The 126902-nt window shown below is 40.2% G+C and overlaps 5 protein-coding genes across 8 annotated transcripts in view; 1 reads left to right on the top strand and 4 right to left on the bottom strand.

Annotated features, from left to right (window-relative positions):
- Positions 1-13028: 13028 nt before the first annotated feature.
- si:ch211-63b16.4 (kinesin heavy chain) lies at positions 13029-45803 on the bottom strand. Its single transcript, XM_036593696.1, has 19 exons — positions 45739-45803; positions 44302-44468; positions 43256-43317; positions 42494-42577; positions 41574-41718; positions 39657-39730; positions 36679-36817; positions 33632-33712; positions 29669-29700; positions 29510-29533; positions 28135-28245; positions 26249-26328; positions 25115-25271; positions 23740-23823; positions 21632-21830; positions 20314-20616; positions 16423-16608; positions 14862-15000; positions 13029-13161 (listed from the first exon to the last, which is right to left on the bottom strand). Exons 2-19 carry the CDS (start codon positions 44372-44374, stop codon positions 13029-13031), a joined length of 2106 nt encoding a protein of 701 aa, XP_036449589.1. The 5' UTR covers positions 44375-44468; positions 45739-45803.
- Positions 45804-58160: 12357 nt separating this feature from the next.
- xpo1b (exportin 1 (CRM1 homolog, yeast) b) lies at positions 58161-78279 on the bottom strand. Of its 4 annotated transcripts, none has more exons than XM_036592989.1 (25): positions 75071-75187; positions 74529-74630; positions 73131-73198; positions 71569-71641; positions 69675-69736; positions 69547-69591; positions 69208-69389; positions 69032-69080; positions 68741-68860; positions 68392-68520; positions 68089-68247; positions 67275-67472; positions 66982-67120; positions 65809-65990; positions 65545-65701; positions 64858-65021; positions 63878-64012; positions 63199-63382; positions 62666-62772; positions 61502-61696; positions 61067-61235; positions 60664-60798; positions 59931-60090; positions 59452-59548; positions 58694-58866 (listed from the first exon to the last, which is right to left on the bottom strand). In XM_036592989.1, the coding sequence occupies exons 2-25, from the start codon at positions 74578-74580 to the stop codon at positions 58720-58722; spliced, it is 3108 nt and encodes a 1035-aa protein (XP_036448882.1). In that variant the 5' UTR covers positions 74581-74630; positions 75071-75187; the 3' UTR covers positions 58694-58719. The 4 variants fall into 4 exon arrangements, with proteins under 4 accessions (XP_036448879.1, XP_036448882.1, XP_036448881.1 ...); XM_036592988.1 differs by lacking the exon at positions 73131-73198 and adding an exon at positions 77823-78279 and having other exon boundaries at positions 58720-58866; positions 75071-75230; XM_036592987.1 differs by lacking the exon at positions 73131-73198 and adding an exon at positions 77823-78279 and having other exon boundaries at positions 58720-58866; positions 75071-75202.
- A 14425-nt stretch (positions 78280-92704) lies between these two features.
- On the bottom strand, positions 92705-113309 carry kiaa1841 (KIAA1841 ortholog). The gene is made up of 21 exons (XM_036593358.1): positions 113059-113309; positions 111201-111353; positions 110294-110483; positions 109721-109814; positions 108121-108368; positions 107197-107255; positions 105822-105982; positions 104448-104534; positions 103920-104030; positions 103387-103510; positions 103149-103301; positions 101752-101897; positions 101459-101552; positions 99250-99282; positions 97178-97277; positions 95992-96080; positions 95880-95908; positions 95084-95157; positions 94715-94803; positions 93630-93721; positions 92705-93206 (listed from the first exon to the last, which is right to left on the bottom strand). Exons 2-21 carry the CDS (start codon positions 111348-111350, stop codon positions 93170-93172), a joined length of 2160 nt encoding a protein of 719 aa, XP_036449251.1. The 5' UTR covers positions 111351-111353; positions 113059-113309; the 3' UTR covers positions 92705-93169.
- A 1221-nt stretch (positions 113310-114530) lies between these two features.
- Positions 114531-120988, bottom strand: pex13 (peroxisomal biogenesis factor 13). Its single transcript, XM_036593525.1, is given in 5 exon segments — positions 114531-116285; positions 116288-116571; positions 117383-117505; positions 117746-118446; positions 120853-120988. Coding segments are annotated over 5 exon segments (1248 nt in total). The 5' UTR covers positions 120924-120988; the 3' UTR covers positions 114531-116216.
- Positions 120989-124015: 3027 nt separating this feature from the next.
- Positions 124016-126902, top strand: part of pdzd8 (PDZ domain containing 8) — a 69735-nt gene continuing 66848 nt past the window's right edge. Inside the window, exon 1 of the mRNA XM_036593174.1 lies at positions 124016-125019. Within this exon, the coding sequence (XP_036449067.1) occupies positions 124118-125019 (902 nt within the window). The 5' untranslated portion in view covers positions 124016-124117. The remainder of the gene's footprint in view (positions 125020-126902) is intronic.

The following is a 126902-nucleotide window of genomic DNA, read 5'->3' as shown; positions in this document are numbered from 1 at the left end:
CTTTAACACCTGATTTTACTCATGAAGGGTTTAATAATGAACTGAGTCAGAGCAGAAACACTAAACTGTGCAGAATCACAGCTTCTCCCCAACTGGAGCTGGAAACAGCTGAGATTTACCACTTTCTCAGACAAAAATCGCACAAATGCAGTATGCATGCAGTGTATGCAGTAGTTTGAACACCCTGGTCAAATTATTTGTTTTGTTGATTTGTGAAAAAACGTTAACACATCATTTACAGAGAACACATAATATGCATGCACACAATAGCATGCAATTTTCTGTGTGTTTGATGATTTTGGAAGAAAAATGAAACATAAAATATAAAATGTGCCAAACCACAATTTATGTATTAAATTCAGCAAATAAATTTTACCTACAAAATGAACAATAACATGGAATTTGACCAGGATGCCCAAACTTTTGCATAGTACTTGAAAATCATGGCTGACCCCTCACATAACCACTATATATATATATATATATATATATATATATATATAACCTCTGGATGTATATATAACCTCTATAATTCCTCTGAATAGTTAGAGGTAAAAGTTCTCTGCAGGTACATTTTTCATTCATAAGAGCACAAACAGTGTAAATGTTCCCTTAAAGGTACAACAGTGGTTTTAAGGTCCAGTTGTGAACCTTAAATAAGTTTTTCCAGGTGAAAAGTACAGATTTGTATCTTTTCATAACCAAATGTTTTAAAACAGAACAATAAAATAAAAGCCTGGAGACGAGACGGGGTGTGTGGAGTCAACACAACTTAGAAAATATAATTTCAGTGGATTATGGTACAATTATGTTCCCTGACTAAAGGTACTGAGATGTACCCTTGAGGGTCCCACCCCAGTGACAGTTTACTACGTTTTGTTCTGAGTTTGAAGTCAGTGCACAAATGTACTTTAACTTGTTGCGATATACATATTTTATTAATATGTTTACATTTACATTTATATATATATATATTACCTTCTCAATTCCCTCAGCTGTACAGACTGTATATATGTACCTCAGTACTCCAGTGCTTGATTTACCTGGACTATCTAATATTGCACATCATTTTACTACATTTATTTTATTGGACTTAATTTTGCACCAAGAGAAACTCCTTTGTACACCTGGTACTTGGCAATTAAAGATTCTAAGTCTGACTCTGATAGGCCCTTTTCACATTTCCGCTTTGTTCTACTGGACACAGTCATTGCAGGCTAACGCTGCTTCCACTAAAGCAACAGCTATGACAAGTAGAACGTGTACAGCTTACTCAAGTATTCAAGTCTGAAGCAAAAACAACCTTTTCTCAATTTCATTGGTTTGTCAGCTGACGATGAGCAGAGGAAAAATAAGTTTGTGCGACTATCAAAGGAATAAACTTTGTCTTACAGAGCAGAAGAACCCGTGCGTCTGCATTTCAGCGCTGCTGACTAACGTTAACATGCAGTTCGTGCTTTAAAGTTGCTGCTACAGCCGCTTTCAGAGAAACAGTTTTCATTTTCTCCCTCGAAAGCTGTCAGTATCTGAGAGAGCAAGTGCTCAGAGGGTAGATGTACAGACCCTGATGACCCGGCGCACCCCCTGCTTGAATGTGTGCGTCTTTTTACCAACTAGTTTATTTATCTATAGACGTTAGCTGATGGTACTGTACTCTCACAGCTGTGAAGGAATTTCTCCATGGAGAATTTATTTAAGGTCCTTTTTATTAGTTTGGACACCCACATTGTTGTGCGTTTGGTTCTCCAACAGTTCTGGACACAACCTTGAATTTCAGTCTTGGCAGCTATGACAAAGATAAAGTGAGACACCTTTCTGTGGTGAGCTGGGGTGATACAAATGCCTGTATTTCTGAGGTTAGTAACTGACTGTAAAGCAATAGCAGAACTTTTACCCAGCATTTACGCACTTCTGTTTCCTGTGAAAAGGGCCTATTCTGATTTGGATGACTGTATGACAGGTTGTGCTTTGCAGTTAATTTTTGACATTTTTAAAAGCAGCAAAAACTTTAGTGAATAGCAATATATCGCTGTTGTTGGAAGAAAACATTGTATCTCCATTTTTGACGCTTTTCAGTTTCTGACATAATTTGAAGACATCTGATACCCTTTACATTATGTATAAATTTCATGATGAATTGACTAAAGGAAATGGCCAAAAATGACTTGGAAAAAATTCTGGTTCAATTGACTTACATTAAAAGTAAAGAAGGTTTTTTCCTTCTCCTGTAAAGTTATCACTTTGGAGATACAAGGTTTTCTTCTGACAACAGCGATATGATTATAATACAGTTCAGTGCACACATGCATATATTGCACATCGCAGTTATGAATGCATATGTGTTCACATCTTAAAGTCAACATAGAATAACATCAAAAGTGTACAAAACTCTTGCTGTAAACATTTTAGGTTATTTGCACAATGACAGTGTACTGTGTATTTTATGTATTTTTATCTCACTGAAATGTATGTTAACATAAATCTTGTACTTATTAAAGGATCATGATTAGATGTGGATGCTGCTTTCTCAATTCTTCAAAGCAGGCAAATTATGCAGTTACTTCACTTCCTCTTCCACATGAGTCACAATTATTCTCAATTCTATCAATAAAATGCATTCATTTGCTAAAACCAAAGAACATGTAAAGCAGTATTGTGTATAACACAATATATAACCAGCGATGATCATTGACAGAGACCTCCAAACACCTGGAAGGGTCCAGGGTAATAGACGTTGCTCAGCAAGTTCTCCAAGTCCTGCACGTTTTGATTTGGGTTCAGCAGCATGTCACCATGCTGATCCATGAGAAACGCTTCATGTCCTACCACATTCACGGTGTTGTCCAGGCAGCAGTATGCAGTCCAGAAGTGACTGGCCACTCTAACTGTAATTACACAGAAATGTACATTTGTTGTTTGACATCCGCAGGAAAAAGTTTCAGGTAATTTAAGTAGAATGAAACATCAAGTCCATTATGATATGGACCACTTTACTGCACTCAAATTAGTTCAAACTGACCCGCAGCAAAAAACAATTTAAAATAAACAGTTACAGTCAAAGGAAAGTATATGTCTTGTTTGTGGGTGAAAATGAATGGACCTAAATAGGGTCCACAGAGGAAACGACATAGAGGTGTGTGGGTCAGTATGGCTGTGGATTAGAGCTTGGGGAGTGAGGACAAGCAGTTTGGGGGCTGTCATTTAAAGGAAATAATAGAGCTGGGGTTTGGGCCAAAATGAATGGAACTCTATGGGACGAACGAGAGATGAAAAAACAACACATAGAGGAGTGCAGGTCAGTATGGCTGGGCAGTAGAGTTTGAGGTCCCACCCTTAATGAGTACATGTGGTTTGGTGACTGTAGGGCAACGAAGTAATACAGTTTGTGCGGTGGCAAAAATGAATGGGACCCTATGGAAGAAATGAGGGATGAGAAAACAAAATGACAAACGATGAAAGAGGGCCAGTACAACATTGAGGTAGTGCCCTGAGGTAGTATGTGTGAAACGGTGTCTCTTGGTCAAGCAAAAATACTGTACATGGACGTGCAATTTTTTACCCCATTCATTCCTATATGAAAAAATTAATAAATTAAAGAAGATTATCCGAAAACCGTACATCGGTTTAAAAAGATGTAGTCAAGCAGACCATTTCCATTTAGACCAAACATCCAGATGTTGCAGTAGTCATTGTTTTGAGGAGCATTTAACATTTTTGTGGCTCTTTGTAGTCTCCACCTTGTTGAAAACCATATTTGAACTCCTCCTTTTTGCATTTTGTTGCCAGTTAATGTAGTTTCAACTAAAGTACTATTAACTTTTGGGAGGTTATTTTTTGTCTATATCTCTTAATTTATGAATAAATTCAGTGAAGTTTTTAAACATTCAAAAAGCCAGATTTTGTTCCTGTCACACCTCTTGCTATCAATGTAATCTATTGATGTAAGGTATATTTCAGTGTAAAAATGCACCAGAAACAGGCATTCAGGAGGTGTTTTTCAAAAAAAAAAAACAACAACTATGGTTCCCCTTGTAAAACCTAGCCGTGTCCACCCCTGTCTATAATGTTCTCTCATAGTGTGTGTGTTATCTGTATATGTTACCTCTGTTGTTGCTGATGAGGATCCGATCCGGCACCACTCCTGTTACAACATTAGCCCGGTTGCTTCCACAGTTGATCTGAATGAGCTCATTTGCTGGACTCTCAACCTGGCCGAACTATTGAGTTCTGAAAGATCTAGCTTGTGGTGCTGCGTTGGTCAGGGAGAAGGTGGCGTCCACTCCTTCAACATCATTGTTGTGGTAGGAAGGATATAAATGACCCTTATCCATCCCACTATTTAAATAATCTCTGTTGAGAGCCTGCTGGTTCATCGTGAGCTGTGAATTTCAGGCAAAACAGGTATTCCATTAATATCCAAATAGTACAAATTTTAATAAAAAATCAGTATCATGTGACATTTTCCTGATATAAAAATGAGTCTAATATAACATTAAACATTGATATCGCATCTACTCACACCCGGTTCTGTCCACCACTCATCAACTGTATCGATTTGTGTGTGAGGAACATGCAGGTAGGCCGAGTACACAGGGATCCTATTCTGAGTATCATAAAGAGTGGCAAATCTATCAACACCCAGATATTCCTGACAGATCTGCCGATAACGCTGAGCGGGCTGCAGAATGGTGGGTGTAACATGACCATTAGAAGTGTTCAGGAAGAACTGAGGACAGCCATTTGGTGGACTAGCCAAAAAATCATCTACCAGCCTGCAGGAGGCCAGTGAGCTAATGACCAGTAGAAGAATCAGTGGACGTTGGAGAGACTTCATCATCAGTAGAAGCTCTAAAACACAGAACAGATGGCTCTTAGAAAGCACACTGTCTTGTTTGTCCAAAAGGTAGAACATTAGATTTGGATACTCAGAACATTTTTGGGACTCCAGTGGTTTAGCCATGTCTTCTAAAACAAGCTGAAGGTAAAAACAATCTACAACAGACGCAATTCACTGTCACATAATATTGTCTGATAACAACCCAATATGAGTTCCAAACTGAACAAAGCTTAAGCAGGCTTTCTGAATAGAATAGGTAAACTAGTGCAACAGTTGAAATGTGGGTCTAGAGCGAACTTTGATGTGTATAAAGCATTTGGAGACAATGGCGTTTTAGGGCCACTGTTAAAAAAATAGACTTCGAGAATAAAGTCGGAATATTTTGAGAATAAAATAGCATTTTTAGAATAAAATTGGAATATTTTGAGAAAAAGTCATAATATCTCGAGAATAAAGTTGTATTCTTAGAATAAAATCGGAATATTTCAGGAAAAAAGATCATAATGTTTCAAGAATAAAGTCGCAATATGGAATAAAATCAGAATATTTTCAAGAAAAAACTTGTAATATTTTGAGAATAAAGTATTGTTAGAATAAAATCAGAATATTTGAGTCATAATTTTAGAATAAAATTGGAATACTTCAAGAATAAAGTTAGATTTTAAATAAAATCATTATATTTAAAGAAAAAAATTATATATTTTGAGAATAAAGTTGTAATATTTCAATAATAAAGTCCTAAAGTTACAAGAATAAACTCTCGCAATATTTCCTGGATAAAGTGGGGGCTGCAACAACGCCAGTACAGCAACGGGCCTCGGTTGCTGTACTGGCGACAACTAAGACGCCGAGTGTGCCGGAGTTCCGCTATTTCAGGATCGTCTAGACCACTTTCTTCATCTTCAAGATGATGTATGTTCATATTTTCAGGTAAAGTGGCTCGACGTTTAAAAAAAGCCGTGTCATGAAGTTCGAGTTTTACGCTACGTCTTCTTCTGCGAGTTTATTGGCTGGTTGTAAAGCAGAAATCTGATTACTGTCTGACTCATGTAGACCAGAAGTTTCCCCATTATCTGATTACCCAAGAGCATGTAAATGCATTGATCAGTTTACGGACAAACTCTGATTTTCTTTAGTTATCGGATTATTAACTACATATAAATACATTCAGTGTAACTTGAATGTTCTACAGTTTTTTCCGGGTTTTTTTTTGAGTGTGTTGAAGACATCAAAGTCAAAGTTTGTTTATATTTACAAAATACAATCAAGCTGGTCAGCCGAAACATAAAAATCATTTCTTTGTACTTTACATTTAAAATTTTTGTACTTTAAAAACTGTAAAATGCATTTTTTTTAAATGCATTAAATAAAGTTTCAAAAGAAAGAACAAATCACATTCATGTTTTTATTGCATTTTACAGAATGTCCCAACTTTTTCAGAAATGGGGTTTGTAATTAAGGAAGGAAGAATAATAAAAAAAACTAGTATATTAAAAATACTGAATTAAATTTTTTAGGTTCGATGTGAAGATAGCCCTACCTGCACTGCTCGCTGTGTGGTAGATTCAGAGAATGCCCTTCAGTGACAGAGCACAGAGGAAAGGCATAACATGGTAATTAATGAAATGTGAAACAGACCACACCCCTTTGAGATTTCTCAGAAGCCTCTCTGCTGGTCTCACCTAGCGTAATAGTAAGAACATTTAAAGCTATTAAATGACCAGTTCAATGAAAAATCAAATGTACACATTTAATTACTCCTTACCACAAACATAGTCCACTGGAAAAAAATGTTTGGAGTTTGAAGTTTGTTGCTTTATTTGATTTGCAGCAAAGTAACCTGTAAGAGTTTAAGAACATTTGCCCTCTGAATGCCCAAGTAGAGACACTTACACTGATCAGGCATGACATTATTTTTAGTTTTTAAACACTGTGTCCACTCACTGTCCACTCTACTAGACACACCTGCATTGTTGGTCCACCCTGTAGATGTAAAGCCAGAGAGGATAGCTCATCTCTTGCTGTACAGTATGTGCTAATCATCCTCTAGTCCTTCATCAGTGGTCACAGGACGCTCCCCACAGGACGCTGTTGACTGGATATTTTGGTTAATGGACTATTCTCAGTCCAGCAGTGACACTGAGGTGTTTAAAAACTCCAGCAGCACTGCTGTGGCTGATCCACTTGTACCAGCACAACACACAACACCACCACGTCAGTGTTACTGCAGTGCTGAGAATGATCCACCACCCAAATAGTATCTGCTCTGTGAGGGTCCATGGGCGTCCTGACCACTGAAGAACAGGGTAAAAGGGGGCTAACAAAGTATGCAGAGAAACATATGGACTACAGTCTGTAACTGTAGAACTACAAAGTGCACCTATAGAGTAAGTGGAGCTGATAAAATGGACAATGAGCGTAGAAACAAGGAGGCAGTCATAATGTCATGCCTGATTGGTGTATGTCATAACTAAAGTGGTGTATATGTTATAGGGTGTTGCACTGGGTCCAGCATCTTTTCTGTGTGGACTTTGGATGTTCTCCCCGTGTCTGTGTGGGTTTCCTCCCACGGTCCAAAGACATGCAGTCAGGCAAAGTGGAAGTATTAAATTGCCCCTAAGTGTGTTTGTGAGTTTGTGTGTGCGAATGTATACGTCTGCCCTGTGATGGACTGGTGGCCTGTTCAGGGTGTTTCCTGCCTTCTGCCCAGTGACCGCTGGGATGGGCTTCAGCGCCCACTGTGACCCAGAAGGATAAGCGGCTTAGACATTTAATAAACAGAAACCTTAAAAGGGAGCTATGTAACATCCCGCTACTGGCTCGCACGGCCATGGAGGCGTTTGGGAAGTGCTGTGGTTGACTAACACACACGAGTGGCTTCAAAGTGGTTTAGCAGGTCCAGAGAGCAGGATCTTAATCTGCCAGCATATCAGGATCTCGCTCCGGCTTCATATCAGATAGAAGAAGAGCGAAAAGACTCAGTGGCTCCTTTTCTAATTATCACTTTCTCATTGAGGACTGTGTAAACTGTTACACATGCCATTTGCACCCAAAGGTGTCTGTTCCTGTTTTTATAAACGTATTTGTGGTTCATACCTTGACAAATAACACTAAAGTGGCAATTTGACAATATATTAGGTTTACAGCATTTCTTAATGCTTAACTTCTTCAGTTTCATTCCAAACTTCAATTTAATCCATGCAACCGAGTAAAATTACAAGACTGCAACCAGTTTTTTAGTTACTAATTCTTGAATTTTGCTGAATCATCATTCTATATGGCTTCTTAAGTATTGTCACTAAATACTAACACCTGACCAGACTGCTGAATATTAACTGGGTATTATAGATGTTTTATGACTGTCACACTCACGGGAGGCAAGATTATAGATAGATAGTTAGATAGATAGATAGATAGATAGATAGATAGATAGATAGATAAAATACAGACAGACAGACAGATAGATAGATAGAAATACAGACAGACAGACAGACAGACAGACAGACAGATAGATAGATAGATAGATAGATAGATAGATAGATAGATAGATAGATAGAAATACAGACAGATAGATAGATAGAAATACAGACAGACAGACAGACAGATAGATAGATAGATAGATAGATAGATAGATAGATAGATAGATAGATAGATAGATAAAATACAGACAGACAGACAGATAGATAGATAGAAATACAGACAGACAGACAGACAGACAGATAGATAGATAGATAGATAGATAGATAGATAGAAATACAGACAGACAGACAGACAGATAGATAGATAGATAGATAGATAGATAGATAGATAGAAATACAGACAGACAGATAGATAGATAGATAGATAGATAGATAGATAGATAGATAGAAATACAGACAGACAGACAGATAGACAGACAGATAGATAGATAGATAGATAGATAGAAATACAGACAGACAGATAGATAGATAGATAGATAGATAGATAGATAGATAGATAGAAATACAGACAGACAGACAGACAGACAGACAGATAGATAGATAGAAATACAGACAGACAGATAGATAGATAGATAGATAGATAGATAGATAGATAGATAGATAGATAGATAGATAGAAAGAAATACAGACAGACAGTTTACAGATATATTACACTTTAAAAAACATGTTAGGGTTACAATTTATTTATATTTTAAAATAAAGCAGTAAGTTAGTTTAACATTTACACCTTTTTGAGCATCGATTTAGCAATGTTGTTTTTAAGTAAATTATCTAGAATTCCAAGCACCACAGAAATGCTTGTCCCCACAGTCAAGTGTATATATATATACATATATGGTGGATTATGTGCAATCAAAACAAATTGGCCCTGTTCATGTCAGTTATGTGAGCAGATAAGTTTCAACCACACTTCAGGGATTTATTATGCTTCTGTCTTCTACTTCACTGAGTAATGTCAAGGAAGAACACGCCGACAAATGGCTCTGTACTTTTGAAAATGAGCTCCTAGCAGGCGTGTTCACCCAGCACTGCAGCAGCTCATAACAGGCACAAAGAAAACTCACCTCTTCGAGTGCACAGCTATGGGAGGCTTGTATTGTCATCCGAGAACAAAAAACTTAATACAGTATTGCAATAATAAACATATTAATATCTTTAATTACATGATAATAGGGCGTTATAAGTTATACAAATATGAGCTATTAAAATGTTTTCATTAATTACACAGAAAGCCAGAGGTAAGTGCTGTTCTCCCTTAATTACTTTGTGAATCCAGAGAAACACCAGAGAGTGAGCTGGATAATGAAGTTTCTGTTGTTCTCCTGTTCTTTCTCCAGAAACACACAGAGCAAACAAGGTATTTGCTGTTCTCCCGTTCTTACTGTATAATTACCCAGTAAAAACAAATGATTACAGTAAACATAGTCGAACATTACTGGACTGCTGCCCATCTGATGTTACAATATGGGACCCAAGACTAGCTGTTTGGTTCCATTAGCTTTCATGTAGAACAACAGAGCGGAACTCTGTTTTGAACAGACTATGAGAAAACTTGACTGAACATGATTTAATAGAATATGTACGTACTGAGTAAGAATGGCAGAACAGTGGGAACTTCATAATCCAGCCCGCTCCCTGTTGTTTCTCTGTATTTACACAGCAAGTACTCCGTAGTTATGTGATAAGGAAGGGGAAGGTGGGGGCAGTTCACAAGGGCTGGTACTACGTTTTCTCTGAAATTCTACAGAAGAATGAGTGCTAATAATATAAAATACAGAAATAGAATAGAAATAAAATATCTTAAATTTACTCATTATACCCAAACTCCCCGCCTCCAACCACCACCAACATTGCTGGGTTACACCTGAAAAGGGAACCCAGAATGCACAATGGAACAGTGCCAATCAATTGGGTTTCTTCATTGAACTCCTTAACACAAGTCTCTTATTGTCCTTTTTATGTTATTAAAGAAAGGCCATAAGTTATACACTCGTCAGTTCGGAAGAACTTATACATACATCAGCAGCCGGACCTTGTTATACCCTATAATCACACTTTTTCTACGCAAAAGATTCTGCGTTGACTATGCAAGAGTTAAAATGTGGCTTACACAATGACAGCTATAAAAATAACTATACAGACTAAAGAAATGGAAAATGCAAAACATTTCTGGACAATGTTTGAGCATGAAGTATATAACGTGTGTGACTGACTGTTCTGTCTGGCTACAAACTTGGTGTTTCTGGTCAATTAATTATTAACACCTTCATGAGTCAAATCAGGTGTTAAAGCAGGAAAATAACAGGCCTATGATCTATTTTCTCCAGATCTCTTGCTGCAGCTGCCTCAACGGGTGCAGGAGCAATGCGATTAAATCACATCATCACATCATCTACAACTTCTTTATTACTCTAATGCCCATGTGTCAAACACAAGGCCCGTGGGCCAAGTCAGGCCCGTGGCACAATCCTATTCGGCCCGCAAAGTTATTTAAATTTTCTGTTGATATTAGCCGATTTCACTATGAACTGCACTACAGTTCCCAGCATGCACTGCAACATAATCCGTGAAAAAAAAAAAAAAGATGGCAGGTGTCTAGTTCAAGTGAATGGGCGTTTTTAAAAACCTACTGTACATTAGGAGGTTTAACAGATCTGTAGTCTTATATTAAATACTGTTTTTAATTAAAATTATTTTTGAATCATTCAAGTAATCACTGCCTGTTTTTTGCCGTTGTGGCCCACAGATTTGTTGAGATTTTTAATATGGCCTTTTTTAGTTGTTGAGTTTGACACCCTTGCTCTAATGCCTCTCTGTTCTCTTACATAAATTACTGTTGCCCTCTGGTGGACAGTGTGATGTACTTTCACACACAAAGAACTGACACAGTAGAGATGTTTGGTTCATTTTGTGGCACAGTGTGCACATTTTGATAAATCATAAGAGATGATTTCAAATAATTGATCATTTTCTTTGAAATTTTTTAATCATTTTTGTAATATGTGCTGTTTGCAGTGCACTCAGTCTAAACTCATTCAGCAGAGTGTGATTATACTATTCAATATTCTATTCAAATTTTAAATTCTGTTCCTCTGAAGGAATCTTAGAGCATCACTTTAGTAGAAAAGATCCACTTTTAAATGCAGTAAAAGCTTTATTGATTATCAACACATGACAGAATGCAGTTGAGATAATGTGCAACACAGCTACTGCTGACACTTACACTGACCAGCCACGTAATAAAGTCCATCTCCTTGTTTCTACACTTACTGTCTGTTTTATGAGCTTCACTGACCATAAAGGAGCACTTTGTAGTTACAGTCTGTAGTCCATCTGTTTCTCTGCATACTTTGTTACCCTGTTCTTCAGTGGTCAGGACGCCCATGGACCCTCACAGCACAGGTACTATATGGTGGTGGATCATTCTCAGCACTGCAGTGACACTAACATGGTGGTGGTCTGTTAGTGTGTGTTGCGCTGGTGTGAGTAGATCAGAGAACAGTGATCCAGGTGCGCTTAGAAGATGTAGGATGTGTAAAAGTTCGATGATAGAGTATGTTGTTCTCTACCATCCAAAGCCAAACACAAACTGCCATAATGTCATTGTCATCAGTGGTCTGCACATTAGGAACATTGCTCTTTAACTAGCTACAAAAGCTAAACTGCACCATCAAAATACCAAAGCAATGTCTAGTTAAATGCATCGAGTCTTCAAAGGTAAAACATACATATTTTTTGATGCCCGCTCTGGCAGTATGCCTTAACCAAAGATGGCTGTGTTTAGGTGTTTAAGTTCATTGTTATTCCTCATCTTTGTACATCTCAGATGTCTGATTTTAACGCAATTATGTCATCTTCATTGGGCCTGCAGTAATCAGACACATGCTTTTCAGTAAAGGGTGGTGTTGGTTAGTGAAGTGTTGGCTGTGTGTGTGTATGTGTGAGCCCACCATTCAGTTTCGTTGCTACTGTTTTGTATCACTATAGGGTGAAAGTATTGAAATTGGTAGGGTGATGACTGCACTGCTGTTAGCATTAAGCTGTAGCCTGATGTAATGAAACTGCAGAACGTAGCACATTTGCATATTGCATCTACCAAGTTGGCCCACCCGCTTTTTCACAGGCCTACCCAAAAATTTATTTCTGCCTGCGCCACTTGTGTGACGGCTTTGCACGTCATTAAAGTACATTTAGTTGTGAAGAGCAAAGGTAGAGCTCGGTATGTGTAACCGATAATATATTTTTTTTTACAATTTTTACAGTACTTTTTTAATTTTACTTGAGAACACAAAACATGTAGAGTTCTGATAATGTTATACATTTACACAACACATTTATCCTTACAAATGTACATATTTCCACTGCTCACATCTTAAACTGGACTTCTCGTATAACTTTAAACCTGCATGTAACACCCACAGATTTCCTTTTAAGGTTATTTTCTCTGGATGAGTTTATTAATAGAGCGTATTGGTTGATAAAGCAAGGCCACAGATTCTCAACAATTAGCTTTATCGCTTATCATGTTTATGACTATGATTTGGCATATAAAATCTTTACACGCTGATTTGACAATAAAAATGCAGTTTTTGCTGACAAATTAAATATCAAATATAGTAAATGTGTGATTTAGGCTCATTTTTTTTAAGCTCTCTCTGTCTACAGTCTTAAATGGTCACACACAAAAACACACTAAAAGAAACACTGTTGGTTTAATCTGTGTGTTCGAGTGAGAGGCCACACTTCCTGAGCGTGCGGCGGACGTAGGGCATGGCATCCTGCAGGAACCACTCCCTCTTATACAGCACCAGCATCACGTCCAGCAGCAGGCTGTGCTCCCTCCGCCTGCACACACAAACACACGCACACTTAAAACCATTTAACATCTTCTGTAGACAAGCTAGTCAAGCTTTAAGACACTTTCACAGAACCAGGAATCTGTATGGAGACTATTCCATTTGGTCCAGGTCATTTTGATAGACCAATCAAACTGATGCACAAGCTAACCTTAAAGTCATAACACACAGTAAAACACCACAGTAAGATGTAAAAAAACTGAATTTTTGGTAACACTTTTCTGCAGAGCAGTGTTCATAAGGCTCCATGCAGAGGTGGGTAGAGTAGCCCAAATCCATACTCAAGTAAAAGTACTGATACTTGGGTAAAATAATGAATCAAGTAAAAATAAAAGTACTTTCAAAAAACAATTTGGGTAGAATAACAAAAGTACTGGTCAAAAAAACAACTTCAGTACTGAGTAACTCATAGAGCTGCAGTGAAACCTCTTAGTACATCTATTATCTATCAGCACAGAAGTTTGTTATACTATATTCTTCACTTTTTGTATCATTTTGGTCTAAAATACGATGCTAAAGCTCCAGTGGCCAATCCCAAAGCAGCACAGATGTTGTCACCAACAAAAACAATGACATTACACACAAAAAAGGAATTAGGAGCTAAATATAAATGGCTAAAGTGTAACTGAGTAAAAAGTAGACTACTTTTCTTACTAATATATTTGAGTAGAAGTAAAAGTACTATGGATTGAAAATATTCTGGAGAGAACAAATCCATCAATTTAAGTTTTACATAAACTCTGATCACATGACATAAACCCTTCATAATTAACTTAAACTTACATAAACATTTATTAACACTTAGTCCAACAGGCACCATTTAAAATAGACATTGCGTGACAAACTCTGAAAACAGAACCCTGTGTCAGAAAAATACATTTGTTATATATATTTATTATATTATATCACCTTGACATCAAGCAGCCTTTTACGAAAGATGAGCCCTATTAGAATAAGCCTTTTTTATGTAGGTTTATATATAATGTATATCACTGCTCTCGGAAGGAAACCTTGTATCTCCATTTTTGTGGTTTTTTTAGTTTTTGGCATTGTTTAAAAATGCCTGTTGCTCTTTATATTGTGTGTAAATTTCATGATTAATGGACCAAAAGAAATGACCCAAAATGACTTGAAAAAAAGTCTGGTTCCATTGAGTTACATTAAAAGTAAAGTAGGTTTTTTCCTTCTCCTGTAAACTTACCATTTTGGAGATACAAGGTTTTCTTCCGACAACAGCGATATATATATATATATATCAACGTTAGATTTTTACAAGGCTGAAGTTGCTTCTCATTCTTCTTGTTCAAATGTTCCCCGTCCCACCTTAAATGGTGCCAGAAACTGACTTCAGCCTCATGACTTTTTAGTGTTTGACAGTTTCTCGTTGCAGTTCAAACGTATCAGGAAACCAGCTGGAGTGCTTATAAACGCAAACAATTCCATTCGTCTAAAAACGATCAGTGTTCGTCTCAAATATTTCTCTTTGCCTTTTCATTAGCTATGGTGACCAGCAGTCTGTCTCCTGTTAATATCAGATTCAGAGCGTTTTATGTATTTTTTCTTAAAGCTGGTGACCAAGAACAACCTTTTACTTTAGCCTAAGCCAAAAGGTTGGGAACTTCTAGAGAAACGATAAAACAGTACATTTCCTTTACTGTATGAGTGATTTCCTCGTGTGTCATCACTCACAGCTGTTTGTAGAGGCTGGGTTTGTGCTGTGCTGGGTCACAGTGGCAGGAGTGTGAGGTTGGCTCAGATGATCTCTCCGTAAATCCACACTCTGACGATTCAGGGAAGCTTGAACACAAACTAAAGCAGCACTTACTTCCTGCTTCATCAAAGAGAGAGAAAAAGAGGCATTTTGAAAATGACATTATTAAGCATAATATTTATAAGCTGAATATGAGTCAAAAATATTCAAAAAACAAAACACAATCTTTAAGAAGGGTTCAAAGTGATTACTAAAAAATCACATTTCCTTTTTACTTTAAAATACATGACTGATTGCTCACCTATAAAAATGGACAAAAGTCTGGACAAAAATTTCGGCCTTAAGTTGATGCTGCTTCTGTTTTCAGCCATGTGACTTACTTTTGTCCATGTTTATAGATAACAGTATGTCACTTAGTGTCAGAACCCACATAAGTGTCTCGCCTCCTCCAGTAACACCTATCAAATTATAATACTCAACACTAAGGACGTCGGAATACTTTTACAGTATTTTTATAATGGTCAGGCTTTGTGCCATTCAAATTTGCAGCCTTCAAATGATATATGAAGCACCAAAGTCACATGGCACTCATTTTGGAGGAGTAAAACAATGAATGCAATCAACTACAGATTGCAATGCATGGCCACAACTTGCTAAGGCGTGGGAACAGATCCTAATGCGTGACCACAACTTGGTAAGACATGTGAACGAGACAGTTAAATTGTGGTTATGTCTTAGTAATGCATGAGAATGAGATAGTAAATTTGTGGCTATAACTTAGTAAGGCATGAGAATGAGATAGTAAAGTTGTGGCTCTGACTTAGTAAGGCATGAGAATGAGATAGTAAAGTTGTGGTCATGATTTAGTAAGGCATGAGAATGAGATAGTAAAGTTGTGGCTCTGATTTAGTAAGGCATTAGAATGAGATAGTTAAGTTGTGTGTGACTTAATAAGGCATGAGAAATGAGATCCCTAAATTGTTATAGTCATGCCAACTGGGTAAAGAGTGGGAATTAGATATGTGGTAGCCGCAACTTAACTATCTTGCGCCCATGCCTTACTAAGTCATGGCCGCAAATTGACTATCAGAACTTAATTATCTCATTTCCTCACTTTACAAGTCATGGCCATGACATAACTGTCTTGTTCCCACACCTTAGTAAGTCATGGCCACAACTTATTTATCTTGTTTCCCCACCTTAGTAAGTCATGGCCACAACTTATCTGTCTCGTTTCCCCACCTTAGTAAGTTATGGCCACAACTTCTCTATCTTGTTTCCCCACTTTAGTAAGTCACGGCCACAACTTAACTATTACAACTTAACTATCTCTTCTCTCACCTTGCCATGTTGTTTGTTTCCACGCCTTAGTAAGTTTTTATTAAGTGTTTTTATAGAGAAGTGATGTCAGCAGTGGGGCTCTGTAGCCTGCGGCTGACTGACGACAGTGGTGGTAAAGAGGAGATTTATTTAAATTTGATTCTTGGCAGAAACATCACTTTAATTAACACCATTAAATTAATATAGTGTGTCTCTCACCGTGGGGAAGGTCAGTCGTGCACTGTTGAGAAACACAGTGTGACATGAGAAGCATCTCTGTGTTCGTGGTGACTGTGTGTGTGTGTGAGGAGTGTCTCTCCATGTGTGTGTGTGAGGTGTGTGAGTCCATGTTGTCGTGGCACCCAGAGCACGGCCTAGAGCTGTTTTTCAGAAAGGGCTTCCAGTCTGGCCTTCAACTCAGCGTTCTCCAAACACACCTGCAGGGGGCAGCATACACACACACACATATATGAATATATATATATAAAATGGAGGGTTTCAAACACTTAACTTAAATAATTCTTATTTTAAAAGAATGTGATGTGAATTTCTGTATCTGCATAAATCTATTAATATTTGTTTCATTTCTTTTATATAAATAAATTCATTTTTAAACAGCATTATTCATTTCACCAGTCAGAAAATGTCAAGTGGTGCAACCACACGCTAATATCAAATGTTAATGGGAAAATGTAACTAGCCTTTGTACTTGCACCATGAGGGTCACTCAGGGTCTTCATCATGATGCAATACCCTGCTCACTCTTTCTTAAAAGCATGTCAGAATTAAAGTCTTTATTGTAGGTTGCGCCGCATGACAATTGAGAAATCTGAATTTACGGACAAAGGTTTTGCAATTAGTTACGAACCTTTTAAGTTTTTTTTGCTTAGTTTTTTTTACTATTTTACTTAGAATTGAAATAAAAACAAATTACTCTTTTTATACTTTACTTAATCTTATATGTCTGGACGGTCGCACCAGCTGACGTCAATAAATTTGGGTGTATCTGTATTGATTAACAATGTGTGTATGAACTTGCTTACTTTCTCATAGCAGCTTTTGGAGTTGTCTATGTGAGACATCAGCTCAACCTGCAACAACAGAACCGCAGTAACAGATCATTCTGAATGAAACATAAAAGACTGTGTTTGCCTAAGGGGAGAAATTAGAATAAATTAAAGGTGAAACCTTTTCTTTCTGCAGCTGAGTGATGGACAGAGACGTTCGCTCCCTCAGTCCCTCGCACTCTTCTCTCATTCTGTTCAGCTCCGACAGCAGGCGCTCCTGAAGCACCCAATACAGCATTACTGTCTTTCATTAAATATCATTAGTCACGTACTGTTAGGGTTCACAGTACAGCTTTAATTTGGTCTGATATTTTGGTCCAAACAAGAAATTTTTGTTCTAGCCGACTTGACCCATAGCAAGGAATTTTGAGTCTGAACCCAAAAGGAGTCCAACAACATTTTCTCTGAATCTGACCCAAACAGTTGCACACTGCCAAGTTTTGAGTCCAAAACTGGCCTGAGTGACTGACTGGGCCATCACCAAAATGCCATATAAGATCTAATAATATAATCTGCAGCAATAAAAGAAGTCATTTAGTGATGAATAAATACAATAAATAAAACATCTTTAAAACATCTTTCATATTCTTATATACTTTGAAAATACCATCTGCTGTTTACACTGCATCAAAGTTTCACAATAAACAGAAAAATAGAAATGGTAAAAAATTATTTTGAATAAAATCTTGCTACATTAACTTAATTTGAAAGTTAAAATGATTTTTTCCTTCTCTTTTAAAGTTGCTTTGTTGGAGATTAGAGATTTTGTGTCGACAGCATTAATATAATATGTAAATGTTTAAAAATATTTGGCTTCATAATTAAAGCTGCATTGTGTACGGTTGGGGATTTGGAGACCTCTCTGGTGGAAATGTGCAATTGCACACAATGTGTGGAAGAACATTTTTTAGTGTGGGTTGTGCTTTGCCCCCCTTTCCCTGAGTGGATGAATCTGATGATTGAAAGAGAATCAAAGAGAACTCGGTCTAAACTTGGTGAAGGACGCGTCTTCTGGGGATGTAAGGTAAAAGCTGTCAAAAGAGTAAACTATGGGAGAAGGGCTTCAAGTGTAGTTAGCAGTGGGTGGTGTGCTGTAAGTTTGAAGGTTAAAGCAACACTATGTAAGATTTGGGGATTTGGAAACCTCTCTGGTGGAAATATGTAAAAGGTGCAGAAGATCATTTTGTAATGTGGGTTGTACTTCAGACCCCCACAAGTGGATGAATCTGACTTTTGCAAGTGTGTTGAAAGAGAATTCAAGGGGAACTCAGTTCTCTGGGGATTCTGGGAACTCTGTTCTGAGTGAAGCTGTCTCTCACACACTGCTGTGTGTGTGCAAACGCCTGCTCATGTTGAACACACACACTCGGCAAGACCCTCAGAGAAACCACCTCCTCCTTCACACACACACACACACACACACACACACAATCACACACACACAAACACACACACAGCCTCACACTGTGTCATGACTGAGTTCATACAGTCATACGTAAAGGTTTGGGCACCCCAAATTGCATGTATTTGTTGATTTTCTACACGAAAAAAATGGAACATATCCTCTACAGAGAACACACATCTGCACATTTTAATACAGAATTACTGTTAATTTAACACAACGGAAAAAAATAAAATGTAAAAATGTGGCTTGAGCAAAAGTTCTGACACATTTAATATTTTACATTTTATTTTTTCCAATATGTTAATTAATAGAACAAGTGTTCTCTTTCAGACAAACGCCTTCAAACGTTTTCACTTGTCATCAGCCCATTATAAACTCTTTGATGCAGACTGAAAAAAATATGATTCATTTAATTTACTGATTTTAAAAAACACAATCTCTAAATGCAGTTATTGTGGCTATTTCAAAATGAAAAGAAAATAATCTAACAACCATTTAGACAAGTAAATACATGCTAAGGAATACTTACAGTGTCAGTTGCCTCTTATTCTTACTGACCGAACATCTAAAATACACTGTGAAGAGGGATTCTGCCAATTTTTTGAAAATTCTGCATAGTTCAGTGGTTGAGATGTAAACAAAGTCATTCAGAGTGGTTTGGTGTGAAATGGTTGATTGTAGATAAACTTACAGACTCAGATCTCAGACCTACCTTCTGTGTTATATGTGGAATGTTGACGATGGTAAAATAGTGATGAATCTGAAATAATAACTTTTCTTTGGGGACTATTTTGCCTCACAACACCCTGTTTGTATCCCTCCACCATGAATGGATTTTATGGCCAATATCTTCTCAGAACTATCATAAAACAGTGTCTCAGACATTAGTGAATTCATAACCATTTCATGTAATAACTTTCTGTGAGGGGACTTTTAAAGGTGGACATCTGGTTCCTATCACCACCACTGTGAACTATTCTGACTTGGTAAGTTTCTCTGTAGACTTCCCTGTCTACACCACTAGGTGGCCAACATAAGGACACTAATATTTCTCATTTCAGGGGCAAAGAAAGGTTTAACAATAAGATACTGTATGTGGTTCCAGTTCTTTGGCTCGTTTGGTGGTCAGTTGTTGAACGTAATGAATCTCAGTGTAAGAGTGCTGCTCCAGGATCAGTTTCTGTCTCTTATCTCTTTTTAAATAGGACAGATTGGTCAGAGAGAACTGACCTGAGATCAGCACTCACTCTCTGAGCACACCAAGGTTTTTTCGGATGTTTTTCCTGCAGGATGAACTCTTTACCTCTGCGCTCTTCTCTCCATGTGAGGTGGAAGATTCCTTTCTCACTGAGTCATTCTCTCTCGCTCGCTCTCCTCCGTTCCATTCTGCTTTTTCTTCTTCTCCACTCTCTCTCTCCTTTCCTCCGCTCTCTCTCTCCTCTCTTCGCATTTGTCTCTTCGCTCTTTTGTCACCGTTCATCTCTTTTTCAGTCTCTCCTTTTCCACTTGCTCTCTCTTCTCTGTCTGACTTTTTTTTCTCTGTTTTGATCTGTCCCATCTCTTTTTGACTCTCTTCCTCTTTTTCAGTCTTTCTCCCTTCTCTTCTGCTCTCTCTCCCCGCTCTATCATTCTCTCTACCTTCTTCTCTGCTCTCTGTCCCTTCTCTAATGCTCTCTCTCCCCTCTCTTCTGCTCTCTCTCTCCTCTCCTCCTCTCTTCCTCAGCTCCTTCTCTAGCTCAGTCACCCTCTGGCTCAGGCTGTCTCTGTCCCTCTTCACCTGAATGATGAATTTGTCGTATTCCTCCCTGATCTTTCGCTCCTGTTTGCAGTTGGAGCACTCTGTGACAGCGCCTAAAGCGAGTGAGGAGGCAAGTGAGGAAGAGGATGAAGACAGAACAATGCCAGAGTGGGACAGCGGGACGGCACCTTTCAAAACACAAACTGCAACAGACAGCCAGTGTTAACATCCAAAACTCTGAAGTATTGTGATATAAACTGAGTCTGTTCTACAGTTTCTCATTAGGTTGAATGAATAACTGACTCTAAATGTAGGTATTGTGATATAAACTGAGTCTGTTCTACAGTTTCTCATTAGGTTGAATGAATAACTGACTCTAAATGTAGTCATTGTGATATAAACTGAGTCTGTTCTACAGTTTCTCATTAGGCTGAATGAATAACTGACTCTAAATGTAGTCATTGTGATATAAACTGAGTCTGTTCTACAGTTTCTCATTAGTTTAAATGAATAACTCGCTCTAAATGTAGTCATTGTGATATAAACTGAGTCTGTTCTACAGTTTCTCATTAGGCTGAATGAATAACTGACTCTAAATGTAGTCATTGTGATATAAACTGAGTCTGTTCTACAGTTTCTCATTAGTTTAAATGAATAACTCGCTCTAAATGTAGTCATTGTGATATAAACTGAGTCTGTTCTACAGTTTCTCATTAGGTTGAATGAATAACTGACTCTAAATGTAGTCATTGTGATATAAACTGAGTCTGTTCTACAGTTTCTCATTAGGCTGAATGAATAACTGACTCTAAATGTAGTCATTGTGATATAAACTGAGTCTGTTCTACAGTTTCTCATTAGGCTGAATGAATAACTGACTCTAAATGTAGTCATTGTGATATAAACTGAGTCTGTTCCACAGTTTCTCATTAGGTTGAATGAATAACTGACTCTAAATGTAGGTATTGTGATATAAACTGAGTCTGTTCCACAGTTTCTCATTAGGTTGAATGAATAACTGACTCTAAATGTAGTCATTGTGATATAAACTGAGTCTATTCTACAGTTTCTCATTAGGTTGAATGAATAACTGGCTCTAAATGTAGGTATTGAAGGCCAGGGCCTGCCGGCAGGCCCAAAGTTGCTTAATAATAAGCCTTAGTATGTAATAAGCCTGGGATTTTAAGGGGTTAACCAAGTTTATGCACTGATCAGTACCTCTATTGCTGTCCACAGCTCTGCTCTTCTCCCCCATACTCTGAGATCCGCGGCTGTAGCGTCCATTCGGCTCCATCGGTGATGGTTTCTCCAACTGAGGGAGGAAAGAGTGGCTCTCTGAGCTGTCCAAGCTGCTCCTGGGTTTGGGTTTGGCCAAAGGCCCTGAGGTGGCCAGGATAGGGGGCAGAGAGGCCTGAGACTGGACAGAGCACAACACATCAACCAGACAAGCCATATTAGTGAAATTATCCTAATCAAAGAAGTGTTGCATTGTTTGTCTAAGACTGATAGCTCTGCTGTGCTAGTGTACAGTTAGAGACTGTAGCTCATCTGCTGATGTACAGTTTGTGTAAGCCACAACACCCTTCACCAGTGGTCAGTTTCTGCTTTTGGATGGGCTACAGCCTGTAATTGTACACCAATATAGTGGAGCTCATAAAGTGGCCAATGAGTGGAAATGCAAGGTAGGAGAGGAGCATAAGGAGTGTAGCTTCTGCTAAACAAGCTAGCTAACATTTCCACTTGATTGATAAAGCTCTTATTTTCTGGTTTTGAGTCACTATCTCATCTGTCCCCTGGCTTGGCAAAAGCTTGATTTACTACGAGATGACCGCTGGAGTCCATACACACAAACCTTCACCTCCTTCTCCACACATTTCATGCTTAGACCCAGATTATATAATGGAGTGTTGCTTTGGGAACTGACCACTTGAGACAAAAACAATGCAAATGAAGCAGACCACGGCAGCAAAAAATGACCCCTGTAAACTTTTACAAGTTTTTCCCCAAGGTCACTCAGCACAGTTACGGTCAAAGACATGAGTAATAAAGGTTTTCATACAATAGGTTTACTGAGGCCTGTTCTGAGCAGGAAGAGTGCTAACTCAGGGCTCCTCCACTGCCTCAATTACTGCATTTAGTAGGACTTTAGGGGATTATATTGTGAAGGCTAAGAAAGCTGAGGTGGACTGTGTTTCTCCCTGTTGTAAAGTGACCAGATTTCTGATTTCAGATTTCAGTTCAGCAGTCAATATATCATTTAAATATCCAATGTTATTATCTATGAAGTAAAAAAGGGGGACAGTTCCAGTTTCAAGTATTTTGACCATGGTAACTGCTGTACTGTAATAAAGTATGGTGAAGCCCAGCTGCTAAAATTAAGTACTAACTTTGTAAACCATGTCAGAAAAGCATACAGTAGTGGTGAGTGAAGCTATGATAAGTTATGGAAAACCCAATAAAGAAAACAGTCAAACTACAATGGTTCAACAAATTTCAGCAGCGCCCCACACATAATCATCAGCAGCATCAGCTCAGACAATTAGCTCTGTTTTTAGCATCTAGGAAGTTCTAGCTAGCAAGCTATCACTTCAATTCAGACTAGATGCTAAAACCAGTATGTGTTTTTAGCATTTGGAAACAGTTGGCTTGTGTTAACTAGCACAGCTAGCTATCCTTTCAACTGGAAGAAAGCTCTGCCACTTTTCTGTTACTGACTAGCAGATGTGCTACTGTTATTAAACCCAGCAAATGACTTGTGTTAGTAGTAGACAGGAAGCTAGCAGGCTAATTATTCTAATATAGCTAGCTAGTTATCATGTCGATAAAGGCAGAAAGCTCTGACCTTCCTCAAAGAAATCCCTAATAGACCAACATGGCTAGTCACCTGCAAAACCAGTACATATTGTGTGTTAGATGCTGGTATGCTGGTCAGCAGCAATGGAAGTTAATATGCTGGTCACCAGCAAAACCAGTATGTACTGTTGATGTATGTTTTGGTTGCTGTTATGCTGGTCAACCAGCACTAGACCAACAATATACAAGTATAAACCAGTATAAACCAGCTTAGACCAGCATGGAATTCACGCTGGTCTGTGCTGCTGTTTGAGCAGGGATACCATGACCATGTAGGCTACACGGCCATTTTCAGTTTACCTCTTTCTGTTCTGAGTATCTGTAGCTTTCTGCACAAAAAGCCACCCAAAGCACATAAGTGTACAAAATATTCCTCTGTTGAAAACATTTCTTAAAATGTACCTCATACAAAGAGATAAACTAGTTCTAAACCAGCACTCCCACTCTGAGAATTTGGTCTTTTTGAGACTCACTCTTCTGTCCGCACTGACAGGTGGAAGCATCTGTGCTCTGGTCAGCAGATGGGCACTCTTTTCCGTCGCCCACACGTTTTGCACCTGCCAGGGCAGAGATAGCTGAGCATTTCAATTTCTGATCTTTAATTCATTTTAACAGTGAGTACTGTACTGTGATGATGTAATAAATGCTAGCATTATTCTAATCAGACCTGATCTAAATAGCCTAACCATAATAATAATATTGTGTATATTTGCCTGTGCAGGTGTGTAGTATAACTGTGCAGGTGTATGTGGTCATCTGTGCAAGTGTGTAGTAGAGCTGTGAGGTGAGTGTTGGCCAAGAACATACAGGTATGTTTAGCTGTGCAGGTGTGTAGGAGATCTGTGAGTAATGGCCATGAATAAACAGGTGTATACACCGATCAGGCATAACATTATGACCTCTTGTTTCTATGCTCATTGTCCATTTTATCAGCTCCACTTACTATATAGGTGCACTTTGTAGTTCTACAATTACAGACTGTAGTCCATCTGTTTCTCTGCATACTTTGTTAGCCCTCTTTTACCCTGTTCTTCAGTGGTCAGGACCCCCATGGACCCTCACAGAGCAGGTACTATTTGAGTGGTGGATCATTCTCAGCACTGCAGTAACACTGACGTTGTGTTGGTGTGTTAGTGTGTGTCGTGCTGGTATGAGAGGATCAGACACAGCAGTGCTGCTGGAGTTTTTAAACACTGTGTCCACTCACTGTCCACTCTGTTAGACACTCCTACCTTGTCAGTCCACCTTGTAGATGTAAAGTCAGAGACAGCAGCTCATGTGTGTCAGCATAGTTTGTGTTGGTCATCCTCTAGTCTTTCATCAGTGGTCACAGGACGCTGCCCACAGGACGCCGTTGGCTGGATATTTCTGGTTGGTGGACTATTCTCAGTCCAGCAGTGACACTGAGGTAACACTTTAAAAACTCCAGCAGCACTGCTGTGTCTGATCAACTCAGACCAGCGCAACACACACTAACACACCACCACCACGTCAGTGTTACTGCAGTGCTGAGAATGATCCACCACCCAAATAGTACCTGCTCTGAGGGTCCATGGGGGTCCTGGCCACTGAAGAACAGGGTAAAAGGGGGCTAACAAAGTATACAGAGAAATAGATGGACTACAGTCTGAAATTGTAGAACTACAAAGTGCACCTATATAGTAAGTGGAGCTGATAAAATGGACAATGAGCGTAGAAACAAGGAAGTGGTCATAATGTTATGCCTGATCGGTGTATGTTTACCTGTGCAGGTGTGTAGGAGATCTGTGAGTAATGGCCATGAACATACAGGTGTATATGTTTACCTGTGCAGGTGTGTAGTATACGTGTGCAGGTATATATGGTTACCTGTGCAGTTGTATAGCACATCTGTGAGGAGTGTATTGACCGTGAAGGTACACTCATGGCTCGGGCAGCAAACTGCAAGCAGCTCATAGTCTCAGTGACTGAGGATGACAGGGTCGCCACAGATACCAGCAGGCATGTCCGACAGTTTCCTCCAAGACTGAACCAAACACATAATAATTAACACGCAGCTTCATGCAACAGCTGCACAGTAGGAAAAATGCATGACGAGTAGATGAGCTTTGAGAAGCTGAATAAAACACGGCACAATCACCAGTGATAAACTGTGTCCAGTGCAATGGATTTATTAGTTTTTTTAAGGGGGGGGGCATTGAAATTATAATTTCAGAACAAGATTAGGTGTCATCTTCATACAGTGTCCTGTATTGTATTTGTCATGTGTGTTTATGAACAAAATCAGCTGTAATTAATTTTTAGCTGACAACTTACCAACTTCTCTTTATCACTTAGAAATAAACAGTCTGTTTTTGTTACTGTGCCTTTAAGAGGGATGTATGTACATGACTCTGTTCTGATTGGTTGCCCTATAGTCCAGGACTGAAATGTGGAACAAACTAACTTAAACCTAAGTTAGGACTGAAAGCTGCAGGGCCAGGCTAAAAAATAAGCTTCAACCATTTCCTTTCAGATGTATGGATCCTTTGGAAGCCTGTAATGATCCATTTGCTTCCTGACAGCCAGGAACAGCATAACATTTGATCATTTTCCCACAACTTCCACTTCAATAACTCTCCTACAGACTATCTGCAAGAATAACACTCCACAATGGGAACCTAAACTGCTTCAGACTGAAAGGGTGGTCATACGTAAATGTATTAATGGTTGTCCGATTACAAACATAAACTCAGTGATGAGTTCAACTTAGCTTCCATATATGATCTGTATGAAATGGCAAGCACATTTTGAAACTTTAACAATGTTGATAAACTAAATCAAATTCTCTTATATTAAAAAGTAAGAGAAATTTGGTTTATTATGAATGTGCCCTTTAACTCAAACCTGACGATTTACTCCACATTACCACATGCAAAACTATAAAACAAAGGCTTTGACCCAGAACTGATGCTATGAAGCTTTACGATGATGATGATGATGATGGTGATGAATGATGCTCACCAGTCTCTCAGAGCACGAGTGAGTTTGGACTCTCTGTATGGAACATGCTGGCAGCCTGCAGCACTCAGAGAAAATATCACCTGAAATGACAGAAAACTGCATTACCCACAATACCCCATTACATAGTAATAATAATTACACTTTGACTTTAAAACAAATCACAAAGCACACTTTGAGGAAAACCCAGTATCCGTAGTGTTTACCAGCATGCATGGTTTTAAAGGGGTGGCCGAGTTGGCTATTTCATTCCCTGAAATCTGATTGGCCACTCCAGATGCCACCCCAAAAATTTCCGCCACGTCATTGGCTTCCACCTCGCTGTGGGGTGGGTGTTTGCACTTTTAAGAGGAGAGTTGTTTTGCTATCAGTGTGACAACTCTCCAATGCTCCCCCCCAGTTTGTGTTAGCCATCCTCTGGCCACAGAGCTCCTGTCTGGAGATTTTTGGATGGCGGTCCCCTCTCAACCTAGCAGTGACACGGACAAGCTGATCAGGACTTTTGGCTGGATTGGCAAGACGTGATTCACTTCATTCTCTCCAGCTCATTATCATGGAGTTGTTGTTTTTCAGAAACAGTCCAAATCTCTGCTGCAAGGGAGGGAAAAGAGCCACGCTTATCTTGCAGTAACCACGGTAACGTGGCCCCTTTCAATGTCTTCTTGAACTAGTGCTCATATTTGCAGCAGTTACATTCTGGCGCCTCAATTTTCCCATTCCACCTTAAATGATGCAGAAGTGCAGAAGGCACCATTTAAGGTGGAACGGGCAAATTTGAACAAAAAGCTGGCGAATAAGAAAAAGGAAAAAGAACTTCAAGTTCTTGTAAGCACCTCTTACAAAGCAGCACATTTTCTGTCTTGTTGGGCATTTGGTAAGTTGAATAAATCCACTTTACTAGCCTAATGCTAGCCAATATATCATTTAGCCGAACAACACGTTGTCTCTATTCGGAAGTGTGGTGCCTGTTGCATAATGCAGATGTAAACATCTGCGTGATGATGCTTCAATCCGGGCTATTTTGGGCAATCTGGGGAACTGACAGAGATCCTTAAATCAGCCAGTCAAATCACACACAGTTTACATTGCCAGAACTCCTCCGGTAAAACCAATCCAGCTTGAATAGGGCTTTAGTCTACTAGTCATTCTAAAAAGTAGCTGACTAGTCGACTAGTCATCATGACCACATTATAAAAAGGATTTGGGGCTGCAGATGCTGCTGTTTGAGCTGAGATTTTGTTGTATTTCAGTAAGTTTGTCTGATGTAAACTGTATGTTAAAATCATCCTGCTCTCAGATTCTGACCTCTCACTGAGGATTTAAACTGACTCTGGCTATCTGTGCTTTGGTTTTATCAGTCCAACGGAAAACAAACATTGTTGATGAAGATAAATGCTAGTAGCAAGCAGTTTCATCTCTACTTACCAATCAGCCTTGCAGAGCGAGATATAGTCCTCAATACTAAACTAGAAACACTATCCTGATTTAAGAAGTTGTTCCTGAATTTTGTTTAATGTTGTAAGTAGCTAGACGCGTTTACTGACTGGTACTCTGCCTCATGTAATGTGAGTTTGTTTTCCTTGCACACTAAATGTTCTGTGATTGGTTGTTTTGCATGTCAAATTTCCCCTTTCCTGTCCGAGACGGTTGTTTTCTAAACCTTCCCAGTCTGGTTTAGCCTGTATTTCAGTTCAGTTTTACACAGCTTGCAATGGAATTGGTCATCTTGTGTAGCATTTCCACACAATTGAAGTACCTTGTTCTTTGTGTTTAATAGAAAAATGTATTTCTGTTCTTTATCTTGTATTTACAGGATGTTTGCGTGCATCTTTTAAGCTGGGAACTCGTATTTATCATAATCCTGACAGCAGAATAAGAGTGATACTCACGTTTCTGAAGATGGTGAGGGAGCGTTTGAGAGTTTTGGCCTCCTGCAGGTTTTCTGGAGCTACATGGAAACTCCTCCTCACATCCTGAACCGCAGAATTGCGGAACACAGCCTTCCACAACACACACAGAAACAGAAAATTAAACACTACAGAGACATCGAGACAGAAAACCAACGACAGGCACAATTTAACCCCTTAAACTAGAAGCTTATAATTCAGTTATTAAGGACTCTTCTATTAAAAAATCACTATTAGTGATTCAGTATCAACTTCAAATTATTCAGTATCTACTATGAATTATTCAGCATCTGCTATGCATTATTCAGTATCTTCTATGAATTAATCAGTAACAACCATTAGTCATTCAGTATCTACTATAAATTATTCAGTAACAACCACTTACTATTCAGTATCAACCACTTACTAATCAGTATCTTCTATGAATTACTCAGTAACAACCATTAGTCATTCAGTATCTACTATAAATTATTCAGTAACAACCATTCACTATTCAGTATCTACTATGAATTATTCAGTATCTACTATGAATTATTCAGTATTTACTATGTATTATTCAGTATCCACTATCTATTAGTCAGTATCTACTATGAATTATTCAGTAACTGCTATGAATTATTCAGTATCTATGATGAATTTTTCAGTAACTACTATGAATTATTGAGTAATTACTATGAATTATTCAGTATCTACTATAAATTATTCAGTAACAAGCATTTACTATTCAGTATCTACTATTAATTATTCAGTATCTACTACAAATTATTCAGTATCTCCTATGTATTATTCAGTAACTACTATGAATTATTCAGTATCTACTATAAATTATTCAGTAATTACCATTTGCTATTTAGTATCTACTATGTATTAGTCAGGATCTACTATAAACTAGTCAGTATCTACTATGTATTATTCAGTAACTACTATGAATTATTCAGTATCTACTATAAATTATTCAGTATCTACTATGAATTATTCAGTATCTACTATGAATTATTCAGTAACTACTCTGAATTATTCAGTAACTATTACAAATTATTCAGTAACTACTATGACTTATTCAGTATCTAATATGTAGTATTCAGTATCAACTATGAATTATTCAGTATCTACTACAAATTATTTAGCATCTACTATGTATTATTCATTAACTACTGTGAATTATTCAGTATCTACCACAAATTATTCAGTAACTACTATGAAACCAAATACAAACATGCAGGCATATAAACAGAAAGAAAAGTAGCTTCTAAAAAACATTCTGGAGTAACAAGTGAGTGCTCGTGTATGTGTGTGTGTGTGTATGTGTGTGTGTGTGTGTGTGTGTGTGTGTGTGTGTGTGTGTAATCAATCTTACTTTTCCTGAACTCGCAAGATCCACCTAAGAAAGCAAAGAGAACACAGTCACTTTTCCTGATAAGAAACTCACTCACACACTGTAGTTACTACCACATACTAAAACACACTCTGCAGTGTATATAATCAAACTGTTGGAGTGAGAATTATATAAACTTACCAGAGTGAGCTTGCTGGCTGTTAAAAGTCCCTCTAGAACATTCAAACACACACACTTACAATACATTCCATATGTTCTAAATATGTATGTATCTATAGGCAATAATAATACATGCCATATGTATTATACAGTGGCCAACCATGACTATAAGAGCAAAGCCTTCAGTTTGGGCTGTAAATGACAAAATGCGGTCAAAAACACCTCTATGATAATGCTAAGTTCTGCTAGCACCCCTAAATCTAGTAATGGTCCTGGGTCCTGGCATAGAGCTGCCGCTGCTGTTTTCCATTCCTAACAACTAACCGGGACCTGCTTTGACTACAGCTTATATTTACAGTGACTGACATATCTAGAACTTCCAGAAGGACCCGAATGACATTTTTCTCATGAAACTGGACCCATTGTAAATCAAAGTGTGATTGGTTCCTCTGTCACTTCCAATTATGTTGGTAATTAATCTAACGTGTAAGGCCTTCAGTTCAGCTCCTGAAGTCCTAACCAATGGGAGAGCTCGCTTTGCTGTATCTACCTAGATACCTCAGAGGAAACAGTCTTGGTTGGATAACTTTCTGTTAGGTGTTTTAAGATTTTAAACCACAACTGAAAAAGTAAATAAGAGTATTACTACAATACTCATAGAGTTTAAATACAAGCATGATGTTTATATGAAATATTTTTGAAAATGATACATGAAAAAATACTTTATAAGTCAGTTTTTGTGTTGGTTAGTTCTGTTTTTCTCTGGTTTTACTACAAAGTCAGGACATTACTGTCCTGGAAATGTACAAAAACCAACACCCCCACACACATTAGCGTAGATAATCTTATTAAAACAAGAATCCGGGCAGGCTGTGTAACAGTGAGCTCTGGAATGCCCTTATCTCTCTACAATAACACACGCTCACTCTCGTGGGGGCCGGCACTCTGCTGGCTTACTGACCCACCAGGGGAGGCTCAGCTTGTGTAATTGTTTGATGGATGTGATGAGGCTGCTTTCACAAAAGTAAAGAATGTAATAATTGGTGTGTTTGGTGTGCAGTTTCAGTGAGTCTAAGAATAGAGAGTGCTGGATTCTTCTCTGCTTACATCAACCTGTATACCACAGAGATGGATAACCAATGAAAGGCACAATTTAACCCCTGAAACTAGAAGCTTATAATTCATTTATTGAGGACTCTTCTATTAAGTAATCACTATTAGTAATTCAGTATCTACTTTAAATTATTCAGTATCTCCTGTGAATTATTCAGCATGTGCTATGCATTATTCAGTATCTTCTACGAATTATCGAGTGTCTACTATGAATTATTCAGTAACAACCATTAATTATTCAGTATCTATTATGAATTATTCAGTAACAATGATTAATAATTCAGCATCTGCTAGGAATTATTCAGTATCTACAATGAATTATTCAGTAGCTACTATAAATTATTCAGTATCTACTATGTAGAACTCACACTGTGAGTTATGCACACTAAGGCCCAATCTCATTTCACCCCTCACCCCTACCACTTAGGCCCCATGTGTCAAACACAGTCCTATCCGGCCGGCAAAAGTATTTTAATTTTCTATTATTATTATTAGCCCTTTTCACAGTGTGCTGCACTACAGTCCCCAGCATGCACTGCAACGTAATGTGCTCAGACTCTCCTACCCCAACAACAATCTATGGGACAGTGATTACACCTCAATTGTACACAATTCTTTACACCAGTCATATCACCATATCAGTCATTTCAGCTTCAGTTCAACCAACATAAACACTTAACATTAGCTCAGTAACTCGGGAATTGAGCCCAGGTCTCAATGAACTTGCAGCAAAGAAAGGATGCCAGGTGTCTACTTAAAGAAAATAGGTAGGTTTAAGACCAGCACCTGGGGACATTTACATTTTGAATATTTCAAGTGTCCATGTAAAATTTCAACGTCTACTACAAGTGTCTGTATTTTACTGTTGATGTTTTTGCCAACAACGGCCAGTTTGGGTTATAGAACGACATTAATTAAAAATGAAATAAAAACATTTTTTTCTGGCCCACAGATTTGAGGAATTTTTTCAATGTGGCCCTTTTACTGGTTGAGTTTGACACCCCTGACTTAGCCCTTAGCCCTCCATTTTGCAGGTTCACGTCTAGGGGTAGGGTGTCCCAATTCTTGTTGAGATAGAGGGGTAGGGCGAAGTGTTAGGGCTACATGGACCTCCAAACGGAGGTGTTTCAGAGACACAGTCCAAACAGAGTGTTATAGGAAAAAAGAAAAACCAGCAAGATGGCTGCACAAGAGCCCGAAGAAACCCACAAATGTGAGAATCTTCTGTGTTAAAAAACTATGATAACCATTATATTAACTTAGTTTAATGCCATTTCAATGTATTATGGTCCTTTTCCTCAGAACAAGCATAAAAAACCACTAGTAGTATGGCAATGTCTTGGTAGCTAGCTAGCTAAATGTCCCGTTCCACCTTAAATGGTGCTGCATTTAAGGTGGAACGGGAAATTTTGAACAAGAAGCTGGTGAACATCAGACTTCAGCTTCATATCACTGAAGAATTAGGGGTGGGCGATAATATATAATTGAACCTCTTTGAAGGCATATGATGCCCTAAATGTAACTAAAGCCCAGCAGTGAGGTTGACTGGCAGGGTCGCCTACAGAGCAGCGCTAGTAGCCTGTTAATGAAGTAATGTTCTTTTTTATCTGAGGGTCCCATTTCATTGAGGAAGATTTCAATCACTACCCCTCGTAACTCACTTCGAAGAAGCAAGGTGACACTCAAAAACAAGGGGTAGGGGTAAAAATAAGAAATGGGATTGGACCTTGGAGTACATACACACTGCTGTTTATCACATTACAGTACTGTGTAAAAGTTATTCGTTTTTGGGATATTTTTCAGAAGAGATTAGACACAAGATATAAGATAATACTTGCATATGGAAGAAGAAAGTCAAAGAAAAATAAATTAATTTTTCAAAACTGGAGTTCAAAAACTGATTAACTCTCTGGGGTCCACAAACTTGCATCAAAAGGACTGATCCATCACGCCAGAATGGTGAGCAGAGAGTTTACAGTGGTTTTGGAAAGTAGTGATGAAGATAACGGAGCATTGTGATATGAAACATACGAGTATCATGTTATATGAAGAGCCTTTAAAGGAGAATTTAAAATGGAAGACCTGGTAGACCACCAAAACTGTCCCCATCTGGACTGACCTCCCCAGAGTCCAGACCTCAACATCACTGAATGTGTTTGACTACTTCAGAAAATGATCAACCAACTTCTAAGACTGAACTTTGGAGGCGTGTCTGCAGATTTCTTTGAGAAACTGAAAGTGAGTCTCCTGAAAAGAATGGAAGCTGGAATAAAGGTAAAGAGGGACAAACTGAATGTTTTACACTTTAGATTCTTCAAAGTAGCCACCTTTTGTTTTAATGACAGCTTTGCACGCTCTTGGTATTCTCTCAATCAGCTTCATGAAGTCGTCACCTGGAATGGTTTTCATTAACAGGTGTTAATTGAACAGATGTGCCTTGTCAAGAGTTAATTTGTGGAATTGCTTGTCTTCTTAAAGTGTTTGAGACCATCAGTTGTGTTATGCGGAGGTAAGGTTGGTACACAGTTCTATAGTTCTGTACAGAACTGTGTTCCTTCATAGTTTTGATGTCTTCAACATTCATCTACAATCTACAAAAAATAATAAAAATAAAGAAAAGCTATTGAATGAGAAGTTGTTTTGACTGGTACTGTAAATCTAACAAGTTTGGAATGGCAACAAAGGTTATCTGCACTGCGGTGGTCTAGATAAACATATGTTTATATATGGTGAAAAACAAGTTACAAATGTGTTATAAATAGCTTATGAAGACGTTCTATAGAGACCATACACTAATCATATGTTACTATATATCTATGCATTTGCTCTCTTACAACATCAGTACCTATTAAATCAGTCTGTTATGCTTACCTTTAAACTGGCCTCTCATATTTATGACTATAATGTTGAACACCATGTGAGACTTGCTGGCAAAATCTCCCTTAGAGACCCCTGCACAAAACACAAAGGGGTCTTTTCAAAGCAGATTCAGGATGAGTTTGATTTATAAACCAAGACGGAACAGCTAAGAAAGCACAATGTCCAAAAGTTTGTAGATAGCAGCGTTTTGTCTGAAATGAATGATATTAATAGTTAGTCTGTCCTCTTTGCTGTAATTACAGCCTCTACTTATCTGTGAAGGATAAGTGCTGTGAGGATTTGATTGAGCGTTAGTGAGGTCATGTACTGATGTTGCTGGATCCCTCGAACTCATCACTCCAGAGAACGTAGTTCTACTGCACCACAGCCCAGTGCTGGGATGCTTTATACCCCTCTAGCCCACACTTGGCATTGGGCATGGTGGCCTTAGGCTGTGTGGCTGCTTCAGAGCATCCTGTTCTGTTGGTCAGTGCTTTTCTATGAGGACTGTACAAGCTGTGTTAGCAATGGGTGACCTTAAAGCAGCTGAACTCACTCATTAGAACGGCTGTCTGGATTCTTTTGGACAGTTAGTGTATATACATAATTTAATATCACATTAAACGAAACATGCCTGAATGACATAAAGTTAGAATCTAGAGTTATGTCTTTCTACATCTGTTGACGCGCAGTTTGTGTCACTGTCCTCCACCCTATTCACCAAAGAAGCGCTGATGTCCAAATATTATTTGGGTGGTGGTCCATTCTCAGCACAGCACTGACACTGACATGGTAGTGTGTGCGGTACTGGTATGAGTGTATCAGACACAGCGGTGTCACTGCTAAGTTGAGAGTGGACCGCCACCAAAATATCTAGTGCAGAGCACCTCTGTGGTCAGAAACTGACCACTGAAGAAGGCTCTGGTTTTGAGTTGACAGACAACACAAAACAACACAACTCCAAAGTTAGAATCATGAAAGTTAAAGTTAGGCATTTAGAGCGCCTGTATAAAAAAACTGGTCTTTCAGTTCATTTCACACTTTTTTACTGAGCAGGTTTCCATATATAAAGCTGCATTAAACACTGCCCACTCCTCTTTCTATTCTGATCCTATGAACTCTGGCAGTCTGAGGCCTAAAACTCTCTTTCATACTATAAACAAACTTCTTCAACCTCCTTCACCACCCACCTTGAACTCCTCTGCCCAGTGTCAATTTTTTTGGATTATTTTCTGGATGAAATTAATAAGATCTCTCTGCATTTCCCTGTAGCAACCGGCACTTCTCTTTCTCAGGCCTCTGTTTCACTCTCACCTGATAATTGTCTCTCTGTTTTCTCCCCTATGAACTCTTCCACCGTGTCTGAGATTATTTCCAAATCCTCTACTTGTACATCTCAACTAGATCCTGCTCCTACGGCTACTCTTAAGTCCGCTTCCTCTGTTATTGCACCTCTTATAGCTGATATGATTAATCTATGCTTTTCATTAGGCACTGTTCCTCCATCTCTCAAAATAGCTGCTGTCACTCCTATCCTAAAGAAACCTGGGTTGGACTCATCCTCACTGACCAGCTACAGACCAACCTCCAATCTCCCTTTCTTAGCTAAAGTCATGGAAAGAGTTGTAGCCTCTCAGCTGCATGACTTTCTAACCGCCAATAACCTATATGAGCCTTTTCAGTCTGGTTTCCGCACCCCACACAGTTCTGAGTCTGCCCTTGTAAAAGTTGTAAATGACTTGCTGCTGGATTTCTTAACATCCTGATTCTTTTAGATTTAACAGCAGCTTTGAGACAGATAACCATAATCTTCTTATATCTAGACTGTCATCTGTTGACATTACTGGCCTTGCCCTTCAATGGTTGCAGTCATACCTTGCTGATAGGCATCAATACATTTCTGGGCTCCCAAAAAATCTGGTATTGCTCCTGTAGATCGAGGTGTACCCCAAGGATCTGTCCTTGGGCCTCTCCTCTTTATCATTTACATCTCCCCACTCGGTCAGATCATCCACAACCATGGTTTAACTTTCACTGCTATGCTGATGACATTCAAATTTATGTCAACACTACTTCCCTCTCTGCCTCCGCCCAGGTTTTCAGTTCTTGTGTCAGAGATGTAAAACTCTGGTTGCAAAACAATACAAATAACTGATAAAACCGAGGTTCTGTTAGTTGGAGCTAAAACCTCACTTTCCCAGGTACTGAACTTTTCAGCCAACATTGATGGTGTCGATATTAAGCCAGCCCAATTTGTTAAGAACCTTGGCTGTCTTCTTGATTCATCTCTCACTTTTGAGTCTCACATTAAGCTGGTCACCAAAACTGCATTTTATCATCTGCGTAACATTGCACTCTTACGCCCTATGCTGAGCGACACTGACGCTAAAATGTTGATCAATGCCTTCATCTCCTCTCGCATCGATTACTGTAACTCACTTTTCTATGGCCTTCCAGTTAAACTAATAAATCATCTTCAGTACATCCAAAACTCAGCAGCCAGGGTTCTTACCTCCACCAAGCGCACAGCTCATATCACTCCTATTCTTCGACAGTTGCATTGGCTTCCTATTAGTTCTAGGATTAAGTACAAAATCCTTCTTCTCACCTTCAAGGCTTTACATGGTCTGGCTCTGACATACCTTTCTGATCTCATTTCAGTATACTGTCCCTCTCGTGCTCTCCGATCTTCTAATTCTGGACTCATCACAGTTCCCTTAACTAGACTTTCTACTATGGGTGGCAGATCTTTCAGTGCTGCTGCCCCCAAACTCTGGAATTCTCCACCTTCCACTCTTCGTAATTGCTCTTCTTTGTCTTCCTTCAAATCTCTGCTAAAAACCTTCCTTTTTTCTTCTCTGTAGTCTTTAGGTTTTACTTTTGTTTTGATTCTATGTAAAGCGTCCTTGGGTTTGTGGAAGGCGCTATATAAATTGAACTTATTATTATTATTATAAATTATCAAACTGTGCATCAACAGATGAACCGTACACCAGCAAGGTGGAACTACAAGAGCAGGGTCTCTAATAAAGTGGCCAGGAGGTCGATAATTCTGTCACCTGCATTCCTGTGGGCGGTCCCACGGCGGAACACCTGCAGCAGTTCCTCGGCGGAGCTTACCTCCACCTCTCTCAGGCCTTCCAGAAGCACCGCCTCCTCTGTGTCATGGATACGGCACACCTCACTCACATGAGGCTCCTGAATAGGTAGAGGACAGGTAGAAGAAGACGTCCCCACACTTCAACTGGATGTGATTATACAGTTGAAGGAATATTCCAGACTTTTCCAATTTCACAGACAGTCATTTCAATATCCTTCTCTCATCTTAGAAAAGAACAGAAAACACTGACTTGAAAATCACTTATAATAGAAGCCAGCGGGCATGTACAGTTTGAAAGTTGACTATATAACATATTCGCTGTTTTATTCCACTTTCAAACACGGAGGAACACAGTATAAAAGAAGTTTCAGTTACTTTGACTTTCTCAAAGGTTTCCTGTATCCATGGCGATCAGGTAGAGCCTGTGAAAACTCCGCCCACTAAGCAAGTGCAAACCCCATTTCCAAAAACGTTGGGATGCTGTGCAAAATGTAAATAAAAACAAAATGCACTGATGTGCAAATCATTTAAACTCTATATTGCATTGTAAATACTACAAAGACAACATATTAAATGTTGAAACTGAGAAATTTTATTGTTTTTTGAAAAATAAATGCCCATTTTGACTTAATGCCAACAACACATCCAAATAAAGTTGGGACAGGGGCCTGTTTACCACTGTGTTTCATCACCTCTTCTTTTAACAACACTCTGTAAGTGTTTTGGGACTGAGGAGACACTGCTGTAGTTTTGAAAGCGAAATGTTTTCCTATTCTTGCTTGATACAGGATTTCAGCTGCTCAACAGTTCAGAGTCTCCTTTGTCGTATTTTTCATTTCATAATGCGACAAATCTTTTCAGTGGTGAAAGGTCTGGACTGCAGGCAGGCCAGTTTAGCGCCTGGACTCTTTTAATACGGAGCAAAGCTGTTGTAATACATGCAGAATGTGGTTTGACATTGTCTTGCTGAAATAATCAAGGCCTTCCCTGAAAAAGACGTCGTCTGGATGGCAGCATATGTTGCCTTCATTGATGTGCATGTCACCCATACCATGTCCACTAATGCACCCCTATACCATCATGAATACTGGCTTTTGAACTGTGTGCTGAGTAATAAGCTGAGTGGTCTTTAGCCCAGAGGACACAGTGTCCATGATTTCCAGAAAGTATTTCAAATGGTGATTTGTCATTTTTCCACTTCCCCTCAGTCCAATTTAAGAGAAGGTTGCAGCGTTTCTGGATCCTGTTTATGTTTGGTTTCTTCTTTGCATTTTAGAGTTTTAACTTGCGTTTGTGGATGCAGTGACTAACTGTTTTCATAGATAGTTGATTTCTGAAGTGTTTCTGAGCCCATGCAGTGATTTCCACTACAGAGTGCCCAAAGATCACGTCCAGCAAATACTGGTTTTTGGCCTTGTCCCTTGCATACAGAGATTTCTCCAGATTCTCTGAATCTTTTAATGTTACTTTGCACTGTAGATGATGAAAAGCAAAAGTTTTTTGCTATTTTATGTTGAGAAACTTTATTTTTGAATTGTTGCACTACTTGATTGTGCAGTCTTTCACAGAGTGGTGAACCCCTCCTCATCTTTACCTCTCTGGGATGCTTTTTTTATATCCAATCATGTTACTGACCGGTTGCCAATCAACCACCAAGGGTTTTTCTGCATTACACAACTTTACCAGCCTTTTGTTGCCCCTGTCCCAACTTGTTTAGAACGTGTTGTTGGCATCAAATTCAAAATGGGCAAATATTTTTCAAAAAACAACAAAATTTCTCAGCTTCAACATTTGACTTGTTGTCTTTGTACTATTTTCAGTGAAATATATGGTTTAAATGATTTGCACGTAATCGTATTTTGTTTTTATTTACATTTTACACAGCATCCCAACTTTTTTGGAAATGGGGGTGTAATTAATTACCACAAATTCCCCCCCTGAAAACTAATCCCACCTCTAAAAGAATTAATTATTCACTGTAAAAAATTAAAACTTAAAGGTTGATCACTGGGCTTAAATTCTGAGTTATATGAACTTCAAATAAAAGTTGACACAGACTTCTGATCTGATAACTAACCATTCAAAGCTCACATTACTCAAATTTTTAAGGCAGCTTGTTAACAAAACTTTGAGTTTTGAGAAAAACCCCTTAGTTGGCAGTATATATATCGCTTCTGTCAGAACAAAACCTCAGATCTCCTAAATGGTAACTTTACAGGAGAAGGAAAAACATACTTTACTTTTAATGTAAGCCAATGGAACCAGACGTTCGTCCAAGTCATTTTGGGACCCTTCTTTTGGTTCATTTATCATGAAATTTACACACAATGCGAAGGGCAGCAGGCATCTTCAAATTATGTCAAAAACTGAAAAATGGAGATATGAGGTTTTGTTCTGACAGCAGCAATAAGTTAATTTGTTACAACCAAACTGATCATAAAATCCAAAAAAGTGCATCAAACTTATATTTAACATACAATGTAAAAACTGGCTCATCAGTTCAACCTAAAAAAACTACTAAATTACAACCTAAATTACTTTGTATAGTAACAAATAATTGAACTAGTTTAATTCAACTCAAAACAGACTTTGATTGAAAGAATAGTTCAAACTGTTTATTTACATTGAATTAAACCAGTTTACTTGTTGATTCATAAGTCATTTTTTTAGGTTGATCTGAGATCTGATGAGCCGTTTTTTTACAGTGTATATAAAATATATGAAAGGAACAATAAGATCTGAAGGAAAAATAAGATCTAATAAACAGAAATCAACAACCTCACTGGGAATTCTGGGTGTTTTTGAGTATGTTGTAGACACTAAAATGTGTACACTTGAATTATCAACCAGACCTTACAAACAGCTTGCTATATATATAAAGTACTGCTGCTTGGATTATTCCATAAAAAGCTTATGCAGTGTGAAGAATCCACTCACCAGCAGGTCGTAGATCTTCTCGTTGGAGATGTGGTAAAAGGAAACTCTGACTCTACAGAGAGAGCACTCTGGAGCTGAGGCGGGTCAGATCAAGGATGAATTTCTGAACATACTGTGCACATACATTTAGTTATCTGGAGTCCCTACCAACCCACAAACTGTGAAATAAGACAACATCGTTCAGAGGGCTGCCTAGTTCAGGAAACATGGCATTCAACAAGCTGTTCAGATTTGGCTCCGCTTCTTATGTCACATACAGGCTCATTAGAATAATACTGCCCCCATCAGAGTAACTCCACCCACGGCTTGAGAACTACCATTGAGAAAGAATGCGCCGTTTTTTTTCACAAGCTGACATTCAGTGTGTCCCAATTCAGGGGCTGCGTCATTCGGAGGCTGCATTTAAAGGCTGACTGCGTCACAGCGGCGCGATTAGGCTGTCCGATTTTGAAGGCTCCTTCACATGCGGCCGAGAAATGTGTTCTTCTTTTCCATGGCAATGAAGGATCCAACAGGTGCATCTTTCTCCAGCCAACAAGTCAGTAGTCGGTGGTGAAGCATCTTCAGCTCTAATAAATGAAAAAATAAACAACTAAAATCAAAGTTTACGGCTCTGTCTTTAAAGAACTCTAAAAGAACTTAACAGGAGCGGCATTTCGTGATGCAGCGGTAAAGGTGGGAACAGCGGTGCTGTGACGCAAACAGAAAATCCGCCGTAGCACAGACCGTCTCATTTCAGTTCGGCCTTCGCGGGTCTAAGCAGCCCTCGAAGGACTCGCCTTCGTAGACTGCATCCTTCAAAGGATCCAGCCCCTGAATTGGGACACACTAATTGTGTTGAATCTAGGAGATAAGCACAGGAACTGCTCTGTTTTCGGCTGCACCGCGTGGATAAAGTTTCTTTTTGATGGCAATGTTTCGGCTACAGTCAGCAAAACCTGTACTGACACAAGGCTGAAGTCAGCTTCTTATTTACCTGCTTCTTGTTCGAATTTTCCCATTCCACCTTAAATGGTGCAGCAGCTACATCAGGTGTGTCAAATTGGGGACCTTCTGGGACCAAAGTGCTGTGGAGATCAGCATTTACCCTCATCTAACACTCTGAATTCAGTTCATGAAAGCCTTGCTAATTAGCTGATGAGCTGAATCAGGTGTGTTTAATGAGGCAGTGAGCTGAAGTCTGCAGTGATTTGTCCTGCAAGGACTGGAGCCTGACACATGTGAGATACATGCTGGCGCCTCAGACATTATAATAATAACTGCGGCACCATTTAAGTTGGAACGGAAAAATTCAAACAAGTAGCAAGTGAATAGGAAGCTGATTTTAGCCTTGTCTGACTGGGTCCACCCTGGGTCAGTACAACGCAGAACTGGCAACGAAACTGAAAATCATTAAGACCCCAGAAAATCGGGAAAACGTGGAAAAATCACCTTTAAATATCTGCATTCACTACAATCAAGCACTGCTAAAGGAATAGCTCAGCCAAACATATGCTAACATGGCTAACAATAAATGGGAGATATTGAAATCATTTTCATAATGCTAATCAGTGACTGTTTGCTCTTATGGTTAGCAACATTAGCACTGACTGGACAACTCCTTCTATTTATTTCAATAAACAATTCAATTTTGTTAAGTAATGTCTTGTGTGGAACAGTTTATGGAGGCCAAAATCTCAGTAAAATCATCTTATATATTATAGTGAATGTATCGAAGCTTCTCATTTTGAGATTGTTGTAAGCTGAGTATGAGATGAACGTATTTGTAGACACTTGTCAGCACCACTGTTATGGGTTATTATTGGCTTTTGTAGTGTAGAGACTCCCGCCTGCAGAAGTACAATTAAAGATTCGGCCCGTGTGAAACTGCTGTCCTGCTGCCACTACTGATGTAGCTGCTGTTCCTCCTGTGGATACAGCTGAATATCTGGTCAGCAGCCCGACTGATGATGCCCCTCAGTCTGCAGCTGCTGGACTGAACTGAATGGGGGTCCACGCTGCTGGAGGGACCGTACAATATCAGAGACCCGTTATACCCCCTTATCACCCATTCCACCAGGGGCTACAGGAGAGAGAGAGAGAGAGAGAGAGAGAGAGAGAGAGAGAGAGAGAGAGAGGGAGACAGAGGGAGACAGAGAGAGAGAGTAAAATGGGACGAAAGAGAAAGAAATAGTGAGGGAGAGAGAAATAAAGAGAGAGTAAGACAGAGGGTGCAGAGAGAGAGTGAAAAAGAAAAAAGAGAGATAGGGAATGATGTAGAGGGGGAAAGAGAGAGAGAATTGCAGAGACAAATAGAAAAGAGAGAGAGAAACACAGAAAGAGATAGAGAAATACAGAAAAACAGATATAGAGGCAGAAAGACAGAGAAAAAAAAGAGAAAGAGAAAAAGTGTGAGAGAGAGAGAGAGAATGACAAAAGAGAGGGGAAGAGAAAGGTAAGGAGAGAGAAATAGAGAGAAAAAGTGAAAGAGAGAGAGAACAAAAGAGCAAAGAACAAACAGAGAGCAAGAGAGACAAAGAGTGATAGCAGAGAATGAGAAAGAGACCGAAAGAGGAAGAGAGAGCAAGAGGAGAGAGTGGAGAAGGAGAGAGAGAAAGATAGAGAAACATACAGAAAGAGAGAGCAGGAGAGTTGGCAAGAAAGTTTAAAAAAGAAGAGAAAGTGGGAAAAAAGAATGAATGAGTAAGGGGAAGGAAAGAAAGAGAGAAAGAAAGAGAGAGGGAGAGAGAGAGAGAGAGAGAGAAAGAGAGATGAGAGTATAATCATGATCACAGTGTAGCGTAGTAGTCGTCTCTGTGTAATATTGTGTGTATGTGAATCAGCGGTGAGTTAAATGCCTTGGCTGTTGACTCATAGACGTCTCTGAGAGAAGCTCCTTCACTCCAAACAGCGTCAAAGTCCAGAACATGAGCACGATGACCCTACACACACACACACACACACACACCAAACACAGCTGTTACGCACACACAGAACAGTGCTACTGCACACTTTCCAACGTTTCCAGTACACATCTGAAAAACGGCCAAAAGTATCCAGACAGTCTTCTGATCAGTGAAATCAGCTGCTTTAAGACTTTAAGGTCACTTAATGCTGACACAGACTTTCACTTCCACACAGACAGCTTGTATAATGCCAAGCGTGGGCTAGAGGGGTATAAAGACCCCCAGCATTGGGCTGTGGAGCACTGGAACTGTGTTATCTGGAGTGATGGAGCTCCATCCAGTATCTCTGGGATGAGCTGGAGGGATTCAGAACTGTCCATCCAACATCAGTACCTGACCTCACTAATACTCTGATCTAGTGTAAAGCCTTCCCAGAAGAGTAGAAGCTGTTATTGCAGCACAAACTCACTATTCCCACCCTTCATTTCAGAAGAAAAACTGTCTACAAACTTTTGGACAGACAGAGAACCGTTTGAGTGGGAGGTGTGGATCTCTGTGTGAATGCATGAGTGTGTACTGTCTACTGTCAGCTACTGTACTGTATGTAAATCTGCTCTGCCAGATGTTTCTGATGTGTGTATGAGAGAGACAGCAGTGTGAGATAGTTCAGCGTGTGTATGTAAATGAAGCAGCTCTTCTCTGCTGTGCACTCACCCTGCCGGTTTCAGCAGTGACCGAGTTCAGCCCTGAAACTCTGACAGACACTTGCGGCTCAGCTGTGAACAAACACAACAACACTGATACAGAGTCAACCACAAAACAGCCATACATACAAATGATAACAGCTGTAAGAATCAGTCTGTGGATTACATTGGGCTCATAGTAGAAAGGGATGAACGATGAGTGAGTGAATGAATGCAGAGGTATGTGTATGAATAAATAAAATACATGCTGAGTGAATGAAGGAACAGAGTGAATGAATGAATGAATGAATAAATAAGTGCATTTGTGAATGAATTAATGAATTAATGAATAAATGGATGAATGAATGAATGAGTGAATGAATGAATGAATGAGTAGGTGTGCAAAATGAATGTGAGAAGAGTTGAAAATGTAAGTGAATGAATAAGCAAATGGCTGAATGAGCAGATGGATGTAAAGAGAGCTGAAAGAAGAGTGATTGAGTGAGTGAGAGTGAGTGAGTGAGTGAGTGAGTGAGTGAGTGAGTGAGTGAGTGCACGAATGGGCGAATGGCTGAGTGAGTGAATAAATAAATTAATGACTATTCAAATGAATGAATGAGACAGTGAATGAAAGTGTGTTAGTGAATGAATGAATGAATGAATGAATGAGTGAGTGAGTGAGTGAGTGAGTGAGTGAGTGAGTGAATGAAAGTGAGTTAGTGAATGAAGGAAAGAATGAATGGGTGCATGAACACATTAATGTGAGTGAATGAATGAGCAAATGACTGGGTGAATAAATAAATAAATAAATCATTACCCAAATGAAAGAATGAGTGAGTGAGTGAGTGAGTGAGTGAGTGAGTGAGTGAGTGGGTGGGTGAGATATTGAGTGACTTAAAGAACTAGTTAATGAATGTTGAAGTTAGTAAGTGAGTGAGTGAATTATGAGTGAATAAATAAATGAACAACTACCCAAACAGAAGAATGAGTGACTGAATAAATGAATTCATAAATAACTAAATGAGTGAATGAAGAACTCAGTGAATGAAGTAATGAATGAACTGGTGTAAAACTAACCTGATTCCGTGTGCTCTGGTGGGCAGAGGCAGAGGACCACCCTGAAGCTTTTGGAATTCAGGTCAGTCTCCATCTGAAGGTCGTCCTCTGTGGCTATAAACCTCCTCTCAGCTTCTGCCCAGCAGTGCAGTCAGACGGTCAGCACTGACCAGCTTCAGAAAGATATTCTGTTCTTACAGAGGGGAAGACAGAAGTCACATGAGCCTTGATGACACTAAATGTTGAACATAGCTGTGAGGATTTGATTGAGCATTAGTGAGGTCAGGTACTAATGTTGGATGGTCAGTTCTGGATCACTACAACTCATCCCAAAGGTATTGGATGGAGCTTCATCACTCCAGAGAATGCAGTTCCGCTGCTCCACAGCCCACCTGGGGGCTTTATACCCCTCTAGCCCATGCTTGGCATTGGGCATGGTGACCTTAGGCTCATGCGGCTGCTCCAGAGTAACCCATTCTATCGGTCAGTGCTTTTCTCTTCAACATCTCGGTCAATGGGTGCACCTTAAAGGGCTGTCTAGACACTTTTGGACATATACTCAGATTTATTGCAATTTCTTTGGGTTGAGTTTTATCCTGCTGTGCTGGTTCAGCTCCTGTTCTGTGTCACTGTTGATCACTCGGCTCACTTTGGAGCAGAAGAATCCAGAAAAAGAAGAACAGAGTCTAACAAACTTCAGCTCCTCTGCTGACAGATGAGAAGAAGATGATAGAAGTTCTACTGCAGTTCTAAGTCACAGAGTACTGAAGTAGTTTTTGGAGCTCTACTTAAGTCGTTTACTGCTCATCTGCTTTAACTTTGGTCATTATTTCACTTAAGTATCAACACTTAAAGGGGAACTTCACCCATTTTTCAGAAATTCTACAAAGTTAAGTGGTTAAGATGTAAACCGAGTCATTCAGAGAGTGGTTTGGTGTGAAATGCTCCATTCTAGATAAACTTACAGAGTCAGAATTGTTCACAGTGTTGGTGACAGGAACCAGACGTCCACCTCTAAAAGCTCCCTCACAGAAAGTTATTACATGAAATGGTTATGAATTCATTACCTGATACCTGAGACATTGATTTACAGAAGTTTTGAGGAGATTTTGGCTTTAAAATCCATTCATGGTGGAGGGATACATGCAGGGTGTTGAGGCAAAATAGTCCCCTAAGAAAACTTGTTTTTTCAGATTTTCCACTATTTGTCCATCATCAAAATTACATATAAAACTCAGAAGACAGTGTAGGTTCACTGGTGGTTTTGTATAGTGAATAAAATGTCTATATTTGTGTTGTAGTCATGGCGACCCCTGGTTCCTATCACCACCACTGTAAAGACATCTGCACCATTTCACACCAAACCACTCTGAATCACTCTGCTTACATCTCAAACACTGAATTATGGAGAAATTTTAAAAGACTGGTGGAATTCCCCTTTAAGTCGCCCGTACTCACCTCTGTCGCTGCTTCTCCTTCAGTCGTTCATCTCTGAAAGTCCCGTTTGGTTTCTGAAGCTCCGGAGTTCCGCGCGCGTAAAAGCGCAAACGGCACTGAGAGCTCGAGCTCACTCGCTCACTCACTGACTGACGCGCGCTCCGCTCTCTGTGCGCGCGCACACGCACGCGGACGCGCGCACACAGGCTCCACTGCAGCGCCTGAATATCATCGCTGTTCAAAAAACAAATGTATCTTCATTTTTGTTTATTTTATTTATTTACTTACTTATTTTTATTTGAACATGGCAACCGTCCTTTACACACTTCAACATGATGGTTCTTCAAGGGTTAAAGTAAAGACAATGGTTCTATGTAGAACCATGAACACTCAAAGAACCGTTTGCATGATTAAATGGTTCTTTGCATCGCGAAAGAGTTCTTTAGATTGATGGAGAATGTGCTGTAGATGGTTCTATATAGAACCCTTTTGAAAAGGGTTCTGCTATTGTCACAATGTCAAGCTTGAAAAGCTACAATACCCTTTTCAAAAAGGTTCCATATAGAAATGTCTACAGTGCATTCTCCATCAATCTGAAGAACCATTTCACCATGCAAAGAACCCTTTAATCATGCAAAGGGTTCTTTGAGTGTTCATGGTTCTATATCAAATCATTTTCTTTACTAAAGAACCTCTCTTGTTTTCCTTCGGACAGTGACGATGTGTGTATACATAGCTTGTGTTCTTAAATTAACACTACATTGCGTACGTTTTGGGGATTTGGAGGCCTCTCTGGTGGAAATGTGTAACTGCACCCAACATTCATCTTGTAGCACGGCTTGTGCTTTGGCCCCCTTCCCCGAGTGGATGAATCTGATGATTGAAAGAGAATCAAAGAGAACTCAGTCAAAACTTGGTGAAGGACAAGTCTCTGAGGTTGTGTGTGAATTATATACTATTGCCATCATATCTTCATCAGCATAATGTTGATTTTCAGATCATTTGAGACCTAAACATCGAGTTGGGCCTTCTTTTTGAGCCTGTGTGTGAGACGTTAATACATAAAGACGTGCGACATGGTGTGAAAAACTCCTGACCTGACATCTCCGACTTATAAATGGTAATTTCAGGCTTTAGAGGGCGACTCGCAGCAGAGCATACTCACCATATTATAGCCTGTTTTTATTCTCGACTCAGTAATAACACATTTTTCGGTTTTATCAAAGAAATACATAGTGCAGCTTTTAATATTTTAATGTTTGCACCATGCGGACAGCTTTTACATATGTTTACATGCACACACATGCTATTTCTAATTCTATGGTCAAGATTATTATTTTTTTTTTTTTGTTATGCATGACAGACACCCCTCCCCCTTACCTGCACACTTTACTCTGATGGGATGCACCCAGATGCCTTATTGACAGTGCTGTCCATGAAAGATAAGACCAGTGGGCATATTGGTGATACAGGTTTAAATTTTGATACACTGTTTGAAATTTAATGAATTTATTTTTATTACTGTTTTGAAATCGTTACACACGCTTAACACCTTCGTGCTCTGGTCTTCATCTCCGTCCTGTCTCGCTGTGTTCTGCACAGTGCTGTAGGTGTAAAGGCACTGCTCATCTATACGCTACAAACAGGCAGGAGTTTCCTGAGCAGCAGGCCGGAATGTCTCTGATAAGTTTCCCCCCCTTTTACCCCCTACACCCCCCTTACCCCTCCCAGCATCTCTCTGGGGCTTTTATTGTAGTTTTACAACCCACTCGGGGGAAGAATGTGCAGCATAACACACACACACAAGCCCTTAGAGTGCTCAAGAGCCATCAAACACACTATTGGGTGCAGTGGCTAGACATAGATGAACCCTCAGAAAGTCACTCTAAGGGTAGCAGACCTCCATGTGCAAATGTGCTGCAAATGCAGGGGAACCCTTGAGAAAGTTGGTATAAGGGTGGGAGACTTTCAGAAAGTGGTTGCAGGGATAGAGGAACCCTGGAGAAAGTGGCTATAAGGGTAATAGACCTTGAGCAGGTGGTTGTAGGGATAGAGGAACCCTGGAGGAAGTGGCTATAAGGGTAGTAGGCCTTCAGAAAGTGGCTGTACGGCTAAGGGAACCCTTGAGGAAGTGACTATAAGGGTAATAGACCTCAGAAGGTAGTTGTAGGGATAGAGGAACCCTTGAGGAAGTGGCTATAAGGGTAATAGACCTTGAGCAGGTGGTTGTAGGGATAGAGGAACCCTTGAGGAAGTGGCTATAAGGGTAGTGGGCCTTCAGAAAGTGGCTGTAGGGATAGCAGACCTTCAGAAAGTGAATATAGGGCTAGAGCAACCCTCAGAAAATGGCTGTACAGGTAGTAGACCTTCAGATGGTGGCTGTATGGCTAGAAGAACCCTCAAAAAGTGGCTGTAGAGCTAGGGGTACCACCAGAATACGACTGTAGGGGTAGGAGAACCCTCTGAAAGTGGCTGTAGGGACAGCAGACCTTCAGAAAATGCATGTAGAACTAGGGGAATCCTCAGAATATGGCTGCAGAGTTAGTAGACCTTCAGAAGTTGGCCATCTGGCTAGGGGAACCACCAGAACACGGCTGTAGGGGTAGGAGAACCCTCAGAAAGTGGTGGTAGAGGTAGTAGACTTTATGAAAGTGGCTGTAGGGATAGGGGAACCCTCAAAATGTGGCTATAGGGGAAGCAGACCTTCAACAAGTGGTTGCAGGACTAGGGGAATTCTCAGAAAGTGGCTGTAGGGGTACAGGACCTCCAAAACGGTCACTGTCGGGCTAGGGGAACCAACAGGACCTGGCTGCAGAGGTAGAAGAACCCTCAGAAAGTGCTGGCAGAAGCAGTAGACCTTCAGAAAGTGGCTCTAGTGGTAGCAGAAAAAGTGGCTAAGGTTAGTAGATCTTCAGAAAGTGGTTGTAGGGGTAGGAGATCTCTCACAATTTTGCTGTAAAGGTAATGGAAACATCAAAAAAGGTAAGAAAGAAGTGGAAAAACCCTCCAGTGTGGCTGCAAGGATAAGAGGACCCTCAGACGGTGGCGGTAGGGGAAATAGAACCGGTGTAATATTTTTAATCCACTGGTGGTATAAAGACTCATAGAACAGGATGATAAATAACGACGGGAAAGTTACAGCAGGAGAGAGACAGGGATGGGAAAGACAGAGAAAGGGAGACCTGCCATGACCAGCTGTGTCTGTGTTAAATGGTGTGGATTCCTCTCCTTTGTGTGTATGCAGCCCACACACACCTGCTGCGCTCTCAGCTCTGTCCTCCCTGTGGGTCACATGTAGGCTCAGTATGACTGCAGAACCCCCAAAGGAAATTTTCAGTGCTATACGTGACGTTTCTCTGGGTTATTAATATGACGCTAGAAAACAAAAACTGCTAAGAAGCCTAAAAGGAAAAATCATTATTTCATCATCAAAAAGCTCACACTTTATATTCAGGCTCATATCATAACTCACAACATTCCCCATAATTATGTTCTAGACAGACCTACATATTTTAGGCCCCCTGCTGTTTATTTTCAGCCTTAACTCAGGCCGACAGCTCACTGGAGACAGAACATCACCCTCCCACACCTGCAGGTGGCAGTAAAAGACTGCAGTACTGCAGAGCAGACATAAATCTATATCGCACTAAATTGTTTTACACATACAGCTGTATTTTCGTGTTCACTGGACCACGAAAAAGGCCCAGTCACAGATTTAGCTCTGGATTTAGTTCAGACCAAGAAAGCATCTATAATGTGCCCCCTATTGATCAAGTGCAGTGATTTAAATAAGGTTAAAGCTGTATTGTGTAAGAGTAACTTTTCCCCAGATGCAAAAAGTTGTAAGGTAAGTCTGTTAACCAGCTTCAAGCTCTGTTTTTTAAATACAGACCCCTATCTTGACTATAGTCTTGGACTTGACAAAGGTGGTCTTGACAGCCCCACCCATTAGACACTGCCGTTTAACTATAAGCTATAGACACTTTATGAATATCTTAAGAATAACTTTAATAATATAACTTTTTGAATATTATTATTTTCCAGTTTCAGTAAATATAAATTTGAAGACGTCACTCATGGTAAATAATTTCTAGCACAAAATAAATTACCAAGAAGTAGAGTTATTAAGGGGAATAGCACCAATTTTTCAAACTTTCAGAATAATTCAAACCTCAAGATGTAAACTTATTCAGAGGGGTTTGTTGAGGAGACTCAGATGTCTTTACAGCGGTGGTGATGGGAACCAGGGGTTGCCATGACTACAACACAAACATAGACATTATGTTCACTATCCAAAACCACCAGTGAACCTACACTGTCTTCTGAGTTTTATAGGTAATTTTTTTTTTTTGATGGACAAATAGTGGAAAATCTGAAAAAACAAGTTTTGTTTGGGGACTATTTTGCCTCACAACACCCTGCATGTATCCCTCAACCATGAACAGATTAAAATAAATGGATTAACATACATTTTAAATACATTTCAAAACTTTGTTTCAAAACTTTCTGTGAGGGAGCTTTTAGAGGTGGACGTCTGGTTCCTATCACCACCACTGGGAAAAATTCTGACTCTGTAAGTTTCTCTAGAATGGAGCATTTCACACCAAACCACTCTGAATTGCTCTGTTTACATCTTAACCAGTAAATTAGTAAGAGTTTTTCTTGAAAAATCAGGGGTTTCCCTGATAATACATATGAAAATAAAGATAAGGTAAAGCTTTCTGGCTGTGCCTGTGCCATAATGGAACTCATGGGGTCAATCCCTGCCTAAAAAAGATGGATTACATGCTGACCATACTCTTCAGGACAGTAATCAACCAATTGCTTAAGCTGATGAGTTGAATCCAGTGAGTAAAAGCTTACATAAAAAACAGTGGACAAATGAATGGTCAAAATTCAGGGTTCCAACTTAGCTTAGTCCATGTTCATAGCTAACAGTGAGTCATACAGTGTCAGAAAGCACATAATTATTTATTATTAACCACATAAACATTATTTAGGCATGCATTTAGCACCATACTAATTGGTGGGCTATAAGCTTCCATTACTTGTCAGCTACATTAGCCTCAAAGCTCCACCACAAGAAGACCACAGACACTTGGGTGCATTTCTTTTTTCACCAAACTATGGCTTAAACTGGCCCAAGATGTTTTGTACATGTCTGCCCTCAGGCCCGAGCTGGACTCATGCGCTGATGTTAGAACGAAAGTGGGTCAGGAGGAGCGGGGGGTCGGGTTTCTGCAAGACCGGGTCTGCAGGGGGCCTCGTCCAGCGTTTCAACATGAGCTCAAAGGAAATGAGTTATGACCAAAAGCAGCAAACGCAGCCAGCGCAGGGGCCCGCTGCGAGAGCCAGGGCACAGAGGACGAGTTCCAAACCACTGAGGCGCTCACTGCTCCCTACATACTAATCAGCATGGAGAACAGGGACCTGAATGCTTCTCATTATCTCAGGATTCAACTTTACGACCAGGAGCTCAGGTGCAGAAACTGGCTTTTGATTTCCAGTATTAAAGTAACACGTCACGTGTCGCTTCTTTCTGTGGTGGTTCTGCTGCAGCTGGTGGAATCAGAGATGTTCACTGTAGGAAAGAACAAAGACGCACAAGCAAAGATTCAGCATTTTCAAACAGGACAGTAACATTCAGCAAATCAGAGGCATTTCTTTAAGGCACCTAAAAATAAATCTGCAGTCATTTTTTAAACTGAGAAAAACCTCAACTGCTATTTATTCAATAGTTTCTCTGCATGCGAGTAATGCAGTAAAATATGTCACTGTTTTTCCACAGTCATGTTGTAAACACACCGACATATTTTAAGAAGTAGACCATCTTTCGTAAGACAAAAAAATTGCCTGCAGGAGGGAACTTCCTACTTCAATACTGGACTGTGTTAGAGACACTACAAAGATAATCTTGTTATAGAACCCCAAAGAATTCTAGAACTCAGATTTCAAGAAATGTATTAATTAATTAAAAACCCAATGCCAAAAACTCAAGAGCTTTAGAAACTCAATAATTTGAAAACTCACACTGCTAGAAAATGCAAAATTCTGGAACTTTTTTCAGAGAAAAAAAAACAAAAAACAAAATTCTAGAATTCAAAACTTGAGAAATGTAATAATTTCAGAATTTAGATTCTTAGAAACAAGAATTCTAAAACTCAGTGCTTTAGAAGCGTGAGAATAAAAAAAAAAACAGATTACTGGAAGCCCCGGAATTCTAAAACTCGGATGATTAGAAAATTCAAAATTGTAGAACTCAGAACGTGAGAAACCTAGTAATTTTAGAATTGGGATTCCTAGAAACAAGAATTCTAAAATCCGGACCTCTAGAAGCATAAGAATTTGAGAAAAAAAACAGGTTAGTAGAAGCCCCAAAAATTTTAGAATTCGGATGATTAGAAAATTCAAAATTGTACATCTCAGAGCTTCAGAAGCCAAGAAGAATTCTAGATCTTGGAGCACTGGGAACCCATGAATTCAAAAACTTAAATCACTATTTAATAGAATTCTAAAAATTTGAGAAACTCGAAGTCTAGAAACTCAAGAATTCTAGAATTTAGATTACTGGAAATGCAAGAATGCAAAACTCCGACCTATAGAGACCCAAGAATTCAAAAACACTGGTTACTACACACTTAAAAAGGATGGTTCCTTAAGGGTTCTTTAGTAAGGAAAATGGTTCTATATAGAACCATGAACACTCAAAAACCCTTTGCATGATTAAGGGATTCTTTGCATCGTGAAAGGTTCTTCAGATTGATAGAGGATGTGCTGGTAGATGGTTTTATATAGAACCTTTTTGAAAAGGGTCATATATAATACCAAAAGGGATTGTTCTATTGTTACAGTGTCAGGCTTGTACCAATAGAGGAACTCTTTTTGCTGCTATATAGAACCCTTTTCAAAAATCTACAGCACATTCTCCATCAATCTGAAGAACCCATTCTTTGAGTGTTCATGATTCTACATAGAACCATTTTCTTTACTAAAGAACTCTTGAAGAGCCATCATTTTTAAGTGTGTACTAAGTGGAGTTTTTGAACTCTTGGGTCTCTATAGCTCTGTGTTCTTGCATTTCCTGTAATCTGAATTTTAGAATTCTTGGACTTCTAGACTTTGGGTTTCTCAAATTTTTGGAATTCTATTAAATAGCAATTTGAGTTTTCAAATTCATGGGTTCCTAGTGCTCTGAGATCTAGAATTCTTCTTGGCTTCCGGAGCTCTGAGATGTAGCATTCTGGATTTTCTAGGATTTTGAAGATTCTAGTAACCTGTTTTTTTCCACTTGTCACACTTCTAAAGCTCTGAGTTTCAGAATTCTTGTTTCTAGGAATCCAAATTCTACATCTAGGTTTCTCGTGTTCTGAGCTGTAGAATTTTTTTTTCTCTTAAGAAAAGTGTGTAGAAACCCCAAAGTTCTAACGTCCGATTACTAAATAGCCCCAAATTCTGAAACTTTAATTACTAGAAACTCAGAACTCTAGAACTCAGATTTGAAGAATTTCAGAGCTGAGGGTATTCCGAGCCTTCTAAGAACAGCGTTGGGCAATCCAAGAATCCTTTCTCAGGGACAAGAGCGGTGACCCTGTTCAAGGATCCCACTCCGGCTGAGAAACCCAACGCAAAACTTCCGTGCCAACTCATCATCTGTTTGCCTTAATCAAACAGGATGGCGTTATCAGCTATTCGCTTTAGAGCACGCTGGCCTATCGCGTTACCGGGTGGAAACAGACACTTGGCCACTGCGGTGATGGGCGTGAGCAGGTGTGGGGCGGGCAAACGCTGCTGGCTTCTGATGCAACACTCTTGGATAAGCTCAGAGAGCACACTGATGCACAATCAGTGGCAGGTAGTGTACTCTGAGAAGAACAGGGAGAGGCAAAGTTACTGAAGCAGTTTTAGACTCAGAGAGATGGAACGAGAAAGGACCTTATTTGCCAGCGTAATCCAGGAACCATACTCGTCACATTTGTGAGAATGCTGATCTGGGGTTGGTATCTGCTTTTTGAACAGACGTTCATAAAACTGATGAGACCTGCTGGATAAATGTGGGCCCAGGCCTACTGAGTTAAAGTGATTATGAAAGCGCAATGGATTGCGGTTAGCAACCAAAATGAAGCATAAGCTTTTTTTGGCTACCACTGACCTTGATGACATATGATATAGGCAGCTGATGTTTTGATCTGAGTAGGCTCCAGTTACTCAATGACCAGAATTAGGTGTGTCAAAGAGGAACTGAAGTAGTGTAACATTGGAGCAGGTAGCTCAATACGTGGTGCATGGGTTCTCAATAAACCTGTGGTTCCCGACGCTGGTCCTGGAGTACCCTCTCACCTGCACATTTCACTTTTAATCAGTTTCAGTTAATCAATTAATTAATAAGTGTTGGTTAATTACTGACTAATACGTCCAATAGTTAACATCCCTTACACTGTTAGATATAAAGTTTCTGTGCCGATACATTTTTCATTCATCAAGGTACAAACAATGTTAATGTTCCCTCAAAGGTACAACAGTAGTTTTATGGTCCAGTTGTCTACCTTAGTTTTTCCAGTGAAAAGTATGTATTCGTACCTTTTCATAACCTAATATTTTAAAACAGAACAATAAAATAAAAAGCCTGGAGACGAGACGGGGTGTGTGGAGTCAGTACAGCTTAGAAAATGTACACCGATCAGGCATAATATTAAGACCACCTCCTTGTTTCTACGCTCATTGTCCATTTTATCAGCTCCACTTACTATATAGGTGCACTTTGTAGTTCTACAGTTACAGACTGTAGTCCATCTGTTTCTCTGATAGCCCCCTTTTACCCTGTTCTTCAGTGGTCAGGACCCCCATGGACCCTCACAGAGCAGGTACTATTTGGGTGGTGGATCATACTCAGCACTGCAGTGACACTGACATGGTGGTGGTGTGTTAGCGTGTGTTGTGCTGGTACGACTGGATCAGACACAGCAGCGCTGCTGGAGTTTTTAAACACTGTGTCCACTCACTGTCCACTCTATTAGACACTCCTACCCTGTCAGTCCACCTTGTAGATGTTAAGCCAGAGACGATAGCTCATCTGCTGCTGCACAGTTTGTGTTGGTCATCCTCTAGTCTTTCATCAGCGGTCACAGGACGGTGCCCACAGGATGCTGTTGGCTAGATATTTTTGGTTGGTGGACTATTCTCAGTCCAGCAGTGACACTGAGGTGTTTAAAAACTCCAGCAGCACTGCTGTGTCTGATCCACTCAGACCAGCGCAACACACACTAACACACCACCACCACGTTTCCCTGCTCCAACACACCTGACTTAATTCATGAAGGGCTCAAGCAGAGAGCTGACTTTTTTCAGCAGTCTTTCTTGCAGAACACTTGAATGACCAAGCCTTGCCAACGATGAATAAACGCTAGCAGAAACAGGACAACCCAGTAATCAGGGGTGGCGCCACACCTCCCAAAGTGGTAGGGCAAAAAGGTTTTTTTTGACCAAAAAAATCCCAGAAAGAGAAGAACAGAGCCGCGCAGTCTTCAGTTCCTGGGCTGATAAATGCTGGGTGTACTAAGATGTTCCACAGCAGTTCTATAAGTTACTCAGTATTTAAGTAGATTTTCAACCTGCTTCTTCTGTATTTCTACTTTCTACTTGTTTTGGGGGAGGTACTTTAACTTGTGTGATTATTTTATGCAAGTATCAATATTTTTACTTGAGTATTGATATAGGCTCCTATACTCGCCTCTGAACCTGATCATGTGATCAGTGTCTCTGAAGAGCATCAGGCTGTTTTATACCCAGTTTTTTTTTCTGTGATACTGTATCACTTTCCTTTAGTTCAGATCATTTTCTGCAATGACTAAAGTGGACTTAATTACACACGTAGTTGTTTGTTTATGGTTTAGAAGTTTTGCAGGGATGCAAGCGCTCTGTTGCTCTCACATTCACCACTAGGAAAACAGAAAATAGAGACACTTGTGTTTGTGAATATGAAACTGGGTTTAACTGATCAGGTCGCCGACAGTTGGCCAAAAATATGCTCCACAATCCATAATCACACGCATATCAATTTATGACTTGACTTTCGTTATTTACAGCAGCTCGCAGTGCAGGAACGAGCACTGGCATCCCTGCAAAACCTCTGATTAATAAACACATTTGTAAAGAGTGAAATGTTAAAGCAGCAGATTATGCAGACAGTACAGACAAAATGTGCTCTGGTGTTGAATTCCCTCGTGAATTAGCACGGTTTGCTACTACCCGAATTCGGGTGGAGTCGGATGTCAAAAATGAACTGAAGAGAGAGTTCGACAGGTTCGCACCAACCAAGGTGGGTCTGAAAGCGCCTCCAGTTGAACTGGAGATTCTGATTGGCTTGGAGTTTTACTCTGTCCGTTTTATGTGTGCGTCCCCGAAGTCAAAAAATGGTGGGGCATCGCCACAGTTCTTCGAAAAGTGGTGGGGCAAATGCCCGCTCGCAACCGTGGTTCCCACAGCCCTGCCAGTAATGACCAGCTTTCCCCCTGAAGTTGAACTCCAGCCCCATTCTCCAACCACCTCTTGTGAAGAACGCTACTTAATATAGGTGAACTCAGGCAGATCGTCCTTGAGAAGGATGAAGGTGATTCTCACTGGCACATTGTTAACCAGCTAAGCCTGGATGTAGTTTTTTATGCCTTCGATGCCTTGACTTCAATATCGACTCCTGAATACTTTTATGAAGGCCTTCTTTTTAATTATAAACCAAAAGCTGACAAGGCTGTGGGTATATTTACTGACCACAACAGGTGCAGACTAATCAAGAGATGTTTAACATCAATAACAAGCACGCTTATTAGCTCACACATGCAAAGACTGCTTTCTTGTGTATTAAAATTTGGTTCCAAGTGAAAAATTGTTCTAATACTCCATATGATTGAAGTCAATACCATAAAAGCACTGTATTTCAATGCCCAGCCATAAGAACCACACTAGCTTTCGTTCATTCATTATTTAAAATACGTAACACATTCTTTGAAAGATCAAACAAACAAGAAAACAAACATTGTGAGCCTGGAGAACGTGGTTATAAAATTCATTTGACTTTAATCAGCTCAAAAAAGTTTCACATCAAACGTAACACTTAAAGAAGGGGGATTCTGCCATTGGCTGGACCTAGAACATTCTTTTCCTACTGAGAGTGTCAGCATCGCTGTTTCATCTGGATTTCATTTCATTCAGGCGGAATTTAAAATACAAAGTGAAAATAATACTACTACCAATAATAATAGTAATAATAAAAAAAAACAATTAAATGTAAACTGAGTTTTTGTTTTATTTTTTATTTGCTCTAAGTAGTGTCTTGAAGCACTACAGCATGGTAAACAAAGTTAATTGTACAATAAAAAAAACAAAAACAAACAAAAATTCCTTAACTGTCTCTGAGTGAGTTACATGAGAGCAAGTATAAAGACGCAGCCTACAATAAACCCATAAATATTTCAACCACGTTTTTTTTTTCCATATTTCAACAACTTCGATTTAATGAAAGCTCGCAAAAGGAGCCACCATCCTCATTGAGGAAAACAAAAAAACCCGATGTCGGCTAAGCGACAGCACTTCCACACACCCCCACACACACACACACACACACACACACCAAAACAGGAAGAAACATCCACGTGTTCCCATGGTAATAAAGATGCTATTCGATAGTGATGATGCGTCCATAATAAAGCCGCCGTGCTGGACAGAGAGCATGTGGGGACTTTTGACGCGACCAAAATCAAGCAGCATCTATCAGACCTTCATCCTTTCATTCATAACTCATTCATGAATGAATCCCCGTGAGAGGGTCCAACATTCTTCTGCAGGCTGCAGAGAGCAGGGCTTCCACAGCTTGTTCCTCTTCACTCATTCATACACAGACAGACAAAGTGATGAGGAATCTTAGGCTACGTCTAACTAGGCGATGAAATCTGATTTTGGACTCGCAAATGTGTGATATGCATTGCTCTTATTAATCAAATCATGTGAAAACTGATCATTTAAGTCTGACCGACAGCACATCTGCTTTCCGGCAAAGCATTACAAGCCACTGCCCAGATTTAAGAAGCGAAAAATGTATTTATTTATTTATTTTATTATTTTTTTTTGAGTCACAGTCCCACGGCTAGAATCTAAACTTCTGTTCCAATCAATGACCAACACAGCAGGACTCAGCTTGAGATGTTTACTTTAACTGCTACTGTGTGTCTTGACTGCAACAAAATCCCAAATTTGCACCAAAAAATTCTTTTAAACTTAGCGGTTATACGCACAAATGTACGGCTTGTTTTGTTTGTGGTGCTTTTCACAGCTTTTCCCTCTTTGACAGTCTGGTAGGCCAGACAAGGTCTCCAGAGGTCAAAAAAGAGGCAAAGATTCCTCATCACTGCGTTAACACGTGCCTTACTGCAAGAGGGGGAAGGGGGAAAAGCACTCCCAATTTTATATATAATTTACAAACAAATACATGATGACAAAAGGAGAGGGGTATGAAGAGAGAGAAAGTGCAATGGAGAGAGAGAGAGAGAGAGAGAGAGAGAGAGAGAGAGAGAGAGAGAGAGAGAGAGAGAGAGAGAGAGAGAGAGAGAGAGAGAGAGAAGTGTGTTAAAAGACGTAGTTCTGAAAAAAACTCCATGCAGCGTTGAGGTTAACTGACCAAACTTAAGCTCGAGTTAACTATGGAAAGATATTACACAATAAGAGTGTCCATACACAACGCAGGTTATGTAAAAAGGGCCACTGGGTGACTGGATCATTTACAGATTGGCATGGTTTTGGTCAAGAGACAGCCAAGTGCAGATAAGCACCTCCGAGGAGGAACTTACTCTCACTCACACACACACACACACCCTCAACCTCCGCACACACACAGCTTGACGGCCCACAAAGACAGACAGACAGACTGGACTCTGCTGTCTTTAGCAATGCGTTTACAGTTGTGTTAAGATGCCAGCACAATGTGTGTGTGTATGTATAGTGTGTGATGTGTGTTCAGTCACACATCTCCTCTGGGATCTCATGAGGGTTCAGGATTCCAGGGACAGACATCTGCAGTTTGTGCTTCTCTTCCTGAGCCTGGCGTAGAGATGCCTCTCGCTCCTCCAGAAACAAATCTGTAGTGTCCTCACCCGCAAACTCCTGGGGAGAGAGGGGGGGGGAATAACAGTGGAGAAAGCAAAGAAAGATAAAGTAGAGAGAGAGAGAGAGAGAGAGAGAGAGAGAGAGAGAGAGAGAGAGAGAGAGAGAGAGAGAGAGAAAACTTTTAGTCTGCCAACATTTCACAAGCTCTAGTCAGCCCCCTCCCAAAAACAGCCCCCTGCACAGACATCTAACCTCCTCAACTGTCCCGCTGCACTCTAGATGACCCTACTTGCTATAAACCCCTCAACCTCCTCCCAGACGGAAAAGAGCAGTAAGGCCAACACTGCTTTTCCACTTGAACACTAAGCTGTCTCTAGAGCTCACAGTGACCCACAGCCTGGAAACTTCAATCCAAAACCTACTGTACACAATGTAGTTCACACTGAACTCAAATTGCTGAAAATCCCAATCTGTCTAATATTTGAGTCTCACCATATGGCTGATAAACTGGTTTTTACTTTCTTAAAACCGCTTTATTTTCTTACATTCTTTAATCCAAATGTTATATGTTAAAGAGCAGTGATTTGCTATAATCATAGTGTCTCACTGAGTGACTCGCTGTAAACCCACTGCAAGACTCACCTTGATCTGCACCAGGAAGTCTCTCAGGTGCTCTTTAAAAGCAGGGATGTCCTGGTTTAAACTGAACAGCCCCGTCACAAACACCTTCACCTGCGCACTGTATGCACAAATACATAAAAAACTAGCTCATCCACACAAGGCAAATGGACAAATGTATCATATAAGGGAAACATTCAGAAATACCCAAGGCTACATCTAACAAAGTGAAGTTTTAAGTGAAATGTTTTTATGTTAACTAGCACGCAAGTCTAACTGACAATTATTTTATTTATTTAGAGTGATCTGCTTCTTCCAAAGGAAAAAAAAACGAAACAAAAAACAATTAATGGTTTGGGCAGCGAGCATGGTTAGCAGGAATAAAAACGAACAGTTCTCTTAACCACTTTCTTTCATGCCCCACTAGTTTACACTTGTCCTTACCTAGCACTGACTTTAAACTATGAATTTAAACATATTAAAAAGGTTAAATGAAGACTCACTCCTGTAGATGAGGGAAGGCGGTTTTGAGTAGGTTGGCCACATACTCCTGGATGAAAGCCTGATTGCTGACAGGGTTTGCAGGGTTCAGGGTCATACTTATCTTACCCTCCTCCACCAAATTAAACATGTATGCCAGGATAGAGGCATGCATTGTCAGACCTGCAGGACACAGAGAAAGAAAAGTCAAACTAAGGGAGCGTGCTTCATAATCAATCAGACAGCCACAGAACTAGTGAGTTTTCTTGACTCATTTAATCGGTAATACCTGTTCTGTGCCAAATGAGGTGTGTTAGAGCAGGGAAAAACACTGAACTGTGCAGGACGGCCCCAGGGGTCAGGCTCACCAAGCCATCTAACTTACAGCTTATTTCAACCTTGGATTTAGTCCATGAGGCAGGCTCCAGATACACAGTAAATTACAACAAGCAGTGAGGCTGAACCACAGGTTCCAGGCTTCGAAAGAAGAAGCATTTCTATGCATTTTTGCATTTAAAAAGCTGGTTAAAAAGGTGAATGGGGTGCATTTGGGTGAAAGATCCTGTGCACATAGACAGGTTGTAAGAGTCTTCTCTGTGTGTACACCCCTCTACTGGTCATCGTGTGTTGAGAGATGCACTTTTTTGATTTCTGAGAAAAGCAGCACTGAGTCACTGGGTGTGTGTGTGACGTATCATTACCTACAGCGAAGCTCTGCTGTATGTACTGCATCCGTGCGCACATGCAGTGACTCACCAGCTGTGTGTGATGTGTCCGTGACTACAGAGAAGATGTGTTGCAGTATGTCACAGAAATAAGTCTGGTAGAAGCTCTGAGCTGCAGCCTCTTCCTGGGCCACGTTCTGCAGCAATGTGTAGAGAATCTGCAAACCTGTACAAACATACAACACCATTTCATAATGCTAACATGCACTTCAGGTTAGACAACTTGCATCATTACAGACCACTAAACTTAACTTCATAGTCAAACACTGCATTCCATATGTTCAATACATGATCAATTAGTTCACTAACAGAATCGAACATATATCATCACATTCACAATAACCATGGATTACTGCACCTTATAAGTAACTCAGAGTTAATACCAGATTTCAAATTCAAATTCAAGACTGAGTTGTGTGTATTTCTGTTCTCACCAGTGTCAGCCACGTTTCTCATGGTGTGTTTAAAGGCCCAGATGATAGAGTCCAGCACCAGTTTAAACTGGGCTGGGGGGATGGCCAGGAAGGCAGGGAAGCAGTGGGAATTCACAGCCTGAAGCAGGTAGAAGAAGTGTGTTCGGTGCTCAGGATACTCCTCAAAATCCTGGGCAACGAGACAAAATACATTTTGAGTTGGTCTCACTGTGCACATTTTATCCTAGCAAAGTGAATTGTTTATCTTCTAAATCAATTTGTTTCTTGTCAAAAAAAAAAACAAAAAAACAAACCCACACACACACACACACACACACTGTTCATGTAAAATGTCATGAAAATCTGTTCATGTTTTCTAAAATGTTGAAGAGATGATTGTTTAACAGTTTGGTATGCAACAGGAAAGTTCAAGTGAGTAACTGAAGGCAACCTTACTTTGTTGATCATGTTCAGCGTGCACTCGAACACAGCGTCAAATATCTGTGGGATCTCCCCTGTGATATGACCACCCAATTTGTTTACGATGGTCGCCATGGTGCTGAGAACTTCCGGCTCTCTGGCCGCCGGGACATTCCGCTGGTAATCTATGAGGACGGCGTCCAGCAGTGGCGGAACAAAGTTCTCCCCCACCTGACAATCACAATCACACACACACACACACACACACACACACACAGGCTTAAGGGATGAGCAGCAAGCGGCAGACAGCTAAGAGAGTGAGAGCTAGTGTAAGTGTGTGCACAATGTGAGGACAGATAATCTGAACAGGTTCAAACTGACTCACACCTACATTAGACACAACAGCTCTCAGAGACACATACACTAATACAGAAAATGACAGCATTAGAAATATTCTGCTGCTTAGCCCAAAAAAATTCAGTTATTTGGAACATACTTTCTTTGAAACTATAAAAGAACCTTGAGCATGAGATATTGCACTTTATGCAATGTGATGTATTAAAAGTGCGTAGTTTACAAGCACAGTTTCTGATAAGGACATTTCTGTTAGAATTTAAAAGAGCATGGGCTTGTTTTCAGTGTTTGAAGGTCATCAGAACTGCAGACACACTTGAGGAATAGCAGTCTGCGCAAACTCTAGGGATTAGTTCTGCATATAAATTGTTTCTGTTGTATCTGGCAATGCGAAGTGGACTTCAATTCTTCAACTCTGATGTGTCTGGAAGTCAGGTCAACTCTCGGCCAATGGCCCCAACTGTTGAAAGCCTTGAAGGAATTGACTGTCGAGTCGAGGGCTATCCTGACAGATGCATGTGTAATGCAGGAAAGAGCCCGAATAGCAGTAGCTGTTTTTTGTTTGTTTTAAATACAAGGCTGCATATAGCTGCAACAGTGTCTCAGCTTGCTAGCACAACATCCACCTCCAGCCCACAACTACTGGAAATTTATTTTGTTTGATACACTTTGGTATCAGATATTTATCATATCACTGATCTGTGCCTACTCAAAAAGTCGACTAACTACGCTTAGGATGTTTTAATTTCCGCTATATCCCTTCATTAATAGTTTACTCTCTCTCCTATAAAAGTCGCAATTTCTGAGACACACGTTTTTGCTACAAGAGCTGCAAAAATGTCTCACCATCTGTGGGTCGTTGGAACGGCTGACCCAGCCTGAAATGAGTTTGAGAGTTTCTCTCTTCACAGTGCGCATGCTTCTGATCAGAGGCTGCTTTGTCACCATCTCTCCTGCACACACACATAAATAACAAATCAGAGACAAAGGCACACAAAAAACTGAAAAAACTCTCACAAACACATAAATAATACAGCAAACAGATAACACTGTCTCTGTTCAACAAGTGTGTCTTCGGACTGATGTTCCTCCATTAACGCTTCAGAATGTCTCTGTAGTGTATCTATATATAGAGCCTCACAGAGTCCAGGAAGTGTCTATTCTTAAACTGTCTCCTGTAAAAACACAGCAATATCAGAGCATTCAGCATTAAATATCTATCCTCCTGCTCTGTCACTACAGTTTCTTCTATGCAAATGTTACGTAGATCACTGGAGTCTTCACTTCTTCGTCTTCGCTAGGATTTGTATGCTATTAGAATGTGTGAACAAGCAACAAATAAAACAAAAGAGCTCAAGCGTATATTCTCATACACATACCATTGGTCTGTATAGCTGCTGAGATGTTCTCGCTGAGGCACTTGTAGACATTAAGCATGTCTAGATAAATTCGTCCCAGCTGTATGACGAAGGGGTGACCCACAGCCTTACACGCCCTCACGTTGGTCTTCAGGATACTGCCGAGCTGCTTCACTGTCTCTGGGTCCTTCAAGATGTCCACGTTCTGTCAAAGAGAGAAGGGAAGATACTGAGATCACCACAATCATTTCTCTATGAATTTGTGCTTTTAACTGCCAGAGACAAATCTAAACAAATCTGTAAAACAGAGATCATTGATGTTTATCAAGCATTTTGAAGCGAGCGTGCTGGGCCCTCAGATAGTTGGGACTTTACTAAAGCTCTTCACTAAACTTATGGAACACAAAAAAAGCAGTTATCAGGTCCAGGTGATCATTCAGCCATCCAGCCAGCCATGGACACAGTTCCAACTATCTGAGGGGCCAAATAAACAAACGGCTTGTGAAATTTCAAATCATTATATAGTAGTGCATTTGAATTATTTTAGACTTAGGATTTTTTTCCCCTCATTTTCTTCAAAAGCTCTTTCATGAGAGCCTGTGGGACTTGAGCAAACTGCCCCAAAAGAACGCTGCCTCAAGTCATATAGTAAACTATCGTATGTAATGGTGTGAGGTGGAGTAAAGTGCTCATGTCTTACCTTGGTGGCCTGCTGTATTATGCTGTCCCACACCTGGTTGGGTAGCAGCATGTATTTTTCAATCAGGTGCTCTTGCACAGCCTGGTCTGTCTGAGCGCCAATCATATAACCCACTGCCTCATAGAATGTATGCACCTACGTGGAGTAAACAAATAAGATGAAAAAAAAGCCAATTTGAGGGAAAAAAGTGGAAAAAAAAAAGAATATACACACTGTGTAAACCATATTTTAAGATTTAAGAATCTGTAAGAGTTAACTAAAGTTATTTCATTAACTTTGAGAAAGAAAAGGGGTTTGAGCAGCTAAATTACACATATGCACCAGTGTCAGCAAGCTAAAGTAATCAGACCCATAAGAGAAAATGTTGCAGCAAACAAATGCACATTTAAAACATGTTTTATGAATCAAAAGGCAAGTAAGAATTTTGATCACTGTGTTAAACTGGAAAGCTTCTGTGTTGGACATAACTGAATAACACTGAGTGCTCCTTCAGATGAGTTAAAGAGCTAACGCTTAAAAGTAGAGGTGCAGCGATACATGATCATAACTTGTGACTTTCATACAAGCTTTTTTCTCCTCAGTGAACGATGTCTCAACGTGTTAGTTTGTGAAGACAAGACAGAACAGAGAAATATTTTGTCATTGTTTGGTTCCAGCTAATAGCAACAGGAGCAGACTGCCAAGTCATAGCCACATTACATCTGCTTTTCCTATAATATCCTGAACAACACATTCTTATGTAATGTTACACCATAGCATTCATATAATAATATACTTCCTTAATGTTCAACACAGAAGCGTTGCATTGATCAGCCTTGTTCAAACGTAGCCATTTCACAGAATTATTAGCATGTTTATGGTTCCCTGACTTCATGATGCACTCTAACAAGTAGACAACAGCAAAAGGAGTACATGTTTATATATTACAAAATTACATTACTCTGTCATTCATGATTTCAAACATGGTTGCCAATTCTAACCTGTTGTGGTTGCAGGTCACAGATGATGGTGTTGATATTGTTGAGGATCTCGTCGATGAAAGGCATGACTTCTCCAACCTGCACCTGCACAAAATGTCTCCTGCACTTCTGAGCAATCTTAATGAATGTGTCACACGCCATGTCCTGCACTCCATCATGGGTCTCTGAGCGAACGAGCAAGAGAGCGAGAGAGAGAGAAAGGGAGAGAGAGATAGATAGATAGATAGATAGATAGATAGAGAGAGAGAGAGAGAGAGAGAGAGAGAGAGACACACAGACAGACAGACAGACAGACAGAGGTAGAGAGAAAAAGAGAGAAAGGAGATTCAGGATTTAGCATTTTGCCACAGCAAGGCACAGTTTAGTGTTCAAGTGTTCACATCAGCTAATTAGCTACCAAACCCTTCATGAATTCAATCAGATGTTTTTGAGCAGGGAAAACCTCAGTTAAAAGGTAATTCATTTGGAATAGTTTTATAAAAAAAATCTGTATTTATTATCACTAAACTAGTTTAGAGTATCAAAGTATGGCAAGTACTCTCCGGAGTTTACATGTATTTTGTTCTAAGAGTCTGTTACACTCACTTTCACTAGCTGTGTTTAGTCATTTTGCTGTATAATAGTATTTAAATAAGCAAATGAACATTTAAAAAAACATATAGGACAGCCTTAAAGGCTGTGACTCACCATGCATGAATTCAAACAGTTTGTTGACCACAGTCTTAAGAAACTTCCAGTGTGCACGAAGGAATCGCGGGTACTGGCCCACAATGTACATGATGTTGGAAGCAATGATGGCCTTGTTATCCTTACCACGCTTCTGCTCACACAAACCTAGCAGGTCCTAACAAACAACACAAAATCATTGTTTTTTTTTTTTAATGAACTGTTATTGGTAAACATATACTTGTACAATGACAAATACATGTCCATGTGTGTTTGAGATAATACCTTGATGACTGTAACAAGGAACCTCTTCTCATCCTCCTCGTGCATGGCTCCACTAATGGAGCCAATGGCCCAGCACAGTGTGTTCAGGTTCTTCCAAGACCACTCAGTCCCATTTACCTGGTTATGGAGCTTTTCTGTCATGATCCGCTCTGTGTCCGCATAGTCCAGATGGGTTAGGTACACTATCGAAAGAGAGAAAAAGAAACACCATAAATGAATAACTGATTAAGCAAGAGAAAGAATGCTAAAAGGAGAGACCAAAACCTCTCTCAACCAAATTCTCAAATCAGTCTGTTATAGCAGAAAAATGACCACAGATAAAACAAACTTTGTGACCTCAGGAGACCACAGTCAATTCAACGCTACATTCACATTACCAGGCTGAAGTTGCCCTAATGTGACTCAGATCTGATGTTTTCAGGGCTGCGTTTACACGCAAAATCTGATCTTTTCAAATCCGACCTGAGTCACTTTCATATGTGGTCCTAGATCGGATACATATCTGATTCGTGGCCAGGTAACCTTAATGTGAACGCTCAGATTGGAATTCATGTGCGTTTTTCCCCACTGTGTGTGTGCGCCATTCATTCAGCGTTGCCATGACAGCTTTAACAGACATTAAAGCCTGTAAACGGTGGAAAAACAACACATCACCTTTTTTGCCTTCTTCTCGCTCTAATAATGAACAGTGGAGAGCTGATCAGAGTTAATTATCTTCACAGCGAAGCTCGTTCTGCTCGTTAGTTTGTTTGCTGATGATGCACGTGACGCACGCAACGCACGTGATTCATTCACGTGACGTTTCTGAGTAGGATGCATGCATGCGGGCCAATTCAGGACACCAGTTTGTTCACATTAATGACAGATTTGAATCACTTACCTAAACGAGTATGAACCATCCTGTCAGAGAGATTGGATTTGAGCACGAAATTGGATATGAGCAATGAGGCTTGTAATGTGAATGTAGCTCAAGTGCCATGCTTCAAAAAAGTACAGACTGAAACAAGTGTATAGTTCCATAATTACAAAAGCATCAAAAGAATGAATATGCTGCAAATTTCTGCACTTAAATTAATATATGGTGGATTTCAGCAGCAAGTTATCAAAATGTCAGCAAAGTTCACCGTGGGATGTGATACTGGCGAAATTTGGGCAAATAGTGCTTGCTCTTACCAAGCGTTTCTCTCATGTTTTTGTAGAGGTTGATAGAGTCTGTGTCCTTCATGAACTCCCGCACCACCTCCCCCTGATCATTCTCAACCACCAGTACCTCCTCTGGTTTAGCCATGCGACTCACCATGAGCAGACGCACCTGTAAATTAAGTAAATCAAGTAAATCAACCTGTGTGTGCATGCGTTGGCGTGCACTTATAAAATACTCAATTGTTTATTGTTCGTTTCCACTGTAAAGCCTTAGTAGAGAGAGTGTGTGTGTTTGTGTGTGGATCTACATGCGAGATGCTCACCTTGGACAACACAGGTAGGTAGAGCTGCCTGCGCGGGGGCACATCAAAGTGTTGGCTCCCAGAGAGCAGGGGTGAGGTGGAGGTGCTGAAGGGACTCTCTCGGTACAACTCCGCTGCCAGGTGATTCCAGTACTCCAGACAAATCTTAAAGATTTCTGTCTCCTCCACCTCTGACACCAGAAGCATATAGTGGAGAGCCTAGAGGAGGTGGAGACACAAAGAATTACAAAGAGGAAAATTTGTGTCTTAAAGCTTTATTGCAGAATTGCCTATAAAGGTGGTTTCCACGCCTGATCCTCCTTTTACTGCACAATATAAAAAAAAGTCTATTAATTAGCTGATGTGAATAAATGACACCAAAATGCAAAATGTTCAGATATAATTTAAGCATTAAAACTACAAGACACATCGTAATTCTTCTGTAAGTTTAAAGCAGTAAGCTTAAAATAAAACAAACAGACCGCTTGAAAGTCCTTAATTCAGTTTGAGCAGTTTCAGAGATGCTAACACTATCCTATGATTAAGCAGAAGAGAAACTACTCCTGTGGATGTTGGTCAGACACAATGCCAACACCACTGACAGTGGCTGATCGAATAAGTTTATGACACCTCTGAATTCCAACAGAGGGTGAATAAAACAAAGGTTGCATTTTTCTCCTTTCAGTGTGTGCAAGGTATCAATGGTTTTACACACATCCGAAATATTTTTTTTTTTAAACAAATCCCTTAAATAAATCATGCTTGGTCTGTAAAGCCTTAAAAGTTGCTCCATCCTCTCTCAGCACCCCCGGATCTCTCTGAGGCTTGCATGTACCTCCATTAGGGTCTCACGCAGGTTGAGTCTCTTCTCGATGAGCTGGCCGTGCTCTTTGAGAAAGGTGCAAAGGAACAAGCTGAGGTTCTGGATGAAGTTCTGCTCATCATCCTTCCCGTTTGCGTATGCTAGACGGATATTTGTGTTCAGAGGCAGCATCTATAAACCACACCATAAAGAAACAGGTCAACCTCAAACAGCATTACTTATTTTGTATAACTGAGAGTGGGTCGTCTGTTCAGTTGCTCTGTACTGTGAACGACTTACAGATTTGATAATTTACTGCAAGTATGTGGGTGTTACCTGTTTGAGCTGCATCATGGTGAGTGTGAACAGTGTGACGAACTGCTCCTCGTACTGGCTCACACTCACACCTGCGATCTCCGTCAAACACTTCAGCGTCACGTTCCGGAACATGGGAACATTGAGGAACTAGCAAGAGGTGATGAAAGAAGTAGGAGAAAAAGTTATATTATCCAAAACTTGATATATGCAGAAGTAAAAATATTGCTGAGTTTCAAGTAAAATACCGAAAGCGAGGGTGAACATGATGCAAGAGTGCTGATCTAGGATTAATGATTTTCCTTCATGTCCTTATGAACACAATTATAAAAGGGAAGAGTGAGGCAGATGCGAGAGCAGCTGGTCTTACCTTGTACACCAGAGTGCTGATGAGTTTGGTCTCGAAGATGTAGCCCAGAGGGATCCAGTTCAAAAACCGCAGCAACGTTTCCAAAGTGGCATGCACCAGAGGAGCATTCTGGGAGTTTTCCTGAGAAATGGGGGGAAAATATCAGAGGCAGCTCATTTTTGAAGACAGCAAAATGCTTATCAACTATCAATAGCTTCTGAAAAACAAACAAAGAGAACAATCAAATTTCATTTCTGAGCCCAACAACTAACAGCTCCAGTGTGCTGTATGTAAAAGTTTGGGACTACATACCATCACAAATTGGCAGAGCTGAAAGATCTGAGAGAACTCATTACACATGCTGCAGGAAACAGAAGACACGGTTAATGACGACATGCTTTACTCCTGCAGTTTAGTCTTTTCCGTCATCTAAAACACAACATTTAACATAAATTACTTATCAATTATCTCTGCTGGTGGAGCCTCACCTGTCCTTCAGGTGCTTGGCTTTGACCTGGGTCATCTGTCCACTGGAGAAATCAAACACCTCCTCACTGAGCAGCTTTAAGATTATCATGTTGTTCTGGCAGAGGCTCTCACTGGTGCGACTTGCTCCAACAATGTCGCTGATGAATGTGGGCCAGTGCTTCGGCCATTCCTGCTTCAGGATCTATTGGTCACAGAAATAAAGTGCAATGGGAAAACGCTTATTTTATAAATGTCACCTAAAACTTTAAAGGTATTAAACATCAGTTTATTAGAAGCATATCATTTATAGAAAGGACAAAACACATTTTATTAGTGATTCAGGTAAGAAAAACACTTACCTGAACTAAGATCATGTTGAGTTTTCCAATGTACACCTTTTCTTTCTGCAACAAAATATAAGAGTCTCATCCAGTCACAGTCAAACAAGGAGATAATCTTGAGCAAAAATCAAGTAGGCCACACCTACCTCTACGTTGGCTGCATCAGACGACGTCTTGATGATCAGCCCGACGACATACTTTTTAATACCTGCACAAAAACAGATGACAGAAGTCAAGTGTGAGAACTTTTTGGATTTAAGGGCTGATAACAATCCAAATCAGAAAGTAGTGGTATTGGGCCAGCAAAACATGGTGCATGACTGGCAATGATCAATAACACTGAACTCTTCTTTTTGAAATACAACAAAGATGGCATAAATGTTTGTGAAGGGAACAAGTAATAGGAGAATGCAGTGAGAATTAAAACTAATATTTAAAAATTAAACAGTTTCAAGCAAAAGCAAAAGAAATTCCTCAAGGCCAAAGAGCAGTAAATTCTAGGGACAGCAGGGGGAGCAAGAGAGCACAAGTCCACTTCACTTGAGACAAAATGGCAGTTTTTTTTTTTTAAATAAAAATACTTTTTGCTAGGAGGTTAAATAAATAAATAATAATAATAAAAATGGTTCACTACAAAATATTCAACAACAGTACTGTTATGTTTTCTTTCCACTAGATCAAAATCTCACCTGCTTGTTTTTGAAGAGTCAGTATTTTAAAGCACAATTCAGAATTTGAGCTCAGCAGGCAGTGCTACTGAGCAAGTGTCTGACATTTTTCAAAGACTTAGGCTGCCTTGGTCTTAAGTGCATTCTGTGTTTTTAACAAACACAATGTGTTTCAATAATGATTTTAAAAAAAAATTATAAATCATTACTGCAATACTTCACTTTGTGTTACTCAATACTAGGTATCACAATATGGAGAAAAAATTATGGAGATCTCTAACAAAGCATGTTTATTATTGTGTGGTGTGATCCAACTCAATCTCAGATTATCCAGATGATTTGTAGGTGTTTTCATGAAACAAAGCCTTTACATGACCCAAAAAATAAATTATCGCAGGCCAATTAAACCGTATCACATCTAGGGTTTGCAAATGTGTTTTTGATATATTGCAAAACAATGTACTATTTTGAGCATAACATGCAGCCTTAGTTTGCAACGTTAAACACGTTGGCAAAAGTTGTACAGAGAGATGTGAGCTATAAATGAGGGTTTATACAAGAGCTATATAAGACAACAGTGACATCTGAAAAGATCTATATAGTCCTCTGAGCATGTTTTGAAGAATCAGACCACTGTGGCAATTCCTTCAGCATAGCAATGATTCTCTGTGCTCAAGAAGAGGAAAAACACTCTGAGGCAGAGAAACTTCCAGCATTTTTTAAAAGGGAATAAAGCTCAACTTGGCAACAGCATAGCAGCTGCAAACAAATGTTTTTTTTTTTTTGCCCCCCAAGTGAAAGCTGCCTGCAAACTACTCCATCTGAATCAGTTCAGTTTGCATGCTGACTGCATAATGCCTACTGGCTCTTCATCTTAAAAGCAAATGAAAACAGCATCTGTGCTAATTGTCCAGTTAAGACTTGCATATTCACCTCCAGTCACAACCCATATATCAAGTCCTTGACCAGTTCTTGACATACAGTAGCACTGAACAGTTTCGTGTCCTCTCTACTCAAACACAATAACTTCAGCTCATGATTGGTTTGATAGCTGTTAAGTTGAATAAGGTGTGTTGCAGCAGGGAAAATGCTGAACTGAACTATGCAATGCAGCCAGACTAAAGTGCATTATCTTAAGAAATTACTTCTAAAGGCTTAGATAATAAAAATATACCACATATTGATTTGCTGGAAGGTAGACATGTAAAGACCCAGATCAGATGGAACAAACAAATAAAGCAGAAAATCACAGCATCAAGGGTTCACTGCAGTTCACCACTAGTACCAAATCCCACACCATGTAGTATTACTGGTAACAAAGCATGTTGTCAATAATCGTTGTGAATAGTAAGCGAAAGGAGATCAGATTTACCTTCACACTGGTTTCTAGGAAGAATCTTCCATCTTGTTTTAATAACTGTTTCCAGAATCTGCAGAGCATAGTACTGGAATGCCAAAAGAACAAAGCAGATATTAGTGACCCCAGCTTTAACTAGCCATTTACCACATGAGCTACTGCTGTACTGTGCATTTTTCAGAATAATGACTCAAAACAAAAGAGAAAGACAATTATTACTGTCTGAATACATTTTTAAAATGTGTTTAAAATCAGACTGAACATACTCTTTCATGCAGGTTTGATTTCAATGTGTTAATTCCTATGTTTCTTCCTTTAAAACTTTCTACAGAATCAGTGTATGCAGATTGAAGCCTGTAGAAGTTTTGCTGTTTCTGCCAGTTTCACACCAGAAAGTGAAAGACAGGAAAGGAAGTGCTAACGGCTAGCAACTAACGGCTCAGTACTGTGTTCAACCACAACCACGCAGGAAGCCAGAAGACCCACAAAATAGTAGAAGTCTTTATATTAAATGGACGTCTAACTTTAGAGAACAAAAGGTCAGACTTCCCTAAACACGGTTTCCAATTCACAGAGTACTGCTACTATTACCACACCGCTACCAATTCTACTGATTATTAATCAAAGAACCAGAAAAATAAAATTCAGAAAAGTATCGGCGCCTGCTGTTTTCACCTTCAGCTGGTGTGGGTCTCGGGAACAGCAAGACGAGCCACAGGTTTGGTTCCATACACTTATGCATACAGTGCTTCAGGAGCCTTTTTATATTACAGAAATGTGAGAATTTTAGGTAAGTTAGTGTTTGTGTTACTGTTACTGTCATTTGCCTTATTTGGATCAACAGTATTTCAGCTGTAGGGATCAATGATTTTTGAGAAGAGTGGAGAAAATTCAAGAGGGTCAAAAACAAAGACAGATGCAATGAGAAGAGTTAATGTTTAACAAAGGTTTAACATGGGGAAAGAAAGTGATTAAAGGTGAAATCTGAAGATGTAAACCCTGCAAGTTGCACTTAGTTAAATGTTTACCCATCTAAAACCCCAAAACCCTGAACAGATATTCACCTTTAATTCCATTTCAGATGAATCTTTGGGGTTAAAACCAAAGGCCAACATAAAAACAACACTGCACCCAATGTACCAGCCATTAAACTTTTACTTGTTGGCTTTTTGGAGAAACTGGTAATAAAACAGTAGTTATGCACACAAAGACAGAGAGAGAGAGAGAGAGAGAGAGAGAGAGAGAGAGAGAGAGAGAGAGAAAAGAAAAAGGACTAAGAAACACAGACCCACAGACAAATGATCCCTACAGCAGAAACACCTAGCTGCCCTACACCTAGTTAGAGCAATACCCGCTACCTGCCTAAACCACTGAGAAGATATCATACCTAAGAGCAGGAGTACTGGTCCAGGATCAGTTTCTCCTAATGAACGCGAGCTGACGGGACAGAAGGAATTGATCCTGGATCAGCATCTTACTCTGAGATGCTGCTTAGCTCTCCCTCCTCCAGATGAGAAGCAAATGCAATGAAAACGGATGCAGAGCAGAATTAAGTATAAGGGAATGAAAAGGTAGACCTTGTGGAGGCCTGCCGCCCAAAGCCTAGCTGTGTCAAGGTGCACAGGAAGACACACCCCTTTTCTTCCTATTACAAGCAATCAACATAATGGAACATTGTCGTTAATAATCAAATATGAACAACTTCAATGAAGATATTCTCTTTGTGATTTGTTGTTTGTTCTTTTCTGATCTCTTTAAATCAATAATCATAAAAAATAAAGAAAATAAGGGAGGCAAATGATTACAAGTGCTAAAGCACTTTACATAATGTTTCTGATTTGGGGGGGGTTCATTTTGTTGTCGTTTAGAAGTGTTACTTGTACTAAAAAAAAAAAATAATAAATTAAGAATTTTACCTTTTCTCTTTAAATCTCAGTTGCGCTAAAGCCCTCACATTTTGGGCAGCATAATATGAAACTATAAATACTGTTGACAAATCCACTCCAAACATTAGTAACACTGACCAGAGGGTTAAGAGCACACTTACAGCAAGCCCAAAAATGTAAATAAATAAGTAAGTAAAAGGCAAACTGGGTGACCGGTACTTTGAGGAAGTCTCTCACATAAAGGGGAAGAAGTTCCATCCCAACAAGTGGAGTACATAAACAACTGCTGAGTATATCAAAGCCCTAATTAGGATCAGCCGAAACAGCGCCGCAGTCACCACAGGATTAGCTCTGAGTCTTCTAATTGAGAGCTTGGGAAACATACTGTGCCTTTTAGAAAGGGACGTTCATATGATTCAAATCTTCTTGGTGCTGCATCAGTAAAAACTGGCTCACGTTTCAGTGATTTCTGATTGAGCCTTCAACGGCAAGTTGTCCTCATTCAGTTTGCCCATTGACCCAATGTTGACCTGAATGTTAATGCCCAAGAGTTTGCAGAGAGTCAGCACTAAGGTAAGATCTGAGTAGGCAGTCTGAACCTGAAGAAAGCCTCTTTGAGCATGTTATGTTAGCCAACAGGGCAAAGGGATGGCCAATGTCACTGTAAACACTAAAGTACCTCACACAGATTTGTAATCAAGAAATGAATTTGCTTGGGTGGAGCACATAATACTGGACTCACAGGTTCTGAGCTTTCAAATATTTGACTTCGAGACAAGAACACCTCTTCTCAAAATACCTGAAGCCATGATGCCAAACTAACACAAATAAAAACCTACTCCACCTTAAACAATATAAAAGGACAACAGTTTTAGTGGTCATTAGATTTCCCCAAAAAATCTGTACGATATCACAACAGAACTTCCTCAAAGTAGAGATTTCAGGGCCCATGCTCACCAAGCACCTTGATGTAACAGTGCTGCTTCTGGTTAGAAATTCAGGAAATATGAACAGCACTCTTGCTCCAAGACGCCTAATGAACAGCGACCCGGTTGACTGCTGCAGACTAGATGGAGGTGGAAGACTTACTTTGGTGTTCATGTTCTGGGAGAACTCCAGAATGGTGTCCACTCGAGTCCATGCATCTGGGTGCTCCTTCAAATGGGTGAGGACCTCTTGGGCCATTCTTTGCTGGAACAGAAAAATGTATTGAATCAAGCTGCACAAATGTTTGGCAAGAACACACTGATTTGACTATTTAGACTAAAGACAATCAATTTGCGGCAAATTAAATCATAATATCTGTAGAATAATACATAATAGAGGAATACATTAATCAAACTCTGCACAATTCTTTACAAAAATATTTTTATGCCCAGCAGGACTGTGCTGAAGCATGGGGGTTCAACTTGCAATTCTTGTTGTGCCTGCCAAAGTCTTTCCAATATGGGACAGGGCACTAATGTCATTAAAGTCGATCAGACTAAGATTTGTTTTCTTTTGGATGGCCTTCTAAGAGAATGTGCATAGTGGCACAATCCCCTTTGGGGTTAAAATAACAGCACTAGTTTCATCTGCTGCAGTCAACCAACTGCAGGCGAAGCCATTTCAGAAAGGGCTGGAATTCTTACCTGCGGTCCCACTCCATGGTACAAGCAGTTAACCACATTATCCAGGAGGTTAATGTCCAGTTTCTGGTTGAAGTCCAGCAGCTGTCTGGCTGCATGGTCGGCTAACATTGTCATAACTGCTGGCATAGAGCTCTGTGGGGACAGGGAGGGCTGGTGAGGCCTTTTCAGGGGAGAGAACGTCCCGTAGGGAAAAGTCATGAAAATGAGTTCCAAATATCTGACCACTTCCTTACATCCCATCTGCATGGCCACCCACAGGCACTGACCATGACCTAGGCCCAATGTCTAAGAGCAAGAGTGCTGGTCAAGGATTAGCTGTTGCTCATGCATGCTTGTGTTACTACATAGAAAATAGAGAGGAATTAAACTTCTTCTGTGCCATGCTGGGTAGGAGAGCTTGTTTAGGTGGGTGCTCAGAGCAAAAGTACTAATCTAGGATCAGGGCTCATGTTTATTAAGCATCTCAAGAGTGAGAACACTGACCCAAGATCAGTTCACTCAACTCTATTCAACATTTAAGCCCATCTTATTCATTAAAGCATTCTCTGAACAGTTTCATGAAATTGTTTTATGGCCATCTAAGTGTCTTAAAATAATTTTAATTACCTTAAAATTGTCTTTGACATGTCCTAAGCCAGCTTTGTAAACTTTAGATCTTGTACTTAAAGTAAGGATATGAAGAGGACAGGCTACTTCATGCAAGCCATGGTCTGAACTCTTGCTACAAGCTACAGGTGGTCCAGCGCCCCTACCTATGATAAACAGACCACTGATCTATGAATAGATCTACCTGAGCTTGTTCAGATACGGAAAGTAAGCCAGTACCACCATCAGCACTCTTACTCTCAAGACATTTAACAATTCTTAATCAAAAATTAAGGACGGCAGTGTCAAAAGTAATTTCAAAATACCGAAGCTAGAAAAGCAACAAACAGTTTGAGCACTCCAACACTCTGTAAGTACAGGTTTGGCAGACCCGCTCTGTGTGTGTGCGCAGAGAAGGAGCAGAGTCTGATCTCTATTTTTCTCAATGAGACCACGTGTGAACCAGCCCTTTCTTTGACGTCACACTGTTTACATCTGTCGCAGAGAGGCGTGGCCACGTGACCGAATATGAAACCTCCTCTCTTAACGCATCAAGTATTCATAACACCAGCTTCACATTCAGCACTCAGAGCACCCTAACCAGAAGACACACTTCAACGAGGCATGTTAGTGGTACTCATAATTCAATTTATACGAGGATGGAGCCATAGGCTGCATGACGGACCTAAACAACATCCCCAGATCGTGAATTTAAATGTGCATCAGCCAAAATTCTCTGCAGCCACTAGCATGTTCTGCAGGAGGGCACCCAAAAACCCTAGGATTTAACCTCCTTTCCTGTAATGCAGCATCACAAATCCACACTGGGTCGATCACTGCTGAAAAATAGTGATCCCAGGTTAGTGGCTAACTCAGACAGTCCTCTCTTCCACATCTCGCAATTCCAAATCTGATTCTCTTTAACTGATTATGCACAGACGCCACTCTGTGTTGCTAGCTGGAGATGCTTTATCCCTTGGTATCACTGGCTTTAACTGTCCAACTGCTTTCCTGCGTCGATGAACAAGGTGTCTTTCCACGCTCCTCTCATAGCAAATCTCACCACGGAGCATCAGAGATGAAGGGACCGTCCTCGTCGTGTCCTTCTCCTAAAGTGGTCTACGTGCTCTAGGAGCTGACTGACACAGGACAGAGCCAAACCTGAGGAGGCACACTATTAACTGACTCCAATCAAAGCCAGCAAAAGACATTTAACCAACAAACAGTAAGAGTGCCTTCAAATTTACCCCCAAATGAGCAGCAGACCAACTTTATCTCTAACCTGGGTGCTGTCTGCTGTCTCTTTCAAACCCTCTACGGTCATCATCTATGCATATTTCTCTCGATCCACTGTTTTGGACTCTGGAAAGTAAGAATTAAACTGTACCTGTAGCTGATGACTACATATGGCAAATAAATGTTGAGACTTCCATGTTTGCAAAAGGATCTCCTTGACTGCAAGCCAGGACACACACATATACATACACACTCACTAGTCGACTCCTCCCACCAAATCTGAAATTTCTGCCTTATAGGTTTTAAGGTTTAAGCACGCAGGGGTTAGAAGGAAGTTATCAACTTGCCCATCCACTGATAAAGCAATCTATTTAACTACAATCTAACACGCATGCACAGTTGCTGAGCAGATTTGTCTAAACTGTACTGTAAGCTGCAAGGCTGTAGAGCTGGGGGAGTTTAAACACTGCATGGTGCTTGCTGGTTTATCTCCACGAAGATTATCCAAAGTTAACCATTGATTTAAAGCAGGACACAGAGATACGAAGATTTTGCACACCCATCCCCTGTAAAGTCAGGACCATGCCATACATCCTCAACATCTCTAGCGCTATCAAAACGTTTAAGCAACTGACGAGGCTGAAGTCAGCTTCTTAGTTGAACTCACCCGTTCCCCCTTAAATGGTGCAGCAGTTCCATTCTGGCGCGAGGACCCAGAATATAACCTAACTGCTGCACCATTTAAGGTGGAAGGGGACAATTTGAACAAGAAGCTGAGTTCAGCTTCATGAGCAAACCTATGACACAACACACGTTACTTATCTACATTAAAGTTTAGTGTTCATCTGGAAAAGTTAAAAGAAGTCTAAGCTAAGCTACACAAACAGCACAACCGTTTCACGTTATGAATAAACCCCCACCGTTTACCTACCGAAAAGTCCAAGCCTTTGAAAGAAAGGTCTGCTTTTCTGCCAGCGTTGCTAAAACTTGGGTTAACTAGCTCCAAAACCGTTGGTGGCTCGTTCAATAAGGTCTGTTTTCTGGTCAGGAACTAATAATAAAAAGAAAAGCAAGCAGAAACGCTGACTGTAACGTTAACGGTAACGGTAGCCACACTGAGGTCCTGTGAGGAGTTAACGTTAATGCTAGCGAGGCTAGTCAGGTTGATGAACTGCGGTGTGGAGCCCTCACGGTTTTCTCTCAGCCCGATTCATTTTACGGATTAAAGTCACGCTTGGTTAACAGGTTTTCTCTTTTTTGGTCTTTACTGAAAGGATTTTGCAGCGGCGGTGAGCCAGTAAATCTGTATGTGTGAGTGTCTCGTCTCCTTCTCCTCATAAGCAACGAACTCGTAACCGGTTGAAACCGGTTCAGACTGGGAGATTCCATCTCGGTTTAGTTTTCAGCCGGTGGCGCCGCGAAAAGTTCGGATCGACGTCACGCCCATCCTGGCGCGCCATTGGTCCGCTCGGCGGCGCTCTCCCCCCATTAGAGGACGCGCCTGTCCATCACACTCGGGCGCCAGAATGTAACTGCTGCACCATTTAAGGTGGAACGGAGAAATTCGAACGAGAAGCTGACTTGAGCTTCGTGTCGAACACTACTTTCATATCTTTGCAGCAATTTTAAAAGCGGCATATCAAAATCCTGGGAGGTGGAAATGGCAGTGCATTTTTTTGCACCACGAGTTGGGGAGGGGCGGGGGTATTAGAGCTTGCACTTGTGCTGCTTGTAAGCTGGTAATTTTCCACTAGCCACGGAGGGGGAGTGGTTGAGAGACAGGCTGCCATACGCATGGCACGGGTCAGAGGCAGATACAATGGGGGAAATATAAGGCTTTTTTCTTTTAACCCAACTAAAACTGTAATATGATATCAGTTGCAGTATTTCAACACTATAGTTGGTTTATTGATCCACTTTGCAATGCTGATCAAACAGCCACGTTTGTAAGAAATTAGTGTGTGTATTTTGTTCCTCCCTCCCCACGAGCCACGTGACTCAACTCCACTTAAACGTCAGTTGATGGAAAAATACAGGATTTTCAGTGTAGGCAAAGTAGAGCTGGAGCTGAACAAAGGCTAAAACGCACCATGCATTGATCATGTCGTCCATGCATTGAAATAATCAGCTACATGAAAGTAATAAGGGATGTGATGCTGTAAATATTGCATGTAGATTTGAAATAAGTGCTCAGTATGCAACAGAGGGTTGTTTTGCAGTTGTATGTTGACAGAGTTCTCAGTGTTTCTGTGAAATTAAATCATAAAGATGTCAACAAAGTCGTTCAGAGTGGTTTGGTGTGAAATGTTTAAGATTTCTTTACAGTGGTGCTGGTAGGAACCAGGGGTCACCATGTGTACAACGCAAATGTAGATGTTTTATTTACTATCGAAAACCACTGGTGAACCTTCAGAGATTTATATGGAATGATGATGGTAAAATGGTAGATTGGTAAATCTTTTCTCCTGGGACTATTTTGCCTCACAATACCTTCCACCATGAGTGGGCTGTATATGTACATTTTAGGCCAAAAGCTATATCATAAAACATAAGTCAGTGAATTCATAACCATTTCATGTCATAACTTTCTGTGAGGGAGCTTTTAGAGGTGGACGTCTGGTCCTATCACCTGTGAATAATTCTGAATAAGTTGCACTAGAACGGAGCATTAAACCACCCTTAAACACCTTGTTTACATTTTAATAAATTCATTATATGGAAACATTGGTGGAGTTCATTGTTAATTTCTTAATAAACTGCACATGCATGATCAGAGTTTCAATGCAAGGAAGCCTGTGCTCATTAGTGAGCTATTTATTTATTCATTTATATAACTTTTCATAACTGGGAGTCACTTTTGTAGCTGATTTCATACCTGTTTATGTCCATCACTGTGGTTGTATGGTTGCTCTAGAGTTAGGTCCATTGGTCTTGGATCTAAGGCCTGAAGATTAATGTCTAATATAGTGTTTATGTTGAAATCACAATTTAAGAGAGTGCAGTTTTCAAATTGTAAGATCTGCAATTTTTTTAATGATAGCCTACGTTATCAAAACATTGTCTCAAGTTTTAAGTGGGGAAATTTAACCTAATGACACAGAACTTGTGAACTGCCTATAGATGAATTAGACCAATCAGAGGCAACCAAACCTGCATGTGTTGTGACATCACAACCAGAACTTGCTGGCAGTCTGGCTCACTGCATTCAAACTTCAAGCCTCAATCCAGAAAAAAGTGGATATTCTGGTCTCGGCAAAGAAAACAGGCCTGAACCTTGATTTATAGGAAACAATCGCAATTAAAATTGCAGTCAGAAAAATCGCAATTAGATATTTTCCCCAAATCGTTCAGCCGTACTGGGGATTAGTGGCATTCCCATCTGCATGCTCTCCACAAGGGAGGCATAATGAGAGCAATAAAGCTGTAATAACAGATAAGTGTGTTAGGTTGTAATAGCTCTTTCACAGTGATAGTGCCTGGACCAGACTTTCTTGTTTACCTCTTCACTGGGCAAAGTCAATGTCACATCAGAAGAATTTCCTGCTCGGTGGCCATGCCGGAGTGCACTCTCTGCTTTCCAGGAACCCAAAGGCCTCTTTCTCTGAACATTTAATAGCACAAGGATTCAGCTTGGCCTTCATGTCAGATTTGCTCTTTTTTTCTTTGTTCTTATACCAGGAGTAGTTTAAACAGCTTTGATATGGCAGCTAGTTTAAAACACAAGTCAAACAACTTGCTGAGCATATAGTGTATACAATGAATGTATACAATCTGGGTGTCAACCAACCTTGAGTTCTCAATCCACTTTGTAACATGGATGGTGATACTCCGCATAAACCCAATAAACCTGCCTCATTCTGTAGTTGGCCTCTTGCAAATAGTAGAACTTCCTGGTCTAAGCAGATTAACTCCATGAGAAAAATGAATGGCGTTTTCAATGGCGTCTCCATTGCGCTGACAGAGATTTTGAATAAATGCTCCCTTAATCAGTAATCAAATAGATTAGATATTGTAATCAATAACCAAATAGGTAGTATTGGTTAACAGAGAATATTAATTCTCTCACAAAGGGAAGGCCTTAGTCTGTCTGCATAGGAGATTCTAGACACTGGAAAGCCCCTAGGTTCACAGAGAGGCCTGTGTGTACCTACTGACCCAGTGAAGAGAGGGGCAAGTTGACCTTGAAAGGTAAAGCAGACTGATAAAAACTGGTTGAAACCAGTTTTTAGGAGTGAGCTCATCATGCAATGACCAAATTGATGGACGAAGAGATGCACATATTAGAGAATGAGCTAATATCAAAATTTGAGAAGTAAGGTAGGGGGATATCAAACTACCCCAGATAAATGGTACATAAACGGTTGTTTGGAACACTGTATTTGTGCAGTTGGGTCTCTCGAGACCCTGTGCCACCAGATGCTGAAATAAACTCAGCATCTAAAGTCTCTTTCCTTTTTGACATGTTTTGAGAACGTAGACAGTTATTAGTGAAAGTGTTTAGCCAGTCTTAAAAGATTTCTTTTTATTCGTAATATTATGTTGGAGGCCTGGGGTTGAAGGGGTAGGCCTTGGTCCTGAGAGCGCCCTGTGATTAAAAGCAAACCTGATGCATTATGCTCCTATAACATTTTCCCCCCAAATGTCACTGGATCTTCTGAATTGTGAGCTAGTCGAAATACAAATAATGCTACAAGCAAGCTAACACTCCTGCGTAGGTGCTGTCACAATCATGAAATTTTAGCTTACAATTAATGGCCTTATAAATAATTATAATTAATGATTTGTCTTTTTCCATTGTTTGAAATAATTCAAATACAAGCCTAAATTGGCCAAATTGGCTGATTAGCTACCTTACTTGCTAGCTATGCTTACTTAGTAGCTAACACTGGTTTGTACTATTGAAGCAATACTACGCACACAAGAGCTATTCAACTGTACAACCAGTGTTAGCAACTAAATAACTGTAATTAGTAATTTGGCTTTTGTTCGTTGTGTACAACTATTAAAGTTCAAGCCTAAAGTGGCCAATTGACCAAGCTTTTGAACTAGCTGAACTTGCTTTCTTGGTCGCTAGCTACTCGGGTTCTGCAGAAGTATAGATTTTTTTTTATTTGTGTGACTGCTTAGCCAAACTTGCTAGCTATGTTTACCTAGTTGCTAAGACCAGTTGTACTGTCAACTGTTGTGTGCACAATATCGATTCGACAGTAGAACCGGTGTTAGCTACTACCCAGATAGCAGACAGTTTTGGGCCGATTCTGGCTCTCCTATGTGAGTGTTGGTACCAGGTATTCATGCATGCCAGAATAGGGCCATATCGTGGACAACTTTGTACCATTTTGCCTTATGTCTACATTTGTAGAACAATTTTGGTGTGAATATTGTGGACCAAATATGTAGTTGGGCCAGATTGGGACCACATTTGGGCCATACCCTATAGTTCTACTCACTTTGTAGTGTGTGGGCCAGATCTGGGCCGAGGACCCAGCCGTGTACTGGGCCAGAACAAACCAAGGATGTAGCCCACAAGTGAGCCAGACAAATTTTGTTAACCGGGTAAGTAAGCATAGCTAGCAAGTAAGGTGGCTAAAGAGCCAATTTGGCCACACAAATATACCTCACACAGAACCTAAGTAGCCAGGAACCAAGAAAGCTAGTTAGGTCAATTGGCCACTTTGGGCTTGTACTTCAATGGCTGTATACAATGAACAAAAAAAGACAAATTGTTCATTTATGTCATTTAATGGTCAGATTAAATTTCATGATTATGACAGACGTAGCTGCCAGTGTTATGATGTCGGTTCAGTGCACAGCAGTGTTAGCTTGCACAGAGCAACATTCATATTTCGGCTTCTTAATGACCTCATAATTCTGAGGAAAAATGTCCAAACAGCAAAATGCATTGACTTTGGAATATATTTGTTTACCACAGGGCACAAAATTATAATTTGGGCGTGTTGCTGAAAACAAAATGATAGCACAACGTCAGAAGTTTATCATAATCACAGATCATGTGGTTATAAAAGTTTGGTGACACCTGGTCCTCCAGTGTTTCTTCTGAAATAAATGAACTTCTATAAGCTAAGAATTGCTCAGTCAGTTTACATTGAAGTCCTTGTAGTTACTGAATAATAATTATTAGTATATAATAATCCTGGGATTTTAAGGGGTTAATGGGGAGTTTGTCCTCCTTTGCTGCAGTAACAGTCTCTGCTCTGGGAAGGGCTTTACACTAGATGTTGAACATTGCTGTCCACAACGTTTTGGACACACACACACACACACACACACACACACACACACACCCACACACACACACATAAGGTCATATTAATTTTATTTTATTTATTTTGTTTATGTCTGCATTACCAATTTGCACTGTAGAAATAATAAAATCTGCCTTATTATGCACACAAGACCCATAGCCTACATGCCTACATTTTTTATGCATTTTGTCCGCAAATTATGCTCACATGGATTTATGTACCAAATTCTTTTACATGACCATTTTCCAGCCTCTCTTTATCTCTGTGTATTTAAGACACAGATATGTAAATGACTTGTGTTCTGATTGGCTGCCCTGTATTGTTTCTCATTTAAAAAGCAGTCCAGGCTGAAACTTTCCTTTGAACTTCAGTGTGAGTGGGTGAGTTGAACTGTTGTAGGTTGAGTGAGGTGGGTGGATATATGTAATTTTTTTTGGCATTTGTGACATCACAACGAAAATGAATTTGAAACTGACTGTTTTTAAAGGATAGTTCCCATATATATGAACTGGGGAGGGAACACTTTAAAGACATGTTTATGGTGCTTTTATTTCAAGAAAGTGAGGAAATTTCAGCTTTCCATGATATGGTCCTTTGAATCCCTTAAAATCCCAGGCTTATTACATACTAAGGCTTATTATTCAGTAACTACAGGGACTTCAATGCAAACTGGCTGAGCTATTCTTAAGTTATAGTAGTGTGTAATGAAACTTTGGGCCCACCTGGCCATTTAAGGGGTTAAAGGGCCCATATCCTACATTTTTCCCCCCCTAAGGGTCTATGCTCGCATGAATTTGTGTACCAAAATCAGTCATAATTCTGGGTACGGCCAGTTTTCTTGTAACAGTGTGAATGGGCAGAGCTAAACTGCTGTAGGTTAAGTGGGTGGATGTCTGCAAATGCTTTGCTTTTTGTAGCATCGCTAGGACAGTGAATTAAAAATGAGTTGTTTTTGCAGCTTAGTTTCTGTTTATGGACAGAAGAGTGAATTGTATGTTCTAAAAGTTGAACAATGCTTACATTCTATATCAAACATTTATTTAAAAAGTGAGGAAAATGAGTTTTTCTATGCTACAGGCCCTTTAAAAGTATCAGTAGAGGTATGGGGATATTTGTTACTGGATTGTAAAGAAATTCTGCCGTATCACCCTTCGCTGGCCAAGCACTCTGTGTTCTCTTCACAGCAGCCAAGCAGAGGGGTGAAAAAGGGGGTGTGAGGTTGAGGCGGGGCACACAGGGTAACACGTTGGTGCAAAACCCGGACAGTCTCGAAGACGCAACAGCCAATCAGAGAGATCCATCATGGTGCAAAAGTCTCAGCCCCTCTGAGATAATTATATTTCAAGCTATTTATCCAGCGAGTAATCATTTATTTGCTCAGATAAATACTAACATTACGATAACTACGTCTAACATTAATCTCATAAATAGCAATTGTTCTGAGTGTGAATGTTAGCTTAACCAGCTCTCCTTGAGGAAGCCCAGTGTTTTTACCATCTAATACCTGGCTGGCTCATCAAGCCTTTATTAACCTGTTTTCGTCCTTATCTGAAATTTGAAATTTTGGTCATATGGTCCCTGGGCTTGCCTGGGCACAAATGTGCAGAAATCAATCAAGCCATGTTGCTAAACTGTAGGTTTTTTTCACCTTTCTTTTACTTAAATTTGCCATTTGGTCACATTACTGCTTTTTTAAAAAAGGGAACTTCCACCAATTTTCCAAAATTTCTGCCTACATCAATCACTGAGATGTAAACAGAGTCATTCATAGTGGTTTGGTGTGAAATGTTGATTATAGAGCCTAAGTGGTGGTGATAGGAACCAGGGGTCACATACATTTAAAGTCGTCAGACATGAATGGGTTAAATTAAAACAGGTGCTGCTGATTGAACTGAACAAATCCATGCGATGGCTGGTGCACAGCGAGAATCAAACCTGTGTTCTTCTACATATTCATAACTTTACTAAAAACAGCACATCTTTGTGACATTTTACTGTATTTATGTTTATTCTTATAGTGTTTTTTGCAGTGATAAACAGTTGAAACAGTTTTCTTGGGGGACCAAAGACTTCCGCGCATGACTGAAAGCTATATTGCGCAATCAGTGTGTTTTCATCTCGTTCATAAGATTGCATCAAGAAACAGCAGCAGTGGCAGATAAACGCCAGCATGTGATATTTCAATCTCACTATGTTTACATAAACTACAGTTAGCGCATATACTTCCTGGAGCTGTTGAGCTGCTTCAGTGATGCAGATCAACTTTTAGGCCGCAAATAATATACTGTTGTCCTATTTGGTGCAAATCATGGCCTTTAAAATAGCATTTAGAACCTGAAAACCAGCTCACTACTTCAGCTCAGTAGGGTTGATGCCACTTTTTCTGTTCTAAAACCACAGAATGTACTTTCATAAAAATGAGCACGATACACACTTGAACTATAGTTTACAGCATCTGTGAGTAATTACCATGTGCACTGCCAGACCGTCCACAACAGCAGTTATAACACCTGCAGTGCGTTTGGGAAGAACTCAAAGGAGAGCTATCATGACTGGTCAGTTAAAGGGGAATTCCACAGATTTTTTTTATTTCATCACTAAGAAGTAAACAGAGTGATTCAGAGTGGTTTGCTGTGAAATGGTTCAGATGTCTTTACAGTGGTGGTGATAGGAACCAGGGGTCACCATGACTACAACACAAATATAGACATTTTATTTACTATCCAAAACCACCACTGAACCTACACGTGTCTTCAGAGCTTCATATGGAATGTTGAGGATGGGAAAATAGTGATAAATCTGAAATAATCCGTTTTCCTCAAGGACTATTTTGCCTCACAACACCCTGCATGTATCCCTCCACCATGAATGAATAAAGAAAAAAAACAGGCTAAAATCTTACTAAAACAACACACTTAAAAATGATGGTTCCTCAAGGGTTCTTTAGTAAAGAAATGGTTCTATATAGAAACCACAAACACTCAAAGAACCCTTTGCATGATTAAAGGGTTCTTTGCATCACGAAAGGGTTTTTCAGATTGATAGAGAACGTGCTGTAGATGGTTCTATGTAAAGGCTTTTTGAAAAGGGTCCTGTGTAGCTCCAAAAGGGGTTCTACTCTGGTTACAAGCTTGACATCATCACAATAGAAGAACCCCTGTTTGGGGCTATATAGAACCATCTTCACATTCTCCATCAATCTGAAGAACATTTTCACGATGCAAAGAACCCTTTAATCATGCAAGGTTTTTTTGAGTGTTCATGGTTCTGTATAGCACCAATTTCAATACTAAAGAACCCTTGAAGAACCATCTTGAAGAGTGTATCATGTGTTCATAAATATTTCATGTAGTAACTTTCTGTGAGGGAGCTTTTAGAGGTGGACGTCTGGTTCCTATCACCACCACTGTGAACAATTCTGACTGTAAGTTTCTCTAGAACAGAGCGTTTCACGCCAAACCACTCTGAACGACTCTGTTTACATCTCCATTTATGCAGATATTTTGGAAAAATCATTGGAATTACCACAGTCACAACTACCTGATTTTAGAAAATTGTCAGTTTGATTCGACGTTCTAGATAAATATGCAGTGATTAGTTTGCAGTTTGCTTGATGATAATGAATGCTTAAAGGACCCATATCATGAAAAAATGCTTTTTTAAAATGTAAAGTTTGATGTAATACATATACATTGTTAAAGTTTCAAATACATCCATATATCGAGCTATTCAGCCTATAGGAGTTTAGCTCCGCTCATTCACGTTGAAGTTATAAGGAGTATCTCACCTGGACTGCTCTTTGGAGGCACAAAATCGGGCAGTCAGTCAGAACAGCGGTCATTTATGTATATCAGTCTTAAAGGCACAGTAACAAAAACAGCCTGTTTAGTTCTAAGAGAGGTTGAAAAATGCTTGTGTACAAATGAAATATGATTTGCTTTAATAGATAAATCCAAACAAATAGAAAAAAAGTATGAAAAATACAAAAAAAAATGTAGGATATCATCGCTGTCTGAAGAAACTCCACTTGCAGTGTAAGTTTATGTAGGGTGGTTTAATGTGAAGTGAATTTGGAGCATTTCAAAAATTGTTAAAAAAAAATTTTTTTTGGACACTTTTACATTTCCCTATTGCTCTCTCTTACAGTAAGAAACAGAGGCTGCTGGACATCCACATTTGTCCAGCATTTTTTTAGTCTATGATTTTGGGCTGTTTATAGTTTGTTACGGTTCACTTTTTTATTGGTTGGCCTTTTTTCAAACACGTGTTACTCAATTATTCATCAAAACAATCTGTACATTACTCAATTCCTAATATAATCTGAAGTGACCATAAATGGAAAACAGGTTTATGTGAATGAGATCACAGTCACCTGAGGGATTTTTGGTCAGTTACTAGGGGAGGTGGGGTCAGTCATTCACAGCAGCAGATCAAGCAGCGCATTGTTGCACATGTGTGTGTGAAAGCGGGGCAGAGTGGCCCGTGCAGGATTTGGCCGGCCTCAGCTTGTTCTGGCTGGTCCTGCCTGCCTATTTACATACATTATCATGACATCAGGTCAGTGGGCTGACCTTGGCCTGGCACCCTGTTTTCGGATGAGCACTCCTGCATGTGCTGGACTGAAAAACATGGCTCTGTTTAAACTGCTATTGTTTTAAGTGTGATAACTGTTTTATTAAATCAATAGTGTTTTTATTAGTATGCCAGTCTTAGTGTTTATTAGCCCTACTGTATAGAGTACAGGAGCGTATAATGGCTAATAAATATATATATATATATGTATATATATATATATATATATATATATATATATATATATATATATAATGTGTATGTATGCAACATGTGCTTTGCCTGAATCCTCTGTTATTAATACTGTATAAGTGTAGTTAAGCAGTGTATAAAATACAATGTGAAACCGTGTGAGTCTGTTTATAGTCTGTGGTGTTATGCTACTATAAATAGTGGTGGCCTATTCAGGGAGGTGAACTTTAAAACAACAATACAAACAATGAGGAGGAGTCAGTTCTCTGCAGGAGCGCAGGGTTTATGTTTGTGAACATAACAGCTCTCTCTACTGGCTAAAGTGCATCATGACAACAGCAGGATCTGTTCCTTGCAGTCAGTGACTGTAAACAGGTTTGTGTTTAAATATTTGCACTACTGTTCAACATTTGAAAACAGTTGTTATAGGAATTGCTGTGGTTTTATTCAAGAAGGGCTCATACAGTATAGATTTTATTTCCTGAATGATGGAAACAAGTTATTAAATGATAAATGATAATTATCTATTAATAGAGATTTTGGGAAATTTCTTATCTTACCACTGAGAGGCATTCTGGATGCTAAATTTTACAAATTAATTTTTTTTCATTGATTACCCATTATTGATATATTAGTTCACTACTCATTAAGTACTTGGTAACTGATTAAGTACTTAGCGATTAATTATTGAATACTCTTACAAAGACAACTCGAGATAGAACCTTGAAACTTTGCAGGATAGTACAGCCACTTGGAAAACCAAAGAAACACCCTAGCAACACCTTAGCGAACACCTGGGACACCATAGCAACAGCCCAGCAACACCTTAGGAACCACCTGGGATTCCATAGCAATGGCCAAGCAACATCTTAGCAACCACATGGAATAACTTAGCAAGACCTTAGCAACCCCCTGGGATACTATAGTAACAGCGAAACAACACCTTAGAAATCACTTATGATTCCATAGCAACGGCCCAGCAACATCTTAGCAACCACCTGGGATACCATAGCAATGGCTTAATAACATCTTAGCAACCACTTAAGATGTGATAGCAATGGCCCAGCAACACCTTAGCAACCACCTGGAATATGATAGCAATGGCCCAGCAACATCTTAGCAACCACCATGGATAACTTAGCAATACCTCAGCAACCACCTGGGATACCATAGGAACAGCCCAGCAACACCTACCATAGCAATGGTACAGCAACATCTTAGCAACCCCCTTGGATAACTTAGCAACACCTCAGCAGCAACCACCTTTGATACCATGGCAACAGCCCAGCAACACCCTAGCAACCACCTTGGATACCATGGCAACGGCCCAGCAACATCTTAGCAACCACCTGGGATACCATGGCAATGGCCCTGACCATTTAAGATCCCATTTATTTGCAACCAAAATGATTTTATATTGCTGAAAACAGTGACTGTTGAACTGTCCAAACTTGCCCACACTAATACACTCTGGAAACAGTAATTATATTTCTTGTAGCCTTGTAGAGGACAAGGCAGAGCCGATTTGGTTACTGCAGCATGTTATTTACGCCCATGAGCCACTGTGTTGTGTTATCTGTAATGACAGTGGAGAGAGAGAAGCCTCCCCTCGAACAATGAACAAAGGATCAGCGAATGATCCGGATATAACCTTTGACCCCGCACGCGGAGAATGCGGCCACTGTCCACCTTTTGCTTGTGCGCGCGTGTGCGCTGCTCTCTTTGTTCCAGCACACAAAACACAGTCGCTATTTTCCCTCCCGCAGTCCCGTCAGCTCCAAACAAGTCCAGCTGCCGCTGCGGACTGCAGGCCAACTCAGACTGTACAATAAAAGACACAAATAACTTTACCATAATTATACAGGCCAATGTACCGAACTGTTTGTCATGCAAATTTCAGGTGTTACACATCTGCTTAGATTTGAGTCAACCGTCCAAACACTTTTGGTGCCACATGGGGTGAATATGTACTCAATGCTATAATTTTACAATGGCTCGTTGAAATATTTCTGAATGAAATCTGTCGGTGCACGCTTTGGCTCACACAGTCAACATGTCATTTGAAATCCAAGGTTCTGGAAAATGAAGCCAAAACAACAGAAAGTGTCACTGTTCAAATAGTCCATTGTATTCCAAAGAACAAAATCCACAGACCACGAGCAGCACTAACTCTCGCTTCGTCTGTGGTTTGTTTTGGCGCTGTCTCTGGGCCTAAGCCTTTAGAAATGCTGCAGTCCGCTTCCTCTGAGCCACAGCCTCTCTGGGAGAGGGAGAACGTGAGAAGACAGAGAGCGTACGATAGAAATATAGCGAAAGACAGAGTAGGACAGTGAAAGACACTGCATGCTTGTGGGAGACTGTTGTATCTGGTTCCTGTCGTCACAGTGGATATTAACACATGATCATTTGTACTGAGCACCAGTGCTGTAACCTAACCAGTCTGAGCCAGCCAGACTTTGGCTGACTGTCCAGGATATAAGCACAGGACTAGCCAATCACCATCACCCCAATAATGACAACCAATCATCACTCAAATAATGACAGCCAATAACCCAACAATGCCAGCCAACCACCAACATTGCCAGACAGTCAGGATAATCACCAACAATAACAGCCAATCACCTTCACCCCAACAGCTACAGCCCATCATCACCCTCAACAATGACAGCCAATACATCATTACCTGCATTGCGACATTGACCATCACCACAATCACCATCACCCCAATAATAAACAGCTAATAACAATCAGCCCTATACACCAATACAACCAGCACTGATGTCCAATCACCATCACCACCAACAATAACAATTTCCATTACCCTCTGCAACAACAATCACTGTCATCACCAACACTGCCAGTCAACACAATTACCAATGTTGCCAGAAAACCATCACCCCAACAACTACAGCCAATTTCCGTCACCCTTAACAACTACAGCCAATTACATCATTACCAATGACAACCATTCACCATTACCACAATCACCATGACTCTAACAACGACAAGCAATCATCATTAGCCCCATCACCCTAACAGCCAATCACAGTCAACTCAACAATGACAGCCAATCACCATCATAACCAACAATGACAGCCAATCACCACATAGTCTACACCACTAGCTACTGTAGCATGGCTAAAGTTACCGTAAAACACAATTGAGATTACAGCAAAAATAAAGTGCAACTGTATGTTGCCTCCATCTACACCAATAAAGTCAAGCTACTCTGTGACAGCTTTTGCGGAAAAAAATAGTCTTTAAGTCTTTAAATTCCAATGAAACATAATAGGCCACATAAAGGCTCTATAGAGTTAGAGTTGTGCACTCATTTACTCATTCTGTAAAGCTTGACCAACCTAGCAACAGAAGCTATGAAAGAACAAGAATTTGTGGGCAGAGCATGGAGAGGTCAATCACAGCCATCACTCCAACAGTAACAGCAACTCCAGCTATCTGATTGCTCCCAACAAACCCTGCCATCTCCATCCACCACCACAAATATTCACACTTATAATTATGAATTCAGTTGCTGATGTGTAACAGACAAGCAAGCCATCACTATATTCATTATTGGTTAAGCAGAGTTTATCAACTGTGGCATATTTTGGTGTTTTTCCTGCTCTAATCCACCTGATCCAGTGAATTAGTTAGATAACAAGCCCTGTCTGAGTTAAAGTGGGTGTGTTAGAGCAGGAAAACTGTAAAAGCTGCAGGATCAGGCGTTCTCCAGGACCAGCGATGGGAACCAAAATAAAGCACACAGCTACAATTTTAGTTCAGCAAGCTTTGCTCCATTCTTTATTCTAGTTGTATCCACAGTCCACCATGGCTTTGGACACTGGCTCCAGCTGCAGGACTCTACAGTGTTACAGTGCTGGATAGTACAGAGGATGAGTGGGGAGGGGTCACCTGAGATTAAGACTAGAGGAATACGAGTGGGTGCATATCTTACAGGCTGTAGAAGCAGGACATGAAGGTAAAGAGGAGTGACAGACTTTGAAGTGTTGGGTAAAAACTCAAACATACTTTTATTTGCTTCTACTATCTGCTCTATCTGTAATCAGTGTTTCTGAATCCATAATACATGAAGTTTAGTTTAGTTTTGCACTGGAGCTACAGAGCTAATATATACCAGTGAGAACAAAACAGAGTCTTCGAGATGCTGCTGCTGTTTTTAGCAGTGTGATTTTGTATTGTCCACATTTATAGATATCAGTGTGTGTCCCAGTGTCAGAAACCACTTAAGCAAGACTACTTTAAGGGGAACTCCACTGATTTTTGAAAAAATTCTAGATAATTCAATGGTTAAGATATGAAGTCATTCAGAGTGGTTTGGTGTGAAATGCTCTGTTCTAAAGAAACAGAGTCAGAATTGTTCACAGTGGTGGTGATAGGAACCAGACGTCCACCTCTAAAAGCTCCCTCGCAGAAAGTTGGTACATCAAATGGTTATGAATACACTGCCTGATATCTGCAACATTGTTTTACAGTGTAGAATATTTTGGCCTAAATTATCATGTTCATGATGTTGGGGCACATGCAAGATTTTTTATTTCAGATCTATTATAGTTTATCATCATCAACATTCCATATAAACTCAGAAGACACGTGTAGGTTCGCTGGTGGTTTTGGATAGTAAATAAAATGTTTATATTTGTGTTGTAGTCATGGCGACCCCTGGTTCCTATCACCACCACTGTAAAGACCTCTGAACCATTTCACACCAAACCACTCTGAATCAATACATCTCAATGATTGAATTTTGCAGAAATTCTGAAAAATCAGTGGAATTCCTTTTAACAACATGATTTAAGGAACGCAGTTTGCACCACGCTAATCGGTGTACATACGCTTCCATTGCTTATTAGCTACATTAGCCTCGTAGCTTCAGTCCAAAATTAAAGACACCAAATATACCTTGGCTGACTGACATACATTTGGGAGAAGAGGTAAAATAGAGTAAATTTGACTCTCACCAAACTATCGCTTTAACATTTATGAAGCTAGCAGCACGATTAGTGAGGAGACAAAGTGACACACTACATTCCAGTGCAGCTCTACTATTTAATCCAATTTGCATGTTAAAACCCCACAGGTTCCTTTACGGCATCGCAAACGTCTGCTTCTGCCCATCCCTCTGTCCGAGTCAGCCCAAGGTTCAGATAGAGGGATGCAGGACGGAGGAGGAGGGGTTATTCCTCCTTTTATGTACTCATCAGCTCATCTCATCTGTCGCTTCCCTTCTTTACGCTGGTCTAGACTGCCCAGAGCGCGTCTTTGGCCTAAAAAAAGAACAAAGCAGCAGGTTAAAAATAGAACTGAAACAGAGAGAGAGAGTAAAACCAGAAAGAAATTCCAACCAGCCATCAGAATAAAGAGAGATTAGCATATGATTTTGGTCCATCTCTCCACAGAAGAAAACAACTCGAAAGCCAAACGAACGTAACTAACAAAACAGACGTTCTGGATGAAATAGTAACAACAACAATTAGCTGGGTGAGTGTGTGGTCGGTGCTGAAGTGATCACAGTGTGTGTGTGTGACTGCTGTACAGCGTACAGTCATCACTGAACACTGTGTGTTGTGTGTTTTTTTTTAGATGCTGTGGTGTTTTAGGTTCCTACAGTTCTGAGTTTGTACACTGTGTGAATTTTACATTGTGACCTTGTGTGGATGCCGTAGTGTATGTACGCTTGCATGATGTACCGGAGCGTTTTGTCCGAGCTGCTTTGTCGGGCACTGGGCTGAGTGGAGCTTTTAAACTGGGCCTCCAGTCTGGAGTAAATGCCTCCTGCAAGCTGGACACACACAGACACACATAAGTATTTACATGTCAAAATGCCTTTTATACTGTAAATGTATGAGATTATGCTACAGCGTGTACAGTGTATACACTGTAGAGGAGTGTTTTTAAATCCTGCTCCTGCTGACCCCCAGCGCTGCACTGTCAGTAGTCTTTAATTTAACATGCCTGATTCACCTTATCATTGGATTATATATACTATGGGTCACCAGGAGCAGGATTAGGAAAAACTGTTATAGAGTTACACTATTCTGTAGCATATATGGTGTATATATTATGTGCATTATATATGGTCACTCTGTAAACTATACTACAATATATACAGTGTATATATATATATATATATACACACACTAACACACCACCACCACATCAGTGTTACTGCAGTGCTGAGAATGATCCACCACCTAATAGTACCTAAGGGTCCATACAGGTCCTGACCACTGAAGAACAGGGTAAAAGGGGGCTAACAAAGTATGCAGAGAAACAGATGGACTACAGTCTGTAACTGTAGAACTACAAAGTGCACCTATATAGTAAGTGGAGCTGATAAAATGGACAATGAGCGTAGAAACAAGGAGGTGGTCATAATATTATGCCTGATCTGTGTATATACTACATATAATGCTGTGGTAATATACGTACGCATATGTACTGTATGCACTATATACAGTATACTGTTATGCTATCCACATTACTATAATAAATACGGTTGTATGTAAAAGTTTGGGCGACCTGGTCAAATTTCTGCACATCTTAATACATGATTACTGTTTATTTGTTGAATTTCACATATTGGCGAATAAAATAAAACATAAAACATGGCCTGTGCAAAAGTCATTTTATATTTTCTGTTTCATTTCATCTCAGTGTGTTAAACTACACAGTGTATGCTTTATACAGTATATTGTTGTACTATATACTATACGCCACACTGGCCAACTGTTTCTCTCCTCCACTCATTCACACATTGAAAGCAGTTCTCTACCTCTTTAGTGTCCTTTGACTTGTTCTGTTCCAAATCACCAAAGCGCATTCTGGTAAGATGACCCATGATCTCCACCATTCTCCTCTGGTCTGGACAGAGAGTGTGTGTGAGGGAAAAAGAGTGAGAGAGAGAGCAGAAGATACACCACACCTGCATATACAACATGTATATGAATATACAGAGTCTTGGTAAACACAGCAGATGGTGTGATGGCACAGATACGTTTTGCTGCTCTACCACACCTGGCTGAGTTTGGTAATTAGCTAATGAGCTGAATCACAGCAAGTAAAGTAGGGGAGACAGTTAACTGTACATTCCACTGAATGAAATACACAGATAATGATGGAAAGCAGGGCTGTGAGTGCAAACCTTCCTCCCTCTGAGCGTCCTGATTAAACCTCAAAGAGCGACTGCTGTCCCATTTACTCTTCTGCACGCTCACTCTGGATAAGAGAGAGAGAGAGAGAGAGAGACAGAGAGAGTGCATATATATCCACTGTTTACTTAGTTACACCTTCCCTCAGTGCTTAATAGCAAGCTGTTCATAATATATACTGTATAGCATCACTGCTAATATACATTATATGTCCAAAAGTTTGTAGACAGCAGTGTTTCTTCTGAAATGAAGGGTGGTAATAGTGAGTTTGTGCTGCAGTGATAGCCTCTACTCTTCTGGGAAGGCTTTACACTAGATGTGGAACATTGCTGTGAAGATTTGATTGAGCATTAGTGAGGTCAGGTACTGATGTTTGATGGTCAGTTTTGGATCACTACAACTCATCCCAAAGGCACTGGATGGAGCTCCATCACTCCAGAGAACACAGTTCCACCACTCCTCAGCCTAATGCTGGGGGGCTTTACACCCCTCTAGACCATGGTCAGCGTTAGCCATGGTGATCCTAAGCTCAGACTTAAGCAGATCAATGGTTTTCTATGGACATTGTACAAGCCTGTATCCGCAGTAGGTGCACCTTAAAGCAGCTGAATTCACTTAGTAAAAGGCCTGTCTGGATCTTTTGGACAGATAGTGTATAATCTTAATAATATGGATGGATGCAAAGGCAAAACGTTACATATAATCAGTAAAAAGCTACAAAAAATAGTCATTTGAAAGTAAGAAAAAGTAGCTGTGTGCACTTAAAGAGCAGACAGCAGAAGGACGTACGTGAAAGGGGTGGAGTCCCTCGAAGTAGCCTTTAAAAAGAGGATGAATACAGTGAGTGAGGAGAACATCACAGTCCAGCATGTGAAGAAAACGAAGCAGTAAGCTGACACACCTTGTCTGCAGATCTCTCCTTGCGCTGTATGCTGGGGGAGGACACTTGTCTTTTCAAAGGCTTCCCTGATTTTCTTGCCTTCTTTGGAGCTGCGGAAAAAAACCCAAAGGTCGACCGTAAAGGGCCATGTGCTACGTTTTTCTTGCCTTTTATTTTTTCCCTGAAGGATAGATATACAGTTTGTGTGATTTTATGTACCAAAAATAGTCATAATTCTTGAATCACCGTTTTCCTAATCTCTATCACTTAGACTTAAACAGGCTGTTTTTGTTACAGCGCTATTCAGACTGAGATATATAGATTAACTCAGAGCTGAAGCACTAACTTCAGTGTGAGTGGGTGGGGCTAAAGTGCTGAATTCATTCAAAATGGGCCCTTTTTTGCAGCCTAGTTTCCATACATAGACTGAATAGACTGGTTGGTGAATGGTGTGTTTTGAAAATAACTTACAATAACAATAACAAAATAACAAACAGTATTTTAATTAAAAAAAGATTTGGTTTTCCATAATATGGGCCCTGTAAAAGGTACATTTTACTTTTTTTTTTTCCAGAGGGTTAGTTTATCCCTTAGAATGGGTCTTGGTTTCTCTCAGTGTTTCGTCCTCTCCATTGGCGATGCTCCTGGGGCCTCGGACCCAGATTATTCTGTTGTAAAAGTGCTACATGAATAAACTTGGGCTTGATTTGACTAAATGACCTCTGGTCTAATTGGCTGCCCTACATTTTGTACCTCATTCGAAAAACTGGAAAAGGGGAACCAACTTTTTGAACTGAAATTCTCATGGAGTTGGGAAGAAATAAACATTTTTGGATGTGTGGATCCTGTGGAAGACTGCAGTGATCCATTTGGAACAGCACAACATTTAATCATTTTCCAAAATCCTTCAGTTGAATAACTCTACACACTCTATGGACTGTCTGCAGGAACAACACTCCACATCACTTCAGCGACAATGGGCGGGGCTAAACCTATGTGCTGAGCGGTGAGTGAGCAGCAAGTTTTGAAACTTTAACAATGTTGACATTCTACTTTAATCTCTTTCATTTTCATTTTCATTTTTTCCCTCTGATCAAGGCCCTTTAACAAGTGCACATCCATTAATGATAAACACCTGCCACCATCTGGCCAAAAAGAGTCACTGCGTCTGAAAGATTAATTCTATAATAGAAATCCTCTGCTTTACCTTGTTTCTTTGAAGCGTCTTCTTCATCCCCAACTTCATCTTCTGTGACCTCTGACCCCGTGGTGTACTCCTCGTCCTCAGACAGCAGAGACTGTTGCCGCTGGGAAAGGTCAAAGCGCATTGAGAACTCTGATGCATACAATGAAAACATCAGTTAATTTAAAATATAGCATTAAATGCTCATACTCACCAGTCACTTTATCAGATACACCTACAGATGCCCTTTGTAGGATTACAGTAACAGACTACTGACCATCTACTGCAGCCCATTTAATCAGCCCCCTTTTACCCTGTTCTTCAATGGAAAGGGACCACCATTAGACCACCACAGACCAGATATTATCTGGGTGCTGGACCATTATCAGCACAGCAGTGATACCAACATGGCAGTGGTATGTTCATGTGTGTTGCGCTGGTATGACTGTATCAGGTACAGCAGTGCAGCTGGAGTTTAAACACTGTGTCCACTCTCTGTCCACTCTATTAGACAGTCCTACTTTGATGTAAAACTAGAGACTGGAATTTTTCCATGTACAATTTATGTTAGTCATTCTCTAGCCCTTCATCAGTGGTCAGTTTCTGACCACTGAGCCACTGCTGTGTCTGATATAGTCGCATGCAAATGTTTGGGCACTCCTTTTTTTTTGGTATTTTTTCAGAATTTTCTCCCAAATTTAGGCATGTCCATTTCCACCCACTAGCTAGGCCTCCTCCAATCACACAATACTTCCAGTGCTGAGAGGACGAAGGCTAGCACATGCTTCCTCCGAGTCACGTGAAGCGCCACCACAACTTTTTCGGATCTGCCACTAACACAACAACACTGAGCAGTTCAACACGCTTGGAGGAGAACACTAACTGTTCTATTATCTCAGCTAACAGATGCCCACATTGCATTGCACTGAGTGAAGGGGTGCGGTGAAGACCACTCTACCCACCCAGAGAGAGAGAGGGAGGACACTTGTGTTCTCTGAGACAGCTGCACCATTTGGAAGCCCTCAAATTCCATGTTTTGTTGATTTTCTCAGTGAACACATCCTCTACAGAGAACACACTTTTGCACATTTAACACTCAATTATTTTTTATTTGCTGAATTTAACATAAATAAAAAATGAAATTTGACTTGTGCAAAGGTTATGGCATTTTTATATTTTATTTTTTCCAGCATGTTAAGCTCAGCAAATAGATAGAAATTGTCCACTAAAATGTACAGAAAATTGCCACATTTAAAGTCTGTGTAAAGCAGAAATAAATACGTGGTCCGAGTTTGTCACACCACAGAAAAATGTGTTATTAACCACCCAGCCAAAATTAAATTATTTAAAAATCAGCAAGTATATAAAATTAAGTTTCAAGGTGCAGCCCCTCTTCAGCTTTGCATTCGCCAGAATGTTACTGCTGCACCATTTAAGGTGGAACGGGAAAATTTAAATAAGCTGGCGAACAGGATTTCGACTTCGGCTTCATACTAACATTAGCATATCCAATAGCTCTTTAGGTTGGGCAGCAAAGCCTCTCTTAGATTAAAATGAAGCCGCTAGCAGCGCTTCAGCTAACAAACACACAGAATTCACTTTCATTTCAGTGCAGCCTCTCTTAAGTGTCAAATACCACTACGACCTTTTCCAACAAGTATGTGTTTAGAAACAAATCTCTGAATTTCCTTTATACAGACTTATTCTCACTTAGAAAACGAACAAAATGTAAATTCATTGGATGTTCAAACTTTTACATATGACTGTACACTCAAACCAGCACCACCCACACCACCACATCAGTGTCACTTCTGTGCTGAAAGCGGTTCACTACTTAATTACAGTTAGATATGGTCAGTGATGGTCCCATGGTGGTCCTTTCCATTGTTGGACGAGTTAAACGGAGGCTGATCATTTGTGCGTCAATAGAGCTACAGTCAGTAACCATAAGCGCAAAATGCACCAATAGGGTAGGTGTTTCTGATAAAATGGCCAGTGATTCTGAGTAATTCAGGTGGTGTTTCTGTTATTTCGGACACCTCTGTTTTGTGGGGTGTATTGAGAGTGTGTGTGTGTGTGTGTGTGTGTGTTCTCACCAGTTGGAGACTCCAGTTCTTCAGCAGTGAAAACTGAAACAGATTGGATGGTGAGAGACACATGTTAAGAGCTTTTCTAAATGAGGCATTCAAGAGAATCTGATATTTTGTGCATCTGAAGCTCATAAACAAACAAAAAAACACCTAAGAGGCAAAGATTAGCCTCTGACGACAATCCTGACACTTAAGAAGTTTTTTGATTTGTTTTGGATTTTTCAATGGAAACAATTAAAGGTGCAGTATACAATCTCAATTCAATACACTGTTAAATTCAGCAAATTTCTCCTCTAGCTCTCCGTTCTGTGGGCACACTGGAAAAAAAATCTGACATTTGTACACAGCCCTGGATCTGTAAATGGGAAACAAACAAAGTGCCACAGACCGACAACACAACATCATTCCAACCAATCAGCGACAGGGGCTGCCTGTGCTCATGCAGGGGGAAGGAGAGGGGCTACGTGCTGAATTCCACTCAGTTAAGAACGAGCGGTTCATTAAGAACGAGAGGTTGCTGAGAAACAGACAAAGACGAGAAGATCTGAAGAACTAAGATTCAGAAAGAAGTGCTTAGAACAGCTGAGGGCGTTTCAGCAGTGAAGAGATAACGGTGAGGCGAGAGCTGGGGCTGAATTTGGCTTCTTATTTGCATTTTCCCATTCCACCTTAAATGGCACAGCAGTTCTATTCTGGTGCCTGAGGCATCAGAATGTAACTGCTCTACCATTTAAGGTGGAACGGGAAAATTGGAGCAAGAAGCTGGTGAATAAGAAGCTAATTTCAGCTTCAAGAGTTGAAAGGCATGAAAAGGGATGTGGAGGCTGCTCTTTTCTGCTAGACAGGTGGGCGATATTAACTTATTTTCGCTGTATCACAGAACCAACAGGTCAGTATTGTTTTGTCTCTTTTGCTAATGTTTGTTATAGCTAATCCCAGCTGGTTAGCTTTGCAGCGGCAATTGTAGTGACAGTTTGCTAACCCACAACCTAGCTAATGTTAGCTGCATTACTTGCTGTGTCGTTGTTCACTCTAACGTTCTATGGAGATATTTGTCCGTACAATGTTTGCGAATTGATTTATAGCCACAAAGATAAAAAAAAAACAATTTTGCCAGCCCAGCGTCGTTCGCCTTGGCTATGCACGTCCATAAATTTGGAGGGGCGGAGCTTCTGAAGGACCACAGAAGGGAGGGGTGTGTTTGTTTTGCTGTTGAGTTTAAATATCAACAATCATTCTCCAGAATCGTATACTGTCCCTCCTCAATTTAAAATACCAAACCATTGTTTGTCCATATGGGACTGGCGACCTGTCCAGGGTGTATCCTGCCTTCCGCCCAATGACAGCTGGGATAGGCTCCAGCACCCCCTGAGACCCAGAAGGATAAGCGGTTTAGATGATGTATGTATGTATGTTAGTATGTTTGTCCATATGGGTGCTGCAGGTGAGTAAATTAACTCCTAAGCGACTAGATCAGCTACATAGCATGCTTGTTATCATCAGCATGTGATGAAATTCAGGATCTGCATAATGGGTGTGTTTACATGCACTTAATAATCTGATAACTGCTGAAAATCACATTTTGTCAGTAATCTGATCTACGCATTAACATGCTCTTGAGCAATCAGATAATGGGGTCTCCAGGTTTACATGAGTGAGGCAGTAATTGGATTTCTGCTTTACAACCAGCCAATAAACTCACAGAAGAAGATATGATGTAAACGTAACATAAAACTCAAACTTCATGCTGTAAACATTGTGCCATTTTACCGGAAAATAAGAACAAACATCATCAAGAAAATAAGGAATATTTAAATCCTTCATTTTGTCAAGTATGTATTTGGTTTCAGCCTCACTGCAAAAGTGTTTTGCTGCGTCTCACTGCAACACTGCTCACTTATTTCTGGTACCACGGTCAGTTTCACACAGGCGCAGACTGAGAAATCCGAAAGAAATCAGAGTAAGAGTTCCGATGCCTTGAGAAATCTAATTACTGAGCTAAAATCCAGCCTATTTATCAGATTTCTTAATAAGATTTCAACACCTTACTCTGATCGGAGTGTGCTCTTTATAAGACCAACAATCAGATAACTGCAGAAATCTGATTATGATCGGATTATTGCACTCAATGTTATATGCAAATAACCTTTAGAAATAACAAATAATATGTGAAAATAAGGAAAATAAATGAAATGAAATAATGCAGGAGACTGACTGCTGTGACTTCTCCGCTTCTCTGAATGTTCAGGACTCCCGGCTCTACGTCGCAGTCCTGTGTTTGCTCGCCCCCTGCAGGTGACTCCGCAGAACTGTGCCAAAACACACACCACAAGTGTCAAAACACAATGTGCATTCAAAGTTAATGCCAAGCTCAGTGAGTCATACTGCAGGAGAAGGCTAAAAATGCTTTTGACCTCATAAATATTGCTATTTTTATTAGATGCTACAGCAGTAACTGAAAGAGAACCTGCTCTAAAGAACGCAGTGTTTTTAGAGGATGATGCTGACCTGTCTGCAGTCTGTGTGCTTATAACACACACAGCGTCTCTGTGAAGCAGCAGGTCGTTCAGTATTCTGGTCTGCACAGAGTTCACGTTATCTCCACAGTCCCCACCGTCCAGCATGCTGACCACATGATCCCTGACCTTACAGCCCTGCGGGGACAGAACATAATACATGCCTTTAAAAGATTGAGTAGAATTCCTGTCCAACTCTGTTTGACTACTGAATCCTTTCTATTCCTACACAAGTCTATGCTGTTCTAGCTAACTCTACTCAGTACTCTACCAGACACTTTTATCATACACTCTTAAAAAGATGGTTCTTCAAGGGTTCTTTAGTAAAGACAAGGATTCTATATGGAACCATGAACACTCAAAGAATCATTTACATGCTTCTACTGTAACAAGCTTGACATCATAACAACTTCAGAACCTTTTTTGTTTGGTACCACACATACCATCAGTCCGAAGAACCCTTTCACCATGCAAAGAACCATTTAAGTGTTCATGGTTCCATATAGAACCACTGTCTTTACTCAAGAACCCTTGAAGAACCATCTTTTTTAAGAGTGTAGTTGTATGAACCTAACTAATCTTGGGCATAGCTGTTCCACCCAATCCAGGGCATGGCATGTTCTAGCTAAGCCTGGGCAAGGTTACAGAGTTCCATGTCGTTCTAGCTCTAACCCTTAACACTGTTATACAGTTCTATCTCAGCCTAGGTGTAGTTTATTCTAGCAAAACATGGGCATGATTCTAGCTCTGTAATGTTCTAGCTCCCCCTGGGCATGGTTACCCAGCTTATCTAGTTCATTGTTGTATAGTCCTATATGGTTCTAGTTCACCCAGGGCATTATTATACAGTTTTATAAAGTTCTTGCTTACACTGAACATGGTTATACAGCTCTGTAAGGTTCTAGCTTACCCTGGGCATGGTTATACAGTCCTATACAGTTCTAGGTCTCTCTGGGAATGGTAATGCAATTTAGTAGGTCCTAGCTTACCCACAACATGGTTCTACAGGTCTAAATGGTTCTAGCTAGCCCTGGAAATCATGATATACAGATCTATATGGTTCTAGTTTGCCCTCAGTATGGTTCTGTTCTGTGTGGTTCTAGCTCACCCTGGGTATGGTTATACAGTTCTACACAGTTCTAGCTCAACCTGGGCACAGTTATACAGTTTTATAAGTTTCTAGCTTACTCTGTGCACAGTTATACAGTTCTATACAGTTCTAGGTCTCTCTGGGAATGGTAATGCAATTCAGTAGGTCCTAGCTTACCCACAACATGGTTCTACAGGTCTAAATGGTTCTAGCTAACTCTGAGAATCATGATATACAGATCTATATGGTTCTAGCTTGCCCTCAGTATGGTTCTACAGTTCTGTGCGGTTCTAGCTCACCCTGGGTATGGCGGCAGGGTCGAAGCGAAGAGCCCTCTGTTTGCAGCAGGGATAAAGCCCAGCACCGTGCCAGCTGCGATCAGCACCCACACCCGGGTACACCACGGCCTCCGGGTGATACCTGCACTGAGACAACTCGCTGCACAGGAACACCTGCAGATAACACACACAAAGAGTTCTACCACGGAACCCCTGCAGCAGGTGCCACACTGACAGCCGAGGGTGAAGGAGTGTTCACCTGTTTACAGCGAGAGCAGGTGAGGAAGTTAATGGTGCCCCAGATCCTCCAGTAAACCAGCACCCAGGACTTCAGCTCCTCATACAGGCCGTTCAGAAAGTCATGGACGTCCCAGCCTTTATGTCTGAGAGGAGAAGTCCACAGCTGTCAATACACACTTAAAAATGGGTTCTTTAATAAAGAAAAATGGTTCTATATAGAACCATGAACACTTACAGAACCCTTTGCATGATTAAAGCGTTCTTTGCCTCATAAAAGGGTTCTACAGACTGATGGAGAATGTACTGTAGATGGTTCTATGTAGAAGCTTTTTGAAAATGGTTCAATATAGCACCAAAAAGGGAACCATAGGTTCTATATAGAACCATATATAGCACATTCTCCATCAATCTGAAAACCCTTTCACCATGCATAGATCCATTTAAGCATGACATGGTTCTAAACAGAGTAGAATGAGAGTCAGGCTGTGTTCTGCGATGAGCCCAGGTGAGATCGAATGGCTTTCACCGCACTGTGATGTGCTGTGTGAGTACCGGCTGTGTGTGTAGACGATGTTGCCTTGAGAGTCAATGTTAATTTTGCCCGGAACACAAGAGATCTTCCTTTCAGTGTCTTTGGTCAGAAGCTTAAGGCAAAGACCACACCTGGAGAGAGAGAGAGAATGAGGAGAGAGGGAGTGAGGAGAGAGAGTGAGGAGAGAGAGAGAAAGACAGATAGAGAGAGAAAGAGAGAGAGAGAGTGAGAGAGAGAGAGAGAGAGAGAGAGAGAGAGAGAGAGAGACAGAAAGACAGAGGGAGAGAACGAGAGAGAGGGAGTGAGAGAGAGAGAATGAGGAGAGAGAGAAAGACAGAGAGAGAGAGCAAGAAGAGAGAGAGAGAGAGAGAGACAGAGACAGAGTTTTGCTTTTATCAGCCTTTATCTTTTACACTTACTGCCTGCTGTCTATTTGTAGACGTGTATTAATTTATATGTAGCATCAAAACTACACTGCATAATTGGAGAAGGTTTTCTCATGAGAGCAGAGTGAACTCAGATGTTATGTTATATAAAAAGTGTCTGACCTGTAGAGCGTAGCAGCGTTTCCTGGAGAGTCAGGATTTTCATAGTCAGGATCAAAAAGCTTCTCAATCTTCTTCTGGAACAACTTACTGGAAACAAAAGACGCAAAAAAAAACAAAAGAAATCACATTTTAACCCTTTACAGGGTCTGGATGTGGTTCCTTAGTCCCTTTACAACAGAGAATCACTTACTGAATAATTCATAGTAGTTACTGCATAATTTAATAGTAGAAACTGAATAATTCATATTATTAAACGGATAGTTCCGCTCCTAAAATCTGCATTCAAAGCTGTCGTAAAATCCATGATACACCGCCTATGACCGCCTCACAACAACTGAACTCTGTATTACTGCGCAACAGCACGAAAACACCTTGTGCTGTTAATGGAATAATCTCTGACTGTAATGCTGCTCGCATGGACCACCAAGTGGACTGATGAAGAAAGAACCTGTTTTTGTTTAAACTGAAGGAACTAGAGACTTATGTCCTTAACCAGAACTAGGCTGGTCAGCTAGCTAACAGGCTAAAAGAGCCAACAGCCTAAACAACTCCATCATTAATATCACAGGCTTTAATTAAAGCACTTACGGTATGATTAACTGTAAAACGGCAGTATAGAAGACTAAAAATGTTACTTGAATGTCTTACACACTTCAAATGTTTGTGTTTCAGTCAGAAGTCACGTCAAACCCAGGCTGAATCCCAAACGGCTCAGTACTTCCTAAATAGTGTGCTAGCTTTGAAAGTTTCTCGCCTCTACAGACAAACAGTGCATCATTTATTGAGTGTGGAGTCCCAAATGACTATCTCTTAGCTGTATTTTGCACTGTTGGGCTGCAGGATCCAGTATTTAAATTCCTACGTAGTGCACTATGTAGGGAGCAGGGAGCCTGAATGAATGAATTACTGAATAATTTAATAGCAGATACTGAATTCTTCATAGTAATTACTGAATAATTCATAGTAGTTACTCAATAATTCAAAGTAGATACTGAATAATTTAATAGCAGATACTGAATTATTCATAGTAGTTACTGAATAATTCATAGTGGTTACTGAATAAATTATAGTAGTTACTGAAAAATTCAAGGTAGATACTGAATAATTCATAGTAGATACTGAATAATTCATAGTAGTTATTGAATAATTCATAGTAGATACTGAATAATTCATAGTAGTTATTGAATAATTCATAGTAGTTACTGAATAATTCATAGTAGTTACTGAATAATTAATAGTAATTACTCAATAACTTACAGTAGTTACTGAATAATATGTAAAAATACTGAATAATTCATAGCAGTCACTGAATAATTCATACTAGATACTGAATAATTCATAGAAGATACTCAATAATTAATAGCAGTTACTGACCTTTTGAACTTGTCCTTCTTGTCCTTGATGTCGTCGGCCTGGTTGTGTGTGAAGAGCAGAGCGATGCGGCTGGCCAGGTTGCTGTTGATGCAGCTCATGTTGCACGGTGTGGCCACGATGGCGCTCATATGCTTGTGACAGTACTGGACACACTCCTCTACCTGAAGGTCAGAGAGTCCAGCACAGCATTTACAGCCCTGAGCTTCGGCTGATGGACTCAGCTTGCCCTGCCCTGAGTGGGATCTGACCCAAAACAAGGTCACTGGTCTATGAATCCAGCTTCACTGCTGCCCACCCTGAAATTCATGATTGCAACTGATACCCCGACAATGAGGCCAATGCTTAATGGCTGCACCATTTGAGGGCTAAAACATGCTAATGTTGCTAAGGGTAAGCAAAATCAATAGGGACCAGTTAGCACTACTGTCTACTCGCTACTATCTCTGATTCAGTGTTAGCTACATTTGCGCCCATGGAAAAATGTTTTGCGCCCCTGGACGAATGTTTTGGATGATGTTTTGTTGATTTTGTAAGCAAAAATAGTTGAACATGTCCTCTACAGAGAACACACTTCTGCACATTTTAATGCACAATTACAGTTTATTTGCTTAATTTAACTTATTGGGAAAAAAAAACTTTTATATTTTATGTTTTTTTTTCCAAAATGTTAAACTCCGCAATTAAAATTTGCAGAAAATGTCATATTTCACTGTGTTCTCTGTAGAGAATGTGATGACTTCTTTTTACTTAGAAAATCAACAAATCATGGAACTTGACCAGGGTGTTCAAACTTTTGCATATAACTCTGCAACTCCAGGTGCAACTATAAGCATAACACTGGCCATGCAGCATGCTCTGACCACACCACACAGATACCCAGCACTATATGTACCTACATATTCACACTCACTACAGCACACAGGTCAGGCTCCAGTCTTCATGGGCCAAAACTCTGCAGGCTTCAGCACCCTGCCTCATTAAACACACCTGATTCAGCTCATCAGCTAATTGGCAAGGCCTTCGTGAACTGAATTCAGAGTGTTATATGAGGGTAAACGCTAACATCCACAGCACTTTGGCCCGGAAGGTCACCAGTCTGACATGCCTGCACTGACATACCCAGTAGTATCTATAGTGTACTAAAGTATCCACACTTAAGTCTTCAAATCCTCACTTAAAGCCCCAACCAGGAACAACCAGCAGCCTACTTTTTTCAGGCTACAGTGAGAACAGCAATAATGCCCCCATTAAAACCCACTGTATGTACGTTTGCCTTGCTCTCTGTAAGAATGAACTGTGTTGACAGAGGCACAATTCGTGGTTGAAGCTTTAAGTATTCACACTAACACATGCTTACTAAAGTATGCACACTTACTAAAGTATCCATCTTCAAGAACTCGGATGAGATCAGGATAGAGATGACATTGCTGGGCTCTGAAACCAAACACCAAACACGACACGGCATGACCAAACCACATCACAAACAGCCAAAACAACCACACGCCAACATTCACCACCACACATAAAGAAAAAGCTCATCATTCAGACATGTCCATCATCAGGCACCCACAACATCAAACATTTCAGCAGTAGGGCAGCAACAAGTAGTTTCCAAGAAAGGAAAATTTTCCAGATTATGGAAAAACATTGATACATTGTATAATTCAAAACAAAAGAGCTTTATAGCGTTCAAATGATTGGAATACATACAGTAAACGAATAATGTTTATGATCCACACAGTCATTCTGACAGACTGTAATACACTTTAGGAAGTGTAGGGGGCGATATGACTTCTATTGTTTCATTTAAAAAGCGCTCTATAATGTTCATATGATCCACACAGTCATTCTGACAGACTCTAATACACTACAGAAAGTGTAGGGGGCGATATGGCTTCTACTGTTGTTTCATTTAAAAAGCGCTCTATAATGTTCACATGATCCACACAGTCATTCTGACAGACTGTAATACACTACAGAAAGTGTAGGGGGCGATATGGCTTCTACTGTTGTTTCATTTAAAAAGCGCTCTATAATGTCCATATGATCCACAAAGTCATTCTGACAGACGGTAATACACTACAGGATGTGTAGGGGGCGATATGGCTTCTATTGTTTCATTTAAAAGTGCTCTGTAATGTTCATATGATCCACACAGTCATTCTGACAGACTGTAGATTATTATAGATTAATAATCAATTAATTAATCATAATAACCGTTAGTTGCAGCCCTACTCAGCAAACACACAAGGCAAATGACTCAGCAAACATTCGCCATAATGAGTCCAGCATAACTGACCTAGTTTGGGTTTTTCCACATGTTTTCCCAGTTCGTGGTCAGCAGAGTTTCTCTTGACATAGTTCATGAGCCAGTCAAATATCTGGACGTCACAGTGGACCGAGATGTCCACCTCCTCCCAGCGCTGAGCATCCACTGACAGATACTCTGCAAAATAGCGCATCTCCCTCACCAGCAGGTCGCGTGGACATGAGAAATCCTGCTTCAGGTTCTTCGCTTCGTCACACACATGGATCACCATGGTAGGACTGAGGAGCACGACCAAAGAGCAACAGTTAATGCAGTGGTGAACTGTGATTAGTGCTGGGCCTTCAGTTCGGCCCATAAATGTCAAAGCCCAGTCACGCCAAGACCTCTCAAATTTCTGCTAGCACCTCCATGGGATTCTAGCAGTATTCTAGCACTGAGCTAACAGCAATTCACCTGAACATTTCTTTTGGCCATTTTAGATTAAACACAGCTATTTGAAGCTTGTAACAGACAGTACCATATATCTGAGAGTCCTGGCACAGAGCTGCCGTCACTGTTTTCCACTCCTAACAACTAACCGGAACACTGATTAGTTAACACAGAAGACTACGACTCGTATTTACAGTCTGTGACATATCTAGAACTTCCAGAAGATCTAGTCCAGGGGTCGGCAAAATGCAGCTCTTTTACTGCCCTGTTAATTAGATGTTTAGGTAAAAATAAAATAATCCTCCTTTGCAGCAAAATAAAGCTCTGCTGATCATCCAAACACAGTTTAAACAGTGAATGGTCTTAAATGTTGGAGCTAATGTAGAACTGCTAATTCACCAACTTTTGACCCTGAAGATCATAGCTGGTCACCATAGCAACGCAGTCAGCTGACAAAATGGCAAAGAGAAACATTTAAGACGAACCTTGATAATTTGGAGATGAACAGGAGATGAATTTTGGAGATGAATAAGATGGAACAGGAAAATTCAAACAGGAAGCTGGTGAATGAGAAGCGACTTCAACCTCGTAAAAAGTCAAACGTTGAGAGACATTTTACAAGAAACTGTTCTACTTTGGAATGAAAAGTTTCCTGCTGGAGATGCGAGAAAAGTGGCTATAGCTGAGCTAAAGCTTGAAGCAGAGCAAAGTAAGTCTGTGTTTATGTTTGTATTATATTGTTTAACCTATACCAGCACATCAGTACATACTGAGACACATTTACAGACAAGATGGTAAAATGGCCATAAAATGTTGTGACTCCCAAGGTGGTTTGGTTTTTGCTGAAAGGACAAAATGGCTCTTCTTAACATTTGGGTTGCCGAACTCCGAGCTAGAGTGATGTTTTTTGTAAATCAAAGCATGATTGCTTGATTTCACTGTCAGTAGCTAATTATGTTAGAGGCTAATCTGAAATGTTAGGACTTCAGTCCAGCTCTTGAAGTCCTAACCAATGGGAGAGCTAACTTGCCTGTGTACCTAGATAATACAGGAAAAAAATTCTGATTGGACAATTTTCTGTTGAGTGTTTAAAGTTTTTGCCAAAAAAATATATTTTTTTATTTCACAGAAATCATTAGGCCTAGAATTCCCTAAGAGTGAGTTAATGAATGCCGGAACATGTTATGAACGGATGTAGCACCTTTTTCCTCCATCCTCCTTTTCTCGCTCCTCGGTGGCCGCTGTGCTCTCATTCTCAGCACCGGCTCCTCTAACGGCAGGGCTCACACTCAGGCCTGAGGACGAACACAGTCCACTTTAATACTTCTACAAACAAGTTCGGACTGATTTTTCACATTCATATATGTAGTAAGTTTCTTTTACACTGGAAAAATTGGTGTTTTTAACTTAAAAATTTAAAAACTTTAACTGAAAAACAAAGTTAAAACTTACAGTTAAACTATAAACTTAAAACTTAAACTTTTAAAGTTTTAACATTTTAAACTCTAACTTAAAAAAACCTGCGATTTCCCTTCAGGATCAATAAAGTTCTATCAATCTATCATTTTTAAACACCTCAGTGTTCCTGCTGGACTGAGAACAGTCCCCTAACCAAAAATATAAAGCCAACAGCATCCAGCGACCACTGATGAACAACGTCCTGACCATTGAAGAGCAGGGTGGACAGGTACTTATCATCCACCATTTAATGAACACAGTGTTTTTGAATACACCATTGTAATAATGTTGATCAAGTCTTGCCCCTTTGACTCACTTGACACTGAGAGCGTGCTCTGATTGGTCCGTGGTTCCCCCGTGTCCCCAGTAATGTCCAATAGGGTGGACCTGATGTAAGCGGACAACGGTTCAGATGGAGAGCTGCTGGCTGCGGTCAGTGCGTTACACTGCTCGTCCACTAGGGGGAAACTCCCGGTGCTCTTCAGCTCATCGAACCTGCGTGCACACTATTCACAAACGAGAACAACAGAATGTAAATTGAATGAAAATGTGATTTGTTAATTAATTATACGCAGCTTTCTTCATATCAAATTAATCCTGTACAGTTTACACAATAAAGGAGAGCATATAAATGAAATGCTTTAATTCAGGTTGACATACTTGGTTTTGGATATTAGACAAATTTCAACTGAAATGATTTCATCAGTGTTACTGAGGAACAAACATGGTTCAACTGATGGACCTTCAAAATAGGCAAAAGTTGCATTTTAAGGTAGCTGTGAAAAAATTATTAAAAATATATGAGAAAAACGCTGCTATGGTGGCTCATGTTCCACACAGACACACAAAAGTAAATAAAACTCAGTGTTCCAGGTGGCTGCTACTGCTGTGCTCTGTTATGTGACGTAGCCCACGATTATAGATAACAGTGTAATACAGTGTCAAAAACCACATAAACAAGTCTGTTTAAGATTATTTCACAACTCTCCACAGTCTGAGGTGAGTGTGTGATGATTTAGGTCTGCAGTTAGCACCATGCTAATTGAATATAAGCTTCTAATACTTGTTAGTAAGACCTTAGCCTCGTGCCTCCAGTGTAAAACAAACCTAAGATACCAAACGTGTTTGAACTATATTTGGCGGAAGGGGAAATTGTGTAAACTGTGTATCAATTATTCCTTTAGCTATTATGACAGAAATGGCAAAACTCAGTTCTTAATTACCTCTTTCGGTGTGAAGCCAGGAACGAGACGGGCAACGCTGTCCCAGTTGATTGGCTGTGGCATTCCCCATAGTGAACTCAGCACCATGTCCAGGACCAAGAGGTTATTGTCATACGGGAAATTATTGTTGACAGAACAAAGACGATTCATTATCTGGAACAGTATTTACATGGGGATTAATCAGCATGAACAGCCAGGACCACAACTCATGACATGTGATAAAAGAGAAGAACACTGTCATTCACTTTATTAGAAACCCCGACATTCAGCATGCACTCATTGGCCACTTGATTAGAAACCCCTACCTCCTACTGCTTCTAACTAGCTACTTTATTAGAAACACCCCCTTGTACTTCCGCTCATTGGCCACTTTATTAGAAACACCCCCTTGTACTTCCGCTCATTGGCCACTTTATTAGAAACATCTACCTTGTACTTCCACTCACTGGCCACTTTATTAGAAACATCTACCTTGTACTTCCACTCACTGGCCACTTTATTAGAAACATCTACCTTGTACTTCCACTCACTGGCCACTTTATTAGAAACATCTACCTTGTCCTTCCACTCACTGGCCACTTTATTAGAAACATCTACCTTGTACTTCCACTCACTGGCCACTTTATAGAAACATCTACCTTGTCCTTCCACTCTCTGGCCCCTTGATTAGAAACACCTACCTTATAGGTTCACCAAGCAGGTGTACAGTTACAGTTACTGTAGTCCATCTGTTGCTGCACAGTTTATCATGATCATTAGTCTGACCACAGGGCCGCTGTTGTCCAGATATTATGTGGGTGGTGGTCCAATCTCAGCACAGCAGCGACACTGACATGGCAGTGTGTTTGGTGCTGGTACGAGTGTATCAGACACAGCATAACAGTGTTGCTGGGGTTTTTTTACACACGTCAGTGTCACTGCTGGGTTGAGAGTGGACCGTCCACCCAAAATATACAGACAGGATATCTGTGCATCTACAGATCAGGTATAAGTCTACACCAGTAAAGTGGAGCTACAAAGAAGGGGTTTCGAAAAAGTGGCCAGGGAGTGCATGTTCTTCAGAGCTGCAATCATTCTGTGGACCACAGTTTCAGCCAGTCACAAAATGGAAAGTCAAAGTCATTTCTGCAGCATAGTGGGCTGTGTCCCCATCAGCGTTGGGCAAAATACTTTGAAAAAGTAGTGATGGCTGAATACTGAACACACTGTTCAGTAATGCATAAAAAATAACATATTGTATTATAAATATGTATTTATATATAGTCACTTTGGTTTATCAGTCTACTCAGGCTTTAGGAACCTCAGTGTTTGTAAAAAGCCATTTATTGAGTTCTTCTTTACACAGAGTGAGTTTAGAATAGCTAATAAACAAGTATTTGTGGTGTTTCTTTTAAAGATGGTAAATATTTTTTTTTAATTTAGTAGGTAAGCATTTCTACAAATGTAAAAAGTAACTGTATTCTGAAAACCACCTTTACAAAATGTAACTTGTACTTAATACAGATACTTTATTCTACTAATTTCTGTATTCTGATGAATATATTTTCCCCAATACTTCTATTCCATTACATCCCAGCTCTGGTCCACATACATCACCCTAACTTCAGCCTTCCCAGTGCACAGCTCTGGAGCTGGAAAACAAACTCTGCAGTGCAGGTGGAGAACACTGCGGTAGCCTGTAATGATATATGATATTTGATGGCCATCAGAAACAGGCTGCAGCGAACAATACCCTGCAAATACAACAAGGCTGGCTTCCTTTTCCAGGATCCCCGTTCCACTTTAACTGCTGCAGCCGGGTAAACGGGTAAATTCGAACAAAAAGCTGGTGAATCATTAGGTAATATCAGTCACTTACATTAGTTCGTCCTTCTGTGACCCTTCTGTAGCGATGATGTTACTCTCTGGTCCAGGCTGGCTGAGTCAATAGCGTTATTGATCAGTGATCACAAACGGTTTAAGGGCCTAACGCGCTAAAAGTCGATTCATGTTTGACACACAGCCGTGTTTTGTCTCCATTCCCTTGTTTTCAGTGCCTGTAACCGTCTGTGTGCTGTTTAAAGCTATATTAACGGTTTAATCCGCTGATGTTCGGGCTGCTGGTTCGTTGTCTCCGGTGGCTCTGCTGAACCACAGGCTCCACCCAGACTCAGAAACGCTGTGCGCTGATTGGTCGAGCACCTGCGGGACGCAATCAAAGCCAGACAGACTCATACAGGCCGCTCAGCAGCTCCGATATTCCTGTAGTTTGTTGTTTTTGTTGTTTGTTGTTTTTGTTGTCTTGTAGTTTGTTGTTTGTGAGTTCCTCGTTTAGTACGTCGTCGTTTTGTTGATTTTTATCGCTCTTCCGGTGCCGCAGTGCAGCTTGTGCGAGAGGGGCGTCCTCGTTGCTAGGCGACAGCGGAAGCGAAAGGGAAAAAAAGCATACGAGCACAAACAATAAAATCAAAGAAAATAAAAAATAAAAATAAATTTAAAAAGGAAGAAATTAATATCTAATAAGGACAATCTTAATAGTATTCTTTGTTTAATAATATAAAAAAATCATATAAAATATAATAATAACATAAAAAATATAAAAATTACTGTGAAAAATTAAGATTACTGTTAATAAAAACATATTTTTTAATGTGCTTTTTTCTCAAATCCAAATCCACAAAGCTAAAAACATACAATACACAGGGTTCGAGCATAATATAAAATGCTTACATCTTGTAATATTACATTGTAATGATCAGTTGTAGTAACAAATATATATGTATACATGTGTTATGTACATACACCAATCAGGCATAACGTTATGACCATCTCCTTGTTTCTACGCTCATTGTCCATTTTATCAGCTCCACTTACTATATAGGTGCACTTTGTAGTTCTACAATTACAGACTGTAGTCCATCTGTTTCTCTGCATACTTTGTTAGCCCCCTTTTACCCTGTTCTTCAGGGGTCAGGACCCCCCATGAACCCTCACAAAGCAGGTGCTATTTGGGTGGTGGATCATTCTCAGCACTGCAGTAACACTGACGTGGTGGTGGTATGTTAGTGTGTGTTGTGCTGGACTGAGTGGATCAGACACAGCAGTGCTGCTGGAGGACTGAGAATAGTCCACCAACCAAAAATATCCAGCCAACAGCGTTGTGTTATTAGGTGCAATGGGTTATGTTTCTTTTGCTATTTAAGCCTCAGTGACATTTACTTCATACGGTTAAAGGGCCCATATTATGGAAAATAAAATTCCCTTGTTTTTGCAAGTGTTATATACCATGCAAACATTATTTGAATATCAAAACAATCAAAAAAGAGTAGCAAATCACCACAGGACAACATATCAATTTCTGAAAATATTTTATTGTCAAAATAATTCCTTATATTTACACACGTATGTTAATTATTAGACCATAACAGTGCACAAACAAAACCATAATATAATTAAGAAAACAGACACCAACTTTCCAATCTGCTGGAATTCATAACAGCCTACTTTTGTGCGGAAACATGATTAGAACAGTTATCACAGGCAGCCGGAATGTCCAGCTCACAGACTAGTCCAAGCATGTTCTCAATAACAGTGATCAATTAACAGAAAACATCTGAATTGTATCTAAAAGTTTATTAGGTTTACCAGAGATGCTCTCAATTAAAAGCAATACATGAACAAATCTCATAATGAACGATACGCCCATTTACTCTAACCTCATGTTGCTGAAATCCACTTTTAAAGTCTACAATGATAGATATTCTTACATTAACGTAAATTACATGTAATTACTTCTTGATCAAATCAACCTCAAGGTCAGTACCCGCAAATATGCCAAAAGTGACCTTCAAAATGTTGAACTGTGTAGCTAGCTGGAGAACAAATCCAACAGAACTTACATTCAACGGGACTTAACGGATGAATAAAGTATGGCAGACTAGAACCAGGACAACACCTGCTTATCTAACATGCTATTCCGTTTAAAGCTATAATCAGGTTTGATTTGAGAACATATTCTGCACTCTCCCCTCCAAATCTGTCAGCAGATGGGACAGATCTGCACTAAAAAGCAATGCCATCATTCAATTGTTTGCACTGAACATTAACCTTTCAACATTAGACTTTTATTACAGACATGAATAAAATGAAAAGGATTCTTTCTATGAAACTAAGGCTGCATAATGTATCACTTGTGAATCAGTGTCCCAATATTGGCTTTTGCAGTACTGTCATGGCAGGATGTCATAAATTACCCTTCTAAACAATCAGAGCGTGTGCTGAGAGCATCCTGACCAATCACAGTTCCAGATGGGCTTCTGTGGCCATTTTGATGAATCATTCCTGTAATTCATTAACTACTGTGGTCAAAATAACGCAGGCCAATTTTTTAACCATGTCACAAAACTGATTCTCCATCTGTTTTAAATGTACTGAAGAATGTCCAGCAATACAATCACAATACTAGCATTCTGTCCATATCGTGCAGCCCCGATTCTAACTTTAAAGATCATCAGTCCAGTAGAGTTATGGCCATGTTTCCAAGTGTTCCCCTTTTGATGGAGTTTTCAGAGCTATTCACACACAAAGACACTCTTTCATGATCTCTCCAGACAAGAAATAGCATCATTTCTTCTCCAACACTTGGCCAAACACCCAACTGCCTCAATAACAGCACCAAGGATTACACCAGTCTCCCGAGATAGTTCGTGTCCATTCTAGTCCACTCAGAGCAGAACATAACACTGACACTCCCACATTCTCGGATGACAACTGTAGGGTGTTTGTTTGTGACTGGGAGACCTCAATCCCAATCATCAATCTGGAACAGCAGAAGGAAATGGCCCAAATGTTCACCCAGTTTGTGGATGAGTGGACTAGAATAAACAAGGACTCTCTCAAGAGACTGGTGTAATCCTTACCTGGCGGGATATCCGCTGTTATTGAGAGAAAGGGGCGTGTCACCACGTATTAAAAAAGAAAAGATGCATGCTAATGTTTTTGTCAGTGAGATATAATGTCTATAACCCACTCAAGCAGTCACAAACCGACTCTTACTACACATACATAAACACTCACAAGTCTATTTTCTCTGCAGTCTCCAGCACAGTATCTGTGGCAGCAGTGTTAGATAAGTGCGTGTGTGATACAGGTGCTTCGCTATACACAGACTCCAGCAGCTCTTCTGGGTCTGGACGTCCCGCCGAGGCTGTAACCGGACCTCGTTCTGGCTGTAGAACCTGCTGACCCTGCTGCATCTGGGCCAGCCTCTCCAGCTCTGCCTGCCTCCTGCCCCTCCGCTTGCCCAGGACTTTGACGTAGTTAGCCGGGACCAGTCCAGTGGTCTGTCCGTCCACGCTGGCCAACAGCCAGCCACGCACCCTCGGCTGTTGCTCTGGTAATAAAAAGATGCAGACTGTGAGAACTCTCGATATGTTAGGGCTGTAACTGTCTATTATTCTCTCAAACGCTTACTTGAATATTATATGACTAATTATAGTCACTGGTTACTATCTTCAGTATTTGAATACTTGAGCACTAGAACGACTATTTAAATATTCTTAAAGGATACAAAACGCTAAAATGTTTCATTTTAATGATGCTAACGCAAAAGCTAGCAGGCCCTTGTATATTTTGAGAAGTAAATGTAACTCAGAGTAGCGTCACTGATGTACTGAGAATTCTACCATCCAAACAGTATCTTGATCAGTGGTCCTGTAGTCAGAAAGTGACCCTGGGGGTGAAATATGCAGCAACACATGGGCTATAGATGGGTACACCTGTACACTAGACCTATAATGTAGGTGATTTTAATAAAGTGGCCAGTGAGTGGAAGAGCAAGGTAGAGGTTTCTAATGAAGTGGCCAGTGCATAGAAGGACAAGGTACGTGTTTCTAATAAAGTGGCCACTGAGTGGGAGCACAAGGTAGGTGTTTCTAATAAAGTGGCAAGTGAGTGGAAGTAGAAGATAAGGAATTATGATATAATGGCCAGTAAATGGGAGTAGAAGGCAGGGGTTTCTGATAAAGTGGCCAGATAGTGGAAGTAGAAGGTTGTGGTTTCTATTAAAGTGGCTAGTGAATGGAAATAGAAGGTAGGGGTTTCTGTTTAGGTGACCAGCTAGCAGAAGAAGAACGTAGGAGTTTGCAGTAATGCTGAGTAAAACAGTGGTCATCAAATGTAAATAAGTTAATAAATGTATCTACCCTTGGGAGCCAGATTGAGCATGTCTCCTGCCTGAAGGGAGATCTCCTCCTCAGAAGCAGCGGTGAAATCATACTCAGCTCGAGCCACCACATGGTCATCCTCACCGCCCGCCCAGTTAGTGCCTGCACACAGAAACACTCAGTCAAGCAGATAATCACACTTCTTCTGCAAATATGAGATGCTCTAAAACCACACAGTAAAGAGTCTGCAGTGGCTTTGCCATGAGCAACGATACAATGTCTAGAATTTTATTTTGACCAAAGGATGAGTGCATACTTTATTGAATATTATAATTAATTATGGATGATTCTAACATTCCAAAATCACCATCTTTAGGCCCACACTGATGAATCCCTACTCACCGCTCTCCTCTGCGCTCTCCTCGGATCTTAGCAGCTTCCAGATCAGGTACGGCCCTCCAAAAACCACAGCAAGAAATAGAAAAATGGGCCAAGACTTAACAGAGTTTGCTCTGGAATCGTCCAGGCCCGGTCCTCTGGCCCCGGCGGTGGGCACCACGCTGTCTGCCCACAGATCCTCAGCGTCCAGGTCTGGCCGTAATCCCAGAATCCTCTGAATGCGGCGGTAAAGGTAGCGCAGAGTGCGCACCAAGGCGAAGGCGGAAAGCACTTTAGTGAAGTGGACGCGTAGGCGGGAAAAGTGGTTGGCCACGTCCAGCACAGCGCGGAAGCTGTTGTAGACGGCCGAGAAGGTGGCGTCCAACATCATGCTGACCGAAGAGAAGGCGTGCACGATGCTCTCGATGGACTGGAACGCGCCCCGGCTGCTCTCCTCCGCCTGCTGGACGAAGCGGCTAGGTGGTACGTCCTCCAGGCGGAAGCGGCTGTAGCCCAAACCGCCTCCCAGGCCGTATCCGCCGTAACTGAAGGGGCTATAGCCTCCACCATAGCTGTAGGGGCTATAGGAGGAGGGGAAGGAGCTATAGGCCGGACGGTAGGTCTGCTGGACAGGCCGTGGAGGGACTGGAGGCGGCACACGCGTTAAGACCGGCGGGCCTGATGCTGGGGGTCCGCTCACTGATGCTGCAGCAAAGTCTGTAGACCTGAGTGTTAAAATGCAGATATTAATGGCAGAATGATATGGGCCGCACACTGGCTCAATTCAACATGCCTAATAATTACAGATGAGCATTTTTTTCATATTTTAATATTCATGTATCCAGAAGAGTTAATGAATGGATAACGGATGAATGGTTAATTGTGAGAAAGAAAAAAAAATCATAGCTCAGAGTAATTATTTGGTTACTGCTGTTTAAGTTAGCAGGTTTTTGTGTCAGATAAGGATAGGTAAAGAAGGCTGACCCTTCAGATGAGCCAATGCTAACACTAGAGCTAAGCGGAGTGGCAGCACATGGTGATATTTCATGGACTTCTGCTGTGCAGAAGTCAGAGACCAACATTTCATTTATTTAATTTCAAGTCAAAATGGACATTTAGAACCAGCTACTCATTTTTCAGCCTCAGGAAAAAAGCAGAAAACAGAAAATGACACAAGCGTCATCAACAAAATATAACATAAGATTAGTGTTTAGTGTGTCACCCTTGACCTTTATTACAGCTTCCATTCTTTTCAGAAGACTCACTTTCACTGTTTCAAAGAAATCTGCAGACACACCTCCAAAGTTCAGTCTTAGAAGCTGGTTAAGCTTTTTCTGCTTCTCACAATACAAGTAATCCCAGTTACAAATTTTGGTTTATTTGTAATTATATGAGGCATTCTGGATATTGATTTTATTATAACGTCTTTCTTGATGCTATACACGTGTTTCAGAATCAGCTTGAACTTTCTTAGAGCATTCTAGTAATTATTTGATATCTATGAAATTGCATATAAATAAATGTTATATATTTACCTTTAACTAAACTGGCTCTGTGTTACTAAAAGCATTAAATCTAAACCTCTGAAATGTGAATATATAGTATCTGTAAGACCCATAGTAATCATTCATGCTGTGGACATTTATTTTTGCATGTCAAAAGCAATATGACATCAATTTAAAAATATCAAGGCATACCCTGAAAGCAGAATGTCAGAAATTGAAGAGAAGCATGATCCTTTAAACAAATATGAAAATTATAGATACACGTTAGATGTGAGCGATAGGCAAAAGCGCAATATCACGATACTTCAACACATTTTCACGATACACAGTTTGTTTTTCCTGACCTCTAATAAATTGGTGAAGACAAAGTAGTGCTTCATTGAAAAAAATACTATGATTCATATTCCATATTTCACACACTGTGTTGCACTAAATACAATAAAACAGTTCTAATGATACTGTCTTGGTAATCAAACATGCAGTTGGAAAGTTTTTTTAAATACTGATGATATCAAAGATATACTCAGAAACGCATATTGTGACATATTGTGATGTTATTTATCACAATTATGAGTCATATTGTCATATTACCCAGTCCTAATGCACATACACTAAATACCAAATACATTATCAGCAACTCTAACTGCTATGCTGTTGAAGAAGAGGTTTGTTTAGTAAAGGCAATGGTTCTACTTAGAACCATGAGTTCATGCTTAAATGTTTTTTTGCACAGTGAAATGGTTCTTCAGACTGATGGAGAATGTGTTGTATATGGTTTTATACAGCAAAAATGGCTCTTTTATTGTTACAAGCTTGACATCATAGCAAGATTAGGACCTTTTTGGTGCCACATAGAACCGTTTTAAAAAAGGTTCAACACAGAACCATATTAAACACATTTACTATCATTCTACAGAACCATTTCGCCACGCAAAAAAAACATTTAAGCGTGCCAATCTTTCAGTATAGAACTCATAGTTCTAAACAGAACCATTCCTTTTACTAAAGAACTTTGAAGAACCATCTTGTGTGTATGGTTATGGTCACCACTGTTTGTATAGCAACAAAATCAGGCAAGATTTGACCCTGGACTGATAATTTATGACCAAAGACAATGTAAACAAAACATTAAAAAGTTCAATAACACTCAGTACTGAAAATGTGAATATTCCGAGTATCCAGTGGCCTGAGGTAAAGTTTAATAAGAAAACTTAGGCAGAAAGCTATAAAACTCAGCTCACTCACACAGATTCAAGCTACTCACCAGATTCACCACTTTTGATGAAACTGAAGTCAGCTTCTTATACGAATTTTGCCGAAACGGCAAAATTCGAACAAGAAGCTGGAAAACAGATAGCCAACTTCAGCCTCGTCCATTTTAGCAACAATATTTCATGCCAGTGAGTTCGTGCCTCGCATAAATCTCATATTAATCAATATCTGACGTTCATTTCAACAAACCTGACGTGTTGTGAACTAAAATTGCGTAAGAGGGCAGTTAGCTTAGCAAGCTAACGCACAACAACAACACAGGGCCTGTCACCTCGCTAGCAAAACTGCAAAGACGGTCCTGTTTTCATACATTTTAAGACATGAATACAGAATTTGGATAAATGTGTTACTGACCGATAGTTTAGTGGAGCTGTTATAGCTCCAGGAATCCGTCTTTCCCACGGTTTAGGAGGCGGCTGAGACATTATTTTAGAGTTAGGCTAAGCTAAGCTACAGCACCAACTCAGACCGCTGACAGCCTTCATGTGCCGCTGTGTTTTACCGTAAATACGAGTTTATTAGCGTCGATGAAACCAAATAAAGTCGTAATTACTCGCATATACCAACATACACACTTAAAAGGATGGTTGTTCAGTAAAGACAAGACTCTATTTAGAACCATGAGTTTTATATTGAACCATTTCAAAGAACCATTACCTGGTTCTTTATATGGAAAATGTGTTGTGTATGGTTCTACATAGAACCTTATTGAAAATGCTTCTATGTAGCATCACCCGATAGGGTTCTTCCATTGTTACAAGTTCGATATTGCAACAAAAGCAGAGCCCTTTTTTGTTCTATATAGAACCATATACAGCACATTCCCCATCAATCTGAAGAACCATTTCACCATGCAAAGAACCCCTATAGCATGCAAATGTTTCTAAATAGAATCATTGCCTTTACAAAAGAACGCTTAAAGAACCATCTTTTTTTAAGAGTGTAGAACCTTTATGGCAACTGAGTGCATTAAAAAATGCCTTTGAATGACTTTATGACTTTAAATATTTATTGAGACAATCTTCACTTCAGTTTTACTTGTTTTGTTTATGTACTAACTTCTTTGCAATCATCTGTCAGTGTTTTATTTATATATTTTAAAATGTATCTAAAATTTATCTAAATTTATTATTTAGAAACATTTATCATTTTGTTTATTTATTTATCACAAGATTAATAGTAAATAGGTATCAGTCATGTATATCATTTGTTGACAACAACAATGACAACAACAACAACAATAATAGTGTATTAATGTACTGTAAATGTATTATTATCAGAATCAGATTTATTGGCTAAGTATGTTGACACATGCAAGGAATTTGGTAGTTTACAAATAGTTTACAGACAGTACACAATATACAATATACAATATATACAGTACACAAGCAATATGCAGACTATATATGGACAAGTAATATACAGACAATGTACATATTATTTACAGACAGAATATACAAGCAAGAAACATACAGGATATGTACACTCTTAAAAAAGATGCTTCTTCTAGGGTTCTTTGGTAAAGAAAATTATTTAACATAGAACCATGAACACTCAAAGGACCCTTTGCATGATTAAAGGTTCTTTGCATAATGAAAGGGTTCCTCAGATTGATAGAGAGTGTGTTGTATATGGTTCTATATAGAACCTTTTTGTAAGGGGTTCTATATAGCACCAAAAACGGTTCTTCTACTGTTACAATGTCAATCTTGTTACAATAGAAGAACCCTTCTGAGTGCTATACAGACCCTCAAAAAGGTTCTATATGCACCATCTTATACATTCTCCATCAATCTGAAGAACCATCTTTTTGAAATGTGTCGAAAAAAATAAATTTGTATTATTATTATTATTATTATTATTATTATTATTATTATTATTATTATTATTATTGGGGGTTCCAAATTTTGAGGCAGCCTGAACACCAACATTTTGTAAAAACAACATTTTTTACAGTGTAATGTAGTGCAGACTTATTGGTCAATGAGTTAGAGCTGTTTTATCCTATTTTCATCACTAGATGGTGCTGTTGTGTAACACTCAGTGTGCAACTGCACGTAATGCAACTAACTATGCTTTGATTGCCAATGCTTTTGGGGCATAGAAAAGATTGTGTGGCATTTGATTATATCTGAGTCATATGCAAACCTGTAGTCTTCATATCAGCTTTATGATGCTCAGTCATCACCGAAGCAGTTCCAGTTCTGCCACTGCGCACTTTACAGTTTCCCTGTTGTAGCACATGTGATTCATCTCCCTGGTTAATGATCAAGCTGTGGTGAGTTTAATCTGTAGTTTTAGAGCAGGACAATCACTAAATCAGAGCAAAACTAAATCGGGGCCTTCCAGAAATTGAGCTGTCTGCAGTTGCTTTTAGGCCCAAAATGAAGTGGTTTACAGTTCTCTGTTTATAATGATAATGTAAGCCCAGCCTTTGACGTTAAATTTTTAAATACTGTACTTTAGGTTAGTGAATGCTGTTTAAGGGCACGACTGCAGTTGCCAAGAAAGGGCACTTGAATTTAGGGCTCTAGGTCAGTTTATTTGAACGTTTCAGCACGTGTTCCTGTAGTGAGGCCTAAGCTGTCATGCCGGTGCCAACCTTGCCATCAAAGATCCCCTTACTGTATGCTAATAACACAGTATGCTATTCACATGAGCCGTGAGATCAAGATGGAATATTGTTCAAGCCCTTTAGGGCAGGTTTCTCCCATCCAGATCACAAGCTCAGAATGTACTCCAGCTGTTGAGCACCTGTTTGCTATTCTATAACCTTTTCACTTATTTGCTGAAACCTACGGTTAACACAGTGAAAGTTACAGGGGAACCCCACAAAAATTCTGCACTACTCAGCTGAGACTCAACACAAATATTGCCATTTACTGTCCAAAACCACCAGTTAACCTACATGTGTCTTCTGAGTTTTATATGGAATGCTGATGATGGTAAAATAGTCATAAATCTGAAAATAATACGTTTTGGGGGACTATTTTGCCTTGTATGCATCCTCCCGCCATGTACGGCTTCTAAAAAATATGTTTTCATCTCCAAACGAATATATAAAACAATGTTCCAGACAACAGGAAATGTATTCATAATATTTTCATGTAATAACGTTCTGTGAGGGAGCTTTTAGAGGACGTCTGGTTCCTATCACCACCAGTGTGAACAACTCTGTTTCTCAAGAACGAAGCATTTTAAACCAAGCCACTTTGAACGACTTTATTTACATCTTAACAATTGACTTATACAGAAATTTTGAAAAAATCGGTGGACTACTCCTTTAAAGCAGAAAATCCCTGACGACTTGTAAGTAATATAAACCCTATCCAATCACCTCGCAGGAGACGCGATCGTACTAGCCAATCGCAGCGCAGAAAGGGCGGGTCTTGTCGGAGTACGGATGTGGAATAAAATCCACCTCAATTCGGGATTCGCTGTGTCCGCTGTCGTCATCACGCACGGTGACATCGAGCGCCTCCGTCCAATCAGAACGCGCCTCCGCAGCCCAGGAACGAGGCGGATGATATGGCAGCTTTGTGAGCGGCCAGGTGGAACCCAGCGCTCATTAATCCGCGAAGCTTTAGGTCGATTTGACGAGGCTGACAGCCGATAAAAGATGATCTATTTAATTCTGATTTCCGCGTTTTCCGGCGCCGTGCTGACGCTGCTGCTGCAGCTGGCGCTGCTTTACCGGAGGAGCCCGGAGCCCGTGAAGAGAACCGAGCAGTACGGCCGAGCCGTGGTCGATTCAGCGCTGAGGGACTACTTCCAGCACCAGCACCAGCAGCAGACGAGCGAGCAGGGCCAGAACCAACAGGAAGCCTCGCTGTCATCCAGGCAGCATGAGGGAAACGTCTCAAAACAGCCTCAGCCCCAGCCTCAGTCCCAATCCCAATCTCAGTCATCTCAATCCCAATCCAATTCCCATTCCCAATCCCAATCCCAGGGCGAAACTGGAGTAGAAACCTGTGGCTTCCTCAATGCAATCTTCTTATTCCTGTTCCGGGAGCTCCGGGACACCCCAGTGGTGCGCCACTGGATCACCAAGAAGATCCGGGTGGAGTTTGAGGAGCTCCTGCAGACCAAGACTGCCGGACGTCTCCTGGAAGGGCTCAGCCTCCGTGAGATTTCCCTGGGCAACTCGGTGCCAGTCTTCAAGACTGCCCGGCTGTTGAAACCCGTGGCCACCAACGAGGAGGGTGTGCCGGAGGAGCTGAGCTTCGAGGTGGACCTGGAGTACAATGGGGGCTTCCACCTGGCCATCGACGTGGACCTGGTGTTTGGCAAGTCCGCCTACCTGTTCGTGAAGATGACCCGGGTGGCCGGGCGCCTCAAGCTGCAGTTCACCCGCATGCCCTTCACACACTGGTCCTTCTCCTTCCTGGAGGACCCCCTCATCGACTTTGAGGTCAAGTCGCAGTTCGAGGGCCGGCCGCTGCCCCAGCTCACATCCATCATCGTCAACCAGCTAAAGAGGGTCATCAAGAAGAAGCACACGCTGCCCAACTACAAGATCAGGTAAAGGCCATATGGTCCTCTTCCTGGAGATTGTAGGGCCTTTTCTGGAGAGGAATCCTATCATGCTGGACCCCCTTCTATCTCACCTCACTCCCCTCCCCACCCATAGGGGTAACCAAGTCAGGTTCTGGAGGGACCTACTAAACCAGTAGGGGGGGTGTTTCACAAAGCAGGACTCATCTAGATGGATATCGCAAGCCAGAAGTCGAGCCTGTTTAGAGATAAGGGGCATTCCTGCTGGGCAAACTTCAGCGTTAAAGGGCCAGTGACCTACATTTTTCTTAGTATGTTGTTGTTGTTGTTGTTTTCCCTGAGGGTCCATCTTAAAAAGTGCTCATTCTTTTTTCACGCGCAGCTCTTTATTCATTAGAACTAAACAGGCTGTTTTTGTCACTGTGCCTTCAAGACAGATGCAGTTGTGTGCAAAAGTTTGAACACCCTCGCTCAAATTTACTGACTTACATGTTTTGCCAGGTGAAAATAAGTTAACGCGTCCTCTACAGGGAAATATGTGAAATATGACTTTTTTTCTTTTTTTTTGCAAATTTCACTGTAATTTCTATTTATTCACTGAGTTCTACATATTGAAAAAGAAGTTAGACATACAGTATAAAAGGTGCCATAACTTTTGCACAGGCCTCATTGAATATGTATATTTTTCCAGGGGTGCTCAAACTTTTGCATACAACTGTATGTAAATTCTTTTTTTTTAGATTAGCTTCCCTGCCCTGTGCCTCATTCAGAAAACACTCCTTATAACTTCAGTGTGAGTGGGCGGGCTAAACGTCTGTAGGCTGGATAGACGGGTATATGTAAATAAAAACAAGTGCAAAATTATGGCATTAACGGTGTTTACATTCAACCTGGACACCTAAAATTAGGATGGTTCAGTTTTGCCTGAGTTTGGGCCCTTTAAGTGATCCATCCTGCTTTCTTGCTGAGTTTGAGCTGGAAATCACCGAACTGTGCTGGACAGTGGGCTTTCTCAGCCAATCTTAATGCACCTGGTCCACTTAAGCAGGACATCCATTAGCTGCAGTAGGTGTGATTAAGCAGATTAGTGGTGGAACTGAACTGCGCTCTGCAGGAATGTAGATTGATCACCGAGAACAGGGTTGGTGACCCTGTAGCCCAACGTCTCTCACATTTAGGTGGAATCCCAGCTAAGAGGGCCCTTGAGGTGGTCACTCCTCCACTTAAAAGGCACTGGAGGTCAAACCTCAGGGTTCTGGGTCCGATATTGACATAAAATGCAGTGTTTGATAAATCTGTCAGATATCACAATGGTATGAGAAGCGATAAATTGTTATTAAATGGTGGACCTCTGACCGTAAGTGATGCAAGTACAGATTTTTTTGGATGTGTAAACAGGCGGATCTCTCCATTAAACAAAGAGCAAAATACAAAATTACAAAATCATCATTCACTATTGGGCAAAATGAAAAGAAATGAAATATTAACAGCTGCTTACATCAGAACTGCAAGCACATTTTATAAAGGCTACAAAAACAGATAAATGTTTATTTGTTTTTATACAGACACACTAGAACAAATACATACTTTTGTTTACTTATTTACTTGTCTTTGTTTAGTTATTTAGTATGTTTGTTGTTACAGTAACTGTTACTGCCTCACACACTTAAAACACAACACTGGGTGTGAAAACAGTCCTAATGTTTGATGTTTTTGCAGCGTGTAGTTCAGGATGGACTGTTTGAGCTCTGCAGGTATAACTGGCTGTTTAGCCTAATGGTTAAATTCCGGCAGAGCAGATGGGTTTAATCCCAGAGCAGAGAAGCACTTGTTAGGCTTTTAATGGTTTGTGCTATTAATGTAATAGCATCTCTCTGGCTGTGTATGAGCTAATTTGATCTGTGCTGTGA

The sequence above is a fragment of the Colossoma macropomum genome, unplaced genomic scaffold (genome assembly GCF_904425465.1).
Source record: "Colossoma macropomum unplaced genomic scaffold, Colossoma_macropomum, whole genome shotgun sequence".
In the NCBI taxonomy this organism is placed as follows: Eukaryota; Metazoa; Chordata; class Actinopteri; order Characiformes; family Serrasalmidae; genus Colossoma; species Colossoma macropomum.
This window is presented reverse-complemented; position numbering and strand designations above follow the sequence as displayed.

Excerpts from the sequence above, each read along its gene's own strand:
- si:ch211-63b16.4 (XM_036593696.1), bottom strand. The coding sequence starts at position 44,374 with ATGGAGACTGACCTGAATTCCAAAAGCTTCAGGGTGGTCCTCTGCCTC. Across the intron at positions 25,272-26,248 it reads ACTCGTGCTCTGAGAGACTG|TCTTGGAGGAAACTGTCGGA; the intron begins GTGAGCATCATT and ends TGTTTGGTTCAG. Across the intron at positions 13,162-14,861 it reads CCCAGCCTCTACAAACAGCT|GCGGAGGGAGCACAGCCTGC; the intron begins GTGAGTGATGAC and ends TTGTGTGTGCAG.
- xpo1b (XM_036592988.1), bottom strand. The coding sequence starts at position 75,196 with ATGCCAGCAGTTATGACAATGTTAGCCGACCATGCAGCCAGACAGCTG. Across the intron at positions 63,383-63,877 it reads TAATACAGCAGGCCACCAAG|AACGTGGACATCTTGAAGGA; the intron begins GTAAGACATGAG and ends TCTCTTTGACAG. Across the intron at positions 61,697-62,665 it reads GTTCCAACGACCCACAGATG|GTGGGGGAGAACTTTGTTCC; the intron begins GTGAGACATTTT and ends TGTGATTGTCAG.
- kiaa1841 (XM_036593358.1), bottom strand. The coding sequence starts at position 111,350 with ATGAATCGTCTTTGTTCTGTCAACAATAATTTCCCGTATGACAATAAC. Across the intron at positions 101,898-103,148 it reads ACCCTGCCGCCATACCCAGG|GGCTGTAAGGTCAGGGATCA; the intron begins GTGAGCTAGAAC and ends CTGTCCCCGCAG. Across the intron at positions 94,804-95,083 it reads GGACGCTCAGAGGGAGGAAG|ACCAGAGGAGAATGGTGGAG; the intron begins GTTTGCACTCAC and ends CTCTCTGTCCAG.